The sequence below is a fragment of the Eleutherodactylus coqui genome, chromosome 7, assembly GCF_035609145.1.
Source record: "Eleutherodactylus coqui strain aEleCoq1 chromosome 7, aEleCoq1.hap1, whole genome shotgun sequence".
Lineage (NCBI taxonomy): Eukaryota > Metazoa > Chordata > Amphibia > Anura > Eleutherodactylidae > Eleutherodactylus > Eleutherodactylus coqui.
The window spans coordinates 196402071-196506558 of record NC_089843.1 but is presented as its reverse complement, the minus strand read 5'-3'; the positions used below and the strand labels follow the sequence as shown (position 1 = coordinate 196506558).

Below are 104488 nucleotides of genomic sequence, written 5' to 3'. Positions count from 1 at the left end.
CAATGGGTTCTATTTTCTGCGTATTGCACGCGCAAATTTCGTACATGTGAAGGAACCCTTATTGGCCAGCTTTGGCACCCAGTAAAGAACCACATTTGCCCACTACCAGGCTTCTGTCCTTCTTAATGCGTCCAGCTGGCCCCACCTGCCTGACATGTAGACGGTAAAATAAAAAAGGTGAAAGTAGTAAAATATGAAAAAAGGGGAACCCCCCACAACTGATCAGCCCCATCTCAAGTGACGCCGCAACACTGAAAATCGCTGTATGCCCTATTTTTGGGCGATTCCTTGTAAAGTTTCGCCCATTAATTCTTATGGGATCTTTATAAAAGTTGTGTCTCGCTTGTGTGCCACAGGGTGAAAATGTTACCATTGAAAACTACAGGAAGCACCGGTGATCTTTTCACACGTCTGAAAATCACAAGTACATAGATGCGAGGCGAAGCAAAACGCATTGACTATAAGGGGGTCCGTTCGGTTTCTACTCAGCTGCCCCCAGTTTGGATGGAACAAAAAGCAGTGTGCACAGCACTTTTTCTTTGGGTATTTCGAGCCGGATCTGTGACAGAACCTCCAACCACAGCTTCCAACACAGATGGAACGGGTGTTATTTCATCCATTGTATGTATCTCCAGATGGTGAGCTCCTCCATTACAGATTAGAATACGGCTTCAGAGCCACTCTTCTCACTGTGAGGTTACTAGGTAACGAATTACCACGTTTATGATCTACCGGGTTAATACAGATGACCCCCTCGATGTGACCCCCATAACTCCTGTTTACTGACTCTCAGATACAAAACTTTGATGTCAATGGAAACTGAAACTCAAAAATGTTTTTCCCTTCAGAGGTGATGCATGTGACCCCCTTTGTCACCGGATACACATGGAGCCTGAGATCATAGTGGCCGGTAAGGAGGGGATTTAAACTCTAATCACAAGGAGTAAGGTCCAAGGAGCATGGAGACATAAGGTGGTCACTATCGTCAACACCTGCATGGCCGATCCATCTGTTTGGTAGTTGTCACTCATTTCTGACGTCATTGTGACAATGTGGGATGCGTCCTGTGATGTCCTGCTTCGGCTGTGGCAGAAGCCATATTTGTAGTATCCAGACACAAAATTCCCGGGAATGTTCCTTGTGGAAGAAGGGGCTGTACACTGTCCTACTAGTTACATAATATGTTAGGCTGAATGAAGATAATGTCCATCTAGTCCGGCCTGTTTTAACCTTCCCCTTGTTGGTCCAGAGGAAGGCAAAAAAAAAACCTGCGAGTCAATTAGCTCCTATGGAGGAAAAAATTCCTTCCTGTCTACATAATGACAGCCAGGGTAATCCCTGGATCAACAACCCCACTGGTCACCTCATGTCTATATCAAATAATAGCATAGCATTCTAGAAAAACATCTAGTCCACTCTTAAACTCCTCTATGGATTTTGCCATCACCACGTCCTCAGGCAGAGTTCCACAGTTTCACTTCTCTTACAGTAAAGAGCCCCCTACTGCATTGGTGATGAAACCTGCTTTCTTCTAGGCATAGAGGATGCCCTCTTGTTACCGTCGCAGTCCTGGGTATAAACTGATCATGGGAGAGATCCTTGTATTGTCCCCTAATGTATTTATACATAGTTATTTGATCGCCCCTTAGCTGTCTTTTCTCCAGGGTGAATAATCACAATTTTGATAGCCTCTCTGGGTATTCCTGTCCTCCCATTCCATGTATTAGTTTAGTTGCCCTTCTTTGAGCCCTCTCAAGCACTGCAACATCTTTCCTGAGCACCGGTGACCAGAACTGTGCGCAGTATTCCATGTGGGGCCTGACAAGTGCCTTATATAGTGGAAGAATAATGTTCTCGTCCCTCGCCCCTATACCTCTTTAATGCACCCCAAGACTTTATTAACTTTTGCAGCAGCTGACTGGCATTGGTTACTCCAGTTTAGTCTACAATCCACTAGTACCCCCAGGTCTTTTTCCATATCACTTTTCCCTAGCAGTACCCCATTTAGTGTATATTGGTGACATCCGTTTCTCCTGCCCATGTGCAGAACCTTACATTTATCAACATTGAACTTCACTTGCCATTTTTCTGCCCAAGCTCCCAGCTTATCCAGGTCCGTTTGTAGCCATACATTGTCCGCCGTTGCATGGATTATATTGTATAATTTTGTATCATCTGCAAATATTGATATTTTGCTGTGCAGCCCCTCTATCAGGTCGTTGATAAATATATTGAACAGAATGGGGCCTAGTACTGAACCTTGTAGCACCCCACTGGCGACGGTGGCCCAATCAGAGTACGAACCATTTATCACCACCCTCTGCTTTCTATCTCGGAGCCAGTTCCTTACCCACTTACACACGTTTTCGCCCAATCAGAGCTGTCTCATTTTATATATCAGCCTATTATGTGTCACAGTGTCAAAGGCTTTAGATAAGTCCAGATATATGAGATCAATAGATTCTCCCAGGTCCAGCCTAGAGCTTACTTCATCGTAGAAGCTAATCAGATTGGTCTGACATGAGCGACCCTTCATGAATCCATGCTGGTGAGGAGTTATACCACGGTTTTCCTTGAGGTATTCTATGATGGCGTCTCTCAGAAACCCATCAAATATTTTTCCAGTTATTGAAGTGAGTTATAGTGCACAACACATTCCCCGTGAGGGAGTTGCCATATGCTCCATGTAGACAGGTATGTTTCCCCTCCCCCACATTCTCACATTATGTTTGTAAAGTGTGCACACGTTTTGCCTGCAGCGATGCTGTGAGATTGAAGGATTGCTGCATGTCCTATTTTTGGGTGATTCCACCCAAGGTATTGCCCATTATATCCTACGGGATCCTTACATAGATCGCATCGCACTTGTGTGCCACCAGGTACAATTTTTACCATTGAAAACCATTGAAAGCGCTTGTGATCTTTTCATACGTCTGAAAATCGCAAGTACATAGATGCGAGGCGAAGCGAAAACGCATCGTGCTTGCACTCAGAATTGGAACTTTGCAAGCGCCTGCCTATGTGAACGCACCCTGTGGCCAGATTCATACAGCCGAGCGCAATATCGCATGAGGAAACTCAGCCTGATATCACGCTTGTTCATGTGCGGTTTTCACAGCGATGCGAAGCATTTTTTATTAAAGAGGCAGCGCACCATTTCTGTAAAATTGTGATCCTCATGCCTGTGAAAGGATCGCAAGTGTCCCCCATTGGACGACATGAGAGCGTCGTGCGATGCTTTTAAGGTCCCAATGAAAACAATGAGCGAGACGTTCCGAGGGAGCGTCAAAAGATAGAACGTGTGCGATTATTCTTCTCTCGCTGCGATGCTGAAAGGAAAACATGAATGAATCCATTGAAAAAATGGATTTCATATTCGCGCAAGTTTCATAATTCTGCGTTTTTTCGCACTGTCACATTGCGTGATTTTATCGCCCGTGTGAAACCGGCCTGTGCCAGACAGCTGGAAGGCGGCTCCATCTCCAAAGACTCCCTGACCCCACCGCTCTCCATCGGAGTTTGTATACTCGTGCGGAAATAACATGGCCGCGCTTTGTTGCCCAGTTTGAGGGCTGGTGACAATTGCAATCGGTAGAGATCACACCGACAAGTTCGCGCAGAATCTTGCATACAGTCAGCAACGGGACGTCTAATCTCTGCTCGCCCTGATGGTGGATACATATCATAGGACCCGAGCGTGATTTAATGGCGTATTACGCACTCGGTATACGTACGCATAATACATGGTCAATGGAGTCAATGAAAGCACATTATTTTCACTGACCCGCTCACTTTTGCGTATAATATGTGTATAAAAAGCATGTCTCATTTTACCGCATAATTCCCGTGATAGAACGCTATAGTTCTTGAAGGGGGTGTAATAATCGCTGTACATATGTTATTACATGTGTGGCTTTAAATATAACGTTGCTAAGCAACAGAGCGGGAAATTAAAAGAAACAAAAAGATGTCCGATTGCGCATGGCGGCGTACGTGAGATAGGCTATCCTGTGCAGTGTAAAACCGCTGTCCTATGCTGGTACACCGCCGGATCCACAGCGGTAAAACGTGGCATTTGGGCTTAAAGAGACGGGCGTGTTTTAGTCCCGTTATGTGGCTGTGATAATCAATGGTTTTGTTTCCACCAGCGGGATTCTCGCCCGATAGGGTTGGACTTACGTCTGGCCGCTTTTTTTTCCCAAACCCCTGCACTATGGCGCCAAGTTTGAAAGGCCGGAAAAAATAACTTTCATACGCAACTACGCTCCATAGCAGAGTGTAGTTGCGCATACAGCCGTATGAAACCGCACTTAGGCTGGAATAGAGGGGGGTTATATGGGGCCTAGAGGTGGGTTATGGGGGGCCTTTAGGGGCTTATGGGGGCCTACAGGGGGGACTAGAGGTGGGTTACGGTGGGAATAGAAGTGGGTTACAGGGGGACTAGAGGTGGGTTATAGGGGGACTAGATGTGTTTTATGGAGGCTTAGAGGTGGGTTACGGGGGGACTAGAGGTGGGTTACGGGGGGACTAGAGGTGGGTTACGGGGGGACTAGAGGTGGGTTATAGGGGCTTAGAGGTGGGTTATGGGGGCTTAGAGGTGGGTTATGGGGGCTTAGAGGTGGGTTACGGGGGGCTTAGAGGTGGGTTATAGGGGCTTAGAGGTGGGTTATAGGGGCTTAGAGGTGGGTTATAGGGGGGACTAAAGGTGGGTTACGGGGGACTAGAGGTGGGTTACGGGGGACTAGAGGTGGGTTATAGGGGCTTAGAGGTGGGTTACGGGGGACTAGAGGTGGGTTATAGGGGCTTAGAGGTGGGTTACAGGGGACTAGAGGTGGGTTACGGGGGCTCAGAGGTCGGTTACGGGGGCTCAGAGGTCGGTTACGGGGGCTCAGAGGTCGGCTACGGGGGCTCAGAGGTCGGCTACGGGGGCTCAGAGGTCGGCTACGGGGGCTCAGAGGTCGGCTACGGGGGACTAGAGGTCGGCTACGGGGGCTCAGAGGTCGGTTACAGGGGACTAGAGGTGGGTTATGGGGGCTCAGAGGTGGGTTGTGGGGGCTCAGAGGTGGGTTGTGGGGGCTCAGAGGTCGGTTATTGGGGCTCAGAGGTGGGTTGTGGGGGCTCAGAGGTGGGTTGTGAGGGGACTAGAGGTGGGTTACGGGGGCTCAGAGGTCGGTTACGGGGGTCTCACATCGGTTAGATGGGTTCTAACAACTCCGAACTGTTATGGAAGAAAAGTTTCCTCCAAGACGCCGAGTGATGGCGGCCGCGGGGAATAGCGGGAGCTCCACTGAGCTGCACTTCCCCTCAGGCAGCCGTCGGCCGTGCAGCGCTGGGCGGGATGCTACATGTCCAGGCTCCCTGCCCTTCCTCCATGACACCTCGGGCTGACGTCACGCGGCTCCGCTGGCTGGTGCTGTAGGTGCCCAGTGCTGCGCTAAACCCCCCGGGCTCGGCAGGATGAGAGAGCCGGTGCTGCCCGGCGCCTCGCTGCAGAGAGCCTGCCGACTGCTGGTCCTCTTCTGCGCGCTGCACCTCAGCGTCACGCTGCTCTACTACATGTTCGGCGGGGAGACCGACTACCTCACGGAGCTCCGGCACTTCCAGTACCGGCAGAGAGCCAACGCGACCCTCGGCCCGGCCGAGCACAACGCCACGCAGGAGCCCCCCGTGGTCACCCCGGCCGCCGCACTACAGGACTGCCCCGACAGCTCGCCGCTGTTAGGTAAGAGCTTCTACCATCTGCTCTGTTGTGTACCCTCTGCCCCCATCTCTGGCATCAGACCCCAGTACAGCCCTGTGCCCCCATCCCTGGCATCAGACCCCAGTACAGCCCTGTGCCCCCATCCCTGGCATCAGACCCCAGTACACCCCTGTGCCCCCATCCCTGGCATCCGACCCCAGTACAGCCCTGTGCCCCCATCCCTGGCATCCGACCCCAGTACAGCCCTGTGCCCCCATCCCTGGCATCAGACCGCAGTACAGCCCTGTGCCCCCATTACTGGCATCAGACCCCAGTACAGCCCTGTGTCCCCATTACTGGCATCAGACCCCAGTACAGCCCTGTGTCCCCATTACTGGCATCAGACCCCAGTACAGCCCTGTGCCACCAGCCCTGGCATCAGACCCCAGTACAGCCCTGTGCCACCAGCCCTGGCATCAGACCCCAGTACAGCCCTGTGCCCCCATCCCTGACATGAGACTCTAGTACAGCCCTTTGACACCAGCCCTGGCATCAGACCCTAGTACAGCCCTGTGTCCCTATTACTGGCATCAGACCCTAGTACAGCCCTCTGCCACCAGTCCTGGCATCAGACCCTAGTACAGCCCTGTGTCCCCATTACTGGCATGAGACCCTAGTACAGCCCTGCGCCACCAGCCCTGGCATGAGACCCTAGTACAGCCCTGTGCCCCCATCCCTGGCATGAGACCCTAGTACAGCCCTGTGCCCCCATCCCTGGCATGAGACCCTAGTACAGCCCTGTGCCCCCAGCTCTGGCATCTTACCCCTGGCATGAGACCCTAGTACAGCCCTGTGCCCCCAGCCCTGGCATTAGACTCCAATAAAGCCCTGTGCCCCCAGCCCTGATATCAGACCCTAGTAGAGCCCTGTGCCCCTGGCATCAGACCCCCAGTGTAGCCCTCTGCAGCCCTGACATCTACCCTCAGCCCTGTGACCCCAGCCCTGGCATATGACCCCCAGTACAGCCCTGTGCCCCCTAATCCTGGCATTTGCCTCCAGCACAGCCCAGTGCCCCCAGCCCTAGCATTTGCCTCCAGCACAGCACTGTGCCTGCAGCCCTGAAATTTGACCTCAGCACAACCCTGTGCCCTCTGCAGCCCTGGCATCTGCCTCCAGCCCTGTGCCCCCACCCTGGCATCTGCCTCCAGCCCTGGCATCAGACTAGTACAACCCTGTGCCGCTATCCCTGGCATCACACACTAGTACAGCCCTGTGCTGCAATCCCTGGCATCAAACCCTAGTATAGCCCTGTGCTCACAGCCCTGGCATCTATTCCCAGCACACAGCACTGCACTGGCATCTACCACAAGCACATAGCACAGCCCTGGCATCTATTCCCAGCACACAGCACTGCACTGGCATCTACCACAAGCACATAGCACAGCCCTGGCATGTGCACACAGCACAGCACTGGCATCTACTCCCAGCACAGACCTGTACCCTCTGCAGCCCTGGCATCTGCCACAAGCACACAGCACAGCCCTGGTATCTACCCCCAGCGCAGCCCTGGCATTTGCTCCCAACACTAGTGTGCAGCGAACATGGGTGTCTATGTGCTCAGCAGCCACTAGGGGGCACATGAAAAACTGTTGTCCTTCAGTCCTGACAACAGATGTTGCAGCAGGGTTTGGGAATGACGGGGAGCGAGTCTTCCATGGAAGAGAAGCTGGAGATCACTTGATAGCAGCCCGAAGAGGGCAAGTTGGCTTGTGTTGGATAGTCGTTTACACCGAGGGGCGAGGGGAAAAGGCCGGAGTTGGCGTATCACCAAATGATTCGGCATGTTGAAATCTACCATGCCCGATCCCTCTTTCTCCTTCAACATCTGCAGAGAGAGTCGGGAGCTCTGTGCCCACGTGACGCCATCGTCGGATCCCGCCAGTTGGGTTCGGCTTGCTCATGTGAATGGCCAGCTAAGCCCATGTTCACACTGCTGTGTTATGAGAGCAGAAAAACGGAATCCACTTTCCAAACAGCTCTCTCTTATGGCGGATCCACGCGGCCCGCGGTGACTAGAAGGGGTCCTTGTGGCTTCCAACTGTCATTTTCCCGGATGAAAATGTGCTAAAACACTTATCTTAGGAGCCCCATTGAAATGAATGGAGGCTTAGTGCAGTGTTTGTAGTGGGCGGTGAAAAACTAAAAAACTAGTGATAAGGGAAGCGAATGTCACGTTGGCCCTGACCCATCACTGCTTCCTGCACACAAGGGATCTGCTGTTACTCCACGTCATCCTTCTCCGAAGCATCAGGAATTGCGCAAGCTCAGTTGCATAGGTCATTGACTGATATGAGCCAGTGATCATTGACTAGTGTTTACCTTACCTGTCTTTTAAAGGGAACCTGTCACCGCCTATGAGCACCATAATCTAAGTTAGGGAACTCCTAGGACAGGAATCCGAGGAGGTATTTTGTATACTTACCCGCCTCCCGGCACTCGTGCTGTCAGCCTCAGAAGTTGGCGCCCGGACCGTGCAGCGGACCCAAAGCTCCATTCATCTCTATTGGAGTGTGTGCACACAGCCTGCAGTTTTTAGTCTACTGCATGGTCCGTTCGCCGACCTTTGGAGCTAATTGGATGAGTGCAGAGAGATTGGTAAGTCCCTATCACTGGCGCATTAACATGTTTGAGCCCCCACTTGCTGGATTACTTACTATGTCCTTGTGACTCCGATTCACTTTTAAGGGAGTACAGAAGCTGCCCACTTGGCTGTTTCCATACTCCTGACCACATACCGGTCAGATCTCGAGGTAGATGCAGGTCCTAGAGCTGTGACCTGCTTCTATCAGACATCTGTAGCACATCCTGTGGATAGGCCATGAAGGTCTGAGATGGGTAAACCTCTTCAATAGGCTAAGGGCTTATTTACACGAGCGTATGTCGGGCGGGTTTTTACGGCCGGCCAATACACACTTCCATCTAAGCAGTCCCTCCCCCTCCGTTCTGTCCCGCCCATTCCCATTGCTGGCTATGGACAAGGGGCGGGGTGGGAGTTTAGCTCCTCCCTCGCCCCACCCACTCCTATTGCAAACTGCTTGGAGGGGAGGAGAGGGGGAACTGCTCAGATGGAAGCGTATATCGGACGGCCGTGAAAACACCAGTCAATATATGCTCGTGTAAATAATCCCTAACATTGACCAAAACAAAACAGTATTGCAGTGTGTTGTATGGGCAATCCAGCAATTGCATGTTCAAGTCCCCTCGTAGGACTTAAAATAAATACTACAGCTTGCTCCACAAAAAACAAGCCCTTACATGGCACCGTCGGTGGGAAAGTTAAACCATGCGGTAGTCTCAACAGTGATAAAAATAAGATGTTCGGCAAATTTATGGCCGTAATCACCCTGACCTGCAGAATATAAGACAGCGTGTCATTTTGGCATTGTGCAGCTCCTTTCTAACAGTGCTCATTATGAGAGAGCAATTAGTTTTCCTTTTAGTCCCCCTAGGGGACTTGAACGTGATTGTTGGTGGATTGCATTGTATCTGTTGGTGTTGGCTTATTAAGCCCTGCCATTGATCACGTTGTAGGGTGGAGTCATAAGGCGACACAGGGTGCCCTCCCTCTAATAGTTTAGATGCCATAGTCAGCATTGATCGCAGCATGTAAGTGGTTAAGTGCCTACCAGCTGAGTTATTTCCAGTCGCTCCCATTGTGAGCGGGTGTGATATTTAGGATATTTAGGCCCAATGTCCACTTGCACTGCTGAATCCCGTGGACATTGGGAGAAAAAAAGGTTCTCTTGCCTCTGCAGTGCAGATCTCTGTGCCGGCCGGATCTTCTTTCTTCAGCACGGTGGATGAGTCCGGACGTGCCGGCGACGTGCCAGACACGAGCAGTGTATTTTATTTTATGAATGTCCTGCTTTCCCATGGATCTGCGGCACAGCCACAATGACAGCCGTGATCTGCAGATACAATGGAGCTCGCTGCGATTTTTTCCTGCACGCGCAATTCGCACGCCGGGAAAAAATGACATCCACATGCTTTAAACTGCCCTGCGGATGCTAATGCATCCCTATGGGCTTCTGGAGCTGCGGATCTCCCTACGTGGACATAGGGCCTTAAACCCACCAGCTATGGAGTAGCTCAGCAGCCCACTCTATACTTCCCCTGTGAACTAAGATATGTGTATATACATCGCAGGTTATTAAGGGGTTAAAAAATAGAAGTAGGCTTGCAAGAAAAACAAGCCCTCCTACAGCTGATGGAGAAATGATATATGGCCCTTGGAAGGCGGTGAGGAACAAACAAAGGCGAAGTTGTGCAGATTTTCATGCAGCTTCGCTCACAGAAACTCTGCAGCCGATTATAAATGAGAATTGCAGTCGGGTGGGAAGTGCGGCTGCTATATAGATGGTATAATGCCGCCCTGTAGTGTGAACTAGTCCTCACGCCACTTACACACGGCTGTATTTGTAAGCCAAAGCCAGAGTGGGTCCAATACGGAGAAGAGGCGCAAATGTTCCCATTCTTGCCTCTCTCTCTCAGCAGGGTCAAATCCGACCCAAATACTGCCGTGTGACGGAGGCCCAGGGCTAAAGCGTGCAGGAAAACTAAACTGCAGCCATTGTTCTCTGCATTATGTTACACACTGATCGCCTATGTGTGGAGCGGTGTACGCCTATGGGTGGCGCGGTGTACGCCTATGGGTGGCGCGGTGTACGCCTATGGGTGGCGCGGTGTACGCCTATATGGGTGGCGCGGTGTACGCCTATATGGGTGGCGCGGTGTACGCCTATATGGGTGGCGCTGTGTACGCCTATATGGGTGGCGCTGTGTACGCCTATATGGGTGGCGCGGTGTACGCCTATATGGGTGGCGCGGTGTACGCCTATATGGGTGGCGCGGTGTACGCCTATATGGGTGGCGCGGTGTACGCCTATATGGGTGGCGCGGTGCATCGGGGAAAGGATTCATCTTGGGGGTAAATATTGGTTGCACAAACATATCTGGTGAGCTGCCAGCTGCGCGGCGGATGAAACTAAAAAGCAGTAAGAGAAAGCAATGTGACATTTCCGGGTTGGTGATTTAAGCAAGCAACCTCAAAAACCACTTTGTATCGAGTGAGGGGAAACTCCGTACTCTCTATGGTAACGTTCTAGTAGTGCAGAGATTAGCAGCAGGCGGCAGGCCTCCTCTCAGCTCCACCCAGACATTCTGTATAATGGATGCCATAGCGTAGAAGAACTATTTTTCGTGTTGCTCACCCCCTTCCTCCATCAGACAGTTTTTGCCGTGATGTTTTCAAATTTTTTTTGGTTCGGTATATGCCAAAAAGCTCGGAATACGTCTTTAAGGCCCCCAAGATTTTCTTTTTTTTTTTTTTTGCATTGACGCATTTACTAACGTTTTCTGTTGAAGGATTTTTTTTTTCCTCTCTTTTTGTGGGATTAGTTGTGTATTTGCCATTAGCACCATTTTGGGTGCCTATGCACCGAGTGGCTCTTTTATTAGAGACACCCATCCTATAGTTCATTGGACTTCCTTTTGGTTGTTCTTCACAGTCGCAGCAATTTGCCATGGTATAGATTCCACTACGTGTTGTTCTAGAATATTGGCCCGTGTGGACAAGATAACTTCTCACAGACAATGCAAATGAAAGAGAATCCCTCACATTGAAGATGCTATCCAAACTGTCATCATGTTATAGAGCCGGAGGAGCCGAGCAGATTGATATATAGTTTTATGGGGAAAGATTTAGTGTAACTTGTAGTTTATTCATTTATATCTCTGCTCGTTCTGAGCTGGAGTCCAGGGGGCGGAGCCATCAGTGATTGACAGCGATCTCAGCTATTACAAGTGTAACCTAGCAGTTGTTTCTGCACATTATCTTTCTTGATTTAATAACATTGTTTACTTCTGAACATTATCTCTCAAGGTTAGTCTAGTTCACTTCTAAGACTCATGAAAGCGGTCACAAGCAGAACACAGGCGGCTCGAACCAGTTTGTGGAGGGGATGTGAAATGAACTAATACATGAAAACTTCATAGAAGACCTTGTTTGTGATTTGCAACAAAATGCTGGATTTTGGAGTTGGGAAACATCATTTGACCGTTAAAGGGGTTGTCCCGCGAAAGCAAGTGGGGTTCAGCACTTCTGTATGGCCATATTAATGCACTTTGTAATGTACATTGTGCATTAATTATGAGCCATACAGAAGTTATTCACTTACCTGCTCCGTTGCTGGCGTCCTCGTCTCCATGGAGCCGTCTAATTTCAGCGTCTAATTGCCCGATTAGACGCGCTTGCGCAGTCCGGTCTTCTCCCTTCTGAATGGGGCCGCTCGTGCCGGAGAGCTGCTCCTCGTAGCTCTGCCCCGTCACGTGTGCCGATTCCAGCCAATCAGGAGGCTGGAATCGGCAATGGAACGCATAGAGCCCACGGTGCACCATGGGAGAAGACCTGCGGTCCACCGTGGGTGAAGATCCCGGCGGCCATCTTCGCAAGGTAAGTAAGAAGTCACTGGAGCGCGGGGATTCGGGTAAGTACTATCCGGTTTTTTTTTTTTAAACCCCTGCATCGGGTTTGTCTCGCGCCGAACGGGGGGGCTATTGAAAAAAAAAACAAACCCGTTTCGGCGCGGGACAACCCCATTAAGTATCACCTAAATTGAACTATTTGACTCTAACACACTGTATATACAGTCATAGACAGCCGTCAATCACTGATGGCTCCGCCCACTGGACTTTTCAGATCAGAATGAGCAGAGAAATTGATAAAATACAAGTTCTAGCCAATCCTTCCCCATAAACTATATATCCGTCTGCTTGGCTGGAGCCAACATGCTTCCTTTAACTGGAGATACTGACCTGCTGTGACCATCTGACAGGAAGGGTCATGGATTCTTGCGTTACGTTTTGACCCTCCCATCAGCGCAGCGCAACATAAATCTAGATTCATCGGACTATGCGATGTTTTTTTGCCGCTCGCTGATCCAATTTTATTTGCTCTTTTGCCCAGTAAAGTCTTACCCTCCTGTTTGTTTTCGTCCAGGTTCAAATGGGAGTTAGCACATTTACGTGTGTATTTGCGCAAATCATGCATATTTGCGCATGCAAAAAAAGCGTGCAAGCATGCTCCCTTTTAATTTCAATACAGTTAAGTCAAATTAGTCTAACTTGTGCTACGTTTGTGAAAATAGAATATGCTGCGTATTTTTTCATACAAGCAAAAAATCCGCTTATGTGAACGATCCGATTGAAATCAATGAGTTCTCTTCACTGCATATTGTGTGTGCAGATTTTTTGTGCGTAATACGCCGTACAAATAGGCTATATTTACACAGGCGGCCGTGTTACAGGTTAGAGAAAGTCTGACATATGTCGCACTTGTTTTACTGTCATTTTCAGGCTTCTGCAATACTTGTTAAAACTACCTGATTTGCACCCCTATACATGTTTCACACATGTGAAAACAATCGCAATGGCCTTTAACCCCTTAACGACCAATGACGTACCTGGTACGTCATGGAGCGTCGGGGTATGTATGAAGAGAGGTTGCGTGGCAACCTCTCTTCATACAGTGCGGGCATCAGCTGTTTATAACAGCTGACACCCGCGGGCAATAGCCGCGAGCGGCCGCGCGGCCGATCGCGGCTATTAACCATTTAAACGCCGCTGTCAATTCTGACAGCGGCATTTAAATCCCCCGAACGATGTTCGGGGGTCCCGCGCGGCCCCCCCGCGGTGAGATCGGGGGAGCCTTGCACGTATCATGGCAGCCGGGGGCCTAATGAAAGGCCCCAGGGCTGCCTTAGCAGACTGCCTATCAAGCCATCCCCGTGGGGTGGCTTCATAGGCTGCCTGTCAAAAAGCAGTATGACGTAATGCTATAGCATTACGTCATACTGCAGGAGCGATCAAAGCATCGCATCTTAAAGTCCCCCAGGGGGACTTCAAAGTAAAGTAAAAAAAAGAATCAATAAAGTTTTTTTTTAATTGAAAAAAAAAAAAGTTGTAAAAGTTTAAATCACCCCCCTTTTGCCATATCTATTATTAAAAAATCTAAATAATAAATTAAAAATATGTATTTGGTATCGCCGCGTCCGTAAAAGTCCGATCTATCAAAGTAGCACATAATTTTTCCCGCACGGTGAACGTCGTCCGAAACAAAAAATGAAGAACGCCAGAAATGCACTTTTTTAGTTACCCTGTCTCCAAGAAAAAACGCAATAAAAAGCGATCAAAAAGTCATATGTATTCCAAAATGGTACTATCAGAAACTACAGGACATCCCGCAAAAAATGAGACCTTGCTCAAGTACGTCGACGGAAAAATAAAAAAGTTATCGCGCGCACAAAATGACGACAGAAAATAATTGAAAAAAATTTTATGTCTTTAAAAAAAAAAAAGAGGAGTATAGTAAAAAAAAACCTAAACAAGTTTGGCATCGTAGTAATCGTACCGACCCATAGAATAAAGTTATCATGTCGTTTTTGTTGCCATTTGTGCGCCGTAGAAGCAAGACGTACTAAAAGATGGCAAAATGTCGTTTTTTTTCCATTTTACTCCACTTAGAATTTTTTAAAAGTTTTTCAGTACAATATATGGTACTTTAAATAGCACCATTGAAAAATACAACTCATCCCGCAAAAAACAAGCCCTCATACAGTGACGTGGATGGATAAATAAAGGAGTTATGATTTTTTTAAAGGGGGGAGGAAAAAACGAAAATGGAAAACGAAAAATGGCCGCGTCATTAAGGGGTTAATAGGTAAAATGGAAAACAAAACGCATCGCAGTCGCATTAAAATCGCATTTACACGTGAGTACAATGTGGGTTTTTTTTGTCTCCCATATAGAGTAATGGGAGATTCTCTCAGCAGAGTTGCCCAAAAATAGGACAATACTGTGATTTTTCTATTTCGGATTCTCGGATTGTGTCAGTAGAGCTTTTGTGCCGATACAAACCAGTCCTTGACGTACATTTGTGTCATGATGGCTTAAGGGGCTAAATCTCCTTTCAAGTCTCACTAAGAGATTGTATAATACACTGCATGTATATATTGCAGTGTATTGTACTGTCAGTTATTAAACACTGTATCTGACACAGACGTAGGGCTCATTCACGCGGGCGTATGTGTACAACACTGTAAGTATCTCACAACCTTGTACTCATCACAACTCATTCGCTCTGCCGGAAGAGATGGCGTACGGGCTGTGATTGGCACTGCACATGCCCGGGATGCGCAGTGTGACTATTCTTTTTTTCCAGATTCCCCGCTCTGTGCAGGGCAGAGCTGCGTATTGAAATGCTGCCTCTTCACAATGCCTGCGAATGGACAGCGTCACATACCTAATACATGGTGACAATACGCCCGTGTGAATGAGCCATAAGGTGACAGATCTAAGAGACTTTATTATAACCCATCCACTCCGATCCTCACACTTTAACCCATTAGATGTGATTGCAGGGTGCGATCTCCCATCTTGTCGTGTGATACAGCTGATACCTATCTACAACTAGCAGTTCATACAGCCAATTATTGGCCTGTGTATAGGGGGTCTGTGGGGTTTACATATTTTGCCATGATATTTGGTGCTGTGAGCTTCATGTCCCTCCAGTTTGTATGAAAGATCATTGGCTAGAGCAAAAAATGTTAAAGCTACATAAAAATTTAGCAAGTACCCCACTTTTGATCTATAAGATACAGTTTCCTGTTGTCTAAAACATTGGTGTAAGATAAAAAATGCTCATATTACTTAAAACCTACCTGATGATCTAAGGAAGGGGTTAAAGTCGTTAACTTTGATGGCGTAGAGTAGTGATACCAATGCTATTGATGATGATCCACCAATTTTTTTTTACAAACCATGGAGTGGCGTATCACAAAATATATGGAGGCGAATGTGTGCCTATTAAATTCTATGGTAGCCGCTCCTGCCAGCGGCACTGAGATATGTTATCAGGACTCGTGTGGGACTTTAACCTTCCTGATAGGGGAAAGTCACCATAGCAAACATTGGCGTGTAGAGATAGGGCAGACGGCCATATATCCTCCAGTATGACAGCATTATCAGGAGGCATGGGTTTCCCACATACAACCAGCGGCCAGCAGCGATTCTAGCTATCGGGAATAAGTCAAGGAGTGCAGAGATTCCACACGACACAGGAATTTAAGACTCTTGGCCACCTATTTCCACCTCTTGGAATGGTCTGTGGTCTCTAGGCTCTGCTTCCTACTAAGTGATGGCCACCAATCTGTTCTAGAAAAAAAGCCAAAGGTCTAAAAACACCTCTTATAGAAGCGGGGGAATTGGGCTCCTGGAAGGAGGTGTGGTGATGACGTTGTATGGGATGACTAGTATACCAAATTCTGGAGGCTAGCACTGGTCTAGTGTAGCGCAACCAAGCAGGTTTCAGGAACCCAACTACTCCATGCCATTTGGTTCATTGGGGTTTCTTTGGTTCTATCAGTCCATGACTGTTCAATAGAAAAAAAGGATATTGCAACCAGGAAAAGTCCAATAAATGCTCCTAGACTGAAGTCCTATGATGCACAAACCCTATGGAGGGGATCTTTGCGTATGCTTATGGGCCAGGTGGGCCTCAGACATGGACTGCAGCCTTGGGTCCAGGTGCCGTCCTGTGGCTTACATTTTCAGTGGAAAAGTCAAAAGATGGGGTAAAACTTCAATTACTGCATCAAACAGCTTGAGATAATGTTCTCTTTGGTCAAAGATCATTTTAAAGGTTGAGATATTAAAGGGGTTTTCCAGGGAAATAGTATGAAAAAGTGAATGTCAGTGAGTCCTCTCATGCAAATCTTTAAGGAGGACAGAGTTCAAACAGCCTACTACCCCGCTGGGGACTCCAGCCAATCAGCTGATCGGGTGTCCTCTGTCAGTGCCGCTACACAAAGGGGTACGGAGTGGAAACTGCTGCTCTGTAGTGGCCGATGCTTGTAACTGCAGGAGCAGCTTTCATCAGACAGTAGACAGGGGGTCGGAGCAGCAGCTTCTGCTCTAGTAATCCTCTGCGTATTTCACGGATCAAAACTTCATATGCCCGTGTGAATGCCGCCTTAGTGTGCCCAGTTACCCATCGTCACTGCGGTATGTCACTCGTCCTGTTGGGATGGAATGCACTGTGATTTCCATCTTCAGTTACCTTCTGGCCTGTAAGGAACGTGTCCCTTCCAGTTGTTTCATGATTGTCTGTTTGCCTATTGTGAAATTTGGTTTTATTGCCCTTTCATGGAAAAGACATAATGATAGTCTTGTAGTTGACTGAACTTATGGTATGAAACCAGTAATTATTGTTCTACACCCCCGAACCAGCCTGAATAAAGGGAAAAAGTATCACTTTAGAGACCTTTCCCACGAAACGGATTTACGCTGCAGGTCGCAGCCAAGTCGGCTGCAGATCCACTCCAGAATGTTCAGGTCTGACCGCAGACTTTGATGCAGAATGGCAGACAGGTTTTAGCCATCTTCAGTTCTGCATCAAAATCCACACATAGCCTGCGGATTCTGGTGCGGAATCTACCGCTACTTGCGGTGCGTCTTGCAACCTTTTCCGTCCCTTTCACTTCTCTTCGTCATGCGTAAAACTGAACGACGGATCGGCCGTGTAACCTGATGAATATCTTCTAGTGGCACAATACAGAATGCCAAGTTTATGCCCTTGTTGTTGTGATTTTCATAGTAATCCTTAAGGGCTCATGTCCACGGGCAAAATATGATTTAAGATCCGCAGCGGATCTCCCGCATGCGGATCCGCATCCCATAGGGATGCATTGACCACCCGCGGGTAGATAAATACCCGCGGATCGTCAATAAAAGGGATTTAAAAAAAAATGGAGCATGGAAAAATCCGGACCATGCTCCATTTTCGTGCGGGTCTCCCGCGGGGACGGCTCCCGCGGGCTTCTATTGAAGCCTATGGAAGCCGTCCGGATCCGCGGGAGACCTAAAATAGGAATTTAAAGTATTTACCATCCGGCGCGGGCGGGGAAGGTCAGCTGTTCCTCACGGCCGCATCTTCCTTGCTTCGGCTCGGCGGATGTGCCCGGCGCATGCGCGCGGCACGTCGGCGACGTGCCGGCGACGTGCCGCCGGCGTCAGGAATTCATCCGCCGGCCGAAAATGAAGATCCGGCCGTGAGGAACAGCTGATCTTCTCCGCCCGCGCCGGATGGTAAATACTTTTAAATTCTTATTTTCGGCGCTCATGTCCGCGGGGCAGGAGGGACCCGCTGCAGATTCTCCATGTAGAATCTGCAGCGGATCTGATTTTCCCCGTGGACATGAGGCCTAATCCTGAGATGTGATTAAAGGTGCGTTCAAACGAGCGAAAGTGAATGATAATCGTTCAGTCTAAATGCGAGCCAATGACTGAACGCCAAGCAATAATCGTTTACTTTTCATTCGTTGTTCATTGTCAGCCTGACTTCTATACCGGGGAAGGTCCTTGAACAAATTATTAAACAGCATGTATGCAAGTACTTGGATGAAAATAAAGTAATTAACCAGAGCCAGCATGGGTTTTTATCAAACAAGTCATGCCAGAAGAATCTAATCTACTTATATTGCAGAATCACCAACCTGGGTTGATCAGGGAAATGCGGTGGATATAGTATATCTTGTCTTTTAGTAAGGCATTTGACAAAGTATCACATACCATACTTATTGGAAAAAATGACCAAATATGGGATTGACAAGGCAACTGTTAGTTGGATTCACAACTGGCTGAGTGATCGTACTCACAGAGTGGTCATAAATGGCTGCACATCCAAGTGGAAGAATGTATCAAGTGGGGTACCACAAGGCTCTGTCCTGGGCCCAGTGTTGTTCCAACATTTGTATAGATGATCTGGAGGAGGGAATTGATGGGAAACTGATCAAAATTCCCGATGACACAGCTTGGAGGGATAGCTAACACTAGGGAAGAGAGGGAGAGCATTCAAAAAGATCTAGAGAAGCTTGAACAGTGAGCGGCGACTAACAGGATGGTATTTAACAAGGAGAAATGCAAAGTCCTACATCTGGGCAAGAAAAATGAAAAGAGCACATACAGAATTGGAGGATTTGGGCTAAGCAGCAGAACATGTGAAAGAGGCTTGGGTATACTAATAGATCATAGACGGAACATGAGTCAACAATGTGATGCAGCAGCCAAAAAGGCAAACCCAATTCTGGGATGTATTAAGAGACGCTCCTGGCGTCTCTGAAGCTCTGTGATGTACCGGCTGCCGCTTGGCCGGCGCACGCGCAGAGCGTAGCGGGCGGCTCTTCACTGACATTTCTGTGCGGGCCTCTCCGAGACCTGCACAGAAATAGAACATGCCGCGAGTTGTGTTCCGCATGTGATTTCATGCAGACAAATCGCAGCCCTCTGCCTAGAATTGCGTTTTCTAATGCAATCCTATAGCAGTGGCAGTGACGGAATTTCCGCCCATGTGCAGGGAGTGAAACTGGAACAAGTTCAGAGAAGAGTTACCAAGATGGTGAGCGGTCTGCAAATCATGTCCGATGAGGAACGGTTAAAGGATCTGGGAATGTTTAGCTTGCAAAAAAGAAGTGTGAGAGGAGACTTAATAGCTGTCTACAAATATCTGAAGGGCTGTCACACTGCAGAGGGATCAGCCCTATTCACATTTGTACAAGGAAAGACTAGAAGCAATGGGATGAAACTGAAAGGGAGGAGACACAAATTAGATATTAGACAGTGAGGGTGATCAATGAGTGGAACAGGTTACCACAGGAGGTTGTGAGTTCTCCTTCAATGGAAGTGTTCAAACAAAGGCTGGACAAATATCTGTCTGGGATGATTTAGTGATCCTGCACTGAGCAGGGGGTTGGACCCGATGACCCTGGAGGTCCCTTCCAACTCTACCATTCTATGAGTCTATGCAGGCATAAAAATTATTGTTGGCATGTTCGCTTATCTTTCGGTCTAACCCCTTCCCGCTCCAGGATGTACATTTACGTCCTAAAGCGTTAGGGTATGTATGAAGAGAGGTCATGGGGCGACCTCTCTTCATACAGCGCGGGCGTTAGCTGTTTATTACAGCTGACACCCGCAGGCAATAGCAATAATCAAAATAATAATAATCAGAAAAAATTAAATGTCTGGAAAAAAAAATAGTATATTAAAAAAACTATACATTTGGTATCTTAGTAATCGTTGATATAACTGTAAAGGGCTCATTTTGTGCGTGTCTTGTAGTTTCTCTTGGTACCATTTTGGAATACATACGACTTTTTGATCGCTTTTTGTAAAGAAAATTTCTTGGAGACGGGGTGACCAAAAAAAAAGGGCAATTTTGGCATTTTTTCCCCCAACGTTCACCATGTGGAGTAAATAATGCATTACTTGGAAAGATCTGACTTTTACAGATGCAGCGATACCAAATATGTCATTTTTATTTTATTATAAATATGGCAAGTTTATTTTTATATTTTTTTACTTTTAATTACTTTTTATTTATTTTTTTTAATAACTAAAACTTTTTTAAACTGATTTTTTGCTTTTTTTTGCTTTTTTAGTCCCCAGAGGGAACAAGTACTTGCAATGCTTTGATTGCTCCTGCAAGTTGATGTAATGCTGCAATCTGCCTTTCAGAAGGCCTCTAGCTGCCATGACACCCACACGGCAACCCGCTACCTAATCGCAGGGACTCCTGAACATGGGTCGAGGCATTTAAATGCTGCTGTCAGAATTGGCCACATTTAAAAGGTCAACAGCTCTGATGAGCGGCGCAGCTTATCGTAGCTGTTGCGAGCGTGGTCGGCTTTAGACACAGCGGTCAGCCATGTTGTATCAAGCGAGATCACCCCGCAATCCCCATTCATACAGACTCCGACCGTGCAGGACATAATTGTACAGTGTTCAGGTGTAAGATGGCAAATGTGAAAGCCTAAAGGATTCTGGCTTGAATGTGTCTGCCTATCTGAACGGGTGGTCAGCTGCTGACGCCAGGGAGTAGCAGAGCGCTAGGTGTGGCTACCTGCAGGATCACTCCTGGCTCTGCACCCATTCCGGTTGAGAAGTGTACTAACTCTGTGTGTACTTAGAGATAATCTTTCTGTATGATTTCACATGGCATTGACATTTCGGTATGAGGCGAGGAGCCGTAATCCGGGCTGCACCCTTCTAAAGCTAAGCCACTGTTAGTTTCCCAAGTAGGGAAACTTTTACACGTAGCGCTAACTATACCGCGGTTCACACGGGCAGCAGCTTAAACACAAAGGTCATTTTTGTATTTTAAGAGGCTCGTTCGGTTCTCTGTACCGGTGAATGCGACCGATCAGCGAACGAGCCAACGACTATTTTCATGGAAAAAATAGTCTTTCATCAGGTGCCATTGGTGTCTGTTGTGCGGTGGTTCCATCATAAATGGAAGCCATAATGCCGATGTGAACATAACCTTATCGCATCTTTCCTCTAGCCATTCTTTGCGGGGCAACTGCTCTGAAGCCCGTCGCCATGTTTTTGCAGACATCTCTGAGAGCTCCATAATCTAGTGCCGGTCACACTAATTCCAGTCATGCGTCTGCTGTGTGGATCTGTCCAGGAGTTTGGAAGAAATGAGCATTTTATTCATAGCAGCCAGACACAGAAGTAGTCCTTAAAGTAGTCCTGGATATTCATGAGCTGCAGTCTAGCCACACCCACCCGACCATCCAGCCAATGATTGGCAGTTTTCTCTGCTGTCTGCTTACAACAGTACATAGAATCAATCATTGGCTGGAGGGTGGGATGGGCGTGGCCACCCTGCAGCTCATAAATATGAAGGACTACTTTCAGTAGTCCTCTGTACATGTGCAGCTCCTGATGAAATGCAAGTTTCTCCAAAACGCCTGCACAAATCCACACAGCAGACGTATCCATGTGATGGGCACTACATTATAATAAAGATGGTGCCAGTCTCTTTAAGGGCCCGTTCACATGGGCGGATTTGTCTGTATTATATGACTTACATTGGCGTATTCGAACAAGCGTTTGTTATACACTTACTGTATGCAGCATGTTCTATTTACATCTATATTTATCGATCAAATCACACATTAAAGTCACTGGAATCACCCAAAAACACAGCAGATACCGCGTTTCCCCGAAAATAAGACCTCCGCGATACATCCGCCTAAGGCCTCATTTCCACGGGCAAAAGAAGAATTAAAATCCGCAGCGGATTTTAACTCTTCTCCTGCCCGCGGATCCGCACCCCATAGGGATGCATTGACCACCCGCGGGGTAGATAAATACCCGCGGATGGTCAATAAAAGGGATTTTAAAAAAAATGGAGCATGAAAAAATCTGGACCATGCTCCATTTTCGTGCGGGTCTCCCGCGGGGACGGCTCCCGCAGGCTTCTATTGAATTTACTATCGGAATTTACTCACCCGCTCCGGTTCTTCTCTTCGCCGCGGCGCCATCTTCTCTCTGTCACGGCCGGATCTTTTTTCTTCGGGCCGGCGCATGCGCGGGGCACGTCACTGACGTCATCCTGCGCATCCGCCGAGCCGAAGAAAGAAGATCCGGCCGCGACGCAGAGAAGATGGCGCCGCAGCGAAGGAAGGATCCGGAGCGGGCGGGAGGTAAGTTTATTCTGATTTATTCTTATTTTCAGCGCTCATGTCCGCGGGGCAGGAGGGACCCGCTGCAGATTCTCCATGGAGAATCCGGAGCGGGCCTGATTTTCCCCGTGGACATGAGGCATTACAGTCCTGAGTTGATATTAAATGGCTCTTTGCAATCCATTGCTGAATGCCGCCGATGATTCCAGACATCCGGACTGACGGAGGCCTCGGTTTCTGCTTTGCCACAGACTTGCGCCATTTCTCAAACGGGTTCTGAATACAACGTTTATCAGCCTTCCACAATACATATTCGCTGTCTTCCATGGGGAAGACTTAGGAGAACCGGCTAAAAGAAAATCTGCCTTTGTTACCCATGGCAACCAACCACGGCGTGTACTGCTGAGGTAAAATGCAAGGGCTACGGCCTCCTCCAAAGAGCGCGGCGCCGGGATCGGAGGCAAGATACTTTCATGGCCGACCTTGTCTGTCTAATATATATGGCCGCCTTTAGAATAAAGCTCTACAGCGATGAGCGACAAGCCTCCCTAATAATGGGGTTGTCTTAGTGAAGCGTGACGTCATGCGTAAACCGCAGGTAAAAGTCATACTTGTGATGCGACATTGTATAGATTAATGATGTAGCCGTTAGGGCTCATTCACACCAGTGTATATAAGGAGAGCTCAATCCCCATTGTTTAGCATCGGGGTAGTCAGACCTACGCAGATAAAAAAAAACAATCCGCAGCGTGGCCTATTTTGGTTTGTATTACGGATCGACGTAGCCCCTTGAAGTCGATGGTGGTGTGAGTACGCATGGTAAGCGAGTATTCGCTGTGTATTTGCAATGGACCTGATTGCGGTGTGGTTTTTGCTCATGAAAAATACTTTTAATAGGCGCACAAAAGAATAGCGCAAACGGGGCCATTACACAGGGACTAGGCACAGATGAAAAACTGCATTCTTCCGTGTGAATGACACCAGCTCAAGAAGAAAACCTGTCCCTGTGGGTGTAAGGTCGAGCGGAGTCATCGCTGAGTGGATCTGAGCTCATTCTGTGAATTATTTACCACATTGGAATGTCTGAGAGATAAGTAGCTTGTAGAGACTGCGCCAAAGACGAGCTCACCTTCAGGAGCCTCTGTACATAGGCTCTCCGGAACTAGTCTAGGGCCCTGTAACACGGGACGGTTGTCAGGTGCAGGAGCGCTCGGCAGCAGTCCCACCGATCATCACTGCTTGATATGTTTATGCCCGAGCGATTAAAAACAATGATTTATCAGCATTAAGGCGGAATGCAGACGGCGAGGGCGGATTCTGACTGTGAGATCCTTGCAGCGGGATGCGACCTGCACCCCTGCAGAAACCTCTCGCTTACCTGTCTGGCGTCTTTGCTCTGCGGACGTGCTGGCTGGCGTACAGCCGCACATGCGCGGTGCAGAGATGGCGTGGCAGTGCGACCCCTTGAGTCTCGCACTGAAATAGGACATGCCGCAATTTCCACAATCGCAGCTGTCTGCATAGGATTGCATAAACCAATGCAATCCTATGGGAAGGGCGCAACGGCGGAAATTCACGGAACAATCATCTTTCAGGATCCAGCGAGGATCTGAGGGATCGTTCAGCGTCAAAGGGCCCTTAAGGTTATGCTAAAGAAGTTGTACTACATGGTGATAGGTGTGAATGGTTTTGGCAGCGGAGGGTCAAGATTGGGGTGGTTTCACATCTGCGGCAGGGATTCTGCTTGCTGCTCCGTTTGGGGATCAGGAAAGGGGAATCTCCACAGCCGAGCAGTTTCGTCTCTGGATGGAGCTAAACTGCATTGGGAGAACCCAATGACTGTGATGGAGTCTGCCCAGCTGCCTGGTAGCACTTTTTCTTCCAGGATTTTGAGCCGTATCCGCGACAGAACCCCCAGCCGGAGGCTCCGTCACAGACGTGACCGGTCTTATTCCGTATGATCACTTTTAGGCCTAGTGCCCACGGCCGTGACTAGCTCCGCTGCGGAATTCCGTTTGCGGTGCCCGTCAAGGCGCGCCCCCAGAGACCCCATACTTGCCTCCGGATCTGCCGCCCGACGTCCTGCATGACGCAGCCGGTGGTAGGCAGGGAGGCGTTTTCACGCTATCTTCCCCATGTGCTACAGCGGAAGATAGCGTGACGGATGGCTTCCATTGATTGCAATGGAAGCCGTCCGCGCGTACGGCCGTGGCAAATAGAACATGCCGCGGGTGAATTCTGCACCGTGAGCATTGCACTATTGGATTCAATAGAACCTAATAGCTGCGGGGCAATGTCGCGAATTTCCGCTGCGTATCACGCGGCAAAAATCCGGCTGTGGGAATTAGGCCTTATACAGTTTCCTTTCCCTCTGAATTATTGTAGTTTTGTCTGTGTACAAACAGCCTTTTAACATGGTGATGTATTTTATTACTGGACCCCTTGGAAATGCGTCTAGTTTTCAGTTTTTGGGGGGTTTTTTTCTCCCCGCTTGTGCAAAAAAACCTTATATTTCCATTAATATAGCTGTATAAGGGCTGGTTTTCAGCGAGATGAGTTTTTAGTGGTACCATCTAATGCAGTGTTCCCCAACTCCAGTCCTCAGGAACCGCCAGCAGGTCATGTTTTCAGGATTTCCTCAGTGTTACACAGGTGATGTAATTATTGTCGGTGCCTCAGACATTGCCACAGGTGTTCTTACTATAGGAGATCCTGAAACATGACCCGTTGGTGGTCCCTGAGGACTGGAGTTGGGGAACACTGATCTAATGTACTGAAAAAGTTTAAAAAAGGTCTAAGGGAACTGAAAAGGGGGAAAAATACACCTGTGGCATTTTCTGAGAGGCTCTTGTATTTACAGCATACACAGTACGGCAAAACTGACATGTTATAGTTTGACTTCGTACCAAATTTGGGTGCATATTATGTTGTAGTCACTTTTGAATGTCTTTTTGGAGGTGAATGAACAAAAACTGTTTTTGGCCTATTAGAGACGGTCGGGGTGTTACAAACTCAGCGGTACCACTCTCACCCGAGCAGGCTCGGGGGGGGGGGGCAGCGGAGGGGAGAGTGAGAGCGATCTCACCTCCGCTCACCTCAGCAGCCCCCCCCCCCGAGCCTGCTCAGATGAGAATGCAGTTACTCGAGAAGAGTGGGGCTCGCCCCAGTAACTGCCTTATCCGAGCGTGCTCGCTCATCTCTAGTCATTTTTGATCCTATAATTGGTAGACTACGAACTAAAAGAAAAATAGTCAACTTTAGAATGTATTTGCCTAAAATGCTTTTCTGTCTGAAGTTTCAGCTGACTTTTCAGAATACGTTTTCTGTGTGCCTGAGCACTATTTCTGGCCATTGTTAGGAGTCAGACCCTACATTTTTCTACCATTTTTTCACTGCGACCTATATGTCTAATTTTCAGTTTTTGTAGCAGCTCGCCTGTATGAGTGTGCATTCACATGAGTGAGTCTTGCGCATTGCGAGACACACAAAATGTACAATGAAATAGACCCCATTGTTTTCATAGAAAAGTCGCAGCAAGTTCTATTTAGTTTTTTTTTGCGAGTCCACAGAAATCTTGACCATCGTTTCTAATGGGTGAAAAAAAAATTGTGTCCCACTCATGTACATGTGACTTTCATGCGAGTGTGATGCGATGTTTAATTTTTCCAATTGAAAATACATGAGATGATGGAAAATACACATGAAATGACATGAAATTATTTCAAATCGCAACGCACTCACATTGCAATTTTACAAGTGTAATATCACTCCAAATTTCTCAGACCTGTATCATACTCGCCTGTGTGAATGCACCCGCAGCCCTTCTCCCCCCTCCACTCTGCTCTCTATAGACTTATAAGGGGCAACATGCCCCTTCTTCACTTCCCGTGTTCCATGTTGTTATCGCTGACTGATTTTAGAGGGAAGGGACGAGTGTGCAGAACGTCCGAGGGATGTTTCGGCACATAAACCTAATTTTACTTTTGCTTCTTATCACTTTTTGGCATCTGTTAGGTGTCTGTCATAGCAACATTCCTTAGTGCAGAGCATCCCCCTCACATACATATCAGGCAAGGCATGCTCTGTGTGATGACAGTTTGGATGACTTTGCCCTCCCCCGTGTGTTATCTGATGCAGGCGGATGTTAGTGCCTCATTTGCCTACTGCTGGTGTTCAGTTTCACTGCAGGCTGTAAACCGAGATGCTTGTTGGTGCCTACAGTATCTTTACTGCACTCGCTCCTCTCCTTACTTTATGCTAGTAGGACCACACAATGGAGGAGAGCATATTGTTTTGTCCATTTATTTTGGGCTGGGATGATAATGACAATAATGAGAAGTTTCCAGTGCAGAACAGGAAGCAGAAGACTGGGCAGAGATAATCAACTAGCTAATTACCTCCTGAATTACATAAAATAAATCAAATAATGTCTGTAATGTCTGTGCGGCATCTGAAGGACAGCGGACAAGACGTCTCCGTAATGGAAGGTTTTGTATCATTCATTTCCACACCGATGAGGAGGTTAAAGGGGTTGTCCCGAGGCAGCAAGTGGGTCTGTACACTTCTGCATGGCCATAATAATGCACTTTGTAATGTACATTGTGCATTAATTATGAGCCATGCAGAAGTTATAAAAAGTTTTATACTTACCTGTTCCGTTGCTGGCGTCCTCGTCTCCATGGTGCCGACTAATTTTCGCCCTCCGATGGCCAAATTAGCCGCGCTTGCGCAGTCCGGGTCTTCTGCAGTCTTCTATGGGGCTCCGTGTAGCTCCGCCCCGTCACGTGCCGATTCCAGCCAATCAGGAGGCTGGAATCGGCAATGGACCGCACAGAAGAGCTGCGGTCCACGGAGGAAGAGGCCATCTTCAGCGGTGAGTAGAGAAGTCACCGGAGCGCGGGGATTCAGGTAAGCGCTCCGGTGAGCTTTCTTTACCTCCCTGCATCGGGGTTGTCTCGCGCCGAACGGGGGGGGGGTTGAAAAAAAAAAAAACCCGTTTCGGCGCGGGACAACCCCTTTAAGCGACTGATTACGCCCTACGGCCTCCATCACACGGCCGTTTTTGGTGCTGCAGTAAATGCTGTACAACGCTTCCATTCCTTTCACAGCGGCCACTCGCAGAACGCTGCCTCTTGACAGCGATGCATGTTCTATCTTTGCCCGTTTTCAGCTCTGCGTCGCCCATAGAAATGTATGGGCAGCAGTGTCAGCGCTGATGACAACTCTGCACAACTTGGTACCGAGGTTTTGGCAGCGTTAAATGAAGGTTGCTACCCTGCTTGAGAGGGAGAGGGGAACAGTGGGAGAGGGCTTGAAATATAAGGCCGACCCCGAAAGCTAAACTACGTGGAAAAAAAAGAAAAAAGCATTACCTAGCAGGTGCCATATGGGTCCCTCCTGCTGCTCTCTGGCATCCCTGCAGGCTTCCGGGCACTTGTCATTACCGACAGAGCATCTCTTGGTGGTAACAAGTTTGAAGACCCCACCCCCAGCAAGGGATTGCTGTGATTGGTTCAACAAGCACTGACTCAGCCAATTGGAGCCAGCGCTTGATGAACCATTCGCAGCTTTTCAATGAATGGCTGTGATTGGTGCATCGAGTGCTGGTCCTGATTGTCTGAGCCCACGGTGTTTTGAGATAGAAATGCCTTGCATACGCAGGGAATTTGCATGTTGGCTAGCCTTGGGCTCCGTTCCCAACAGACCTGGCCCAGCATCATGCTTGTCAACGTGTGTTACCTGCGGATGCAAGGCGTTTTTCATGCAAAACCATCTTGCATCTTTTTTCCTCTGAATTTGCGATCCTCTGGCGCTTGTTTCACGTGCGTCGAGGAATTTTCCTTTGATTTCAATGGGAAATGTCACAACGCTCTCGCATGCACCGCCGAGGGAGGCAAAAAAATAGGACATGCAGCGATTTTTAGGCTGCCCGGGTCGGTTACAACTCCGCTAATACCCAAAGATGTGTGTGCAGTGCAGCAGGATGCAGGTCCTTCTTTCTAGCAATGGCCAGGAGGAGGATGTGGGATGTCCTTAACCCCCGCGAAGGCCTGCATTTCTGGAATGTAATTTATTTTTGTCTGTTAGGTGTTCACATCAGCGGCGTAGGAGGTTGTGTTCAGAACTGCCATAGTTGCCTTTCGCTAAAAATCGGGATAAGAGAGAGCAGCATGCCGCACTATTTCATCCTGTGAAAGATGGATGGATGGATAGCCAGAAACCAAATGGACTACATCATAGTTAATGGAGTTCTGCACTATTTGGTCCCATTATGAGGTGGATTCGTTCAGCCAGGGGTGGTTTTCCTGTTTGCCAAACGGAAACCCCTAGCGCTAATGTGGACAAACCCTTAGAGGGTTCTCCTTCATTGTTTGTGTTTGTCTTGTTTTCTATACAAAATAATATATACCACTGTGCTGACCATGACCATTTGACACTGTCGACCATGACCTCCCTCTCACTATGCTCCGCTCTATCGGCCTAAAGGACATTGCTCTTTCCTACCTCTCTGACTGCTCATTTAGTGTCTCCTTTGCTGGCTCTACCTCTCCCACAGTCCCCCAGGGCTCAGTCCTTGGTCCCCTTCTCTTCTCTATCTACACAGCCCCAATTGGACAAACCATCTGCAGATTCGGCCTTCAAAACCATCTCTACGCGACGACATCCAGTTATACGCTTCTTCCCACGACATCTCTGATCCATTCCTACCAAATATCACTGACTGCCTGTCTCCATATCAGTATCTGGCACCATCATAACCCTCCGACAGCACGCCCGCTGCCTTGGGGTCAAACTGGTTTCTGACATCTCCTTTACCCCCATATCTAATCTCTGGCCCGAACACGCCACCTGCACCTCTGGAATATTGCTAAAATCTGGCCGTTCCTCACCATGGACATGCTTGACACACTGGTCGCCCTCACCCACTCCCTACTTGACTACTGCTACTCGCTGCTTATTGACCTTCCCCACACCAGACTATCCCCTCTCCAATCCATACTAAATGTGGCAGCTAGACTCCTCTTCCTATCTGGCCATTACTCAGACGCCTCTGTACTATGCCAGTCGCTGCACTGGCTACCCATTCACTACCGAACTCAAATCAAACTCATCACCCTCACCCACAAAGCTCTCCATGGCGCTGCGCCACCATACATCACCTCCTCCTGTCCGTACAACACCCAACCTGCGTGCTCCGCTCTGCTAACACACTCAGACTAAACACCCCTTTAATACGATCCTCACATACTCGCCTCCAGAGCCTCTCTAGAGCAACAGCGATCCTCTGGAACGCTCTACCCCAAAGCATCCGAACAATCCCTGATGCACGGAACTTCAGACATACCTCTTCAAAGTAGCATACCAAACCTCCTGATCTAGACCCCCACCCCTACAATATGCCCCCTGCCCCTACCTATGGCTTTTTCCACCTTTGCCTGTGATGTGCACTTCCTGCCCCGCACCTCCTGCACTACCCCACCCCGTTTTGTGTCCCATAAAACTGTATATCGCCTGTTATCATCGCATTGCTGTGTTCCCCTTTGTTCCGCCGCCTGTCCCTGTACCTTCTGTATCACTCCCATCCCCTTTGTGTCCAAATAACTGAATACCACTCTTGGAATTCCTGTAAATTTCGTTCTGTGTCTGTTCCTTCTCTCTCTTGAAAGCTTTGTGGAATTAGTTAGCGCTATACAAATAAAGATTATCTTATCTTTAAAATATTATTAAATGGCGTGATAGTCCGGTGATCCTACGGGTATAAGGTCCTCCTGACTCTTGGCATACAGCAGCTGGAGGGGGTCTGGCATGTTGGGTTTCTTGTAGCCACGGATGCCGACTGTTGAACGCCGAGTCCTGCAATGACTATTCTAGTAAAACTACTGATCCAAGACAGTCGTCTAAGTGTTGTGATCTGCTTCACTTCATGTGCGTTCCTTCAGGCCTTCAGTATCCGGGTTTCCTTCAGTGCGGACTCCCTTAAAAACACACTGCAAGATAACATTGTGTCAGCGCAGTCATTTCCGCCCTCACTTCCTGTATTCACACAGGAAACCATTGACTTTACCATGCAATGTGAGCTGGAAATGCTGGTCTGTTTGCATGATGGGAATGCATTTAGGAAGTGTCACTTAACTCTTTCAGGACCAAGGGTCATAGTAACATAGCATCCTAGGCTGAAAGGAGACAAGTGTCCATCCGGTTCAGCCTATTTCAGCCCCCACCGCGCCCCCCATATTAATCCAGAGAAAGGCAAACCCAATGAGGCAGAAGCCAATTTAGCCCATTTGGGGGGAAACATTCCTTCCCGACTCCATAATGGCAGTCAGAATAATCCCTGGATCAACACTCTGCAGAGAAAAGTTCCTTCCTGACTCCAAGTCCGCCAGTCGGGAGATCCTCGGATCAACATCCTTGCTGGTTATTTAATATCTATTTCCTGTAACGTTGTAGGGCTCTAAGGGTCATTACAGAATTTTTAGATTAGACGAATTAAGTGCCGGACAGACAGCCCAAGACTACCCCTCCTCTGCTGTCACAAAGGAGCGATGGCCGTTCAGTAATTGGAGTTGGAGATCCTCCAGCCGCTCGCCTCCATTCACAGTTAGCAGGCAGTCGACCACAGGTGACTGACCGCTGTTTACACGGGACGATTATCGAGAGCAGGAGTCTGAGCGATTCTAAGTTATAATCATCCCGTGTAAAAGGGCCATTGCACACTTTAAGGTGAAATGTTTTTTTATTTAGTCTACCAATACTTTTTTTTTTTTTTTTTTGGAACATTTAAGCCTCATTGGATCAAAAAGGATCCACTATGTTTTCACTTTGCATTATATAGGGAAAACTAACCCAAATGGGAATAACTGCCGCTTCCCCTGGGGCTTCCCCTTGTACTCTACTTGATAGAACTAAATGTAGCACATAAAATCATCCGCTCAATGCGACCATTACTTCCCAACACAGACCCCATTATCCTGAAAATAAGACTGGGTCTTATATTAATTTTTGCTCCAAAAGATTTTCCTTTTTTCCATGTATATCTGCCTGGACGCTATTTAGATTGACTTTTTAAAAAAATTAATGGTAACTAAGGCTTATTTTTTTTGCAATAGGGCTTATATGTTAAGCATTGTCAAAAAAAACCCTGAAAAATCATGCTAGGGCTTATTTTCAGGAAAACAGGGGATCTCCATTAAGGCTTTATGCCGGACTCCCTTATTACCTGGCATCAGTATATGCTGGTAAAGCAAGTAGAAAGAAAGCAGCAGATACACATATGGAGAACTAGGATTGTATAAAGCCCCCGTTCTACATGGGGTGGACACATGATAGGGCATCTGTTTTATGATAAATGCATCCCTGCACTGGAAGGTGAGGAGCTTTGGCAGGACTCCAGATGGCACCCAGAACTCTTGTCGCCATTTGCAATCTTATCACTGTTGCAGGGCTGTAACTTTTAGAAATAGACAATTCCTCCTTTGTAGTCTGCTAGAGGGTTTAACCCATGCAGCGCTGTGATAACGAAGCTCCTGTAGCTGCACGAGCGAGGAGAAGGATTTGTGTACTCCGGACATTTTTCCTCCTATATTTAACCCCTTCCTGCTCCAGGACGTACATTTACGGGGCGATCTCTCTGCATACAGTGCGGGCATCAGCTGTTTACTACAGCTGACACCCTCGGGCAATAGCCGCGATTGGCCGACCCTTTAAATCCCCCGAACAATGGGGGGGAGCCGTGCAGGTGTCATGGCAGCCGGGGGCCTTTTGAAAGGCCCCAGGGCTGCCTTAGCAGACTGCCTATCAAGCCATCCCCGTGGGGTGGCTTGATAGACTGCCTGTCAAATGGCAGTATGACGTAATGCTATAGCATTCCGTCATACTGCAGATGCGATCAAAGCATCGCTGGTTGTAGTCCCCCAGGGGGACTTTAAAGTAAAAAAAAAATCAATAGTTTTATTAATTGTAAAAAAAAAAAAAGTTATAAAAGTTTGAATCACCCCCCTTTTGGCATATCTATCATTAAAAAATCTAAATCATAAAATAAAAATACATGTTTGGTATTGCCGTGTCCGTAAAAGTCCGATCTATCAAAGAAGTGCATTATTTTTCCTGCATGGTGAACGTCGTCTGAAAGAAAAAATAAAGAACGCCAGAAATACACTTTTTTCAGTCACCCTGTCTCCCAGAAAAAACACAATAAAAAGCGATTAAAAGGTCGTATGTATTCCAAATTGGAACTATCGGAAACTACAGGACATCCCGCAAAAAATGAGCCCTTGCTCAACTACGTCGACAGAAAAATAAAGTTATTGCACTCAGAAAATGACAGCAGAAAATAATTGAAAAAAATTAAATGTCTTTGAAAAAAAAAGTGGAGTATAGTAAGAAAAAAACTATACAAGTTTGGTATTCTAGTAATCGTACCGACCTGTAGAATAAAGTCATCATGTCGTTTTTGTTTTAGTTTGTGCGCCGTAAAAACAAGACGCACTGAAAGATGGCGGAATGTCGTTTTTGGTTTTTTTTTCATTTTTCTCCACTTATAATTTTTTTACCGTTTTTCAGTACGTTATAGGGTACTTTAAATAGCACCATTGAAAACTACAACTCGTCCCGCAAAAAACAAGCCCTCATACAGCGACGGCGATGGATAAATAAAGGAGTTGTTATTTTTTTAAAGGGGAGGAAAAAAACAAAAATGGGGGGAAAAAAAGGGCCGCGTCATTAGGGGTTAAATTCCGGCGTGCAATGGAATTGGAGTATCGCGTGCGAATCCATGTGTCGTACGCAAGAAATTCCATTGCAGTCCGGAATTTAAATACAGGAGGAAGGGCAGGTTCGCTTCCCTGCTCCATTCGGGAGGAGAGTCCGCGTGGAAGAACGTCTCCATCTTAGGACGGAACCGTATAGTGACGATCGAACGCCGTTGATTAGAATCGGGTCCGTTCGTTTTATACTCAGCTGCCCGGCTTTTAGCAGGAAGACAAAGCGCTGCATGTCCCACTTTTTTCTGGTATTTTGTGCAGGATCTGCCACGGAATCTCCGACTGCAAACCAGCCTAAAGCCTCATGTCCACGGGGAAAATACAATTTAAAATCCGCAGCGGATCACCCACGTGCGTGATCCACACCTAAAATTTCCCATTGGAATGCATTGACCGCCGCGGGTAGATAAATAGCCGCGGATGGCATTTTAAAGGGATTTAAAAATTTCATGCGCGTGAAAAAAAACGCGACATGCTCCATTTAAGTGGGGATCACACGTGTGGGAGCTCATAGCTCAATTGATATCCCGCATGAAAAAAAAAAAGGAATTTAAGCTCATCCGCACTGCATCCGCTGTGGAATTCCGCGTTGCATATCCGCAGCGGATCTAATTTTCCCCGTGGACATGAGGCCTAAGTGATTCTAACCTTGCTGCTTGGTAAAGAAACTTAACATTTTGCATCCTTGTTATGCAGTTTTATTAATTTTTTTTTTCTTGTTTCTTGTCATTTTTCAGTTTCATTTGGTTCGTGTATTGTGAAAAAAAAAAAAGATCTGTAACCACAAAGAATCCCTCCCAAACTACTGCAGATGGTTTTGTTTTCTTTGTTTCGCACTGATTCATTCTGTACCAACTTAAAGGGAATGTGTCATGAGAAAATGACTTAGGCCGGGCGAATGGGTCGGATTCCACATGCAGGAGGCCTGCAGCGGATTCCGGCTGTGAGCCCGGCCGGCGACCCTGCGGATCTGATTTTACTGTATTGCGAATGACCGCGGTGGCTAGTTGGCAGTCTTTCGCAGTAACGTTTTTTTTGTTTGTTTGTTTGTATTTCCTACACCGTCTCTTAGCGATGTTGCGGGTACCTGCAATGTTAAATGTGTATGGGCTGCGGGTTGGACACCCCCATTAACTTCGATGGAGACCATCCTTGCAGAGTCGGCTGCAGTTTTTCTTCCACTTGCAGAATATGCAATTCATATCCACGAATGTGAAGGAAAAATCCAAGGTTCATGCCTTTCATAGCCCTCGTTTGCCGCAGATCTCTCTCTCCATCTTTCCCCCTCCCCCGGCGCCCCCCAAATCTTTTCGCCCGATTAGGCAGTTTACTCGAAAAAAGCGATGCTCGATCGAGTAATTGCTCTAAACGGGCACGTTTGCTCATCTCTAGCAGATATTCAACCTGTAGATCGTACTAGTATAAAGGAGAGGAGAGGGTTTTGGGAAGTCGGATGCATTTTGGACCTGTGATGGGGAATGCCCCCTCACAGTGTTGTTCCCAAGAGGCCCTCCTGTTCTCTGCCTTTGCTTCTCAGGCTGATGCACAAAGCAGATAAGTATACTTAAGGCTCTTGGTGGTGTGAGTATTAATGTAACCGTTGTTTACCCAAACCTTTATGCCATATCGCCTATTTTTCTGTAAACTTGTTTCATTTGATCATCCATTTGTATTAATACATTTTGTTGTGCCCACTTGTCCTTCCTTAAAGCCGTATCCCAACTTGTTGTTTTCCAGTTGGCAAACATAAAGTTAGTGGCCGATCCGGCAGACGTGTCGGCACATCTCTGAACTGGCATGTCTCCATTCATGTAGCCGTCACCTTTTAGTCCAGAAATAGTCGGGCCGTTCCCAAGTTTGACCTTTTTTTTTTTTTTTTTTTAAATGCATTTTCTCTTTTCTTTTAGAGTTTATATTTGTCTTCCAGGAAACTACTTGAGGAATCTATAATTAAGTGAAATAAATGTAAATTAAACGTGATTTTGCCTTTCAGTGGGCCCGCTGAGGATAGAGTTTTCAATAACGGTGGATCTGGAAGAAGTGAGGAGGATTAACCCCAATGTAATGGACGGCGGTCGGTACAAGCCAAAGGACTGCAAAGCGCTGCAGAAAGTAGCCCTAATTATACCGTTTAGGAAGCGCGATGAACATCTGAAGTACTGGCTGCACTACCTGCACCCCATCCTCCAGCGGCAGCAGCTGGACTACGGCGTCTATGTCATAAACCAGGTACGTCTTCATTGTATCAAGGGCAAATCACATTATCTGTTTGAGGCGATTCCGCGTCACCATCTCACCTGTACAGGACTATGGGGGCTGGTGCGGCCATCTCACCTGTACAGGACTATGGGGGGGCGGCCATCTCACCTGTACAGGACTTATGGGGGGGGGGGCATCTTGCCTATACATGACTATGGGGGGTAGGCCATGTCGCCTGTACATGACTATGGGGAGGGGGATTAACAGCCATCGGGCCTGTACATGACTAATGGGGGAGCGGCCATCTCGGCTGTACATGACTATGGTGACTGACCAATTGTGAATTGCTTATGGGTAGGGCGGCTTCCATTAATAGAATGAGTCTATGCGCAGTATGCTAATGTTCTATTTTTTCAATGTGTGCAGAATATCGCGGGGTGACAATCTTGGATTCCGCAGTTGAAATCTGGTCGTGTGAGAAGGTCCTAATACTGTCTGATGTTAGAGAGATTACATTTTTTCTAAAGATCAGGAACAGACAGACTAGTATCAGGCTCAGTGTGAAAAATGCAGGATTTTAGGATTTTTATTTTTTTTTAAATACAATGATCGAAAGTTTAAAAAGAAAATCACATTTTTGTGTTAAGCCTATTTTAAAAAATGTTGGTGATTTTATAAAATAGGTTATTTTCTGATGACCTATTGCTAGAGATGAGCGAGCACCAAAATGCTCGGGTGCTCGTTACTCGAGACGAACTTTTCGCGATGCTCGAGGGTTCGTTTCGAGTAACGAACCCCATTGAAGTCAATGGGCGATCCGAGCATTTTTGTATATCGCCGATGCTCGCTAAGGTTTCCATTTGTGAAAATCTGGGCAATTCAAGAAAGTGATGGGAACAACACAGCAACGGATAGGGCAGGCGAGGGGCTACATGTTGGGCTGCATCTCAAGTTCCCAGGTCCCACTATTAAGCCACAATAGCGGCAAGAGTGGGCCCCCCCCCCCCCCTCCCAACAACTTTTACTTCTGAAAAGCCCTCATTAGCAATGCATACCTTAGCTAAGCACCACACTACCTCCAACAAAGCACAATCACTGCCTGCATGACACTCCGCTGCCACTTCTCCTGGGTTACATGCTGCCCAACCCCCCCCCCCCCCCCCCCCGCGCACGACCCAGTGTCCACAGCGCACACCAAAGTGTCTCTGCGCAGCCTTCAGCTGCCCTCATGCCACACCACCCTCATGTCTATTTATAAGTGCGTCTGCCATGAGGAGGAACCACAGGCACACACTGCAGAGGGTTGGCACGGCTAGGCAGCGACCCTCTTTAAAAGGGGCGGGGCGATAGCCCACAATGCTGTACAGAAGCAATGAGAAATATAATCCTGTGCCACCGCCATCAGGAGCTGCACACGTGGGCATAGCAATGGGGAACCTATGTGCCACACACTATTCATTCTGCCAAGGTGTCTGCATGCCCCAGTCAGACCGCGTTTTTTTATAAATAGTCACAGGCAGGTACAACTCCGCAATGGGAATTCCGTGTGCACCCACAGCATGGATGGCTCCCTGGAACCCACCGGCTGTACATAAATGTATCCCATTGCAGTGCCCTGGACAATGTAAAATTACTGCAGACTGTTTCACTCTGGACAGGATGACAGCTATGATGTGAGAGGCAACGCAGAGCCAGGAAAGAATTTTGCGCAAGCCTGCTGTAACACTTAGCTGGCTGCGTATGAATTAGGACAACTACCCCCAGCAGAGACACAGTACACTGAGGATGGTCACAGGCAGCCCAAATAGATTTTTCTTTCCCAATTTTTTTTGGAAAAGCCCACTGCCTATATAGACTGTATATGTCTTCTGTCCCTGCCTCACCACTACTGGCCCTGGACTATGTATAATTACTGCAGGGCGCAATGCTCTGGACGGCCGATATACCAAAAAAATAAAAAAATGTGCAACACTGCAAAAAGCAGCCTCCACACTACTGCACACGGTTAGATGTGGCCCTAAGAAGGACCGTTGGGGTTCTTGAAGCCTAAAATAACTCCTAACGCTCTCCCTATAGCAGCTCTGGCACCAGCAGCACTTTCCCTGAACTATGTCAGAACGCATCTGTGGCGAGCCGCGGGAGGGGCCGATTTTTATACTCGGGTGACACCTGATCTCCCCAGCCACTCACTGCAGGGGGGTGGTATAGGGCTTGAACGTCGCAGGTGGAAGTTGTAATGCCTTCCCTGTCTTTCTATTGGCCAGAAAAGCGCGCTAACGTCTCAGAGATGAAAGTGAAAGTAACTCGAACATCGCGTGGTGCTCGCCTCTAGTAACGAGCATCTCGAACACGCTAATACTCGAACGAGTATCAAGCTCGGACGAGTACGTTCGCTCATCTCTACATATTGCCTTTAAGGAAAAAGTGTTCCCCGGATCAGGATTTCTCAATATGTCTCCATAATTGCATGGCTCAACTCTTCTCCCCATCACAAGCCTCCCAAATCTGGCTGCGGGCCATTCATCTCCAGATGCTCACACACTTGGAGCTCAGCCCTTCATACTTTGTTTATTGAACAGTACTTCTCTGCAGATTCTCATTAATTGGATTAAGATGTGAGGGGAAAAGAATAAATAAGTACCCCAGTTCAGACGTACGTTCCGGTAGTCCTCCACAAATCTCTGTTTACAAGCTACCAGCAATGACGTGCCATGATGGCTAATCAGTAGCCTCAGCAGTCACGTGCCATGTGACTGGCACTGCCACTTGGGCATGACCTTAGAGGCCACTGATCTACACCCCTTAAGCCGTCTCTAAGGGTCCTTTTAGACGAGCCGATTCTCTTTGGTACAAGTGAGTGATGTCACCGCTAACTCATTGGCGCTCATGCAGCCTGTTTATACTGGCAGATGCATCGTTGGCTCGTTCACTTTGATTATTTGGCATATTTACAATGATCTAGAATGAATATTTGACTTGCCAATGATCGTTCAGGCCGATAATCACTCTATGCAAAAGGTCGTTGGCAAGTACTTTTTAAGAAAAAGAAATCTTCCTTAAAAGTCCCCGCTTTTCATAGTCCAGAGTCGCAGGGGCCTGACTGTGCCGGATCTCCCTAAACCCACCTACTTATAGATCGGTTAGAGCTCATAACCTGCCATGTGTGATCATTGAGAGAACTGGGCAGCGGTGTACATAGCCACACAATGCTCCTCACCCTGCACGTTTTCCCTATTGGGGGCGGTTTGTCTGATTTTGTTCTCTCTGAGATAGTGGGAGGAATCTAGATGTTGTGCTGTATTCTATGCACCACATGTGAAGAATACTGCAAATTTTGCCTTCTGTAACGCACACAACAGTATCAGCAGAAAACTAGAGAAGTACTCTAGAAGTACTCTAGAGAAGGATTCCAGTAGCTGTAATACAGTAAAACATTTACTCTTATCTGTAGCAACGGGTGTGTGTGTGTGTGTGTGTGTGTGTGTGTGTATATATGTATATATATATATATATAATATAAATAATGTCTGTCACTGCTTCTTTCTCCCTCCTCCTTCCCCTCTCCTCTCCGTAGACTTCTGTGGGCAGCATCATCCTCCTTCACTTCCTGTCCGCCATCTTACTAACTCTGTAAGGCCCCACTTACACGGCACAACTATCAGGCAAACGATGCCCGACACTCGACCCCGCACATACTTGCTCTCGTGTTGTCACACAGGAACGAGTATCGGCACGCAGCAGGGCGGCTGGAGGAGATTTCACTCCTCGCTCTCCCCTGCCACTCCCCCCCTCACTTAACACAGCGGCTGTTCAGTACTGAACGCCTGCTATTTACACTGAATGATCACAACTCCTTCCCTCAGATCCAGACTCACGGGTTAGGGGGTGGGATGAGTAATCATCCAATATCACGAAGTACGATGCACCGAATGTAATAAGAGCTGCTATGTCTCTAATTACATTTTGTCGTATCTTGGGCCAGCCATGCGCCGCTTTCTGAAATCAAGTAAATCCTGCTGTAGGGTCGCGCTACAATTCACACCAGTTTCTGGTATAAATAATGATAGTGAATTTTTTAGGCTGCAGCCGGCCCCGTCCCTCCCACGAAGCCACACGCACCTCTTACAAAAGTTTCGGGGGTCACCTACAAAGCTAAAAATTGTAACTTTTTAACTCCAAAATTCTGGTGTAAACCTGTTTATGAATTCTTTCTTCTGTGCTCGGACAGGGGGGAGAAGTCTGCAGAGAGCAGCACCATGTGGCAGCTGAGTCCTGTGTGAGGACTGTTTGATTGAGGTGGGGGGCAGGACATGCCTCTCTGGATGGCGGGACAGTTCCCAAATCCAGAACACCCAGGCAAAGGGGGATCTGCATATCTCTCTTACAAGGCCTGAATACATTTGTTTACAGGCTTTATCTTACTTCCTGCGAATGTTTCACAGCCATTTGTACGTATTCCTAAGCCTACGTGAATCGGTTTCCTGATGTATGGCAACTGTCCAACTCAGAAAGAGGGACCATATCAGGTGGTTCTAATATGGCTGTACAGTTGGTGGTTCCATTCAGTTAACACTGCGGTAATGTGTGAAAGAGAATATATCTTGTATGATTTAGTATTTTGGCTATGTCAGTAAGGCTGCCTGCACATGAACAGATTTGCATTGCGAAATTCCATGATTCGGCAGGAAATACCGTATGTAACATACTATGGAAAAGCACTTCTTCCTGCACAGTCGTGAAAACCAATTGCGATTTCCGCGAACAGAGAAAAAAAATCGCATTATGTACTATTTTAGTGCGGCTTGCACACGGGCGGCTTCCATTGAAGTCAATGGCAGCCGTCTGACCCGCAGCCCATTGACATTACTGATAGGTCGCAGGTACCAGCGTCATTGCCTAGCAAGGGTGCTGGAAAAAACAAACATTTAAATGAAAAAATCTGTAAGTGCATAACCAACGGTGAGCCGTTCGGACCATCCGCAGTACCGATGAAAACTAAAGAAGACAGGTACGCACGGACACTGGTCGCGGTCAGAGCCGGATTCTGCTGTGGGCTCCCGCATGTGGAATCCGACCCGGTCATGTGCAGACGGCCTTAGTACAATGTTCTGCAGAGCAGGATACTGCAGAGTATCTTCATTACCATATATTAATGATGGTTAGGACCTGAGACATTGTGTCTCCCAGAAGCAAGAAAATCAGAAATGTGGAATCCTTTGTTATCTACACAACTGGAGACAACAGGAAGTGTCACTTATTTACTCTTCAGAAAGGAAAACCAGTTTGCACCAAATGTATGTAGTACCTGTATTTGGCTTTGTAACCTCCCTTTCTGGTTCTCCTGGAGACCTACCGTATTTGTCCTATAAAAAGGCGTGTACATTTACAATAAAGCCGAGTCAGCATTTGCAGCACTGTCATGATGTGTAGCCTTTGTTGTTCTCTCCAAGCTTGTACCAACAACAGGTTTATTAGGTTTGGCGTTGGCAATTAGCCATGTATACTTATTTTAGATTCAATTAAATTTGATTGATTTTTACATGTTAAACCAATATGATGCATTACAATAAACATTGGACTATCTTAACTCTTGTCGTTGCTTCACGTCCTCTTGCACCATGAAAATAATTAGATCGTCTTCATCTGCATCACATATCAATATTAAGTAATACTTGACTCATAAATGTTATACAAACTATAACTAACTAACAGGGGGTGTATAGAGAACGGGTAAGGTTAGGAGAGAGGGGGTAGGGAAAGGTGGGTTTTAGGGGGTAGTAAACCTCCTCGCCTGTTTGTATTGGTGTTCTCACTCTTCGAGTTGACCTGATTCCAGCCAGGTTTTGAACGTGTTTAAGGCTCTCATCGATATCCACGGGCTCCATAGGTTATGCATCCCAGTTCGTTCCTTTTCGCTTTCAGCTACTTCCTCCTCATACCTCATTAACATATTAAGTTTCTCTGACCACATTATTCGTGTGGGTGGAGATCCTGATTTCCATAATTCAGGTACCGACATTCTCACTGCTAGAATAACCAGCCGCAACAGGTCAGTTCTCACTCTAGCCATAGAACCCGGTAGTATCAGGAGCAGGGCCATCTCCGCTGTTATGGACACTGTAGACCTGGTCATGTTGTATAGTAATTCCACGTTACTCCAGAGGGTCCTGACTGGGGGGCAGTCCCACCAAATGTGGGTCATTGTCCCAGGGCCGTTCTGGCACCTCCAACATATCGGCGGTATTCTATTATCAATTTGGTGTAGTCTTGACGGTGTCCGATACCAGCGTGATATTATCTTAAAATTCTGCTCCTGTAGTCTACCGTATCTGGTGCTTTTGTGGCACATGAGGAAGGCCCTCTGCCATTCTGATGCAGTGCAGTTGACCCCTAACTCATTCTCCCACTGACCCGTGTAGTTTGGGAGGGAGTCCCCCGTCTCACCGTTCAGCAACAGCTTATATATTACCGAAATGCCGTGCTCCGTAGGCCCCGGCGACATGCTCATCTCCTCAAATGGCGTCAGCTGTCTTTTAATACACTCCCCGGGCGTCAGGGACCCCACAAAGCCCCTTACTTGGAGGTAGCTCAACCAAGCTCCTGAGGGGGGACTGGAGTTACCATAAAACTCTCTCAGGGGTTTCATCCCGTCCTGATTTACTACGTTTACGACTCTAGGAATTGGAGAGTCTGGGATGGACAGGATTGTATTCTTATCTCTCGCTGGTGGGAACTGTGGATTGGCTACCAGTGGAGTAAGTGGGCCTGGTATTGATATCAGTCTCGCTCTTGTGGCCCATGTCCCCCATTTCTTGAGGACCTTTATAAGGTGAGGTGAGAGGCTCTCCACCTCCTCAAGGTACTGTCTAGGTATCCAGGGAGCCCCCTGGAGTCGGCTGCATGTTCCATTTCCACCCATAATTTAGTTTCTTTCGCTTTTAACAGCGAGAGAATGAAGTTTGCCATACAAGCCTTGTAATAGAGTGAAAAGTCCGGTAGCCCCAGTCCCCCATCTTCTTTGGACCTTGTTAGTAGCCTGTGGCTAAGTCTAGATTTACGGTTCATCCATACAAATTTAATGATTAATGACCGGATACTCAAAAGGTATTGCCGGTTCAGGGCTACTGGGAGGGTCTGGCACAGATACAGAAACCTTGGGAGGGAGTCCATCTTGACTGCATTTATCTGCCCTGTCCATGATATGTAAAGCGGGCTCCATTTACTCAATTCCGCCCTCAGGCCCTCCAGGTATGGGAGGAAGTTTAGTTCATATATCTGTGCAGGGTCAGCTGGGATCAGTACCCCCAGATACTTAATGGCCAAAGGCTTCCACTTAAAGGGGAAAGAATCTGAGAGGGCCTCCACCTCCGTCTGGGCCAGTGTTACATTTAGGATCTCCGATTTCTGTAGGTTAACTTTAAAATTACTTACTCTCCCATATCTCTCAAATTCCTTCATTACCACTGGCAGCCCTACTCTTGGGTTCGACAGGAACAGGAGGAGGTCGTCCGCAAAAAGCGCTAACTTGTGTTCGGAGGGGCCCTCCGTCTGTCCTCTGACTGACCCGTTTTCTCTGATGGCGTTGGCCAGGGATTCCATGGACAGGATGTACAACAGGGGGTGACGGGGCACCCCTGTCGAGTTCCATTGTTAATCGAGATGGAGTCTGAAAGCGTCCCATTCACCCGAACTCTGGCTGATGGTCCCTTGTATAAGGCCATAATCCATTCCCTCATTCTCCGGCCAAGGCCTATCTGACGGAGGGTCCCCTCCAAGAACCTCCACCTGACCCTGTCGAACGCCTTTTCTGCGTCTACTGTCAGCAAGCACAGTGGTTTATTTGCTGCTCTTGCCCTGGATATTAGTGAGATCGTTTTAATAGTATTATCCCTGGCTTCCCTCCCAGGGACAAATCCCACCTGCTCTCTATGTATCAAGTCAGGGATGTGCTTGCTGAGTCTATTTGCTATGAGTTTGGCTAACATTTTGACATCTAAGTTTATCAGGGATATAGGTCTGTAGTTTGCGCAGGAGGAGGTGTCTTTCCCCGGTTTCGGGATTACTACTATATGCGCCTGGAGTGCCTGAGGTGGAATGGGGCTCCCTTGAGAAACCTCATTAAACATCTGCGTTAGCATGGGGGATATTTCTTTTCCAAAGATTCTGTAGAATCTGGCCGAAAACCCATCCGGGCCTGGCGCTTTGCCTATCTTTAGATTTTTGACTATCTCCTCTACCTCTTCACATGTGAAGTCCTCCAAGGCTGCTGCATCCTCTATCTTTAGCGGGCCCGGGCCGTGTTTTTCTAGGTATGTCCTTTCCTCCTCCCCTTCTCTATCTCCTGCCCGTGGGGGTTGTTCTATGTTGTAAAGTCTTTCATAGTATAGACGGAATTCTTCCAGGATGTCCCTTGTGGAAATCGCTGGTGTCTTCCCTGCTCTCTGTATTTTGGGTACGAATGTCACCGGTGTTCTGGGGTGTAACGCTCGAGCTAACTTTCTTCCACATTTATCCCCTGCCTCGTACGCTTCCCTACGGATCTTGTCTCTCAGAGCCAGCGTCCTCTGATCTAATATTGACAGGATCTTCTGGCGTAGTGTCGCTAATTCTGCCCGGACGACGTCGTTTGGGGTTTTTTTGTTGTCTGTCTCTTTCTCCTGTAAGGCCGTTAGCAGGGCTCCCAGCTCCCTTGTTCGCTCTTTTTTTAGTCTTGCCCCTTGGGAGATCATGGTTCCTCTCAGGACACATTTAAATGCTTCCCATTTGACTGGGGCCCGCGTGCTATCGTTTTGGTGGTCTTTTACAAAATTGCCTATGGTTGTTTTAATCTCTTGGACACATTGGGGGTCTTTTTAGTATGTTGTCATTAAGTTTCCATGTTCTAACTCGTAGATCTTTTTGAAATCCGTTGAAGTCAGCGTATACCGGAGCGTGATCGGACCAGATAAATGGTCCGAATTCGCATACAGGCCTGTAGTCTAGGAGGGCGTGTGAGACCCATAAGTAATCAAGCCTGCTGTAGCTATTATGGGGGATTGAGTGGAATGTATAGTCCCTGACGCCCGGGTGTAGCAAGCGCCATATGTCGACTAGGTGCATGTCTCCTAGTTCTCTCATTAGGGTTCTTGTTGCTGCCCGTGAGACAGAGGACCTACCTGACGATGTGTCTTGTTCCGGATCCACGGCCAGGTTAAAGTCGCCTCCCAAAGCAATGGTAGAGCCGTCCGCAAACTTCGCCAGCTCCCTCAGGATGGCCACGCCGAAGGATATCTGTCCCTGGTTCGGGAAGTATAAATTTGCAAAAGTTATCACCTTTCCAAAAACTTCTGTTTTAACAAATAGGTATCTACCTTCTGGGTCCTGTAGAACGCCAAGGGGTTGCATCTGTATCGAGTTATGGAATGCAATAGATACTCCTCCCGCCTTCCGGTTCGGGTTCGGGCTATGAAACCAGGTAGGGAATGCTTTTGTGGAGCAGGAAGGAATCTTGTCTGTTTTAAAGTGGGTCTCCTGGAGGAAAAGCACCTTCCTACCTTTTTTTTTTGCATGTGGTACAGAATCTGACCCCTCTTGGAGGGGATATTCAACCCCTTGGCGTTCTACGAGGCAATCGTCAGGTTAGCCATGGACTACACTGGTTAGGTCGCTTGTCACGTTCTTCAGGCGAGGTTTAGGGTGGACGGGGTTGGGGATAGTGGGGGGAGGATAGAGCACGGGGCTAGGGGGAGGGGGGGGGGGGAACATAAAACATCTACAGGCCTCTCGCTAGGCCTCACTATTCAACACTAATCACTATTAGTCGCTTTTAACTAGCTTCAAGCACAGCTTAAGAGCTGCCTACTCTAGGTGGGGGAGAGGAGACCACCAATGGAGGCCTGCCCCTGCCCTCGCCCTCGCTTGGTGGAGAAAAGAGAAGAAAAGTAGAAATATGACAAATATAAAGATTAAATTGAGTAGCTGATGGCACTGATCTCGCCCGCCGCCGGGTCTATCGCCACATCATATAAAGAGAGAAATGAAAGAGAAGAACAGGTATGCAAGAAGGTGGATAGTATCAGATTTTCGTTAGCCGTTGGTCTGGACACATGAAGGGGCCTAATTAGGCTGGTCTGGTCAGTTCGTTACACCAGTCTTCCTGTGTACAAGTCCTCAGGACTTCTGTGCCTCCTCTTTCAGCCTTTGTCTTGATTTCTTAGGGGCTTATTCCCCGGTTCTCTTCGCGGTTTCCCCGCTTTCTGCCACTCCATTCTAGGTGGGGGGACTGGCATCTCGCCAATTTTGGGCCAGTCCGGTATTGCAATCTGTGGCAACTCCAGGGTCCCCAGGAATTTGGGTAGGTCTCCCAGGTGCCTAAATACAGCCGATCTCCCTCCTTTTCTCGCGTGAAGCTGTAGGGGAAACCCCCATCTATATGGAATGTCTCTTTCTCTCAGAACATTTAGGAGGGGCTTCAGGGCCCTGCGTAGCTGTAGTGTGCGCTTGGATAGGTCCAGGTACACACTAACCGAGCAGCCCTTGAACTGCAGAGTGTCCATCATGCGTGTTCGCTGTAGGATTTGCTCCTTTTCTCTATAAAAATGCACTCTGCAGAGAACGTCCCTGGGTCTGGCGGGATCTGCTGGTTTCGGGCCCAGGGCTCGGTGGACTCTGTCCAGTTCTAAGGCGGAATCTGAAGGTCTCTGCAGCAAGTGATTGAAAATCTCAGTGATCCAGTCCTCCAGTTGGTCGTTGTTTATCTCTTCAGACAGGCCTCTAACCCTAAGGTTGTTGCGCGTATGACGATTTTCCAAGTCGTCGATATGATTGGTCAATTCTTCTATCTGGTGCGCTTGTGCTTCCAGAATATGCGCGTGTTCTACTATAGTGGATTGGAACTCTTCTTGTACTTCTTCAACTTCCGCCACTCTCTGCCCCACTTCTCTGATATCTTTCTGTAGGACTGCTATATCTTGCTTGTGGGCTGCATCCAGTTTCTGTAGAAGTTCATTCATCTCCCCTTTTGTGGGAATTGCCTTCAGGTGGGCTCTCCAGTCCCATTCTTCATCATTTGTTTGTGGGGCCTGGGGTCCTTTGTGGCTTGCGTGTTGGGCTTCAGGGTTGCCTGGGGCCTGTGTGATTGTAGGTCTTTTGTTGGGCTGTGCAGGGGGGCTGTCAGGTGTTTTGTTTTTGCTTAGCCTTTTCCCCTCTGTATCCCGGGTTTTGTTGTGGGTCAATGCTCCCTTCATTCCTTGTGTGGGTGTTTGCGGGGAGGGGGGGGACAGCGTCAGGGCCTGGTTCTTGGCGGCCTCCTGACTCCCCCTTATCTCTCCCCATTTCTTCAGTACCCCTTTCCCTTTCCTTTGTTTGGGGCCCTTGATCTTTTGGACTTCCCTGTTGTGGGTATCTAGGGGGTTCTTGTGGGGTTGTAGGCTGCCCTGCGGGGATCATTTTCTGGGGAGAGCTGGCTTTCAGCATGTCTGGGGGGTTTATCCCTGCAGTATTCTCCTCTTGTGTGCTGGGAGCGCCGGCTCCCCCTCCCCCCTCTGCAGCCGGACCCTCCGCTCCTCTGTCTTCTGCCCAGGGCCATACCTCCTCCTCACTGCTGTCACCTGCTGCCCCCTCCGATCGGGCTTCTGCTGGCTGCGGTGGTCTGGCCCGAGGCTCCTCTTCTTCCTGTGTCCTCGGCTGCGCTTCTTCTTCTCCGGCGGCTTCCCGCACCGGCCGGCGCGGCGCCATCTTTTTTTTGCCGCTCAGTAGCGGGGCTCCTGGGGAGCGGAGAAAACGCTCCATACTCGGAGCCGGGGGCTTCAGCGGCTGCCTGGGGGCTTCCGGTGTCCTCTTCTTCCCCATGGAAGCTGTTTCTCTCGGCGGCGGCGGCGGAACAGCTTGTTGAAGCGAAGGCTCGGGCAGGAGCTCCGGCGGGAACACCTTACTCCATTAAGCGGTAAGCCACGCCCCCCATGTGTACTTATTTTAAAAAAGATGTAAGATATTTTTTTGACATAAAACATTTTTACATATTTTTAAACCTTTTTATTTTTCACTTTTTTTCCTATTAGTCCTAAGTGGAATCCGCGCAAAATAGAGCATGCTTCGATTTTTCTTTTACTCGCGGAAACAATTGGTTTCCGTGAGTGTGCAGGAAGAATCGATCTCCCGTAGCATGCTATGGACGGTATTCGGTGCAGACACTTGCCGCAGATTCCGCAGCATAATTCAGTTTGTCTGCAGGTGGTCTAAAACACAGATGTGACCTGGCCCTTAAGTGATGATACTAATTATTATCCATAATTCTAATTAGGTTGCAGATGGAAGTTCTGCTTACTGATTCCACAGCCCAGCCAGGAGACTTAGCCATGTGATGTGGCACCTTGCAGTCCCTTTGTGTAAAGCTGACAGGCGTCCTATTAGGCGGGTTGGGCATTCAGTAGGCCCCCCAGCTGCCATAGAAATACTCGGCTATCACGTTCCTGGGAAATCAGTGGTGTGGCAGCTGGAGTCCCCTCCGTCTCACTACTTAGATGCTACAGTCACTAATTAACTGCAGCATCATAGGGGTTAAACAGCTGACATCTGAGTCCTCTCCAATGCCAGACAAAATAGTGTTTCTGTAAAAGTGCAGCAGAAAAAAAACATTAAACTGGAGAAAATACTGGGATATTTTTTTACATTTTTGCACATTTCTGTTTAGCGCTCCCATCTTGGACAGCCGTCTACAGGAAATAGCTGATAACTTTTTGTTTTCAAAAAAGTTCCTTTTTTATAGTACATCAGCATCATCTGCTCTTTCCCGTAGATTTGTAATGGGACTCTCATGCTTCCCTAATTTTTTTTAATTTTTACCAGAGAGAAACAGTGTCATCAAAAAACGAGAGAAACCTAAACATAAGTGTAAAACGGAAACCACGCCGTGCCCGATCTATTGAAGGTTGTGCCCCTGCGACCCCTTAAAGTAGAATTGTGTCCATTGTTTTCATGAAACATGGCGGACTATGCCACGGGGTCTCTGATGGAGCTGTATCAGGGACTGTAGAAGAAGGTTTCGGCACATCTGTCCTCCGTCACTTCTGGAAGGAAATAGATGCTGACTAGGTATTTGGAAATCTGGATTGTATCAACGCAGAGCTGAAGGCGCAGAGCGGAAGCTTCGGGTGAGGAGAAGATAGAAGGGTGGATGGACTTTAATTGCAGATTTGTGGCCTCCCGTTTGTAATGTTGACTAGCATTAGTCATCGGTTGTGTTGGGAGGATCCGGGGGCTCAGCTGCTCTTGTCACGTATTGTGGGGGGGGGGGGGGGGGGGTTCATTTCCAATTTAATGGACATCCAGTATTTTCTCTGCAATGGTGTGATTGATGCACACGTGCGCTGCTTCTCGCACAATGACAGGAGGAACTGCAATTCAACCGCCTGCCCTCTTCTTACATGCCCACACCTGTGTATCACGCGTGCATGGCACGGACATGTGATTGATGGTGAATGGAGTCTCATTGCTCCATGCACACCGGCGTGTAGACACTGCATATCGATACGCATGAGAAGTCGCCGCATTCTCAGTGTTCGTACGTGGTGTGAGCCCTATCACTTGTGTGGGCGGCGCTTCCATATGCATCTGTACAGAGCGGGGAGTTTTATTTATATATATATATATATATATATATATATATATATATATATCTCAAACTACAAATGTCCATGTGCATGTGATTCAGGGGCATGCGAAGTGCATGAGCCCTTAGTAAGAGCGACACTGCTGCCCAGCACTGCCATATAGTGTAGATATAGCTCACATTATATATAGTCCATCACTGACTATAGAAGATCACTGCTGTGGCCAGTGATTGGCTGCAGCAGTCACATGTCCTGGTCAGCAGCTTGGAAGCAATTTCAAGTCCTAAGAAAACCCCTTTAATATGGCAGCACAGTTACCTAAAATAATGGTGCGAATACGCCAGTACACTGAGATGGCCCTGTATCACTAGTGACCTAGCAAGTAAGGCTGAAACGAGACCCATGCCCATCTGCTTCAGCCTATTACCCCCAGTGTTGATCCAGAGGAAGGAGTCTCATCTTATTTTTCCTATCGCTGCTTTCTGAGACCACAACTTTATTTTTCCATTGATGTAACTCTATGGTGGCATGTTTTTTGGCAGGACAAGTATTTGCACGAACATTTTTGCACTTTTTTTTTTTTTTTGAAAAGTGGGGCGTGGCTTGTCAGAGGCGGCATGGCTACCCGGATCAACAGATTTCTGAATAATTTACTCCAGAAACTGGCATAAATTGTACCAGAAATGTACGCCTGTCCGGACCTGCCAGGACAAATCATACTAAGCCCAGCGCCACAACTGCTAGGCTTACATGTAGTTGTAGAGAGGCAGTAGCGTGTGCTTAGCGTGTCTGCAGCTTGTGGGACATACATGTGGTCGCTGCTCTGCTGACTTTCTCTCTGACATTTCCTCACTGTATTTTCCTGTCTTTCTTCCCTCCTTCTCTTCTGTCTTCTGCCTGTAGATGATGGTGGAGCCGCTGAAGAGCTCGGCTGGTGATTTCTGGCCCCCCGCAGCCACCTGCTTGCTCTCCTGTGAAACCTGAATGTACGTTGGACACACAGTATCACTTCTCCTTACACTTGTTGCATGTTGTTCACTGGATTCTATTTCTGTATGTGCTAATGATAGTGAAAGAAACATTGTTGCAGCTGCACATGATCTATATCCCATCTGTGTGATGAGACGCCACATCTGCGTATGGCGGAACGGGTGCTTCTTGTGTGCGCAAATAGTGCATATTCGCACGCACAAAATAGTATGCGGAAGAGCCCATGTATCTGCTGCGCGTTCCTGCATATTTGCGCCAGCCCACTCACTTCAATGGCCAATTGCGATGTGTAATACGCACCAAAATAGGACGTGGCCGTGTATTCCCCCCCCCCCCCCCCCCCCCCCCCGCGATCAAATGTCAAAATACGCTCATGTGAACACTCCCATTGAAATCAATGGGCCCTATTCGCTGCTACTGTGTGCGTAGTAGGTGGCACACATGCCCTTAGAGTAATTACACACAGCAATAATTGTTCGAACCAGCACCCATGTTCTAGTTTGCTCACCCGCTCGGGCTGTCAGTTCAGGCACAAGAATAATTGGATTAGTTGTTTTTTTAACAGGGTCATTCAGTTCTGTGAAGCAGCGAGTGAGAAGGACTGAACGAACGATCAGCAACGAGCCGACCATGATGACCATGCTTGCAAGAAACAAGCGATAGGCAAACAAATTATCGTTCAATTATTGGCTGCCCCCACACTGAAACCATTAGTGGTCCCATTGGAACAATCCTGCGATTGATTGATTTTATGCACAATAGTTGTTGAGTATAAAGCCGCCTTTAGATCCGCCGCTCTTCAATGCATGTCGGAAATATCCCTATCAGTGAGATAGTGACATTGTGGGCAGCGCTGTACATAATTACAAACCTGTTAGTCATGTAAGGCAGCACAAAAGCCACCTTGTGATGGGCTGATGAAGCTCTCGCAGAATGTGTTCCTTAGGAACCTGTTATAGCTTGTTTTCTCTTGGGATGAGCGCAGCGCTTTGTGCTCTTCTGTAATTGGAGTTTTCTTTGATGTTCTCACCTGCTCTGAGCTGTCGCATTGTTGAGGTCGCTCTTGGGAAGGTTCCAGCTATGAAGCCCATAGGCTCTTGAAGTCCGTGTTATCTCTCTAGGAAGAAAACTATTTGACCAGAAATGCATGTAATCTTTTAGGAACCCTGAGACAGTTTTCTATTGTAAATGGGTCCACATTGGAAACTATAAACACAAGAACATCTCTCTGTGGTGCAGATGGCCGTGTTCACAAGAATCATAATAGGAGGAACAAGCTGTCACCTTTCTTTATTTAGCAGTGATAAAACTTTGCCGTCATCCTCCCATATTATATGACCTGCCTGAAGCCTCTAGGGAACTGATGAGTAATTGGGTAGTTACTTTTAAAGAGGTTATCTGGGGACATAAGCTCCGCGTACACGGAATGAGCGAACTATCTGATGACGTCATCGGCAGCTCATGCAGCCTGTTTAGACAGGAAGATCATCATGGGAATCGTTTACTTCCTGTTCTGTGTTTCTCGTTCCCTATGTGGAGGAGCCGATAATGATTTTTAGTCCTGCAGAAACTGAACAGGAAGCGCATGTTTCTCATTCACCGTTCAGTCGTTGGCTCATGTTCAGACCAAACCGTTATCGTTCCACCTAAAGTTTTGTACAACTTCGGCAGCAGTAAAATAACAGAATTCACACTTCCACGCTCCGCCAACGCTGCCATCTCTCGTCCCCACTGAACATCACTTTCTGGAAGAAAGTGCCTATGACCCGACACTGGGTCCATGTGAACGCCACAACTATTCACCAGCTAAAGGGAGGCTGATTGGCTGCATCAGTCATGTGGCCCTTTTGTCAGGGACATCCTTGCTGGCTCTTTGCATCGGGAAGTGAAGACCAGCGAGGATTTAAGAGTCGGCGACAGCAGCGGTGGGAACCCTGGAAAGGTGAACATGAACTCTGTGATTTTACAGCCGCAGGCTGAAGCTTGCTTGATAAAGACCTTCGGACGATCGAAACGGCGCTGTAACTATTTTATTAAAGATGGAGAAATAAAAGTTGGATGTTATGCACCAAAACCTTCCTGCTGCCGATTATATTTGCTTATATGGACTAGACAAGTAATGACCCCAGAAAAGCTGGTGGAAGACGGGCAAAATTCAAAGATTGATGGAAAGAGATTGCACTAAATGGATGAATTCCAGACCCCATGAAATAAGGCTACAAGACTGAATTTTCCCAAAATCAAGTGTCTTATTTTTCCAGAAGACAAAAAAGAACAGATCATGCTCAAAATTGTCACTTTTCAAAGAACGAGACAGATAGGTATCTGCTTGTCAAGCATTGTCACTACTGGGGCCCATGACCACAACTAAGCAGGCAGTAGCTTGATGTCAAGCCCTTGTGTCTTGTCAAAATGGGACGGGTCTCTTCTATCCCTTAACCAACAATGTAAGAACTTCCCTAAATTGGTGGTTGGTTCCAAAACATTTAGAAAGTCTTCTGGAACGTGCATCCAGTGTTAACAATCACCACAGAGGAACCAGGGATAATGACGAAAATATGTACTGCCATGTTTTATTGAAGGTATATATAGATTGGAGAGATCGGACAATTGAACAACATATTTTTTTGTCCCTCGGAACAAACAAAGATGACCTCTTTTCTCTTGATGTTGCTATTTCTCCTTTGCCCTGGACTTTTATTGCTCGATGACTCACATGTTATGAGATGCCATGAAAGGAGAGAAGATAAAAAAAAGGGAGGGGGGATGTATATAAACTACAGAGTGGTGGTTGCAGATTACATTTTTCTTAATGACTCTATAACCTTTAACCCTTTCCAATCCAATTTGTATTTTGGTTTTCCTAGGGGGCTTACTCTTTTTCTGCCATTATACAATGGCGCTATCTGCTGGCTAAAGCCAGTACCGCATGAGGTGACACATTGGATAGCCTCCGACAGCAGAGAGGCTGGCAATATAAAGTAAGAGAACCCTGACGAATGTCTTTCAACATCGGAGCTGTACAGCTTTAAATCATAATGTCTGCAGAGGTCAGACAGTGGATTGGAAAGGGTTAATGAAGACATACCACAAAAAAGGTCCCACTGTTATGTTATATTGTTCTATGCAAATCTCGAGAGGATTAATATGAGAGAGACTATGGGGTGGAGGGTAATTCGGGGGTTTATATGTGTAGTATGTGCAAGTATGTTTTTGTATGTCAAATTTAAATTTCAAACATTTAATAAAAACATTTAATTCAAAAAACCAATCCCCACAGAGCAAGCAGATCAGGTTGTGGTACAGTAGCGGATCATCGTTATTTTCAGGGTACTTGGAACAAAAATGTCCAAAACCAATCCTGAAACAACCAAGAATTGAAGGTCGTCCTAGAATCCCTAAGAGCAGCAGAGCAAATGGAGCGTTTGCATATAAAAGTATATTCAGACAAAATGACTACAGTTGGTCACCTAAGAGCTAAAGGGGAAACCAGAAAGTCTTTTTACCCTTCCAGAAATATATTTTCTGAGCAGAATCCCATCTGCTCTCACTGACGGCTCTACACCTCCAAGGCACGAGCAATGGACAAGCTGACTATATTGAGCAGGAAAGAAGTACATCCAGGAACATGATGTTATACAAAAGTGGGGTCTCCCAGAGCTAGACCTGATGGGACAGAAAAGAAGGCAAAAGCTCCTCAGTTTTTTTTCTCTAAATTCCCCCCCAAAACTTTCTATGAATACATCCCTTATCCTATAAATGGACTTTCTATGCCGAGGATCCTACAAAAGATAAACTTAAAGAAAGAGAAAATGATTCTTTTTAGCTCCATGGTAGCCAAAGACTAGCTGGTTTGGCTTGCTAACCAACCTAAAAATATTGGAACCTCAAATACCACCAGACATACCGAATCTGTTATTTCAAGGGCCTATTCTACACCCAAGTCATTGAAATCTTTAACCGCTTGGCTTTTGAACGGTCAGTCCTGAAAGCTAAAAGACTTTCTGAATCTGTGATCAAGACTCCGCAGCATAGCAGAAACGGTCTACAGATCAAATATCTGCAACACCCTTAGCTTTCTTCAAAATGGGCTAAATTAAGGGCTGAAACCCGATACACTGAAAGTTTAGGTCTCGGCCCTGAGTGTTTATTTGATCAAGACTTAGAGCATTTCTGGGTAAAGTGTTTTGAAAGACACTTCTAGGATTAGACTAAGAATATCTTGATATTGTTCCTTATTAGGACTTGAGTTTAGTTCTTAATGCTTTATTCAAACATTCATTTGAGCCTTTGTTAGAAATAGACTTAGTTTCCTTCTTGGAAGGTGGCCTTTATAGTTAGTGGAGATACGAAGAGAAAACATACCCAACTCTACTAGATGACTGTATCATTTTAAGTTTGGACCTGTTGTTCTATCCTAAAGTAGTGTCAGACTTTCATATTCATCAAGACGTAGTGTTACCATCTTTTTGCGAAAACCCAAGAAACTTTAAGGAGAAAGAACTCAACACTTTAGATGTTCGTCAGGTAATTCTAAAGTATGTAGAGGCTTCGAAATCTTGGAAGATAGAAAAAAATCTATTTCCACAATACTGTAGCCCCAACAAAGACAAAAAGATTTCACAATATACATTATCCATTAGGATAAAAAAAAAAAGAATATGTAAGGCTTATGAGATTTAGGGTGTTGACCCACCATAGAAGTTGAGAGCCCATTCAACTCTAACAGTGTCTGTCACCTTGGTGGAAAGGGCTATCTTGTCAATAAAGCAAATTTGTAAGGCGGCATCCTGCTCTGCCACTCATACTTTTGTAAAACATATATCTGACCTATGGTCTAATAGAGACACTTCCATGGGGAGCAGAGTTCCCTAAGCCGTAGCCCCATCCCCCAATATATGTTCATTTAGCATGTCTCCTATGGTGCTGTCTGTCATGAAGTGCAATAGAGAAAATAGGATTAGTAATTATTGGTAATTGGGTTTCTAAGAAGCCTATCCATGACAGTGCACTTATTATCCCACCCTATCTTGTTATCCCTTAGTGTAAATTAAAAAAAATTGATGTATCTTTGCCGTTATATAAAAACACTGAGGCTATGGAGGAGGGGAGGGGCTGTTTAACCTATTTCTGTTCCATGTCCCTATGGTGCTATCATTGAGGAGCTTCCTAGAAGCTGAATTACTGGTAAGTACTAATTCTGTTTTGCAGAACGAGAAGTTGTTTTCAATGACACCATGTTTGGGGTATACATAGTTTTATAGATTCCCCCCCCCCCCCCCCCACCCCACCCCCAATCAATCAGGTCTTAGTGGGTTTAAAGGACAACCTGCAATTCCACCACCATTGTTCAATTTTTTTTTTCTTTTTCAAATTGCTGTTTTTTTTAATGTGAAGTACAAATAGTAAGTTAACTTTAGTTTTACAATTGTTTCTTTACCAAATTATGTATTTAACAAAAAAAAAGTTTTGTTTTAAACTTTGGTGAAAAAGTTTTAAAGCTCACCTGGCATATTGTTACTTTATAAATTTGGTATACTTTTATAAAGGCTGCTCTGATTTGGCTTCCATAATGATCACATGGCCAGAAACAGACACTACTGTTTCACTTCTCAATGGGCAGATGCTTGAGAAGAGGTCAACCCCCTAATGATAGGGACGGGCTCACGCAGGGTGGAAGCGCTGCCGGTTTTAGATCTATGTGGTTATTGTGTTGGGTGTGTGCTGCTGTGACCGACGTTGAAGTACTAATTTCCTAATTGGTTTTCTCCTTGTTCTTTCTCTTTTGTGTCTTGTGATATTTTATTGCCTTCATTGTAAAAAGTAAAGCGCTCCTATGAGAAGTGTTCCTGAAGCATTAATTATTTTCATAAAATGTAATTAATCACATTTATTGAGGTCACCAGTTCATGTTCTATGATAAACTCACTATTGGGACAAGAGAAAGCGAATATACGGCACAGCCCCCAATTCCATCTACGCTGATCGCAGCACTAGAAGCTCCCATAGAAGCCTATGGGAGCTGCCAGCAAAGGGAGGGGGAGGGAGTTTAACAGCGTAAGCTGCTGCTAAAGTCCCTCCCGCTCTCTTATCGCGGTGGAATAGGAGAGATAAACCGTTTTTGTGAATAAGGCCTCGGCACGAAATTCTGCATACACTTTTACCCATAACTATTATGTCCCTTGTAATAGAGGAACGCTCCCAGCATATACAATAAACCTATTCACCCAGTGGAGGCCAGAAGATGTGTGCTTCTGGTCTGTGGGGGCAGTATACTTTTATTTTATACTAAAGAATCCAGTAAAAAGAAAGTATACAACGCAGTGTAAAGTGTTTTTTTGTTTTGTTTTTTTTTTCAACATGGAGGCATATAGGCTACGTATGATACTGTTTGCCTATCCAGTGACATATGTTGCAGGCTTCCTTGGGAGGTATACATTAGTGGTACGCATCAAGAGACTTGCCTAACGCACACTGCAAACAGTGTGACTGCACCCCTAACTAATCGGTCAAATTAAGGGGTTTTGTCTTTATTTTCATTTTAGTGACTAAACTGTCTTGAACAAAAAAAAATCCAGATATTTGAATTAATAAATGTTTGGAAATGATGTAGATTTAGAAATTTACAAATTTACAAATTTTAAGTTGTTTGAAGAAAAAAAAACCAAAAATTAAACAAACAAGAACAATTTTAATTGGCTCAACAAAACTGATCTAACAAAAGGTTTCTCCAGATGCAACATGAAATGGAAGTGAAATAAAAGCATCTGTAAGCTTTCAGCTTCTATTTATTTTTCAGCATTTAAAACAAGGGTCCTACCTTCAAATCTCATCAATGGCAATATCAACTTTGAAAAACTCTACACAGCCATCCCCCTCGGTCAGATTTGAACCTACAACTTCAGTACTGCAAGGCTGCAGTGCTAACAACTGAGCCACCATACTTGTGCTTGCATCACCAGAGAAATAGAGGAGCAAAAAGAAGAAACACAAAGAGAACCTAAAAAGTCAGTACCGACATCACTCTTGGTCACATTTGAACGTACAATTCTACGGTAGCACTCTAAGGCAACAGTGCTAACGACTGAGCCACCATGGCTGTTCTTCCTTTCTTCTCTGAAGGAGAAGAGCAAGAAACACAAAGAACATACAAAAGTCCGTGCAGATGTTGTCTTTGATCAAACCTGAACCTAGGACCCAAGCGCAGCAAGGCAACAGTGTTAGGCCTCATGTCCACGGGCAAAAGAATTATTAACATCCGCAGCGGATTTTAACTCTTATCCTGCCCGCGGATCCGCACCCCATAGGGATGCTTTGACCACCCGCGGGTAGATAAATACCCGCGGATGGTCAATAAAAGTGATTTTTTTAAAAATGGAGCATGAAAAAATCTGGTCCATGCTCCATTTTCGTGCGGGTCTCCCGCTGGGACGGCTCCCGCGGGCTTCTATTGAAGCCTATGGAAGCCGTCCGGATCCGCGGGAGACCAAAATCGGAATTTACTCACCTGCTCCAGATCTTCCCTTCGCCGCGGCTTCATCTTCTCTCCGTCCCGGCCGGATCTTCTTTCTTCGGGCCGGCGCATGCGCGGGGCACGCAACCGACGTGCCCTGCGCATCCGCCGAGCCGAAGAAAGAAGATTCGGCTGCGACGGAGAGAAGATGAGGCCGCGGCGAAGGGAAGATCCGGAGCGGGCGAGAGGTGAGTTAATTCTTATTTTTATGCTTCATGTCTGCGGGGCAGGAGGGACCCGCTACGGATTCTACATGGAGAATCCGTAGCGGGCCTGAATTTCCCCGTGGACATGAGGCCTTAATGACTAAGCCAGCGTTTTTTCTTCTCCTCCTTCCTCTTTCTCTCTCTTCCCTCAGAGTAGAAGGAGAATCAAATGCAGGAGAAGGAGGATAGAAGATGTCCTCTGGAGGAGGAGGAGAAAGGAAGCAGCTCGATGGTTCAGTGGCTAGCACTGCTGCATTATAACCCTAGTTCATGTCGGACTATGGGCAATATCTACACGGAGGTTGTATGTTCTCGTTGTGTTTATTCTTCTCAAGTATTGGCTGTTTATGTTCTTTTGTATATTATTTTATTTCTCTGGCTATGGAAGAACAAGTACACCTCTGTATTAAAGGGGCACTGAGGCAGAAAATGCTCCATGCTTTCCAGTACCTCACCGTAGTCTGCATGGGGACAAGCCCTATCCCCAGAGCACCTGCACTTCAAGTTACCCCCTTCATACAGTCTACCCATGGAAACTGCACCAAACCAAGTCCAAAAACTTCAAGAGGATCCTGTCCGAATTCAGTAAGCTTACCCCTACCAGCAGGTCCCGACTTGGGCAGCCCATGAGTGCCTGGAGCTTCTGGAAATGGGTCAACAGGACCTTCTTGTCAAGGAGCTTCCTTGCAGACAGCCGAAAATTTTTGTAAATTTTGCAAATAAAGCTAATTTTCAATATGGGGGAAGGTTGGAGTAATTTTGATTGCAACTGTATATGCATAAATAAATTCTTTATGGTGATTTTCAAATGCTTAAGAAAATGTGTTACGTAGCACCAGTAACGTTTTTTACATTTTTTTCCTCCCACACTTTAAGGATGGAGATTCGACTTTTAACCGTGCTAAGCTGCTGAACATCGGCTATAAGGAAGCTTTAAAAGAATATGATTATAACTGCTTTGTATTCAGTGACGTTGACCTTATTCCTATGGATGACCGGAACATCTACAAGTGTTACAGCCAACCCCGACACCTATCTGTATCCATGGATAAATTTGGGTTTGGGTAAGGGATGATTTGTTATTTCTTTGTTAAAGATGTTGCATGCACTCACTATATCACACAGTTAACAGATGTGCTATATAATGGTCTCTGTATATATATATAGTATGCCCATATAGGTGCTGTATAGAAGTGCATATGTAAGCAAATACATGAATGTATACGGTACGAGCCGGGACCAAATTAATGCAGCAAAGAATACAGGTTTGTCAATGTGGTCATGAATGGTGATGCGATCTGGTCTACATCAACAACGGGGGGAACAAGTAGATCTGAGATATCATTTCATGTCTAAAACTATTGCCTAAGATCATTCCTGAACCTACAGCTGGAGACATCTCACATAAAGTAATGATCACGAGGCAGACTTTTGTGGAATTGTGGCCAGTGTAGTGATTGGCAGAAGGGATTAGTCGGATTCCCAGCTACCGGTAGATCTTAAAGGGGTTGTTGTGGATTAGAAAGAGGGTGATCCTTTTTTCCAGAAGTAGCGCCACTCTTGTCCATGAATTGTTTCCTGGCTTTACCCCGGCCAATTACTCGCTCATCTCCAAGCCCGTGGCATTATACTCCCATAACTAGAGGTGCGCTTCCATTTTCTATACCGATAGACGTTTTGTTTTTCATGCAAATAGTTGTAGTTTTTATTGCCACCATTTTGGGGTACTCCTCATCAATTGATTAACTTTTGGTAATTTTTGGGATTGGGGGATGGAGAGAGAACTAATGGCAGCTTTTGATGTGCTTTGTATGTTTGGGGCTGTTTAGTGTCCATTATACGTACTTGCTCTGAGTAATGATTCCAACGTGGTTTTAGCTTTTTGCGTTCTAGTTTTTGCAAAAGAGGAAAAAAAAGATGCGCGGATGTGCACAAAATAGAGCAGGTTCTTTTCTTAGCGGGCACATCTCAAGAATGTGAATGGGTTCTGTTCTTTGCGTTTTGTGCATGCAAAACTGTGTGCAAATACATCCATGTGAAGGAGCCATTAGTACCAACGAGAACCCAATCACAGACATATCTATCACTGAGTGTGGTTAAACAGATATATCCTCCGCCGGCTATTAAGAGATAACAACTGCCATTGGTTAATATGTTGTCTTGGGATGCTGGCTCCATAGATTTCACAACACCCTCCTCGGAGTGGCTGATGGTTAGCGTTCTGGTAGGGTGTACACACGCAGGACGGGTATCTGTAGCGTATCTACTGTGGCCGGACCATAAAGATCTTCACTGTTGTTCTGTCTCGTGTTTTTCAGGTTACCGTACAACCAGTATTTTGGAGGTGTCGCTGCCTTAAGCAAACAGCAATTTGAAAAGATCAATGGATTTCCCAACAATTTCTGGGGCTGGGGCGGAGAAGACGACGACATATACAACAGGTATATTTTTTTACGTTATTTGGCTATTATGGGCTATAAACGTCTAGTATTAGAAATGTATAGGACTAGACATGGTAGATGAACCCTGCTTACCTAATCAAGGATATAAGCTAAAGACTCGTTTAGGGTGGCATTTAGGAGTCAAATTATATTTGTGGTTGCCAAACTAAAAATTACTATTAAAGAAAGCATTGACTGTTGAGCAAGTGGCGGTTAGCCTAGAATACTGCTATAGATCCATGTAACGCTCCTGTTCCAACCTGAAGTCCAGGGTTTACGTCTAAGCCCACACTGGGCTATAAACGAGAACAAATCCGCTTGTGTGAGCTGTATCACATATTTGGGTATGGTATACATGTTCTCGAATACTGCCATGATACTCACATTTATTGTACCTGTGCAGATATGTGCTGTGGTGGACTTCCTGGCTGTCTTTGTGTTTCGGACCATTCTATCTTAGCCCACTGCTTCTTTAAGGATTTTAAAAAATCATGTCCTATGAGGAACGGCTAAAGGATGTGGGAATGTTTAGCTTGTAAAAAGAAGGCTGAGAGGAGACTTAATAGCTGTCTACAAATATCTGAAGGGCTGTCACAGTGCAGAGGGAACAGCCCTATTCTCATTTGCACAAGGAAAGACCAGAAGCAATGGGATGAAAGGGAGGAGACAAAGATTAGATATTAGATAGTGAGGGTGATCAATGAGTGGAACAGGTTACCACGGGAAGTGGTGAGTTCTCCTTCAATGGAAGTGTTCAAACAAAGACTGGACAAACATCTGTCTGGGATGATTTAGTGAATCCTGCACTGAGCAGGGGGTTGGACCCGATGACCCTGGAGGTCCCTTCCAACTCTACCATTCTATGATTCTACCCCCTTAGTACAACGTATTTATTTCTAGGAAGAAAAGAAACAATATATCTACAATGTATAAGATTACTATGACTTAATATAAAACACAAAATTGGAAAAGATGCACTCAGCAATTCCACTAACCTGAAGTTACATCCTTAAGAGTAAGCACACCTCAGAATACAGCGCACACACTAATGGGCCATTAACGGGGACGATTATTGCTCAAAATCCATTCAGACTAACGAACTTGAGCGATAATCGTGCAGTGTAAATGCACAAAAATCATTCACTTTTCGTTGACAGGTTTTTAAGCTGAGTTTTTAATCAGCTTAACCCCTTCCCACTCCAGGACGTACAGTGTCGGGGTTTGTATGAAGAGAGGTTGCGGGGCAACCTCTCTTCATACAGTGCGGGCGTCAGTTGTTTTTTTACAGCTGACACCCACGGGCAATAGCTGCAATAGGCCGTACGGCCAATTGCGGCTATTAACCCTTTTAAATGCCGCTGTCAATCATTTAAATCCCCTGAACGATGTTCGGGAGTCCCGTACGGCCCCCCCACGGTGAGATCGGAGGAGCCCCAGGGCTGCTTTGAGAGACTGCCTATCAAGCCATCCCCGTGGGGTGGCTTGATAGGCTGCCTGTCAGAATGTAGTATGACGTAATACTATAGCATTACGTCATGCTGCCGGAGCGATCAAAGCATCACATGTTGTAGTCCCCCAGGGGGATTTTCAAGAAAAGTAATAAGTTAAAATCACCCTCCTTTTGCCATATCTATAATAAAAAAATCAAAATCACAAAAGAAAAATGCATATTTGGTATCACTGCATCCGTAAAAGTCCTATCTATCAAAGTAGCACATTATTTAGCCCGCACGGTGAATGTAGTCCGGAAAAAAAAAAATAACACCACAAATGCACTTTTTCAGTCACCCTGTCTCCCAGAAAAAAACGCAATAAAAAGCCATCAAAAAGTCGTATGTATTCTGAATTGGTACTAATGGAAACTACAGGACATTCCGCAAAACATGAGCCCTCGCTCAACTAGGTCAACATAAAAATGAAAGTTATTGCGCTCAAAAGATGGCGGCAGAAAATAATTTAAAAAATTAAATGTCTTTGAAAAAAAAAAAAATAGTATAGTAATATACCAAGTTTGGTATCGTGCTGACCCATAGAACAAAGAAATCATGTCGTCTTTGTTGCCGTTTTGTGCGCTGTATAAACAAGACGCACTGAAAGATGGCAGAATGTCGTTTTTTGTTTTTTTTTTTATTATTTTACTCCACTTAGAATTTTGTAAACGTTTTTCAGTACATTATATGGTACTTTAAATAGCACCAATGAAAAATACAATTCGTCCCACAAAAAACAAGCCCTCATGCAGTGATGTCGATAGATAAATAAAGGAGGTACAATTTTGTTTTAAAGGGGGGGGGGGGGGGGGACGAACACTGGGGAAAAAAGGGGGCCGCGTCATTAACGGGTTAAAATCTGTTGCGGGTTTGTCGTTTCTTTATAAACGCTCTCTGCTTCACATAGAAGGTGCAGAGCGAGAATCCTGCAATCCAGCTGTAAAGTCTAACAGTCTAATTGCTCTGCGTGAGCGCTGACGACCTTAGCGGTGATGGCAGAAGTCGTTTCGCACTCCTGTTTGCTTTATGTAGCGCTTATGTGTGAGGGCTTATGTCCACGGGCAAAAGATTATTTAAAATCCGCAGCGGATCCCCCGCATGCGGATCCGCCCCCCCCATAGGGATGCATTGACCACCCGCGGGTAGATAAATACCCGCAGATGGTCAATAAAAGTGATTTTAAAAAAATGAAGCATGAAAAAATCCAAACCATACTCCATTTTCGTGCGGGTCTCCCGCGGGAAGGCTCCCGCAGGCTTCTATTGAAGCCTATGGAAGCCGTCCGGAGACCAAAATCAGAATATACTCACCTGCTCCGGATCTTTCCTTCTTCGCGGCTTCATCTTCTCTCTGTCGCGGCCGGATCTTTTTTTCTTCAGGCTGGCGCATGCGCGCGGCATGCAACCAATGTGCTGTGCACATCCGCCGGGCCAAAGAAAGAAGATCCGGCCGCAACGGAGAGAAGATAAAGCCGCGAAGAAGGGAAGATTCGGAGCGTGCGAAGAGGGGAGTAATTGCTATTTTCATCCCTCATGTCCGCGGGGCAGGAGGGACCCGCTACGGATTCTCCATGGAGAATTCGTAGCAGGCCTCATTTTCCCCGTGGACATGAGGCCTGATACTTCTGCTCCCCCACTATTTGGAAAATATCATTTGTTATGTTTTCTGTCCTTAAAGCAAAATGTAATTTTTATTTGCTTTTTTGCCCCATGGCTCCTCAGGCTAAAAATGTTGGCACCAGCTCAGCTTTAGTTTTTTTTTTTTAGTCCCCATCTGGCTGCTCCTCTAATGACAGGTGATAAGAACATAATGTCAAATAAAGCAGAAATCGTCTTCCTGCAGGGTGGATGCAATGGTCACTTCTATTGAAGTGTGTTTGCTACAGGCCGCTCCTCCTGTTTGCTCCGGTGACTTCAGCTGTTACTTGTCCTCTGTTCCTCTGTTTTAGCCATGTTCACTGGGGTGTAGGCAATCACACAGGGACTCCCATCGATGTAAATGTATGACAGTAGGACGACACGGAATAGAAGCCCACTTGGACCATTTTGTTTTCTGGGTTTTGTTTTTACGGCATTCGTGGCGCAGCAAAAATAATAATTTTATTCTGAAAGTCAAACCATATGTGGCGATAATAAACCTTTTGCCTTTTGTCACCATCTTCTGAAACCATAACTTTGTTTATCTGTTGACGGACCTGGGGGAGGGCTCGTTTCTGTGCAGGGTGACCTGTAGTCTTTATTGCTATTATCTTTGGATATGTCCAACTTTATGATTATGTATCTTTTTAATGATCCTCACACCCACAAAAAAAACTGAAACAAAAACCACAATTTTGACACTGCAGTTTTTTCTCCTGCGACATTCACTATGCTGGATGAATAAGGCAATATTTTATTAGCTCGGCTTTTACAGACATGCTGATAACAATTACACTCCCCAACATTGAAATGGCAGCACCAAGAATTAGTCGCTAAGAGAGGCAAATGATCAAAGTTTCAAACACCCAACTGCAGTTTCGACATGTGGGAGGGGCTTCAGTGGTATGAAAGCCAAATCGAAAGCAAGTTTTCTTAGCCACATGAAACCTCAAAAATTGGATAAAGGCTTGTGGTGTGATTGCACAATGCCACAAGTTTGATGTGCCACTTGTTGCCACTTGTTGCAAACTTAAAGGGACCAAATCCTTGAACTGAGAGAAGTGGTTTTATAACTCCGGCAGGTCACTGCGCATGTGGGCACAGATGTTGGCACTCTTCAACGTCACGTTTTCCAGTTATTGAGAGAACAATGATGAACTCAAATGACAGCAAGAGGTGCACAGAGCGAATCTATGCCCAGACCAATTGTCAGATTTAGAAAAATAGTGCGTAGTGATCCATTCGGCATCGGGAGGGAAACTGGACGCCATATCCCAAGGCTGGGGCATCGAACAGTGTCTGCACAACTTTGGGCTATGAGCCAGAAGTCCGGTGACAGGTGTCGCACTGTCCTCATGCCACCGAACTTAAAGGCCAGCATGGTGCAGAGCAAGACTATAACGGAGGTTCAAATGGAGGCCTATCTTCTTCAGCGATGAGTCCCACTTTTGTCTTGGACACAATGATAGCCAGTGATCGGTCTGGAGACCACATAGGCAATGCCATGAAGGTGATCCTATTTCTGGGATTTTGGTGTGTGGGTGGCATAATGTACAACAGACGGACCCTTCTAGTCTTCATTATAGGTACACAGCTCAGCATTAGGTTGATTTGGTCGGGGAAGCGGTGGTACGGCCATTTTTCTGTAACAGGAGCTGTTTTTCAACAGGACAACGCTAAGCTGCATGTTGTGCAACTGTGAGCAGCCTGCGTGGCCTAAAAGTTCTCCCGTGGCCTGCAGCGTCTCCAGACTTATCTCCCTTGGTCAGTAATTGCAAAGGAAGCTGCTAGAAGCAGATCTTGATTTGCGTACTCAAGGGCATTCAGCTTGCCAGAATATTCCTTAGGCAACCATTGATAACCTTATTAGTAGCATGCCAAGCCGTATCAGTGTGTATACTTCTGTGCGTGATCCTCATGCTTGATACTGAATAAATTGAGATCTTTTGAATATGTTTTCCTTTTTTTCATTATTTGCATATCATTAACCCTTCTGTCAATCCTGCGATTTCCATAACTTCACCATTTCATTGTGTTGCGGTTTCAATATTGTGGAGTGAATGGTTTTTTTTTTCTTACTATTTATGTGTGTGTGTGTGTGTGTGTGTGTGTGTGTGTGTGTGTGTGTGTGTGTGTGTGTGTGTGTGTGTGTGTGTACATACCCTAATAGACTACAATACATGGCAGCCCTGAGAGTCTTCACTAGGCTTTGGGCTGCCATGCGAATCTATTAAACCTGTGACATTATCATGACTCAAAGAAGACACTGCAGTACTTTTGTTGTGAGTGCTTGTGCAACTAATTTGACACCAGGGTCTGGACTCTGGGTCATGAAATCAACGCCGTAGATTGCCCAGTGGCCTCGGTTTGTACTGCAAGCTGATTGCTATTGATGTGATTGGATCTTGACCTGCAATACCACCCTGGCCCACCGTTCAATGTACAGCGCAGTCTGCTCCCTGGGATCACCCATACTTGTAGAGGAGGATCAGATTTTTATCCCTTTTTGCTGCAGCCTGTTGGCTCCCCTTTAGTCCCTTCCTTCGCACTGTGAAAGTTGGCTGAAGGGGTATGCGCTTCAGCTTGCTGTATCTCAGGGTATGGTGGATATAAAACGTCTAAACACCCCTCTTAAAATGCCACGTTTCTATAATGTTAAAAAACAATCTGACAGATGAATCATTTCAGATGTATTTCCACCTTCAATGTGACCCAATTGTGTACAATTCCATTGCAAGACAAGCTGAAGCCTTTTAGGGTAGAAAATAAAATGTATATATAATATAAAATAAATATACACCCTAAAACTAATACTCCTTGGATGCATCCTTTGACTTAAAGGGGTGGTCTCGCGAAAGCAAGTGGGGGTATACACTTCTGTATGGCCATATTAATGCACTTTGTAATATACATCGTGCATTAAATATGAGCCATACAGAAGTTATTCACTTACCTGCTCCGTTGCTAGCGTCCCCGTCGCCATGGTTCCGTCTAATTTCGGTGTCTTCTTGCCTTTTTAGACGCGCTTGCGCAGATCCGTCTTCTCCCTTCTTCTCCCTTCGGCTCCGCTCGGCAGCATCGGCATTTTGGCTCCGCCCCCTTGTACGCATCATCGCGTAGCTCCGCCCCATGACGTGTGCCGGTTCCAGCCTCCTGATTGGCTGGAATCGGCACATGACGGGGGCGGAGCTACGCGATGACGCGAAAAGGGGGCGGAGCCAAAACTCCGATGCTTCCAAGACCAGCCGAAGGGAGAAGATGCATCTGCGCAAGCGCGTCTAAAAAAGCAAGAAGACACCGAAGTTAGACGGAACCATGGCAACGGGGACGCTAGCAACGGAGCAGGTAAGTGAATAACTTCTGTATGGCTCATATTTAATGCACGATGTATATTACAAAGTGCATTAATATGGCCATACAGAAGTGTATAGACCCACTTGCTTTCGCGAGACCACCCCTTTAATGACAGCATCCAGTCTTTTTAGGTTGGTGTCTATCAGTATGGTTCATCTTGACTTGGCAATCTTTGCCGACTCTTCCTTGCAAAAGTGCTCCAAATCTGTCAGATTGTGAGGGCATCTCATGTGTAGCGCCCTCTTCAGGTCAACCCACAGATCCTCAATGGGCTTCAGCTCTGTACTCTGGCTGGGGCATTCCAAAACGGTGATCATCTTCTGGACAAGCCATTCTTTTGCTGGTTTGGAGGTCTGCTTTGGGTCGTTGTCGTGCTGAAAGGTGAAATTCTTCTTCATCTTCATCTTTTTAGCCGAAGCCTGAAGGTTTGTGCCAAATTAGACCGACATTTGGAAGTGTTCATATTTCCCTCCACCTTGACTTAAGCCCCAGCTCCAGCGGCAGAACAGCCCCCCTTGTAATGCTGCCCCCACCATCTTCACTGCCGGTATGATGTTCTCTTGGTGATGCACAGTGTTGGCTTTGCACCAAGCATACCTTTTTGAGTTATGGCCAAAAATGTGGATATTTTTCCTTGATGCCTTCCAGCAATCTAATCCCTTTGATATGTTGTAAGCTCTTTACAGACCAACTAAGAAAATGTCAGGAAAATCCTCCTAGAAGAGACGGACTTAATATGGGGGACCCAGAATCCCTGTAAATAATGGCAGCGGAGTGCTTACTACTATTTATCAGGAGGTTACATGTGATTGGCTGATTCTGACCACATCCCCGTATATAAGAGGGCGTGAACACTTATGCAACCCCATTACTATAGTGGTGTTATTCTTCCGGTGGTGTTGTGCTGATCTCTGGTCACACGGAAGGTGGAAATACATCTGACATGATTCATCTGTGTCAGAATTTTTTAACATGACAAAAACCTGTCATTTTAACCCTTTCCGATCCAATTTCCCCGCCACCAGCACTCTCTAGCTCCTATTTATTTTGGGTGGGAAAGTGCATTCCTTGGAATTACTCAACAGAAACCCATAAAAATGACCCGTCATGATGATTTTATTAGCATTTTTTTGGAAAATTAAACGTGAGTCAGAAGTCCTTCAAAACAGGAGAGCATTTGTAATAATGTCGGGGCCTCTTCTGCGTAGTGTTAGAAACTTGTCGGAGCTCGAAGGACATGGAGCTTTGCATGTCGAACCAGTTCCCACACTGGATTGGAAAGGATTACCAGGAGTGTTTTTATACGCAATGTAGATCTTATTTTAAAGAGATCCTTGACAGGGAAATTATTGAATGCACACCATATGTTTACGATGGCATGGGTTTATTAAGGCGGGATTCACACAAGCATATCTGCGCACTGTTAAGGCCCATTTAGACACGACGATTACCACTCATAAGATGTCTTTTGAGCAATAATCGTTGTGTGCCTTTGAGCACAAGGTGATTGCTCAAACGTTGAGCGATCACTTTGCGCTCCGAGCGGTGGATGGAGAAGACAAGTGGGGCCGCTTGTCTTCTACATCCAGCTGTTCCCTTCTTAGAGCGCCCAGCTGTTATACAGCCGGGGCGCTCCGAGCGGGGTATGCAGAACACAGCGGTACCCCGGCTGTTCACGGAGCACTGAGCTGGTATACAGCTGTGCGCTCCGTGCGGAGTATGAAGGATACAGCTGAAACAATAGTATCAGCTGTATCCCGCTGTGAATCCCTGATAAGGCTCATCATTTTCTGTCAGCACACTGAAAGATGACAATGACCGATTGGATAATGAAAACTGCGAGATGTCAGTGCAATTAGACACAACGATTATCTCTCTAAAGACGGCTTTTGAGCAAATTTTGAGCGATAATCGTTGTGTCTAAATGGGCCTTTAATTTGTGTGTGCAATACGCAGAAGATACAACCTATTGATTTCAGTGGGTGCAGGCGCATATTTGGGGTTTGAAATTCGAACACACAAAAATATGCCGCAAGCACTATTTTCCTGCGCGTTTGCAGAGGGAAAGAACACTTGGAGCTCATGAAACTAATGGCAAATTCAATAGCTGAGAGAATCGGTGAGTATTTTTTTGCATGCAGGACTTGGGCGCACAAAAAGTACAGTCAAATATGGGGAGGCATTTATGCTTACAGCCGTGTGAATCTAAGGGCCAGTAATTTCTCAGTTTTCTGTTCTTGTTTTTCACACTCAGACTAAACACCCCTCTAATACGAACCTCACATGCTCGCCGACAGGACTTCACCAGAGCAGCACCCATCCTCTGGAACGCTCTACCACAAGGCATTTGGACAATTTCTGATGCATGAAATTTCAGATGTGCTTTAAAATCGCTCCTCTTCAGGGAGGGATATCAAATCCCCTGACGAAGTCCCCCGCCCTTCCCTATGGCTCCCCACACCTTCCACCCTGCCTATCACAAAGGACCTCTACCCCTGCACCTCCTTACCGCCCCACCCTGTTTACTTCCTAATAACTGGTTTCCACATGAAATCCCCTACTGCCTGTGTTCCCCCATGCCTCATGCCCTTCCCCCCCTTGTACCTCCTGTACCACCCCCACCCAGTTTGTTTCAAACTTAGGCCGGCTGCACACGAGCGTGACGGGCTCCGCCGCGGAATATTCTGCGGCGAAGCCCGTCACGGCGCCCCCTAGAGACTCCATACTTACCAGCGTATCCGGCGTCTTCGCTCCCGCATGACGCTTCCCCGCCCACTGCTGCCGCGTCACATGACGCGGCCGGCCCTGTCATGTGACGCGCCGGCCGCGTCATAAGATGCGGCGGCGGTAGGCGGAAAAGCGTTTTCACGCTATCTTCCGCTGTGTTACAGCGGGAGATAGCGTGAACGGACGGCTTCCATTGACTGCAATGGAAGCCGTCAGCGCGTACACCCGCGGCAAATAGAGCATGCCGCGGGTGAGGACTGGGGATTTCACGGTGCGGAATTCCGCACCGTGTGCCCTGAGCTATTAGGTTCAATAGAACCTAATAGCTGCGGGCAACGCAGCGGATTTTCGCTGCGAAATAAATCCGTTCGTGGGAAGGAGGCCTTACTGTATATCACATGTAATTGTTGCATTGTCTGTGTTTCTCCCTTGCTTGAAAGCGCCTTGGAATACGTTGGCGCTATACAAATAAAGATTATTCTATTTCTGTTGATACATTTTTGGGGTACATACAGCTGTTTGATCATTCCTTTGTTCAATGGGTAACAGAGCACCACAATTCTGGCAATTTATGTTTACAGCGTTCGCCTTTCAGAATATATGATATTTTAACTGTTCTCTTATGGATATTGCAGTATAAAATGTCTTTTTAGTTGGATTGTTTGAGATAAATGTAGTAATTGTCTTACTTTTTTTCTTTTTTTTGTCTTCATAAGTCAACTTTGGTCAGTTGTATATTATACTGCAATCCTTCCATATTGCAGTATATAGTACTTTTAACGTTGGGGTATTAAGCCCACAGGCAGGTCTTAATAGGCTGGAATCCATGGCAGGTCCAGGATCTTCACCAGGCTTTGCCACAACACTCGGGTTCATACCCCTTGAAGTGACCAATGACTGATCTATTTGTTGTTTGCCGTTAAGAGGTTAAAGAAAAGCACGAATATCTTAAAAACCTTTGATTGTATTGATCCACTGACTGATTTAACATGTGCTTATAGCTTACCCATATTTTCAGGTGACCTTTCAGAAAAAGCTGTCATGTGTGCTGAGCAGTAACTAGTTCTGACGTTATAGGACTTGTAACTTGCGCTTTCACCAGGTTTCCCTTCTGAAGGCTGTAGCTTTAATTTTTCAGTGTTCTCTGAGCTGCTGGGTGGAGACTGCTGCTGATGTCTCCTTATACTGGGGAAATGGGAGATGCTGCTCACTAAGGCTACCTGCACATGGCTGATAATGTTTACATGCCAATGCCAAGCTTTTTTTTATTTAAAAGCTTCTCCCATCATTTGTGTAATTACAATCCTTAGGCGCTTATTTCACCCGCGTCCGAGGATCCCAAGTGTTTCCCATTGTTTTTAATGAGAAACATGACATTGTACTTGTATGTACAGCGTACAGAATGCAAGTGCCATGCAAGGCTTTCAAAGGTCTTATTGAAAACCTATGGGTGGGCGATGGGCAACGGCAAAAGATAGAACATACTGCGATTATTGTAATTTTTTCTTTGCAGCATCACTGTGAGGGGGAAAAAAGCTCATGTAAATAGCTCCATTCAAAAGAATGGAGTTCATATTCATGTGAGTAGCCTAACTCTGTAGCACATACAGTATAATGGAGGACATCATACAGTGGTACTGACCAGTGTAGATGTGACTCCAGTAGCTGTAGGACAGTAAATCACTTACTATTAGCTGCAGCAGCATGTCTCAGAGTCTCTAATTTGATCTCCCTCCAGCTGCGTCTTCGCTCTCCTCTTCATAGACTTTCCTGTAATTTATCACGGTCTGTTTTATGGCCCTTTTACACGGGCCGATAGTCATCTAAACGACGTCGGCGCCCATGCAAAGTGTTAAGACTGAAAGGCTTCTTGCTCAGTGCTTGACTTCCCATGTGAAGTGCTGAGCGGAGAGTGTTTACACGGAATGAGAAGTCAGCAATCCAGTGATCGTTTTTATGTTGGCTGAAAGTCACCGCTAGCGACAAGTAAACAAATGGTGAGCGATTTTAATTTTTTTTTTTCCCCGCGTTTACACTTAACTATTATTGCTCAAATTAGTTTGTTTGAACAAATTTTGAGCTATGATCGTTACGTGTAAATGGGCCATGACTAGACACGCTTCACTTGGCATTAGATTAGAAGGAGAGGAGCCCCCTGGTGGCCAGCACTTCTTAGAGGGATTTTTTCCATCACAAAAACATCATTTTAGCTAAAGTGATTTCCATGTTGTGAAATGAACATAAGTTGTCTCAAAGTGCAGCGACGATTTAAGGAAAAAAGGTTTCTGTTGCCAAGATGACGGCGGTTCGTGTTTTCTGATGTAATATGCTAATTGTCATCCCCTCCAATGTATATAGTGTTAGCTGGGTGAACAATATATGGTTTATGTCCCAATGAATTGTTGTGCTTGTTCCCTACAGGATTGTCTCCAGGGGGATGTCCATATCCCGACCGGATGGCATTACTGGCAAGTGCAGAATGATCCGCCATGACAGAGATGCGAAAAATGATCCAAATCCTAAAAGGTGGGACAATTTCATGTAACTGTGTGTGCTGATCGCACATAACTTTAGGGCCGCTCTCACATGAGCGTTTTTTGCTGCTTTTTACGTGCGTGAAAAGCGCCGCACTAATGTATTTTGATGGGGCCTCTCACACTAGCATTTTTGCACACACAAAATCACACGGCGTTGTCCTATTTTCAGCATTTTACGTACGTTTTAGTACGTATTTCACGCATATATCGCCCATTGAAATGAATGGGGTGCATAAAAAATGCAATAAATACGCAATTGCCTGCCTAATACTGCGTTTCCTACGCAGGTTGCTACGCCACCGGAAAGCGACCTTAGGGTAATGGCGGATGGCGCTGCAGAAGACCGCGCCAATGTGCTGCTCAGCATGGTTTGCTAATTGATGCGCGGTTTTGTGCGTAAAACTGTTCGCCTGCGATCTTTCAGTCGCTCCAAACGGCACGCCGCCCCCTCGGGGACACAGAGGAATGTGTTCTCATCCCTTAACATCAACTTGTTTCCTTGGCAGGTTTGACCTGATCGCCCATACGAGACAAACCATGAATTCCGACGGCATAAACTCCCTGACGTACAGCGTCCGCAGCGTGGAGAAGTTCCCGTTGTACACCAGAGTAAATGTGGATGTTTGCCAAGATAAACCGTGTTGAACCGGTTGGACTCGCTGACCGTTGACTGGTCTCACCATGCTGGTGTGGTGGCGGCTCTGCTTGACGTTCAGGTGGATGTAAATATATATATATATGAGATTTTACAGATATTCAAAATATTTGGCACATGCGGATTATTGTGAGTTTCCGTGCGCAGGAAAAACCAAATCGGGCTAAATGCTATACCTTGCTGAAGTGGAACTTGAATGTATTGCTGTATACCGCTGCTATGTCATTTCTATGTTTACAAGCCTAGATGCCTTATCTTACCGACAGGACCAACCCTGTGAGCCAAAGTATCTGCAAGCACCTTGAAGGAAGCATCATGTTTATAGGCCGGACATCACTTGCTACAACTTGACTCTTCTTGTTACAGCTGTAGAGAACCATTTGACGACGGGTTTTTAAGGCGGTCTATAAGAGTTCTTGAACCAGGCAGTCATAAAAATGTGCCAGGAAGAGCTGTGGCTCGTCTGCCTACCACTAGACATCAAGAAACCTCCGATCGCTGCTGTTTGACCCATTTACTGGTCTGGGGCAACCAGGGGAGTAGGAATGGGACGGAGGTGGCGCACCACTTTATGCTGATGGCCTCCAGGTCTGCCATGTAAGCCCGCCTACAACCCTGTCCGCAGTAGGGTTTAATACAAAAGCTGGCAATGGGCAATATGTAGCGCAGCGTAGTATACCAGCGATGGCACTATCGCATCTTCAAACCCCCCTGAGGGACCAAAAATGCATAAAAATATTAGTTTTAAAAAAGAAACCCAGAGTGAAAACAGAACACTTTCTTTTCCCCCACTGTAGGGATCGCCGCATACTTGATCACCCAAACTGTCAAAATATTATGTCATTTTTGCCACACAGTCAATGCTATTAAAAAAAACAAATTTATTTAAAAAAAGGTACACAACTGCTGATTTGCAGCAGGAAGCAGACAGCTCCGTCCAGTGGCCCAGGTCGGTACTGTAGGGTGAATTGAATGCATTTTAATAGGACTTCAGTGCCAACCTAGGCCACTGTGCAATCTATGGAGCTGTCTGCTTCCTGCTCCAAAACCGCTAGAAGTGGGGCAAACCCCTTAACACCACATGGCATATGTCAACATCATGGGGGTTTGGGGATAAACCCTGCTCCGTAGAAGGCGGCTGCCGACTGTCTGTGAGAACTAACTCGCCCACAACAACCAAGATCGACGCTAACGCTGATCACGGCTGTTAACGCTCTAGATGGATCTGTCAATTCTGACAGCAGCATTTCAACGCCTGAATGTTTGTTCGGGAGTCCCAAACTATCCTCCCATTCGGTTACCATGGCAGCCGGGGGCCTTCTGAAGGCAATCAGAACTGCCATGAATAAATGCCTGTTAAAATGTGGTAAAATGTAATACAGTACTGTGGTATTACACTTTACGGTATGAGTAATCAAATGATTGCAAGTTCAAGCCCCCTGTGGGGACTGTAAAAATAAGTTGAAAAAGAAAAACAAATATTTTTGTTAAAAATAAAAGCATATTTGGTATCGCCACATCTGTAAACGTCCGATCTATCAAAGTAACACTTTATCTATCCCACACAGTGAACGTCGTCAGGGTAAAAAAAAAGTGCAATACCTACATTGCGCATTTTTGGTCACCCCATCTCCAAGTAAAAATTTTTGTATGAGCTGGACAACCATTCATCTACATGGCTGTGATGTAGTACTACACTTACCCTGCAGGGGGAATGCCTGGTTGACTTGGCTTTTCCCTGCAAAACTAGCACTTTGCCAAGGGTACTGGGAGTCGCTGACTGTCCTGCAGGCGGTCCATTCTGTGACTGGGAGCAAAGATGTTGAAATGGTTTAGTTAAAGAGTGAATAAGCTTTACTTAACGGGGTTCTGTCAGGAAAATAAAAAAAATTATACTCATTTGTGCCTTACCGGGCCATTCACCACGAAGCTGACGCTCTTCTTCTGTCCCTCCTGCAGCCGTTCTATCGCAGGGCAGAAGCTGGCAAAGTGCCAGCTTCTGCCACTGCCAGACGGCAAGCACTGCCGCCTGGGTCAGTGGTTGCCACATCAAAAGTGGTGGATCTCCTTTGGGTGCACCAGTCTGTGGCAGATCTCCTTTAGGTGCACCAGTCTGTGGCGGATCTCCTTTAGGTGCACCAGTCTGTGGCGGATGTCCCTTGGGTGCACCAGTCTGTGGCGGATCTCCCTTGGGTGCACCAGTCTGTGGCGGATCTCCCTTGGGTGCACCAGTCTGTGGCGGATCTCCCTTGGGTGCACCAGTCTGTGGCGGATCTCCCTTGGGTGCACCAGTCTGTGGCGGATCTCCCTTGGGTGCACCAGTCTGTGGCGGATCTCCCTTGGGTGCACCAGTCTGTGGCGGATCTCCCTTGGGTGCACAAGTCTGTGGCGGATCTCCCTTGGGTGCACCAGTCTGTGGCGGATCCCCTTTGGGTGCACCAGTCTGTGGCGGATCTCCCTTGGGTGCACAAGTCTGTGGCGGATCTCCTTTAGGTGCACCAGTCTGTGGCGGATGTCCCTTGGGTGCACCAGTCTGTGGCGGATCTCCCTTGGGTGCACCAGTCTGTGGCGGATCTCCCTTGGGTGCACCAGTCTGTGGCGGATCTCCCTTGGGTGCACCAGTCTGTGGCGGATCTCCCTTGGGTGCACCAGTCTGTGGCGGATCTCCCTTGGGTGCACCAGTCTGTGGCGGATCTCCTTTGGGCCCTCTACACCCTTATATTGATGTGCTGTATGGTGAACGACTTTACACATCATGCAGCCTGTTAGTTATGGCGGCCATACAGATTAGTTAGAAGTATGTTGATGGATGAACGATCCTCTGGTGAACACAAGCTGCCATACATGCTTTAGCCATAAATAATGGCCGTTAGTCACTCCAGCTGGCCATACGTGTTCGGTGATTATCAGGAGGGGGACGGCGATCCTTCTGGAAATATTCTTTCATGGTAAGTTTGTTCACGGACTATTGGATGAAGACTTTAAACACGGCCAACTTCTGCTATTGGTCAGATAAGGGGATGATCGCGATCCTCTGCTTTTGATAAACATTACCTTAATATGTATGGACACCTTATAGAGGGTTTTTCAGGTAAAGGTAACCTCTTGATGACAGTGCAGCCTACACTGTTCCGCTTTCCAAAGATTTACATCCCTATCATGTGCATTTGTGGGTTTTTGTTTTTCTTTTTGGTCGGTTTTTGTGATGCGACCGACCGGCTTTAAAGCAATAATGTCTCTTTTAATGCATTCTCAAGCTTGAACTATTTTGTAAAGTGATTTGTATATTGACCTGATGGGTGTGGGGGCTGGATCTATGTGTAGACCTAAATTGTATGTAATGAGGTCAACAACACACCCGTGGACGTTTGTGTCATGGTTGTTCTTTGTAGCATTCCCTGCTCCTACTTGTGTCTGGTTACCCGGCCCTCGTCCCCTTCTCTTCGGCAGACTAGATCACCAACCAGATTCACCTTCGTTACTATAGTTCATGTTCCATGTGTGGCTTCATTATCATAATTAATGATGCACTACATACAAACTCTCTGGGATTTTATCACTTTTCGATTGTACAAACCATTCCATGTTGGTAGACACGACCCACTGACTGCTAGCAAGTGTTCAGCTTCGGAAGGAAGCGATGAGAAGATTAAAGGGGTTTTCTGTGTTTATTTTTTATCATTCCTTTCAATTTAATAGAGTAATTTCCCAATGTGGATTGTTTGACTTTTCTTTTTTACCTGCCGGTTCCACTGATATGGATGACGATCATGTAACGTCTTTTCCTGGATCCACAGTCCTCGTGTTTTCCACCCCGTTCTTCTGTGATGGGGCTTGGTAAATGTTGGCACTGAGGAAGGGTTGGGGTCGGCAGTCTGGATTGGCTACGATGCCAGCGCTGAGGAGAATCAGGGCAGATGTGCTGATACAAAGTAACAGATGTAAACGACAACGTGCTGCAGGAGCCCCCGGGCACTGAAGACCTCCTAGAAGGTAACAGACTCGTGAACCCAGGACTGCAGCTCCGAAATGGCCTTTATTTTATTTAGTGTGTGTTGGAAAACCCCTTTTAACATTGTTTTCTCATGGCTACAGATCTGTACAGAAGTCATAGCAATCTATCATTATCCTCAATTGTTCACCTTGCACTAAAGAATAATGTATTGGTCGGTTGAATGCTATGGATTTACGCCGTTAAGTAATGTCGCTGGTCCGCATTGTTTTACATGATCTAGGACAGTGGAGACAACTAGAAGCCTCGCCGCTGTAAGGATGTCGGCATATTCCTGTAGGGACTACACAATCAGGTTGTGCAAAACAAACCAAGGTTATTGTATCTGCACACAAATGTTTACTATCAATGATGTATTTGTAAACTGTATATTGAGAAGCATATTTTTATATTAAGTTGTATAATAAACGTGAACGCACTCGATGTGGATCTGCGCCCTTTCCTTTATCTGCAGGCTGAGAAGTCATAAGAGCTGCCTATTGTGGGAACTTGAGGGAAGATAAATGTTGCTATTGAAGCTATGACTACAGATGAGCGAACGTGCTCGTTTAGAGCAATTACTCGATCGAGCATCGCTTTTTTTGAGTAACTGCCTAATCGGGTGAAAAGGTTTGGGGGGGGCGCCGGGGGTGAGCCGGGGGGTTGCAGTGGGGAAAGAGAGAGCTCCCCCCTGCTACCACCCGCTCCACCCCGCCGCCCAGCGCCCCCGAATCTCTTTGCCCGAGTGCGCAGTTACTCGAAAAAAGCGATGCTCGATCGAGTAATTGTCCTAAACGAGCACGTTCACTCATCTCTAGCTATGACACATAAAGGCCCATTTACACAGACAAGTATCGGGCAAACGATGCCCAATACCCGTACCCACACATACTTTCTCTTGTGCTGCTGCTTGGGAGCTAGTATCATTGGCTCACAGCGGGGTAGCTGCAGGCAATTTCTCTCCTCACTCTCCCCCGCCCCTCTCCATTGCGTTAACATAGCGGCCGTTCAGTACTGAACAGCTGCTATTTACACTGAGCGATCAACTCAACGTCCAGGATGTTATAAACAATGGACAATGAGCTGATGTTCAGTGTTAATAGCAGCCGTTCAGTACTGAACGGACGCTGTGTTACGTCAATAGAAAGGGGTGGGGGAGAGCGAGGAGAGCAAGCGATACTAGTTTCCGTGCAACAGCACCGAAGCGAGAATGCGCGGGGATGAGTGCCAGGCATCGTTTGCCTGGCACTTGTCCTGTGTAAATGGGCCTTTAGTCGGCACATATCCGTTGATTGAGCATTACATATAGTCTGCTTGTATTTTCAGCCTTATCTGAATTTCAGTTTCACATAACTTAAGGGTTCCGACTCCTGTGCCTCCTGCTAGTTAGTGGCACCAAATGGTAGTGGCACTATGAAAGTGTTAAAGGGGTTTTCCAGTTAGAATACGACTGTTGATTATCCTCAGGATAGGTCATCAATAGTTAACCGGCTCGGGTCCATCACTTGGGATCCAGACTGATCAGCTGAGCGGGTGCATGATGTCAGTGCCACAATAACGCAGAGGTCGGAGCGAAAGCCTCGGCGCAAACCTCTATGTAGTGGGCAACACTTGTAACTGCAGACACGGCTGTCATGGAATTCAATGAAAGCCGTGCCTGCCCTTACCAGCGCCGGCCACTATACATAGATTGGCACAGAGACTTCCACTCCGACCTCTGTGTTATTGCGGCACTGACAGCATGCGCCCGCTCAGCTGATCGAGCAATGGACCCCGGCCAATCAACTATTGATTACCTATCCTGAGGATAATCAAAAGTAGTATTCTCACTGGAAAACCCCTTTAATGTATTCTGACTTTGCTTTTTATTTTTCTTGACCGTGTAACCATGAAATATCCAAGCAGAGTCACCTAGATACAAAGTAGCCATGATTTTCCTAGCGCACTGCCAGCCTTCAGGCTACCATCAGTCGGACGTTGTCTATCTCTGAGGTCCGTTAGGTAGGTGGGTAAATGTAATTGTCGATATAAGTAAGTGTTTTAACAGTCCCAAGACTACATCTATATGGTATGATAATCGGATGCTTTTTCATAATTGCAGTAGTTTGGATAATCTCCTCTTCCCATTATAAACTACAAGCATCATCAGCCCGTGTTACATGTTCGGATTTACTGCCAACAAACGGTAATTTAGATCAGTATGAAAGATACGATTAGCGAAAACCTGAATGAATTATCACTAGTCATACATTCATTGCAGATGTTTACACTGCACAACGATTGGGAACTGTTGTTTGGCCTACAGATTGTCCTGGTGTTAATCATGCCGTGTAAAAGACCCTTGGAGACAACTTTGTCAAACATGGTAGATCTTTTTAAATGCCTCACGGAAAACGAGCCAAGCCAAGCCTTTGTGGGGCACTAGAAACCACATCTTTGTACCTTAATTGAGCTTCCCAATTGACCACATCCCTGGCATCATACTTAAAGGGGTTGTCCACACGTCTCATCCTCCTCCCCAGTCGAGTGCAGGAGAGCTGGTCCCTGCCGTTCCCAGTCCCAGAAGAAGCTGTTGTAGTCCAGTGCCGTTCATTGTGCACGTGAGCATTCAGCCAGGCATTGATCTGTGGGAATGCTGCGATCCAATAGGTGGCGCTGCAGAAGTATTGTTCCATCTTCCTTATTTGCATATTACCCAGGTGCTACCCCTCCCGAATCGCATCATTGGTGTCTCACTAGCCAAGCCAGGATCCTACCGCACACTGAGGGGTAAAACCACCAAAACAGCTGTCTGTGTGTGGATCCTGGCTTGGTTTTCAATTCCCAGTCATTGTTCTAAAGACATGCGGAGATATTGCTCCATCTCCCTTATTAGCACCATTCAGCCAGTTACAGGCTTCAATGTTGATACTGCTGGGAATGGCATGTGACCACTGAAGCCAATGATTGGCTGGGCAGTTTTGTACAATGAAGGACACATGACCATTGCAATGTCTTCTGGGGCCTAGAGTAGCAAGGATCAGGTCTCCTGCACTGGTGAGTATGGCTTAATTTTTTGTGTTCCCTACCCACACTTTTTTTTTTTTTTGCACAATTGGAAAACCCTTTTTACTATTTCCAACCCAATCAAGTGCTCCATGCTCCTTTTGTTACCTTTCTTGCTCACATCTTGTGTTAAGGGCGGCCCTTCTTTTGAGTGATGATCGTTGTGTGTAAATGTGCGCCCATCATGTGCTTACCGCGCACTTTTCGTCCAGCACTGACTTCAGGTCAGCATGAAATCCGTCGTCCCTGATAAGAGGGACCGCACACTGAGTTCTACTTGGGCAGCACTAGTGACATTCTTTCACCAGCTGTCCTGCTGGAGAACAATAGCGATGTATTTAGAGAACAGACCACCCGCTGTTCTCTAAATACATGCGAATGAAGCTAGTTAGCTCCTAAAGGGCTGTCAGTTTCTGACAAACTCTGAGCGATCATATGTGGGTGTAAATGCACCTTTACTCTAGTTTTGTTTACATTGCACAATGAGATGCAGAGTATTGTTCCATGTAGAAGACCGTCGTCTAAACGACTGCATAGGCACTGATGTCACCGCTAAGGTCGTTGGCACTCATGCAGAGCATTTAGACAGGCAGACTTCACTGCTGGATTGCGGGCTTCTAGCTCAGCGCTTCCCCCTCTATGTGAAGCACTGAGCAGGGTGCGTTTACACGCAACGACAAGCCCGCAATCCAGCGATGATTTTTATGTTGACTGAAAGTCAATTAATAGAAAACATTTTTTTTTGCGTTTACACGGGACAATTGCCGCTCAAATTTGTCTGTTTGAAGTAATAGTTTTGTGGTGATCGTCCCGTGTAAATGGCTCTTTAGTTGGGTTTATGGGGTGATTATTTCCTCAAAGGTCTATACCACTGTTGCCCATATCTTATGTAACAATTGCGTCTACCATATATTTGCTCTGTTAACATTAGACCAGTTCTGATTTTGCACTGAAAAGTGCGCATTTTTTTAGCTTTTTACAAAAGGGCATTTTCTTCCCACTTTTTACATCAGGTATACAGCTGCACATCCCTACAGAACCTTAACGTGTATGAAAAGGTACACTTCAACATCTGACCTATATGTCCAGCGCAGATGAAGTGCATACAGTACCTGACTCTTTAGAGTAAGCTGCTGTGTATACAGGAGGAATAACTATTTCCGACCATTGTATGACTGTACTTTTCACCCTTCTCCCCTCTGCAGTCTGTATCTCTAGTTCTCATTCATCTCTAAGCTGGTTGGGGAAGTCTAGATGTTTTGTATTCTTCTCTACACTGTGCAGGTAGCACATGGATTCTGCTGTCTGTAATGCATTCTGTACACAACTGCATCATGAAGGGCACTAGAGCAGTACCAAATAGTGGAAAAGAGATTGCAGTAGCTAGAACACACTAAGACACTCACTGTTATCCTTGGTAGCACATCTATAGAAGTCTCTGCTTCGGTCTCCTCCTCCCCCTTCTCTCCTCTCTATAGACACTATGTGAAATCTCCAACTACAGTGTTTCCCCGAAAATAAGGCACCTCCGAAAGTAAGACACATTAAGAAATTTGCAGAAATCGCAAATATAAGGCACACCCCGATAATAAGGCATACTAAAGTGTGCAGGCAAGTCGAGAGGCCTGTCCCCTGCTGCCATCCCCGTTGTCTCCTACCTCCTCCTGTGCTGTACGAGTGTGCTGTTGTGAGCTCCCCTTGCTGGCTGGAAAAGTCCATACTGTCGTTCTGTTGCTGCTGTACACGTCTGCTGTGATGATCTCCCCCTGGTGGCCGGAAGCTGCAATACCATCCCTGCTTACAAGTGGTACAGGAACTTCTGTCTGTAGACAGGTACGTTACTTAAATTACAGCCCTTACTTTTTTTATGGCTCTGTGTGAGTCAGGCAACCATATGTGTGATTCTTAAGGCTGGGTTCTCACAGAGTGTATTTCCAGCCTTAGGGGGTGAGCATTACAGTCTCCAGACAGTGTGTGAGAGCCAGGTACTTTACAGCTTTTATTTTTTGTGGCCCTGTATGTGAGTCAGGCAAATTTTCTGTGCCAGAAAATGATGACATGACTGTCATTGAGTAATTTTTGCTTTGTTTTCACAGTTTGTCTAGCTATATTGGTTTGTGGTGACAACTGCGGTTCTGTGCAGTATATACGGTAATAAATGTTCATTTTTTTTGTTAAACAATAAATGGGAATTCTTCATTGAAAAATAAGACACCCCCTGAAAATAAGACGTAGCGCATATTTGGGAGCAAAAATTAATATAAGACGCGTCTTATTTTCGAGGAAACAGGGTATCTGTTTTGGACGGGGTTTTTTTTTCTATTTTTGTTTTACTTTTATTTACAGCAGTCAAATACTAACCGCACTGTTTTGGGAAGCCCTGCCAATGATTTTGTCCTTTGCTGTGTGTAGCAGTGCAGGGGAAACACACCAGGCCATGACCGAATGCTGAACGTCTTGTCTTCTATTCACGCTTGCATAACATAACAAAAAGCACTGGCATTCTCCAGATAACGTAAAATTCAAGGAAAGTCAGCAGTCCAGCAATAGCAAACACAAAAGTCTTTTAAATATCAATAGGGCAAAGTTCAGCAAGCCTTCCCTGCGGCATGGTGTGGTGGCTCCAGCTCGGCACTCTCGGTCAGCCTCTGCAGCTCACACAGGACACGTCCTCCCTGAACTGCTCAGCTGCACCAATTTATACGCACCACCTGTCCTGCTCAGGTGGAATTCCCTACTGGAGTGAGGAACGGACAGGATCTATATCATGGATGCTAGTAACCTCCGTGATATATACCTCCTGTCCCTCACTTCACCTCTCACCCTGCTACAAGTGTTATAATGACTTGGTTGTATATAATAATGATTGTTGGTATTTCCTGGAATCAAAGGGGTTATCCAGAAAAAAAATGCAAAACTGCTTACTGTGGTGGAATAACAAGAAGAAGCTATACTCCCCTCCCCCAACTCCCTGCTGGTCCTGTTCCGCTACTGCCTGGTTCTCTCGTAGGCCCTCTTAGGAGCTCCCTCCTTATTAGCAAGAGTCGGCTCACATGCAGTCCTAAAAATGTATAGGCTAACACCAAGTTTACTCTACAGGCAACGTGTTAAGTTAGCAGCTGACTTGTTTTATTTTGCCGGGCTTCTCTGAAATTTGGGCTGCAACCATGGCCGGACTGGACCTCGCATTCAGCCCTGGCCTTTGACAGCACACGAGGGCTCACTGTGATGAATGTGAAATATATTTGTACACTTGTGGGTTATGGCTGATCAGGGTGTATATCACATTTACAGAATACAAACTGCTGTCATCTGTAGTCAAAACCATGTGGACACCATGTGGAATATGAATCGCCCTCCAGGAAAGTTTTGATTACTTTTGACAACCAATATCGTATGGGTAAAATAATTGTTTAATGTTCCTACATGGTGAAATAACACTGTGAGAAGTGTGAGATACAATGTGATTATATGGTATACTAGCTTATCGCAAAAGTTAATTTGCTTCTCAATGCAATAAAGAAAAGAAAAAAAGTTAGGATCTATATCATGTAAATACTCTGGCCATAGAGCCAATGATAAAAAATGAAGTTGTGAATGCTGATCAAAGGCAAGCAGCGACCACATCTAGCAGATGTTATTGAATAGCACTAGTGATGAGTGAGCATACTCGCTAAGGGCAATTGCTCGAGCGAGCATTGCCCTTAGCGAGTACCTGCCCGCTCGAGAGACAAGCTTGAGAGACAGGTGCCGGTGGCGGGCAGGGAGCTGCGGGGGAAAGCAGGGAGGAGTGGAGGGGAGATCTCTCGCTCCCCCCCCCCCCCCCTGCTGACTGCCGCAACTCACCGCTCCCCCGCGCCGGCACCTGAACCTTGTCTCTCGAGCGGGCAGGTACTCGCTAAGGGCAATGCTTGCTCGAGCAATTGCCCTTGGCGAGTATGCTTGCTCTTCTCTAACTAGTACCCTTCCTATATAATAACCCTGCTTCCCTCCTGTTTCTTATATACTTTGAACCTCTATGTGTCCTCCCTTCTATATATTATGAACCCCGTATATACTATAGAGTAATAGTACAGGGGAACGCAAGAAACTTTATAATATATCTTGTCTGAGAAAAATGCCTTTTTCTCCATGTATCGGGATCCATCCTTGTGCCCCTCCATCAAAAACTGTTCACTCACTCTGAAGTCACTGCAAAATTCATCTTGCCAGACCAGAAGGGCTAACTGTTCACTGAGAGATCAGGTTATATGTTACCCATACAAGTCTACTGAGAGGGGAGGAGAAAGAAGCAGAGAGACACACAGGCATGCTGCTGCTGTTAAGGTAACATATGAGTATATTGCCGGTGACTGTCCCAACGTGACCGCAGGCCCACTGGGCCGAATCGCAGCATTGGAGGGATCTATGATTCTTTGAGTTTGGATCAGTAGGCCTGCATTCATTTACTACAGACCCAAAGCAGACAACTCCGTTCCAACTCCAGTGATCCAGCAAAACTTCACTTCGCCTGAAATACTAAGCGTGATCACTGGTGGGGACTGAGCTCCCTGTGTATAGGTGCAATGGTTCAGTGAACAGCAGATGATGGCGATATGAATATACTTAAAGTTGCATTTGATCAACCACGAAGTCTGTTACAGAAGCACTTGCTTCAGCACTCGTACACATGCACAACTGTTCTTTATACTAACCACATAAAAATGCAAGGTTCTTAGCGCTCATTTTGATGAAAATGTGGGCCCATCCAACAGCTCCAGGCTATATACTCACTGAAGCACCTGAGACAGATGGGTGAGTGGAGCAGTGGTTGCCTTCACTTTTGTCGTGCACTTCACCTATCTGTTCCAGTGAGAGCATATAACCAGGTATCCAATTTTCCTATTCATTTGGAGACTTTTTACTTAAAAGAGCTGTCTTTAGAGTAAGGAACTCATCCACTAAGGTTCGCATGAACGGTGCGGTCCAGAACTGAAACACCCCAACAAGTTTGCAAAGTTGGCAGATGAGGCGGATGCCATTAAATGATTAGCACTGCTGCACCACGACATGCCCCCTGACCACCAGGGGAATGTCTGCTCCAGTACGAAGGGGAATAGGATTGCAGGGCTGGTTAAATAGGTCCTTGGAGTGGGAGACTCAATTATTAGGGAGACAGACAGAGCAATCTGCCTTGGTGTACTGTTTTCCTGGTGCTAAAGTCGAACATGTCACAGAATGGGTTGACAGATTACTGGGAGAGGCTGGTGAGGATCCAGCGGTCATGGTACACATTAGCACCAATGACAAAGTTAGAGGTAGGTGGAAGGTCCTTAAAAACGATTACAGGAACCTAGGCTGTAAGCTTAGCACAAGGACCTCCAAAGTAGTATTTTCTGAAATACTACCTGTACCATGTGCTGCACCAGAAAGGCAGCGGGAGAGTGGCTCCAGAGTTGGGGTAGGAAGGAAGAGTTTGGGTTCCTGGTGAACTTGGCTTACTTTGCTGTTGGCTACACGCTCGTAGGGATAGGCTGCATCTCAATAGGGAGGGGGCAGCTGCGCGGGGGAAGAAGATACTTAGAAGGTTTAAAAACATCTTAAATACTCAATGTGCCTGGTTCCTGCCTTACAGGAATAAAAGGGTTAGGAATAGGAGAAAGCAAATCTATTAAATAGTTTTTTCTGTAGTGTATTCACAGAGGAAAACGAAATGTCAAATAAGAGGCAGATTGATAAAGTAAACTCTCCATTAAATGTCACCAGCCTACCGCAGGAAGAAGTGCAGAGCCGCCTTAACAAAATTTAAAATGGGCAAATTGCTAGGGCCGAATGGCATACACCCCCGAGTTCTAAGGGAATTAAGTAATGTGATAGACAGCTTTTTGTTTCTTATTTATAAGGACTCTATAGTGATGGGGTCTGTTTCATTGGATTGTTACGTAGCCAATGTGGTGCCAAAATTCAAAAAGGGGTTAAAAAGTGAACTTGGAAACTACAGGTCGGTAAGTCTTAATACATTTATGACCTGGTAGAAGAATTCCACAGTAAAATATCAATATTTGCAGATGATACAAAACCATGTAAAGTAATTAACACAAGAGAGGACAGAATGCGGTTGCAAGAGGATCTGGGAAATACATATCACCATTACACACTAAATGCTAGGTCAGACCAGCTTTTTGGGTTTTTTTGCGCGCCAATGTGTGCAAAATAAATGCCCTCCATAGATGTGCAAAATGCGTGTGACCGAAGCTCTGTGCTTTTTTTTTTTTATATGTGCGACAAAAATCCCCTCATCACTGAACACTGTTACAACATTGTCACAGTGTTTAGTGTTGATGGGACTCCCCACAGGCACGAAAGAATCCCCTGCCACAGCTGTGGCAGAGGACCGCGATGGTATCACATTGCTTTCAATGGGGCCGGCGCTGCTGCCGCCCCATTGAGAGGAGCAGGATGAAGGCGACCCCTGAAGTGATGATTTTCAGGGGGTGGCTTGAAATATATGCCCTATCCCCAAAATCATCCCTAGCTGTTCAAAAAAAAAAAAAAAAAAAAGAAGCGCTGTCCGGCTCTGCTCCTCATCCCCGTCAGTCTTCATCTGTATTCTGGTAGCCGGGGATTGAAAAATCACCATCTCCAGAAAGTGCTGCCTCTGATTGGCTGAGCGCTGTGATCAATCAGAGGCAGCACTCAGCCATTCAGCGCCGGACAGTGATTCTAGGTGAGTAAAAAAAACATTTTAACAGCTAGGGATGATTTTCAGGGTCAGGCTTATATTTCAAGCCACCCTCCTCTCCCGCGGAAATCATCACTGCAGGGGTTGCCTTCACCCCACAGCTTTCAATGGAGCGGAGGCTGCGCTTGCCTCATTGAAAGCAATGGGAAGAGATCTAGGGTCACATTATGATGAGAACATTGTTCTTCCTCTTTACAAGTCACTGGTCAAACCACACATGGAATATTGTGGACAGTTTGGGGCAGGCACACTCAAGAAGCGCATATCAGAACTTGAGCGGGTACAAAGACAAGCAGCTAAAGTAATAAATGGAATGGGCGAACTACAGTACCCTGAGAGGATATCAAAATTGGGGTTATTTAGTTTAGGAAAAAGATGGCTGAGAGGCGACCTAATAACTATATATAATATCATAGAATGGAAGGGGCCTCTAGAGTCATCGGGTCCAACCCACTGCTCAGTGCTGGATTCACTAAATCATCCCAGATAGATGTCTGTCCAGCCTTTGTTTGAACACTTCCATTGAAGGAGAAACTCACTACCTCCCGTGGCAACCTGTTCCACTCATTGATCACCCTCACTGTCAGAAAGTTTTTTCTAATATCTTATTTGTGTCTCCTCCCTTTCAGTTTCATCCATTGCTTCTAGTCTTTCCTTGTCCAAGTGAGAATAGGGCTGATCCCTCTGCAGTGTGACAGCCCTTCAGGTATTTGTAGACAGCTATTAAGTCTCCTCTCAGCCTTCTTTTTTGCAAGCTAAATATTCCCAGATCCTTTAACCGTTCTTCATAGGACATGATTTGCAGACCGCTCACCATCTTGGTAACTCTTCTCTGAACTTGCTCCAGTTTGTCTATGTCTTTTTTTTAAGTGGGGTGCCCAGAACTGGACACAATATTCCAGATGAAGTCGGACTAAGGAAGAGTAGAGGGGAATAATATATCAGGGGTCAGTACCCAGGACTGTAACAAGGGGGCGCTCTAATAACTATGTATAGATATATCAGGGAACAATACAGAGCTATCTCCTATCATCTTTTTATACCCAAGACTGTCACAACGGGGCGCTCTAATAACTATGTATAAATATATCAGGGGTCAGTACAGAGATCTCTCTCATCATATATTATACCTGGGACTGTGACAAGGGGGCGCTCTAATAATTATGTATATGGTGATGGAGAACTCAATAAAAGAGTACAAGATGGGCCTGAACGCCTTTCTTAAGCGTCATTATATCCCCCAGCCCACCCCACCCTACTCGTACTCCTGTTATTCTCCGTTGCCAAATCCTTAGGCAAAGACTTATTTCTTTCCTTATTTTATTTACTCAATTTAATTGTTTGCATCTGGATTAGGTACCCCTCCTATGTCCCCCTCCCACCCCTCTTGGAGGGTGTTAAAAAAAAAAAAAAAAGAAATAATCAGTTGGCACCATCTCCTTCGCAAAGAGCCACCCGGGCATTGGACTTTTGGTGCTTAGTGGCAAATGTGACCCTGGTCACCTATAAGTGCCTATTCGAGAGGCAGTTCTCATGAAAGACTATATTGGAGACAGAGCATTCAGAATGATTTTTTATTTGCCTTTACAACTTTTTAGCTTACTCAGTAGTGAATGAATCTGTCATAGCAAAGCCAGTACCAAAGTATATGTAGTGTTGCAGGCACTAGGTCAGAGTTGTGGGTGTAGTAGCTGTGCAGATCAAGAGAGTAGTCAGAGGAGAGCCAGGAGTCAGCAACAGTGGTTCTCAGTTCGCAGTACAAGTGAGGAGGTGGGTAACATCATCATGAGGCATGCCAGGGGTCGGTAACAGGAGGTCTTGGTTCGCAGTACGAGGGAGGAGGCGGGTAATGTCATCAGGAGACATGTCTCTTGTCGGTAACAGGAGGTCTTGGTTCACTTGTAGAGGAGCAGGCAGGTAGTGGAGCTTGACATGTGAGGCACAATAATCACGCACTTGTGCAGTGGCAGGATTAGGCTTTTATAGATAGCCTAATCAGGAACAGGGTGGAGCTAGAACAGAAACTGGATCACAGGATCTGGGAACAAGGCTAAATTCATGCAGGGGAGCTATCCAAAGGGCTGGATGGCTCAGCAGGGAGAGCCACCGTCTGTAGCGCTGGAGGTCCCAGGTTCGAGCCCTGACAGTATAACACTATCTGTGTTGGAAATAGAATTTGTACTCCCCATACTGTATCAGTGTTGTGTGTTACTAGCTGGGCGCCACACAGCACCCTTTGGGCAAAAGGTTTAGGAGATACCAGCTCTGATAAAACTCCTAGGGAGAAATTTATTAAGACAGCATTTCTCATAAATGAACTTTAATGCTAGAGGAAGCCATAGGCTGAAGAATCCGCTCCAGTGCACTACGTCTGCCACCAGAGGCACTACTTTTTCTTACATACAGTATATCCAGTTGTGATGACCTGCAGAAACGTGTAAATTCTTCTAGCAGCTTCATATATGTTGATGGTAACGTAAGCGTTCATTTAAACAGACATTACTTATACAGCTAAAAGTTATTACTGTTAGCCTCGTTTTTTACATTTCTCCTTATCATAAGTGCCGCATATATTTGCTTTACCCGTACGTGCTAATCACAGTAAACAAAGGGAAATGAAGCTTACCACATAACAAATACTTCCACTGCGATTAAACTATAGTTACATTTCCTGCCAAAGATTACTACTGCAGCTCCAAGTTATTGTTACCAAGTGGAACGTGTATTTTAAAGCAAATGAACAGTTACGTAGTTTGGGGTTTGTGCCAGTTTGTTAGATCCGGAAACAAAAAGCACTGCAGACACAAAATACTATTATACCATTGTGTTGTTGTGGGACACATTCTTCAGTGCTACCAGTTTAAATATTATATAATGTATTGGAAAATGGTTTAAAATGTCTAACTGGGATGAAATAGAGAAACAAAAGCGCAACGACATCATTTTGTTTTGGGGGGGGGGGGGACGGCATTCACAATGCAGTAAAATTTACATATCTTTATTCTGAGGTGATTACAGGGATACCAAATTTTATATAGTTTTTTTAAGTAAAACTATAAAATACACCTTGTAATAAAAATCACGCCCCTGGAAGAAGATTGCGTTTTGCTGCAGGATTCAGCATGCAGTTCCATCTTAGGCAGTTATGTAAATGATGAGAGTTGTGATGTGATTGGATGAACGGTCTTATCACCCTAAAAGTGGTTCCCCCCTTGGCCTATAAAAGGCTCTCGGAGGCTCCTTGTGTGTAGTCACCTCTTCTTCCGCTTGTGTAGAGCTTGTTGACCACTAGATGCCTCTACGACGCAGAGAAGAGATTTCACCCCGTTACCAGAGTCTGAGAGGGGCGCATTATTTAGATGTGAGAAGATAGATGTTCATATCAGGGAATTGTCCCCCAGCGGCCGTTGTGGAGGTGTTGGGACCAGTGGATGCGTGAGGACACGCACACAATTCGATCAGGCTCAGGACGCCCTCAACAGACCACCAGTAGAGAGGATCATCTGACAAGCACCAGCAGCTCCAACTGTTTTGTTGTCCACCATCCAGAGACAGGTAGCACCATCGTTACACCCCTGTGTCTGTTGGAACCACTTTGGTGCCCATTACATATATGGCCTTTGACACCCACGCACCATCGCCTCCGTTTGTACTGGTGTTGTAACTGGACAGCTACGGAGTGGAACCGGGTTATCTTCAGCAATTAATCCAGGTTTACTTTAGGCACAGGCAATGGCTGTGTTGATGTCTGGAGACCTCGGAGTGAGCACCTCAATCCTGCCTTTGCTGTGGAGAGGCACACTGCCCCCTGCTGGTGTGATATTCTGGGGGCCATCACATACACCAGTCAGTCACCCCTAGTAGTGGTACAAGGGACAATGACAGCTCAGTGATATGTTTAGGACATTCTGCAGCCACATGTTTCCAGCAGGATAATACTTGGGCACGCACAAAAAAGTGCCACAGGAATGTCTCCACAACATTGTCACACTTCCAGGGCCTGCCTCGTTGCCAGATTTATCACCAACAGAATATGTATAGGACCATCTGGGATGCCAACTTCCACATCCTATGAGTTTACATGATCTAGAGGCTCAGTTACAGAAAAAATGGACTGCTATGCCACAGGAAACTATGCAGAACCTGTATGCCTGCCCAGATCACATCTTGTGTACAAGCTAGAGGCAGTACAACAGGGTGCTGGAGCATCCATACCTGCCTGTATCACATCTTGTATGCTAGCTAGAGGCGGTACAACAGGGTACTAGAGGCCTCCATGCCCTCCTGTATCACATCTTGTATGCTAGCTAGAGGCGGTACAACAGGGTACTAGAGGCCTCCATGCCCTCCTGTATCACATCTTGTATCCAAGCTAGAAGTGTTACAACAGGGTGCTAGAGCATCCATGCCCACTGGTATCACATCTTGTATCCAAGCTAGAGGCAGTACAACAGGGTGCTAGAGCCCTTTCATGCAACACATATCAGATCTTGTATACAAGCTAGAGGTGGTACAACAGGGTACTAGAGTTTCCTTGCAACCCGTATCAGATCTTGTATCCAAGCTAGAGGTGGTACAACCGGGTACTAGAGCCTTTATGCCCACCCATATCACATCTTATATCCGAGCTAGAGGAGGTACAACAGGGTACTAGAGTCTCCATGCCCACCTGTATGACATCTTGTATCCAAGCTAGAGGCGATACAACAGGGTACTAGAGCTTCCATTCCCTCCCGTATCACATTTTGTATCCAAGCTAAAGGCAGTACAACAGGGTACTAGAGCCTCCATACCCCCCGTATCACATCCTGTATACAAGCTAGTGGCGGTACAACAGGGTACTAGAGCCTTCATGCCCTCCATTATCACATCTTGTATCCAAGCTAGAGGTGGTACAACAGGGTACTGGAGCCTCCATGCCCACCTGTATGACATCTTGTATCCAAGCTAGAGGCGGTACAACAGGGTACGAGAGCCTCTTTGCCTGCCTGTATCTCATCTTGTATCCAAGCTAGAGGCAGTACAACAGGGTGCTAGAGCCCTTTCATGCAACACATATCAGATCATGTATACAAGCTAGAGGTGGTACAACAGGGTACTAGAGCCTTTATGCCCACCCATATCATATCTTGTATCTGAGCTAGAGGAGGTACAACAGTGTACTCGAGTCTCCATGCCCACCTGTATGACATCTTGTATCCAAGCTAGAGGCGATACAACAGGGTACTAGAGCTTCCATGCCCTCCCGTATCACATTTTGTATCCAAGCTAAAGGCAGTACAACAGGGTACTAGAGCCTCCATACCCCCCCCCCCCCCCCATATCACATCCTGTATACAAGCTAGTGACGGTACAACAGGGTACTAGAGCCTTCATGCCCTCCATTATCACATCTTGTATCCAAGCTAGAGGTGGTACAACAGGGTACTGGAGCCTTCATGCCCCCGTATCACATCTTGTACACAAGCTAGAGGCAGTACAAAAGGGTACTAGAGCCTACTTGCCCGCCTGTATCACATCATGTCTCGAAGCTACATGTGGAACAAAAGGATACTAGAGCTTCCATGCAACACATATCAGATCTTATATCTAAGCTAGAAGTGGTACAACAGGGTACTAGAGCCTCCATGCCTGCCTGTATCACACCCTGTATCCAAGCTAGAGGTCGTACAACAGGGTGCAACAACAAGGTACTAGAGCTCCCATGCCCTCCCGTATCACATCTTCTATCCAAGCTAAAGGCAGTACAACAGGCTACTAGAGCCTCCATGCTTCCGTATCATATCTTGTATACAAGCTAGAGGTGATACCACAGGATACTAGAGCTTCCTTGTAAGCCGTATCAGCTCTTGTATCCAAGCTAGAGGTGGTACAACAGGGTACTAGAGCCTCCATGCCTGCCTGTATCACATCTTGTATCCAAGCTAGAGGCTGTGCAACAGGGTACTAGAGCCTTCATGCCCACCTGTATCACATCTTGTATCCAAGCTAGAGGCTGTATAACAGGGTACTAGAGCCTCCATGCCCACCTGTATGACATCTTGTATCCAAGCTAGAGGCGGTACAACAGGGTACCAGAGCCTCCATGCCCACCTGTATCACATCTTGTATCCAAGCTAGAGGCGGTACAACAGGGTACTAGAGCCTCCATGCCTGCCTGTATCACATCTTGTATCCAAGCTAGAGGCGGTACAACAGGGTACTAGAGCCTCTGTACAAGATGTCAGTTATCAGTGATAAATTATCCTCTTTCTCTGATATTGTAATCACTTTATTTTATTAATATTACAATTGCATGTATAAAGATTAGCTTCCTACAACTCCATCCAGGTGTTTGATTATTTTTGATTATATCTTAGATTTAAGATCAGTGTACCTAAAATAACTAATTTCCTGCCCCAACTCTCCCTTCCTAATTCCATTCAGCGGGATTTAACGGCCTTTGAATGTCTGTAATTATTTAACCCACTAACTCTCCCAGCGTGGTATTTCTTTTAATGTGGGTGACTTGTAGGGAAGAAACCTTTTCATTATGGTGTTCTAGAAAATGTTTGGACACTCTAGAAAGATTACGTTAAAAAGACGATACACTGAAGTTACCCCAGCAACATGTTCTGCAATCCTCAGCCTCCATCCAGTTCACACCACATACTGAACCTCACATACGGAACACTTCACAAGTGCTCTTACAAGTCATATGTGATTCAGTCTCATAGTAGTAAAGCGTGCCCATATATCGTCAACCCGGCCCTGCCCTTAAGTACAGCTTACCAATCCGCTCCCTATTGTAGTAATCACACTGACCCACAGAATAAAGTTATCAGGTCATTTTTGTTGCAGCTTGTGCGCCGTAGAAACAGGACGCACCGAAAGATGGCCGAATTCCATTTTTTTTCCATTTCTCTCCTTAGAATTTTTTAAAGGTTTTTCAGTACATTATATGGTACATTTGATAGTAACATTAAAAAATACAACTCGTCCCGCAAAAAACAAGCCCTCATACAGCGACATCGATGGATAAATAAAAGAGTTACTATTTTTTAAAAGGGGGGAGGAATAAACGAAAATGGAAAAAAAGCTTGGTCACTAAGGGGTTACACTCTGCAATAGTGCGCTGTGTGAATTCGTATACTGCGGCTCCTATAGTAGGAATTGGGGCTAGTGGGAAGAATAGTGAGGGTTCCAGCATAGGAAATGTGTAACTCCTGTGTCAGAAGACTTACGAGACATCATGGGGGGGGTGCCATCACTACTCCGGGGTGGAAGGGGGGGTGCCATCACTACTCCGGGGATGGGAGAGGATTGATGAGCTGTACTTAAGGGCAGGGCCGCCTGTCACTACTACATGGAGGTGGCGGGTTGATGAGATATGTAAATGGGCATGGCACCTGTCACTTTACTGGAACTGGACGGTTTGACGAGATATGTACACGCTTCACTACTTCTGAGAACTAGTGGCTGTAACTCTGGAGGAGAAGGTGGTTGTTTTACATAGACACTTACATAAAGTGCATCTATTCCCACCACACGGCGATGAGACTCTAAAAGAAAGCCAAACGTGATTTAGGGAAAAAACATGGAAAGGTCTAGGGGAAAGGAGATCTTCCAAAGATAAACCCATTTCACACATGTGACCTGGGGTTCCGCTGCTGCGGGCGTTTGCTTCCTTCCTTCGGGCAGTCGGCTTTTGTTTGATTACATCTTGAAGTATTTGTTATATCTGGCAGAGCCGGCTTTCCTTGACCGTAGCATTAAGATTCTAATGGGGTAAATTCCTCCAATATTGCACCTCAGCCCGAGCTCCGAGCTGTTCAGGGAGGGCTGCATTAGGCACCCAGAGACTCCTATGGGTCCTACTAGGATTCCATCAACCTCTGATTCAAAGAAAGATGGATTTGTTGGCAAGAACAGATTGGTTGACTGCAGTCGTTGTGTAATTGGAATTATAAATGACTTTAAAGGCTAATATACACCTTTGCACTTTTTTAAATCAAATTATTTTTGGAAATGAAGCCTTTTTGTAATTGATATTTATTAAAAACTTTCTGATTGCTTGTATATGTTGTCCAGGTTCTGCTGCCTGGAGAACTGAAGTCTTACAACCCTTTTACACGGGCCAATAAATCGTTTAGATTCCGGCATTCTGCTAGAACCTGAACTGTTATAGTTCAGTGTAAATGAATGGACCAACCGAACGATGAACTACAATTCATTCTCTTATTGTTTGTTCTGTTTATGTAGAATGATGATCAGCCAGTGTAAACAAGCGGTCAGTCATTCATCTATGAACGACTGCCTGTTTACTGCGAATGGAGGTGAGACGTAACGATTCCAGCCCACTCCACCTCTATTCAAGAGAGATTCTGATCTTCCCTGGAATGACCTGTTGGGTATCTGCATCTGACAGGTTGTCACGTGTAATACGACCATTAGTAAAAACTCTGTAAAAGTAAACTGACTCCGCCCCTAGCCGTCTTCCCATTTGAGAACATACATTCACTGAACTATTACAGAGGGCTGTATCACCATAGTGGAAGATGGCAGAGGACATCAGGACAACAGAGAGCAGGGAAAACTACCATTACAGAGGACTATAACTCACTCCGTGTGAACTCTCTGCTTTTATCAACTGGGAGAGGGAATGAGACCAGCAGCTCCTCAGAGAGAGGATGGGGAGATAGCTGTGTAGCATTGAGTGGGTGTGGTTATGCTACACAGCCTCTGAAGAAGGGGAGGGGGAGCCAAGCTTGTGCATGTTTATAACTGAACTGAATGTAAGAGAGCCTGAAAACCAGGTAGGAGGCTTTCTAAATGCATGTCAAAATACAATGCAAAAATCTGTGCATCTATTGTGTATAGTTTTTGTCTTTCATATCTACGTGCATAATCAAATGAAAATACAGTAAGAAGCAAAACAAATTTGACCCTCTTGCATCTCTTCTTCTCCACTTCGGGGACAGGAGCGCACATGAACAGTTACTGTGGGCATGTATAGTGGGAGACATAAGGCTTGCCGCTGGTTTCTCTAGCAGCTCCACATCACTCCCATTCCATATGTAGGACTGAGGTTTTGCACTCTGGATTATTCCAGCGATGCTCTCCCTGAACCCTTGGGACAAGACAGGGATTAGGTGTGTGTAGCAGCCCTCATTGGAGGCATTCCTGGACAAGTGGTTTTGGGAAGCCTGCTGTAAGACGAGCCCCCACACCAGGCGAGTCCACCATTGCTTTCATTTCACTTGGAGATATAATCCATGGAGTGCGGCCATACCTATTTATTCTTGTTGCCAGCGTGTAAGACCGTGATGGCGAACCTATGACGTGTGTCATCACTGACACGCGTAGCCATAGTCGCTGACATGCGGCCACTCTTCCCGTTAATGAATACCGGCAGGGGCTGTGACTCCCCTGCTGGTATTCACTAACCAGCACTACTAGCAGCGCTGATCCCGGCACACACTGTGATGTCAGTGTGCGCAGGGATCCTCCTCCCCCCGTCCCCCAACGTCTCCTACCTGTTGGTTCCGCGTCCGGGGGAGGAGGCGTCCTGCAACACATTGACGTCACAGTGTGCGCCGGAGACCATCGCTGTTGGCGGTGTGCCGGGCACAGGAGAAGCGGAGCATCCACGAGGTAAGTACGTGGGTCTCGTCGGGGGCAGTCACAGCTGGGGGGCCCACTGTAAGGGGGCAGTCACCGCTGGGGGGCCGCTGGGGGGGGCCCGCTGTATGGGGGCAGTCACCGCTGGGGGCCCGCTGTGGGGGGTAGTCACCGCTGGGGGGGGCCCGCTGTAAGGGGGCAGTCACTGCTGGGGGGGCCGCTGTAAGGGGGCAGTCACCGCTGGGGGGGGCCCGCTGTAAGGGGGCAGTCACCGCTAGGGGGGCCCGCTGTAAGGGGGCAGTCACCGCTAAGGGGGCCCGCTGTAAGGGGGCAGTCACCGCTGGGGGGGGCCCTGTAAGGGGGCAGTCACTGCTGGGGGGCCCACTGTAAGGGGGCAGTCACAGCTGGGGATCCCACTGTAAGGGGGCAGTCACCGCTGGGGGGCCCACTGTAAGGGGGCAGTCACCACTGGGGGGCCCACTGTAAGGGGGCAGTCATCTTTGGGGGGCCCATTGTAAGGGGGCAGTCACCGCTAAGGGGCCCACTGTAAGGGGTCAGTCACCTCTTGGGGGCCCACTGTAAGGGGGCAGTCACCGCTAAGGAGACCACTGTAAGGGGGCAGTCACCGCTGGGGGGCCCACTGTAAGGGGGCAGTCACCGCTGGGGGCCTCTGTGGGGGGCAGCTAATGCTGGGGGCCACTGTGGGGGGCAGATACTGCTGGGGGCCGCTGTGGGGGGGCGCTGTCGCTGCTGGGGACTCATCATTACTGACATAAGTGAGGTGGAGGCAGCGAGAGGCGAGGGCCTGTGCGATGGGTGTTTTGGGTTTATTAAATACAGTTATACATTACAATTATACATTTTGTGTTATTTAAACTATAAATATCTAGAATTTATGGATTTTTTCTCGAAATGACACTCCACACAGAGCTCAAAGGGCTGCCCATCACTGGTGTAAGAGGTGGTGTAAAATGCTGCTGCGGTTTGTGCTGCACTGTGGCAATCATCTGAGGCCATACTTTATGCTGCTAGGATATTTTGTGCTGCGCTGTGGTATTTCATGCTGTATGCACCATTATCATGCTGCAATGTGGGTGGAGCAATATTGTAAGTGGGCTGATGGGGCTTGGGTGCCAAAGCTGCCTTTTAATCCCAGTCCAGCCCTGACCAAAACAGATTTGTTACTTTAACATTGTTGTCAATGGAAAATGCAAACAAATAGAAAGCTAGGCATTTGCTTCAGTTTTTCCTTTCTTTCCATGTTGTTGCTACAACGCAGCTAGACAGAAACGAAACCCGCTAGTGTGAACATAACCTCAGTCGGTGATGTTGGTAAAACTGAGTTCTGCTTCCAAGTATAAACCACAAAACATTTTTATAATGGCGCTTAGGCCTCATGTCCACTAGAAAAATACAATCTGCGCAGAATCTGCGGATTTGCTTTAAGGCCTCATGACCACGGGCAAAAGAAGAATTAAAATCCGCAGCGGATTTTAACTCTTCTGCCCGCGGATCCGCATCCCATAGGGATGCATTGACCACCCACGGGTAGATAAATACCCGCGGATGGTCAATAAAAGTGATTTTTTTTAAAATGGAGCATGAAAAAATCTGGACCATTCTCTGCTTTCGTGCGGGTCTCCTGCGGGCTTCTATTGAAGCCTATGGAAGCCGTCCGGATCCGCGGGAGACAAAATTCGGAATTTACTCACCCGCTCCGGTTCTTCCCTTCGCCGCGGCTCCATCTTCTCTGCGTCGCGGCCGGATCTTTTTTCTTCGGGCCGGCACAACGCCGTGGCGAAGGGAAGATCCGGAGCGGGCGAGAGGTAAGTTTATTCTTATTTTTATGCCTCATGTCCGCGGGGCAGGAGGGACCCGCTGCGGATTCTACATGGAGAATCTGTAGCGGGCCTGATTTTCCTTGTGGACATGAGGCCTAAATGGTATTTTTTTCATGCGGATATCCGCACCCATTGCTAGCAATGTGGCCGATCCGCAGTAAAATGGAGCATGCCGCGTTTTATCTCCCGCGTGTGAAAAACGCAAATCTATTAAAATGCCGTCCGTGGGTGCAAAATTCAATTTAATTGACCGCGGACGGCCAATGATTTCCTATAAGCAAAATTGAATGCAGATTCCGCAGCGGAATCCGCAATTCAATTTTGCTAGTGGACATGAGGCCTTAGGGCTAGAAAATCCAATTGAAAAGACGATGGCCGACAGGTTCCTTTTCCGAGGGGTTTGTCCAAAACATGGCGGAGGTCCGTGGTGTTACGCTTTGTGGCGTCACGGAACGTCTTCATGGTGCGCTGCATCATACACGATCGTATAGAGAGCAACAAGGAACCAGGCGGAGGATCCAGTAAGTGTGAAGTGTTGAGTATAGAGTTTATTTGACCATTCTTAAGCCCCTAAGGCGTTCCTGTAAACCCTGGGCGGGGGCTCCTCGGTGACACAGACTTCGCTACCTATGGAGGGGATAAAAAATTTTACAAGCAACCTAAAACTAAGACAAATTCAACAGGAAGTGATTTTTTGGTCTTTGCAGGGTTTTTCCCCACAATATTGAAGTTGTGTCCAAGTCGGTGCGCCGCGGAGCGCAAGCTTTAAAGTCACTGAGGTCAAGTGCAGAACATTCACAAGACAAACTGTTGATCCGCGGCATCTGACCAAAAACCTGCCGGCTTCTCGGTATGTGAACCTAGAGCTGCCAGAATGTAGAGGGCCACTCCAGAGAAAACACATTTTCTATCCAGACGCCCCTCACCTGATTGTCTCACTCTGGAGATCCCGTCTGTACACTGCAGTCACTTCCATGCAGTGCAGCCCCCTGTCTTATGCTTATCAGGTACAGTGTTGTAAGACCCAATGCACACGGGCGGATTTTTGCTGCGTAATCCAGAGTGGGCGTCCATCTCCAGATTTTGCAGCAATAACCCTAGCACGCTATGCAAAAGAAATTTCTCATGCACATGAGCAGAAACCAATTGCAGTTTCTGCTCGCGGATGAAAAAAAAACAAAACGCAGTATACTCTATTTTTCTGCAGTTCCCGCACGGATGGCTCCCATTGACGTCAAAGGAAGCCATCCGACCCACGGCCCGTCTGCAATTGACAATGTGGATGGGCCACGGATTTCACAGGAAAAGCATGAGTTAAAAAAAAATTGTGCTGCACGTGGCCGATGGCGAGCCATGCAGACCATCACAGTACAGAGAGCATGGAAGAAGAGAGGTCCATACGGATGCCGCCTGCACACACAGGTAAGCAGGGTCCCCCACTGCAGAATCCATGTGTGCCGTGTGCAGGAGGCCTAAGAGAATTTGCTTTCACATCAATCCCATGATGCATCAGCACATTACATGAGTGGCTAGAGACTGTACCATCTCTGCTGTTTGGAAATACTGCCATTACCCTCCGTGTAGCGGCCGGCGCTTGTAACTGCAAGCGCAGCTGTCATTAAAATCAACGTGAGCCATGCCTGCAGTCACAAGCGCCGGCCACTTCACGGAGGTTGGCGCTGAGATGTCCAATCCGGACATCGGATTGGACATCTCGCTAGGGGGCATTTATTATTTCTCTAGAGGTTTCTAAGCGCCACCTAGCGGTGTCACCGGCTGCTCTCTTTCTGCTCCACCACCGCTGATGTCCTGACACTAAACAGCCGCTAGGGGGCATTTATTATTTCTCCAGAGGTTTCTAGGCGCCACCGGCTGCTCTCTGTCTGCTCCACCACCGCTGATGTCCTGACACTAAACAGCCGCTACGGGGCATTTATTATTTCTCCAGAGGTTTCTAAGCGCCACCTAGCGGCGCTAGCGGCGCCACCGGCTGCTCTCTGTCTGCTCCACCACCGCTGATGTCCTGACACTAAACAGCCGCTAGGGGGCATTTATTATTTCTCCAGAAGTTTCTAAGCGCCACCTAGCGGCGTCACCAGAGAGGTACAGCCAGAAGCCGGAAGTGACGTATACCTGCGCGTCCGGCGCTCTGCGGGTGACGTCAGAGCCGTGCGTCTGGAGCTACGTCGCTGTTGGAACGCGCCGCACGGTTAGAGCTGTTGGCCCGCGGGAGCTTCTAGGATGTCTATCGAGATCGAGTCCTCGGAGTGAGTGTGATGCATCAGTCCGTAGCCCAGCGTGCGGTAGGGGGCGCTGTAGTGGTCAGTAATGAGGGGCTCCGCACTGCTGCCAGTACTCCCCTCTATCCCATATGACTCGGTGTCCCTCCTTCGGGCCCCTTCTCGCCGGTCTGCGAGCATGCATGGATTTCATTGGCTGTAATGCGCAGTCTTACGTAATCTGCCTTCGCTGTACTCCCGTTAGTGCGCTCGCACGGGATCGCGCTGATGTGTATAAGTGCGTCTGTTTCCACCATCTTTTTGCGCGCCCGTTGATTTCACGGCCTTCTGCGGGATACGCCCTGCGATGGACGATGCTACGTGTTTTTCATGCGCTCGCGCCTCACATGTACGGGGAGGCAGGTTGTACTGACTGACCCCCGCAGTGTATGATGTTGTGCTCTCTGTCTCCGCAGCGTCATCCGCCTGATCATGCAGTACCTGAAGGAGAACAGCCTGCACCGCGCGCTCGCCACGCTGCAGGAGGAGACCACCGTGTCACTCAATACAGTGGACAGCATCGAGAGCTTTGTGGCGGACATCAACAGCGGCCATTGGGACACGGTGCTGCAGGCCATCCAGTCCCTGAAGCTGCCGGACAAGACGCTCATCGACCTCTACGAGCAGGTAAGGGGGGTGGCGGGATGATAGAGCCACACCGGGGGGCTGCAGACACGGCCAGCTCAGCCCGTTACCCTGCAGTGTTCATCCAGAGAAAGCCACCCCCCCCCATGGGGTAGAAGCTAGTTTTCCCCATCTCAGGGTTCGACCACACGATCTCAGAACTTTGAATCGGCGGCGGGCCCGTTGGTTGCCGCAGGCCTTCGCCACGAGTGTGCAGCAGGTCCGCCGTGGCCCGTTTGCCGTGAGTGTGCGGCGGTTGCCACGGGCAGTTGCCATGAGTGGCGGGTCCGGCGGTTGCCGCAGGCATTCACCCTGGAATTCATCCGTTCAATGAGCAAAGTGGTTTCTGCGACAGATCTGCGTGTAACACGTGGAGTTTGTTGCACATTTAGGTGAATTGTAGCAAAAGCAGCGCTGGATTCTCCGCCCGATGTGGCCGGACTCTTAGGCCGGGCTCACACCACCAGGTTGGTTCCGTATACTGGAGCCTGCAGAGGACTCCAGCTGTGACCCGGCCGGTGACCCTGCATACCTGACGTCTCGATATTGCGGATTACTATGGCGGCTCGCCTTTGATCACGCACAGTACATGCTTTGTTTTTCTTCTTCTTCATTGCTTGTATACCCCGTGCCGTCACTGGGCCATGACTCGGGTACCCGCAGCCCATACACAATGTTCATTGCTGCAGGTTGGACGCCTCTATTGACTTCGATGGATCCAGTCGTGGCAAAATACAGCAGGCTGCCATTTTTTTTTTTCTTCCGCTTGCAGAATACTCAATTCATATTTGTGAGTGTGAAGGAAAAGGTGAAAGTTCATGCCTTCAGTGCCTGAGTTTTACCGCAGAGCCTCGCGTAGACAGCGATCGTAGATTCAGCAGTTAGAGTCTGGTCGTGTAGGGGGTAGAATTCCCTCTGAACTCCATATATAGGAATCGGCATAAATCCCTGGATCAGTACCCCAAGTCCAGGCCCCTCTTGTACTCTTTTATCGAGTTTGCTACCAGCGCGTCCTCCGGCAAAGAGTTCCATAGTCTCACTGCTCTTACAGTAAAGAACCCCCTTCTGCTCCTTGTAGAAACAGGTCATAGGACAGATTCGGTATTTCACTTTTCTTCTCCCATGGGAAAGCGCAAAGCTGAGTATAAATGTGACTAAAGGGGCTTTTAGACGGAACGTTATCATTTAAGAAACTCTCTCAAATGAGCAAAAGTGAATGATAATTGTTTGGTCTAAACACGAGCCAGCGACTGACCGAGGAGCGACTAGTCATTCACGTTTCATTCGCCCATTTGCTGAAGGCCTAAAAATCATCATTGGCTCATTCACTTATACAGGGAATGTGAAAGATTGGACGATTCTCATCTGAATGAGCCAGTGATGCATCTGCTGTATAAACGGGCTGCCTGAGAGCGAAGCCGCTAAAGATGGCGTCACTCGCTCGATCAAACGAGAATCGTCTGGTCTGTGAGGGCCTGCCACCTTTGTATGCGGTAATATTGTAACCTCTCCTTCCATCTTCTGTTTCCGTACCTTCTAGGTGGTTCTGGAGCTGATCGAGCTGCGTGAGCTGGGAGCTGCCAGATCTCTTCTCCGACAGACCGACCCCATGATCATGCTAAAGCAGACTCAGCCTGAAAGATACATCCATCTCGAAAACCTCTTGGCTAGATCCTATTTTGACCCCCGTGAGGTACGTTGGACCCTCTTCTCGGTTATACATGAAACGGTTAGCTGAAGGATGATGTCTAAAGTAGTCATAGGATGATGGGAAGACAATTAATGTGTAAGCAGTCAGTGCTGTGGGCCTGAGGCTGATCGTTCCTCGCTGGGGGTCCACTGACTGCAGGTGGGGTTCTAGGAACATTATTACTTTTTTGCTTGGTTTAACTGAGGAGTCAATTTTAACCCTTTCCAATCCATTTTTATTTTTCTCATCCATTCTCCCCAGCTCCAAATAAATTGAAGCTGGGGAGAATGGATGAGAAAAAAAATAAATTTTCCCTTCACCCTCCTGATCTGACAGAGTTCAGGAGGGTGCCGGTGCTCACTACACTGTGGGGGGAATGCGGAAGTATTACTTCCGCATTCTCCCTTCAGCCTCCCGGCTCGGCGATCACGTGACAGCTGGGGTCAGGTGGCACACAGCGGTCACATGATCGCCGGGCGGAATGCGGAAATAATACTTCCCGCATTCTCTCTTCAGGCTCCCAGCTCGGTGTTCACGTGACAGCTGGGGTCAGGTGACAGCAGTGTGCATGATGCCTTAAACACTAATTAGTTTTAGACGTAACCTAAATGGTAGATGTTGGTATAGAAACAAGGCGAGATATGTATTGTTTGTGAAATATTTGCAAAGCGGTGTGACAAAGGGATTTTTATGATCTCTGAAGGGAGAATACATTATATGACTCTCGTAATTATACAGTGAATGAAACTGAATGAATTCTGACTCCTTCAGGCGTATCCAGATGGCAGCAGCAAAGAGAAGAGAAGAGCAGCAATAGCCCAAGCTCTGGCTGGGGAAGTGAGCGTGGTTCCTCCATCTCGTCTCATGGCTCTGCTGGGGCAGGTAAGGAGATGCACACTATACTGCCAAAAGCATGTGCATACCTGAGCATCACACCTGTATGAGCTCTGGCAGCCCTGCTATTCCAAAACCCTGTGGATGAGGGTGAAAATGGAGACAGAAAGGTGGAGCAAAACCTGTTCTGTCGTGTTTGATGTAAGCGATGCATCTACATATGTGGTATGAAGAGTAGACTGAAGACTTCAGTGGTAGAGGTGCCGCCTGATCAGATGGCGTAGATGAACAGGAGAATAGGACTGTTCATCAGTTCGGCTGGTGTTTAGCATTGACAAGCAATTGGGGAGTCCCAAAGAGTTAAAAACGGGATCCTGTTTGTCTGGATAATGTACGTCAGCCGGGCTGTATACTCTAATCACCAGCTGAACTGACGAAGGGGTTCCCCCCGAAATGCATCTTCATATGCTGGCCACGTATTTTATTTAATAAAAGAAGTTTCCACACCTTTGGTCACTTTCAGTATTCTCTAACTTGGAGTGCCGCGCCATTTTTCCACCGGTCTTTTAGTCCTATTCGCTTATCCTAAAGGCCCGGGCACTAGCCTGGAGACGGGGCACTTTGTAGCTGCTCCAGCCGTCACACTTCAGGAAGGCTTTCCACAAGATATTTGCACCTTCAGCTAAAAGAACATTTATCATGTTGCTTGAGGAGATCTGGATCACAACTCATGTTCTGGTTCGCTCAAGTGTTTGATGGGGTTCAGGCCGCAGACCGCCCGAGTTCCTCCACATTTAGCTCGTCAGCCATATTTGTATATGCCCTTTGTACACATGCTTAAAAGGACCGGGCGTTTACCAAACTACTGGCACAGTCCTGCCAGAATACAATTGTCGTAGCGTCTCCACCTCTCTAACGTCCCGTGGCGGCGCGTCTGACATAAGGCCAGAGAAGTAAGAGCATTTCACTTCTATGTGATAGAGCTCCACGTATGCGCCACTTCTGATCACTCTTGCATTATTACCTGTGTGACGTAGGTAATAATGCCACAAAGACCTTCCGTTTCACAAATGACTTCTATCTTCCAGGCCTTAAAGTGGCAGCAGCACCAGGGACTTTTACCTCCAGGAATGACCATTGATTTGTTCCGTGGTAAAGCAGCTGTGAAAGATGTGGAAGAAGAAAAGTTCCCCACACAACTGAGCAGACACATAAAGGTGAGGCGGTGATGTTCAGTATCTTCATATACCCCTTTTTATAGAATGGAGAATCCCTCCATAAATGTAATGTGTTTTGGGGGTATTTTAGACCACTTCTCCCAGCCCAGGTGAATAAGGCGGTTAGTGCTATACTGCACTGTGTCCAGAACTCCTATAGAAGTAATAGCAGTGAACTTCATCATTAGTAGAGCTCACTGTGCTGCACACTTTCTGCAGCTCTCATTGACTTCTATGGGGGTTATGGAAACAACGTACTTCTGCCCTCTTGGCTGTTTCTGT

The 104488-nt window shown here is 46.8% G+C and overlaps 2 protein-coding genes across 2 annotated transcripts in view; both read left to right on the top strand.

The window, feature by feature from the left end:
* The first annotated feature begins 5368 nt into the window (after positions 1–5368).
* On the top strand, positions 5369–76799 carry B4GALT1 (beta-1,4-galactosyltransferase 1). The gene is made up of 6 exons (XM_066574225.1): positions 5369–5722; positions 35020–35255; positions 58400–58587; positions 59842–59964; positions 71594–71698; positions 72216–76799. The coding sequence occupies exons 1-6, from the start codon at positions 5458–5460 to the stop codon at positions 72352–72354; spliced, it is 1056 nt and encodes a 351-aa protein (XP_066430322.1). The 5' UTR covers positions 5369–5457; the 3' UTR covers positions 72355–76799.
* A 22912-nt stretch (positions 76800–99711) lies between these two features.
* The window catches only part of SMU1 (SMU1 DNA replication regulator and spliceosomal factor), a 16289-nt gene continuing 11512 nt past the window's right edge, over positions 99712–104488 (top strand). The window contains exons 1-5 of the mRNA XM_066574224.1: positions 99712–99829; positions 100258–100468; positions 102006–102158; positions 102927–103037; positions 104078–104206. Coding sequence (XP_066430321.1) covers positions 99804–99829; positions 100258–100468; positions 102006–102158; positions 102927–103037; positions 104078–104206 — 630 coding nt within the window. The 5' untranslated portion in view covers positions 99712–99803. The remainder of the gene's footprint in view (positions 99830–100257; positions 100469–102005; positions 102159–102926; positions 103038–104077; positions 104207–104488) is intronic.

Coding starts and splice junctions, on each gene's coding strand:
- B4GALT1 (XM_066574225.1), top strand. CDS start 5,458: ATGAGAGAGCCGGTGCTGCCCGGCGCCTCGCTGCAGAGAGCCTGCCGA. Junction 35,256..58,399: donor GCGTCTATGTCATAAACCAG/GTACGTCTTCAT, acceptor CCACACTTTAAG/GATGGAGATTCGACTTTTAA. Junction 59,965..71,593: donor GACGACGACATATACAACAG/GTATATTTTTTT, acceptor TGTTCCCTACAG/GATTGTCTCCAGGGGGATGT.